Source organism: Mustela erminea, chromosome 8 (genome assembly GCF_009829155.1).
Source record: "Mustela erminea isolate mMusErm1 chromosome 8, mMusErm1.Pri, whole genome shotgun sequence".
Taxonomy (NCBI): domain Eukaryota; kingdom Metazoa; phylum Chordata; class Mammalia; order Carnivora; family Mustelidae; genus Mustela; species Mustela erminea.
In genome coordinates this window covers 71249791-71366717 of record NC_045621.1, presented here as the reverse complement: position 1 = coordinate 71366717, position 116927 = coordinate 71249791, and the positions used below count along the sequence as shown (strand labels likewise).

General features: G+C 36.1%; 1 protein-coding gene across 4 annotated transcripts; it reads right to left on the bottom strand.

Moving 5' to 3' along the window:
- Positions 1-14014: 14014 nt before the first annotated feature.
- MTX2 (metaxin 2) lies at positions 14015-81661 on the bottom strand. 4 transcript variants are annotated; one of them, XM_032356026.1, is made up of 13 exons: positions 81399-81661; positions 80645-80686; positions 70325-70356; positions 55945-55992; positions 54683-54729; positions 31122-31194; positions 27526-27602; positions 26136-26228; positions 25589-25627; positions 25082-25207; positions 23780-23856; positions 14594-14634; positions 14369-14471 (listed from the first exon to the last, which is right to left on the bottom strand). In XM_032356026.1, the coding sequence occupies exons 2-12, from the start codon at positions 80674-80676 to the stop codon at positions 14610-14612; spliced, it is 669 nt and encodes a 222-aa protein (XP_032211917.1). In that variant the 5' UTR covers positions 80677-80686; positions 81399-81661; the 3' UTR covers positions 14369-14471; positions 14594-14609. The 4 variants fall into 4 exon arrangements, with proteins under 4 accessions (XP_032211914.1, XP_032211915.1, XP_032211916.1 ...); XM_032356023.1 differs by lacking the exon at positions 14594-14634 and having other exon boundaries at positions 14015-14471; positions 81399-81659; XM_032356024.1 differs by lacking the exons at positions 14594-14634; positions 70325-70356; positions 80645-80686 and having other exon boundaries at positions 14288-14471; positions 81399-81658.
- Between the last annotated feature and the right edge of the window lie 35266 nt (positions 81662-116927).

Sequence of the window (116927 nt, the reverse complement as noted above, 5' to 3'; positions counted from 1 at the left end):
AGCCTGATTACTCAATTGTGCATATAGCAATGTAACAAATCAAGGATATGAAAAAAACAGGACACCATCAAAGCAAAGTAATAAAGCTCCAATAACTAACCCTAAAGAAACAGAGGTATATGAATTGTCAAATAATTCAGACTAATCTTCTTAAGGAAGTTTAGTAAATTACAAGAAAACAGACAACTTAATGGAATTAGGAAAAAATACATGAACAAAATAGAAGTTAAACAAGGAAATAGCAACCATTAAAACCAAACCAACCCAAAAACAGATATTCTAGAGCTGAAAAATACAGTAACTGAAGAATTAAACAGAGTTACAAAAGTAGTCAACTATTCAGAAGAAAGAATCAGCGACCTGAAGGATAGGACATTGGAAAGTACCCAGTCAGAGAAGCACAAATTAGAAAGAACGATAAAAGAATGATTATGGGACTCAAGGAAAAGAAAAAATATTTGCATTATGAAAATTCAAAAAAAGAGAAGAAAAAGGGATAGAAAGTTTATTTAAAGAGAAAAAGGCTGAAAACTGGGGAGATGAACATCTAGATCCATGAGGCTCAAAGGATACCAAATAAATTGAACCTCAATTGAGTTACACAGAGACACATTATAATTAAATTGTCGAGTCACATAGAAAGGATTTTAAGAGCAGCAAGAAAGAGAAGTTATATATAAGGGAGCTCCCATAAGACTCCTGGTGGATTTCTCAACAGAAACTTTTCAAGCCAGGAGATATATTGGTCAGCCATAAAAACTGAGGAAATCCTACCATATGTGACCACATGATTGGACCTTGAGGGCTTTATGCTAAGCGAAATAAGTCAGAGAAAGACAAATCTGTGTGATTTCACTTACATATGGAAACTAAAACAAAACAAAAACAAAAAAACAAAAAACAAAACTCATAGGCAAAGAGGTAAGACTTGTGGTTACCTGAGGCAGAAGTTAAGGGGAGAGGGAATATGAAAAAGGTTGCCAAAAGGTACAAACGTCCAGTTATAAAATAAGTGAGTATTGGGGATATAATGTACAACATGATAACTATAGTTAATATGGCTGTATGATATATAGGAAAGCTATTAAGAGAGTAGATCCAAATAGTTCTCATCACAGGAAGAAATCTTTTATTTCTTTTTTTCTTTCTTTTCCCTTTTTTAATATATATGAAAAGATGGATATTAGCTGAACTTACTGTGGTAATCATTTCACAATATATGTAAATCAAGCCATCAAGCTATATGCCTTAAGCTGACACAAAGATGTATGTCAATTATTTCTCAATGAAACTGGAAGTAAATAAATAGTAATGATGTGGGTATATCAAAGTTTTGGAATTTTATAAAAATTAATCATTATAGTATAAATGTATATCTAGCATCCTGGCAATTACATATATTAATTAGCACTAAAATTCTTCATTCTAATTATAACCGCTTTTAATAAAAATAACCCTAAAGCACTATAATATCTTAGAATACTTTGATTCATTCCAAGGAATTCAAATTATGACAGATGCAATGTCACTATTAAGCATATTCTATTGCATTTTAATTATTTGAAAACTGGTAGTCCCATGTAACAGGAAAAGCTATAGCTTACTATAATAACTAAGGTTACTGTAACATTTCTGGATAAAATTTCACATTGCAATTTAGTATGATAAAAATGGCATTTCTTGGTTTGTTTGTTTGTTTGTTTTTTAATAATTTTTTATTTTTTATAAACATATATTTTATCCCCAGGGGTACAGGTCTGTGAATCACCAGGTTTACACACTGCACAGCACTCACCAAAGCACATACCCTCCCCAATGTCCATAACCCCACCCTCCTTCTACCAACCCCCCTCCCCCCAAGCAACCCCCAGTTTGTTTTGTGAGATTAAGAGTCACCTATGGTGTGTCTCCCTCCCAATCCCATCTTGTTTCATTTATTCTTCTCCTACCCACTTAAAAATGGCATTTCTAATCAGTGAATTCATAAAATAGTATTGGGACAACAGCCTAGCCATTTGCATAGACAAGTAAATAAATAAATATATAAGCAAACAATAAAGCCAAGTCCTCAACTCTCTCATCTCTTGCCTCACAATTTCTGGATAGACCACAAGAAGCACATGGATCAGAAAGCCCTAATGAAAAAGAATGATATAACTCAACACATTTAACATTTTTAAATTTACTTCTGGAAAAAATAAAGTAAAAAACTAATGGCTAATTGATAAGGACAAATATCCACAATACCTATGAAAACAATGGGTTAATTTATCTATGATACAAAGATCACATGTCATGTAAATTGATAAGAAAAAATCCAATTGGTAACAGACAAAACCAGAGATTATAAATAACCAATAAAGATATGACAATGTTAAGCCTCACTTATATAATCAGAGATACAAAATCAAAGAGTAATAAGATATTATTTTCACTTAGATTGGCAGATATAAATGTTTCACAGTAAAAGTTTTATGGGAATATAAATTGATATAACTTAGTTATGTGACCTTGAATTTCTTAATCTCTCTGTACCTCCTTAGTTTTCTCATCTTGAAGAAAGGTGATAATATTAAATCATAGAGTTGTAAAGAATAAATTAGTATCTGTAAAGAACTTAGAACAGGGCCTCATACACTGTAAGCACTATATGTCTTCATTAACTAAATACATTTTAAAAATTCGGACTTTATTTTTTAGAGCAGTTTTAGGTTCACAGCAAAGTTGAGGATAAAGTACAAAGATTTTCCACATACTCCCTGCCCTCACATAGCATAGTCATTGTCAACATCCCTCCCCCACCAGAGTGGTACATTGTTACAACTGACAAACCCACATTATCATTGTGGCACATCATAATCACTCAAAGTCCATAGGTCACCGAGGATTACAGTTCCCTCTTGTTATTTGTACATTTTATGGGTCTGGACAAATGTAAATACAGTTTTTAGGAGGATAATTTGACAATATATACTTCTAAGATTTATCGAAAGCAAGAAGCACATACTCTTTGATAGAAAATTTCCACTATTAGGAATTTACCCTTCAGAAATATTACCTAAACATGTAAAGATATATGTTCAAGAATGTTCATTACAATGTAACTTATACACACTGTAAACCACCAAAAACTCTTAATGGCACATATTTATATAATGAAATACTATGGAACCACTGAACATGTGTACACATCTCCTTCTACCCCATAGTCCATAAACTGTCAACAAAGATATATATGTTTAAAAAATATATCCATAACAAAACAGTGGAAAGCAAGAAAAAATGTTCCCAGAGGGCCAGAAATTCTGAAGAACTCCTGATTTAAAAAATAATGTAGGTGGCATTAGATCTACATAGAAATGTTTGGAAAAAACCAAAGGCCCAAATGATAGCAGAAAGTTATCACAAAACATGAGTCTAAGAAAATTCCATAGGTCAGTGGCACCTTATATAAAGTGCAGGAAGGGTTTTATTCAAGTGATAAATTAGAAAAATGAATTCTGAGAAGCCAGGCTGATGAAGCTCTTCTCCATCTCCAGCTTTTGCTAAGAATAAGAAGCAAATGTTCAATAGTTGTATTTGCTCCCAGGATGACGTAGTGAGTACAGATCTGGGACCAGAGAGACAGCGAAGTGCACAAGGAACAACTAATCCCAAGAATGAGAAACAACACACTCACAAGACAAACTACCACCAAACTCAAGTTAGAAGTATATCATGAAAAATGAGAAGAACCAGATAAGGTTGTATTACTAGCATCCAAAGAAATGTGTAACAATTCTCAAATGCAAAGAAAGATAAGCAGAGGACCAAGAATTCAAACACATGAAGAAAACTAACCCCATGAGAAAGACTCCAATTCAAAACAGAAACTATAATCCAAAAAGAGTGACTTATGCAACCAAAGATAAATTTAAAATAAGATCTTCAGAGACTCAAGAGACTAGTTATATGTGAAACAAAAATAAACAGAAATCCTAGAAATTAAAAATACCCTTATTTGGATAGCAGCTTCTGCTAAGATAAGAGTAATAAAAACCAGATTTATCGTCCAATCTGAAATACCTAAAATCCAGACAAAAACATGAAGCAATGGTTTCAAGACAACTGGATATCACGCAACAAAGGACAGTGATCCCTGAGAGGTAAAAAGTCAAAGTGATTCCTGTGCTTGCCCCTGATTGTCTTGGGTTTCCAGGATATAGCACAGGAAAGAGGAACCCAAGCAGAGCCTGGAAGGTTCCCTAAATTGGGGAGGAAGACAGGTGAGTCCAGGGAGATAAAGGCAGAGTTTGCAGGGTAGAATAGTAGAGAAGAAAGAGAACTCCAGAGATCTGCAGAGGATCCCCTCTGAATATTCAGCAGAGTACTGATCAGTGCACATGCATGGGACAATTATCTGGGGTTGAGGAAAACACAAGGAAAGGATAGAGGGAGCAGTACTCAGAGATCATACAAGGCTAAGAATAGTGCCTATTCCCACCATTGAGATTTTAAATGTCATAATTCACAAAATGTTAGTGCATTTAAGAAGGGTCTTGTCTCAGAAGAGAAAATAATTAGCCCTAGACTAAATACTGTTCCTCTCACATCTGACAAATATTAAAAAGAAGATCTAAGAGGATCAAACCATTTCCAAGTACTTTAACTGCTTCCTAGAACAAAGCTGGAGAATAGTCAAAGAAATACAAATATTTCCAGGTCCCCAAAAGATAAAATTCACAATATCTTGCATCAAATGAAAAGTTAGTGGGCATGCAAAGGAGCAGAAAGATAAAACCTATATTAAGGAAAAAAAAGTCTCTATATAGCAAAACATAAGTCACAAAAGTACGCATGAGGTACACAAAAGAAAATCTAAATAAATGAAGAGATTTACCATGTTTTAAGAGAGGAAACTCAGTATTTTTAAAATGTCAATTCCCATCTAATTAATCTACAAGTGAAAAGGTCTTTTTTTTTATTCATCATTAACTTAGAGATACCAGTTACCATAATATGACAAGAAAAAGAAACAAAAATTTAGAAGAAACAAAACTGCCATTTCCTGGGAATTGTATTCTTTTATCCATAGAAAATAAAAATGGATCCTTAGATTGTGAGAATAAGGTTTAGGGGCGCCTGAGTGGCTCAGTGTCTATTAAACGTCTACCTTCTGTGGTCCCTGGGTGGCTCCCTTGTTAGGCAGCTGCCTTCAGCTCACATTGACTCAGGTCATGATCCCAGATTCCTGGGATGGAGGCCATGTTGGTCTCCCTGCTGGGCGGGAAGCCTGCTTCTCCCTCTCCCACTCCCCCTGTGTTCCCTCTGTCTGTCTGTCAGATAAATAAATAAAATCTTTAAAAATGTCTACTTCAGGGTGCCTGGGTGGGTTAAGCCGCTGCCTTCAGCTCAGGTCATAATTTCAGGGTCCAGGGATCGAGCCCCGCATCAGGCTCTCTGCTCAGCAGGGAGCCTGCTTCCTTCCCTCTTTCTGCCTGCCTTTCTGCCTACTTGTGATCTCTGTCTGTCAAATAAATAAATAAATCTTTAAAAAAAAACAGTCTACCTTCAGCTCAGGTCATAATCTTCAGGTCCTGGTATGGAACCCTGTGCTAAGCCCTGTGCTAAGCAGGGAGCCTGCTTCTCCCTTGCCCCTTCACTCTACCCCTCCTTCCTGCCACACACTCTCTGAAATAAATAAATAAAATCTTTAAAAAAAAAAAAAAGAAGAAGTAGGTTCAACAGGATTACTGGATAGATTTCACACAAAAGTCAGAAACATTTCTTTATACTAACAACTTAAAATTTTATTTATAATAGCTAAAAATAGAAAAAGCGAGCAAATGGCAACACCACCAACAAACAAGATGGACTTCTATGCAGAAAAACTTTATTGAAGGACATTAAAGAAACATATGGAAGCATGACACATTTATGAATATTAAGACATAATTTTGAAAAGGTACTATTTCTTCCCAAAATAGCCCATTCAATGTAAATCCAATCAAAATCCTATTTTTTGCTTTTGGTGGAATTTTAAAAGTTGATTCTAATATTTTCATGGAAGTGCAAAGATCCAACTTCGATTCTTAAATACAAAGAAAAAGAGAGGATATTTGCCTTATCACATGTCAAAACTTGCTATACACTACAGTAATTATGAGCACTCAATTTTGATGCAAAATAGGACAGTTAATTTAATAGACCAATGTAACAGGATAGCCAAGAAACAATCCTATGTGCAACGGAATAGGAAATAGAATTGGGACTATGTATCAGCCAAAAAAACTCAAGACCAGTCAAGAAGGTCAATAAAGAGTGCTGAGAAAATTAGTTATCCATTTTGAGAAAAGAATGGAATTAAATAGCTACCTTATACCATTAAAAAAAAAAATTCCAGGTACATTAAGAACTTTAATATCAGAGGCAAAACTTGTATAAGAAAAAGTTGAGGAGTGGCTTTATAACCTTAAAGTTGATGAATATGGTGGATTGATGTTCAACATCCATTACACCATCCTTTTAGGATGCCTTTCTCTCTAGCAGAAGCCAAAAAGTTAAAACTTAACATTTTCTAGACTCCTTTACAAACAGGGTTCTGGATGTTATTCAGGTTCTGTCATCCAGATAGATGCATTTGTGAAAGATTTAAAAGTTAAAGTAAGGTGCAAGGTACAATTCTGTTTCTCTAGCAAGTGTTTTCATAAAGGTTCTGTTTTTTCCGTAGCAGCATCAGCAGAGGTCCCGATAATCTAGTCACTAACTCTGTCAAGTTAAGAAGCAGGGTGTGGGCGTCCATCTGGCCCATGCATAGTCCAGCAGGCATTGTCTGACTCTTGCAGCATGGCAATGGCATCCCAATTGTGGCAGCTTCTTGATCATGGCAGGGAGGGAATGGTTGGAGAGCCCATGGTTTCCTGATTATACGAGGCAGGAGCATCACTGGTGGACTGAGTTCTGTGGAATCATTGCTGAAAAGTATAACCTAGAGCATTTCTTCAGTATGCTAAAAAATTCTGTAAGCCATTAATATCTTGTAATAAATTTTTTCTTGCTTAAACTACCCAGAGTAAATTCTAGTGGCATTTTGTTTAGTTTTGCTTCTTACTATTTTGGAAGAATTGTTCATTAATGTAGTCATCATAAATTGCCATCAAAATGCCTTGCAAGGAACACAGGAATCAAGTAAGCAGAGTTTAGTCCTTCGTAGGACAATTCTTCATGCCAACCAGTACCTGAAGAACTTGACTTTTTCCCTGAACTTTTATAGAGGTGGGCTATGAAGGTGAAAATTTTATCTTTCTCAACATATCTGATTTCCCATTGTTTTCCTCTACAAATTTCAATGAAAAGTAAAGTGAATGTGCTTAGTTAGGCATTACACACAATGTTCTTTGCCTGTGTTACTTTAACATACGGGTTTTTTTTTACATCTTCCCTAAGTGAATAAAGTAGGCAAAACTTACAAGGGAAACACTAAATACACAGAAATATCTTACTCAATATCACACAATGCATTTAGTTTCCAGTTATGGGCTCTATGACATTCAGATCCACCACAACCATATTGTTCCTCAAGACTGTGTCCACCTGATAAGTTAAAATACAGAAAACAAATCAGCCTCAAGGACTTAAGGCGCACTTCCCATGGAAAATAATAAGGTGTTATTTTCACAAACGATGGGACACTAAAACCCTGAATTATACATAAGGATTGGGAAGAGTTTCCTTTTTTATAAACAAGGGACAAAAAAACTCAAATCATAAAGAAAAAGACTGACCAACACTTCAAGTATATAAAACTTAAGAACTTCTGTAAATTAGAACACACCACAAATGGGCTGAAAAGACAAACTACAAACTAGGAGTAAATATTTGTAGCACTTACAACCAAGTAGGCATTAATATCTGTAATACAAATAAGACTCCCATGAACTACTAAGAACAGGCAAACGACCCAACAGAAAAACAGGCAAAGCCAACTTAAGTAGTCATATCACACACACAGAAAAGGCAGTGGCCAATAAACATATAAATTTATACTAAGCCCATTGGTAATCCTGAAAATACAAATTGTAGGGGCACCTGGGTGGCTCTGTTGGTTAAGCGTCTGTCTTACACTCAGGTCATGATCCCAGGCTCCTGGGTTCAAGCTCCAGATTGGGCTCCCAGCCCCACACTGGGCTCCCTGCTCACTGGGGAGCCTGCTTCTCCCTCTCCATCTGCCTGCAGCTCCCCCTGCTTGTGCTCTCTGTCAAATAAATAAATAAAATCTTAAAAAAAAATTAAAAGTACAAATGATAACCATGTTAAAAAAAAGTAATAGTTCCAAATGTTGGCAAAAAGAGAAGTATAAGCTGCAAACTGGCACAATATTTATGAAAACAATTTGGAATTACCTTGTAAAATTAAATATATACATTACTTGACAACCCAGAAACTGGACTCCTATGTATATGCTCTGGAAAAACTGTCACACATTCATACCAGGACATATGTACAGGATTGTTCACAAGCAACATTTTTTATAGCAGCAAAACTTTGGACACAACCAAATGTCAACTGACAGGAGAACACAGAAATCAAATGTTACACTCGTGAATAAAATAATTGTATAATTAACCACTGCTAAATAGAAGAAATAGAAAATATTGTGTAAAAGAAGCAAAACAGAATAACGCATATAGTATGGTTTCATTTATAGAAAGACCAAAAGCAACAAAATTAAATCAAGGGAGTGATTAACACAAAACTCAGGAGAGTGGCAACCTCCAATTAGGGTAGGGTAAAGAGGTGTGATTAGGGTAAAGAGGGTAAAGAGCTGGGATCAGGTGAAAATAGTGTCATATAGAGGTCATCCAGATACTAATAAATGTTCTATTTTTAAATCGAGGTGTGGAGATGATCTACATAGCAACGGTAGTCACAAAAAGGAACACATATGTATATTATATTTTAAAAAGCAAACATTTATGAACTTATGTACAACATATATTAAGTAAATAAAGCAAATAAAAAAGAATGGGATTATAGACGGCCCTCAGTTGGTAGCAACTGAGGCAAGGGAGTGGCTCATAAGTACACAGGAGTTTTTATTTTTTTCTCTTCTTTTTGCATGTTTAAAACTTTACACAATAAAATCTCTGTAAGAATTTAGCACTTTTAATTCTAAATGAGCATTTATCTCAAGATTAAAAAGCAGCCTAGATTTCCAGATTTCCATTTTTAGAATGTAGAAAGATGAAAAGAGCATTGCTCCCATCCTTAGAATAATGATGAACCACCTAACAAATTCATCCCAGTTCTTGACCAGTAGAGAGCTGAGACTGCAGGGCCAACTAACCCAGTCTAAGAAGAGAAGATACAAAAGTATTTGTTCACTTTAAAAATACTGGTCAACGGCAAGAATTGAGCTAAAATTTCTAATTAATTGCTAAAAGCTGAGTGTGGCCTCACAAAAGACCATTAAAACCCTTGGGGCCAAAAACAAAAGAAGAATTCACATTCACTCATAGGCTCTTGTCCAAGGACCTCACAGGAAGTTTACCAAAAAAAACTGGAGACATGGTGGGAATCAAGAAGTGTCCCTTGTGGTCCCTTGCAGTAAAGGCAAAAAAGCCCCACCTGGATCCTTCTTCCCTGTTTCTCACATGGAACAAAAGGTGCCAAACAAAAGCAATTGTATCTCCATATGCAAAAAACCCCAATTTAGACTCTTACTTCATTCCACTAAAATTAACTCAATACAGAACACAGAATTTAATGATATGTAAGAGCTAAAACAATAAAACTTCTAAAAGAAAACAGAAGAAAATCTTTAGGACTTTGCATTAGGTAAAGATTTCTTAGATATGACAACAAAAGCATAATCCATAAAAGAAAAATTTGAGAAACTGGACTTCATCAAAATTAAAAATTTCTGCTTTTCTAAAACCATCACTGAGAATATGAAAAGACAAGTTTCAGACTGGGAGTAAAGCTAGTATATATCACTTGAACATAGGCTCTGATTAAAAAAATATATTGTAAATTCTGGGTAACCAGTATAAAAAAACTTTAATGTATAAAGTAATATACCAACAGTAGAGATAAAATGGCCTCATTAAAAAAAAAAAAGTCCAAAAGAAGAGTTAAAAGAAACATAGAGCAAGTATAACAAATAAAAAGTCCCTGGCAAGACAACATATTTGAATCCACCTACACTAATAATTACTTTAAATGTTAACACATTAAACACATCGGTTAAAAGACAGAAACTGTCAGTAATCCAAGATCCAATTTTAAGTTGTGTATAAGAAAAACATTTTGAATAAAAGGATATAAAAAGGCTAAAAATCAATGAAACCAAAAGCTGGATTCCTGGAAAAACAATCATTAGACTGATAAATCTCTAACCAGACTAAGAAAAAGAGAAGAAAAAAATTACAAATATGAAGAAGGAAAGAAGGGACATTACTACAGATGCTATAGACATTAAAAAGATAATGGAAAACCAAGAACTCTATGGCCATAAATTCAACAAAGTGGAGAAAAAAGTAAGTTCCTTGGAAAGGCACACAACACACCAAAGCACACTCAAGAGGAAACATATAACCTAAATAGTCCTAAATCTACTAAATAAGTTAAAATTTTAAGTTTAAAATCTTCCAACAAAGAAATCTCTAAGGCTAGACACCTGCATTGGTAAATTCTACCAAACACTTAAGGAAGAAATAATACAAACATAAACTCTTCTAAGAAGAAGGAATACATCCTGACTCATTTAATGAGGCCAGCATTAACAGGATAGAAAAACCAAGGCATTACAAGATAACTGGAGACCAACATTTCTCCTGAATATAGACACAAAAATCCTTAAAAACATCTAGGAAATCACATCCTACGGGATTTACCCCAGGAAAATAAAGCTGAAGCAACATTTGAAAATCAGTTAAGGTAACTCTTCATTTCCACGCACTAAAGAAAAAAAAAAAAGATCATCTCAATGGGTACAGAAAAAGCCTTTGATAAAATATACCATTCATTCATGATTTAAATACACATACACAAACTCTCTACAAACTAGAAACAGAAAAGAACCTTCTCAACCTAATAAAGGGCATCTAAAAAAGCCTACAATCACACATAATAGTGGACTGAATACTTTCCCCCTAAGATCATGAATACGGCAAAGATGTCCATTCTCACTACTCCTGTCAGAACTATACTAGAAGTCCTAGTCAGGGCTGTAGCAAAACCAACAAATAAAATAAAACAATACAAGCAAAAGTCATATGGATTAGAAAGAATTAAATAAAACTATCCCTAGTCACAGAACACAGGATTGTCAAGATAGAAAATCCCAAAGAAGCTACTACAGTTTTATCACAAATTCAATTACTGTAATTCGACAAAAACATAAGAAAAAAACAAAATGAAAACAAAACCTACAGCTAGAAATCCAATCCCAATTCTTAGGAACTTAAAAACAGATTAGGAAAATATTTATATCAGTCTAGATATCATCAACCTTTTTAACATTTCCAGACTCAATAAAATATATAAATTAGCTCATAACAACTAGTTATGTAATACTTTAAAACAGTAAGTTAAAATAAGTTTTAAAAAGTTATTAAGTTTTATTTTAGAATACAGTATCTTGAAATATCTCAAGGTACAGCTACATTCTACCCATCCCCATTAAATGACAATCATACACAATAGTAAGTATCAAGATGGGGGCAACTGGGCGGATCAGTCTATTAAGTGGCTGCCTTCCTGAACTCAGGTCATGATCCCAGGACCCTGGGATGGGATCCCATGTCAAGCACCCTGCTCAGTGGAGAGTCTGCTTCCCCCTCTCCCTCTGCCCCTACTTTGCTCTCTCTCAAGTAAATAAATAAAATCTTAAAAAAAGAAAAAAGTGTCAGGATGTATTAAGCAAATTTCTCAGATTGACATTTTATACTACTTTTCCTGGATTTGGGCTCCTAATGAATTAATACAATGTCTACCTATCCAATAGTCAACTGAAAAGTAACAAGTTGTTCTAAAGGGTTTCATAGAAGATATGCTAAACCCAATAATGCACATCATTCAGAAGTCATCAAATGACACTGTGGACTGTCTCTACCTTGATTTAAAACTTTCTCACTACTCATGATTTAAATTTTAGTTTAAATAGGGGCGCCTCGGTGGCTCAGTCGTTAAGCATCTCTTAGGTGGTGATTCTGAGGTCCTGGGACCAGCCCAGCATCTGGCTTCCTGCTCGAGAGGAAGTCTGCTTCTCCCTCTCCCACTCCTCTTGCTTCTGTTCCCTCTCTTGCTGTCTCTATCTCTGTCAAATAAATAAATAAATAAATAGATAGAGAGATAAAGAAATAAATAAATTTTGATTCAAATAAAGGATGCTAGTTATTCTAAAATTCAGTACACACGTTAAGTATTTTGGCAATAAAACAACATTTAACTTTTTAGACAGCAAACTAGCTTTTCAGTGATCATTTTTAGCTACTATGAATTGGCTTTGTGGACCCAAATTTAAAAGATAAAAGGAACTGAATCAACATAATGGGATAATCAAGGTTTCTTTCTAATGCATTGTTTTGGTGATTCACTCCACCCTAGAGAAAAACAAGACCTCCCAGAATGACCCATAGATACAGTAAGTCTTAAGGAAGAGGAAATAACTCAACTTGGAATAATAACCATTATCTCCCAATGTTCCTCATTTTAAAATAAGAATACAGCCAAATAGTAAAGATAAAAATACCACAACTTATTTTGATGGAATATCTTTATATCCAAAAAACTCAAAGAAAAAAGTCTAGATTTTATTATACTGAGGTACAAATGGTTTGGGTTCAATTAAATGAATGTTATTGTAAAAAGAAAAAAGGCATCATTAAGTACAAATACACAAAAATACATACCCTCCCACAAAAAATCATCGTAAGAGTTCTGCAAAAACACGGGTCACTTGGCATTTTTTAATAATACACATTATAAAACTAATTAGTTTAGGAAAGCTATATAAATAGCACTATAGTCCAAAGAGATTACCCAAAGTTTATATGGGATTTAGACTAAGGTGAACCTAATATATCCCTTATATGGTATAAATCTATAATCTTAACAAAAAATATAGTATTCACTAAAAGCCAAACAGTTGCCAAACTGCCAGATAGTATTCACTAAAAGCCAAACAGATGCCGACTCTACTACTTACAAGCTCTACGACCTTGGGCAAGACACTATGCTTTCTGTCTACCATTCCTTCCTCTGTAAACTGGGAATATTATCCATCATAGTGTCTTAATAAAGATTAAATGAGGTAAAAATGCCTGATGTTACATAAAAAGAAAATATAAAAGTACTATTATTCTAGATCTATATATTTTTTAAATGACATGATTTTCACATCTCTTAAAAGCATTCTTGGTTTTTTACAGAATATTAGAAAAATTGAAAGGGACAAAACATATGATCCTTAGTGCTTACACAGATATTCTTGTTGATACCTCTGTGAAAACTATACTCCGACCTTCCCCATAAGAGAAATAAAATATTATTAAAATGTTCTTGACTCAAAAAAATAAGGTCTCTGAAACTATCCCTTTACCAAATATAAAAATACAGCTGCTCTGATGAAATGTTTACAAATTCAATTAGGTTTAAATATGAAGAATGCTCTTAAGTGATAATGTGTTCCAGGATTTAACTGCTTTTCAATTATTTACATTTTCTTTTCTTTTTTTTTTTTTTTAAAGATTTTATTTGTTTATTTGACAGAAAGAGAGAGATCACAAGTAGGCAGAGAGGCAGGCAGAGAGAGAGAGAGAGGAGGAACAGGCTCCCCGCAGAGCAGAGAGCCCGATGCTAAGTGCATACTTGTAAAGAACAATTTTCCCATGCCCAGGTTCACCATGTATCTATTAAAGTCATCTTAAAAGTATGGAACACAAATTATCTGCCTTAGAAAAGACAGTTTATTCCATGTATAAAAGCTCAGAGTGGCTTCAGAAAGATCAAACAGAAGTAAATACACAAGCCATATAGTTCTTTGAGCTTTATTTTTATATGCATACATGTTTCAAGAAAACAAAAATTTCAAGATACCGAGTACAACATATCAAATGAAATCATTCAGAATTATTTTAACAGTATAAAGTACATGTATAGGATGCATTATATAATTTATTCTGAGGTTTCAAAAAGCAGTGTTTTTGGTTTTAAAATTCTGATACCATTACTTACTGTAACTTTCAAGTAACATAGTTCAAGTTAAGTTTTTTTAAAAAATAATGACTAAATTAAGACATTATCTCTAAGATGATCTGATAGATGAGCTGCCTTTACCACGATCTTCAAAATAGTGCTGTTCAATTCTTCTACAGAAAGCAAGGAGGTTGCTATAGTTTTTCACCTTCTCAGAAAGTTCATCATTGGTCAACTGTGTGGTAAGAATGGTATACAAATGGCCAAATACCAGTGCATCTAGTTCAGTAGGCCTAAAACAAAGTAGAAAGGAAAGAACATGAATAGCATTTAACTTGTATGGCAGAATATACACTACTTTTTAAAACATTTTATTCCTCTATTTAAAAGAAAAAGTCACATAAATAAATCCTACCTCAACTTGATAGAATTTATTTTGTTTTTAACTTGGAGTTTCTGTTGTAAGATATGGGGGAAAAAAAAACCATTTTAAATGATAATTTGCTACTTGTGTGACTTGCTTTTTAAAGTGGTAATGCATTAAAATAATGCATAATAATTTTAATAATAATGTAACTGATCATATTCATTTTATTCATTAATTTATTCACTACATAAATACAGTAGGTCTTCAATGTGCCAGGAACTGTGCTTAGATGATAGAGATGTAAGAACATGAAAGATATCCTAAGACATGGACACAAAACATAAATTACAACACAATTTATTAAGTGTTTTAATAGAAGCAAAACCAAAATGGTATCAAAGCAGAGGATTTCACTGTGGTGCTGGGACAAATGACACTTGACTACCCAAATAATGCATTAATAACATGATTTAATTTTAACTTTACCACTTTTAAAATAATTTAGCTTTTTAAAATTTATTTATTTATTTATTTTGAGATGGGGAAAGGGGTGGGAAATGGAGAGGAGAGAATCTCAAGCAGACTCCCCTCTGAGCTCAGAGCCCAATGAGGAGTTCAGTCTCAGGACCCATGAGATCATGACTGAGCCAAAAGCAGTCACTTAACCAAGAGCCACCCAGGCGCCCTAATAATCTAGATTTCTGAAGGAGAAATAAAGATGTCTTCAACAAAAAAATTTCTAGGGTTTTTTTCCCTTTAATTAGTGTTAGTAACAAAAAATTGAAATTTATCTACCTCACTACTAATGGTCTATAGATGAGGTATCACCAAACTACATTATATTAAAATAATTGCCAATAATATTAAAATACTACTGGAGATAAAATATCACTGTAATTATGAACTACTACTGCTATCAGTCTCATAGTGATAAAATTTTTAAGAAAATATGTGTTAGGGGCGCCTGGGTGGCTCAGTGGGTTAAGCCGCTGCCTTCGGCTCGGGTCATGATCTCAGGGTCCTGGGATCGAGTCCCGCATTGGGCTCTCTGCTCGGCAGGGAGCCTGCTTCCCTCTCTCTCTGTCTCTGCCTGCCTCTCCATCTACTTGTGATTTCTCTCTGTCAAATAAATAAATGAAATATTAAAAATATATATATATATGTGTTAGCCTACCTAAATGTGAAACTATGTTTCAGTAATCTGGTTTGGAAGGACAGACTTGGGGGCCCCTCAAATCCAAGTTTGAATCCTAACTGCCACTTACTACCTATGTGGTCTTAATCACTAATAATGAATGACCTCATCCTGTTGCATGGCTTTAAATATGTCTTTACGCCACTAATTGCCCAATAATTTATCTCCAATCCCAGTCCCTCTCCTAAAGTCCAGAATCATACATTTGAATGTCTACATAACATCTCTACTTGAGGGGCGCTTGGGTGGCTCAGTCAGTTGAGTGGCTGCCTCCGGCTCAGGTCATGATCCCAGGGTTGTGGGATCAAGCCCAGCTTCCCCTTCTACCCACCTCTCTGCCTTTCTGTGATCTCTGTCAAATAAATAAATAAAAATCTTAAAAAAAAAAAAAAAAGTGAATTTATTTCCTGATGCAACTTCCAGTAATATAGATGGGCATCCTTTATCATTAAATGAAGGATCTAAAGGAGTTCAAGTATAAGTGTATATTCAAACTACAGTGGTCTAGAAGTAACCCTGAAGCGGTCAGAATGTTACTTGCTGCAAATGTACATCCATGTAACTCCAAAGGTGCTGAATTATGTGGGTAATGAGAACTCAGCAATGGCTCTCATGTTACATAAAGACAACAAGTGGGTGGCAAGTTTTAGAACACCTAAAAGGAAGTATAACACAATATACTAAATCAAATGAAACACACATATATAACTTCTAATGCATATTTTTTGTAATCCTTACAAATTTCAGCAATTACTTATATTAATTTATATATATATGAAATATATAAATAACCCATTCCTATAATTCTTTCTTTTTAAAAAGTATACTTCTTCTTCTTTTTTTTTTTTCTTTTCAAAAGTACACTTCTGGTAGTGGTTCCACAACTGCATACCACTACTAAAACTCAGAGCTATAAACATAAAATGGTGTCAATATTAGCATGTGTAAATATAATAAACCTGATTTTTTTTTAAAAAAGCAATAAACTCCAAAAAATACTTGCAATTCATGTGAGACAAGAACAAAAAAAAACCACACTTTGCCCAATATTTGTACTGAATTGTTTAATCAGGCCAAGATCTTGATTAACATCCAGTTTTTAATTACCTTTCCTATACCACATAGAGAGAGAACTAACCTTTCCATTCTTATGTTTACTAAGTAGGGGGTTGAAATTTTAATACTGATAGCAACTCTTCTCCTAAGACTTTTAAGATTTTTCATATATATATTACATCTATCTTTATAGACCTTTTATTAGAAAAATACTCCAGGATCATAAATACATTTTTAAGAACCTAAGAAATGTGTTGTCTTATCTTGCATTATCATTCTTTCCACATTTTCAATGGCTATCACTACTCTTTTTTCCCCTAGTTTTATTGAGAAATAATTGACAAGTATCACTGTGTAAGTTTAAGGTATACAGCACGGTTGGGTGTGATTTATATGTATTATGAAATGATTATACCAAAAGGTCCAGCTAATATCCATCAGTTATCTACTGTTCTTTCATTTGAATATCAAAATAAAAATACTATAAAATGTAAATGTTTTCCTAATCTTTCCCATTTAAAATTTTTCTATACTCAACTTTTTTGCTTTCTTTATCATGACTGCCTATTTCTTTCTGATACCTTTTATAGTCAGTCTAATTTCAAAAACATTAGTATTGTCTCTGTTCAGTAATTTTTCCTTCCATTACACTATTAACTTGCCATGTTTTCATACTACTGGGAGTAATTTACATATTCCCTCTTTATATACCAATCATTGATCTTAGAACTGTCATTCAAGTTTGTAAATCAAGTCCTTTGCCATCAGTCTTTTTTATATTTTTGCCTTTGAAATTTTGAGTGATTTCAATTTGAGCAACAAATTACTCAATTTACTCAAGTGGTGATTTAAAAAAAAAAAAGATTTATTTATTCATTTATTTGACAGACAGAGATCACAAGTAGGCAGAGAGGCAGGCAGAGAGAAAGGGAAGCAGGCTCCCTACTGAGCCGAGAGCCTGATGCAATGGGATTACGGGGCTCCATCCCAGGACTCTGGGATCTCCTGGGATCATGACCTGAGCCGAAAGCAGAGGCTTTAACCACTGAGCCACCCAGGTGCCCCTCAAGTGGTGATTTTTAAATTTATTAAAGTATTTTAAAATTATTAAAGTATAATTGAGGAGAACCTGGGTGGCTCTATGGGTTAAGCCTCCGCCTTCAGCTCAGGTTGTGATCTCAGGGTCCTGGGACTGAAACCCACATCAGGCTCTCTGCTCAGTAGGGAGCCTGCTTCCCCCTCTCTCTCTGCCTGCCTCTCTGCCTATTTGTGATCTGTCAAATAAATAAATAAAATCTTTTAAAAAAAGTATAATTGATACACAATGCTAGATTAGCTTCAGATGTACAACATACTGATCCAACCACTCTATGCATTACTCAATGCTCACCACAATAACCAGAGTCACCACACAACATTACTGCAATATTATGGACTATATTCCCTATGCTCTACTTTTTTCCATGACATGTACCATAGTGTTTTGATTACTACAGATTAGTAGTGTATCTTAAAATCTGGGGTTATGATACTTTCAGCTGTGTTCTTCTTTCTCAAGGTCGCTTCGGCTATTCAAGGTTTTTTGTGGTTCCACACATACTTTGGATATATTTGTTCTAGTTCCATGAAAAGTATTACTGTTGTTTTGGTAGGGACTGCATTCAATCTGTAAATTACTTTGGGATGTATGGACATTTTTAACAATATTAATTCTTCAAATCCATGAGCATGCTTTATCTTTCCATTTGCATCATACTAAATTTCTTTCATCAATGTCTTTTAGTTTTCATAGTAACAGGTTTTTCACCTCTCTGGTTAAATTCATTCCTTGGTATTTTCATTCTTTTGTTGTAACTATAAATTCTTAATTTCTGTTAGTCTGTTAGTATACAGAAATGCAACAGATTTCTATATGTTAATTTTGTATCCTACAACTTTACTGAACTCATTTATGAGTTTTAATAGTTTTCTGATGAGGTCTTTACAATTTTCTATATATATTATCATGTCATCTGCAAATAGTGACAGTTTTACTTCTTCCTTAACAATCTGATGCTTTTTAATTCCTTTTCTTATCTGACTGCCATAGCTAGGACTTCCAGTACTATGTTGAATATAAGTGGTGGGAATAGATATTTTTGCCTTGTTCCTGATCTTAAAAGAAAAACTCTGTTTTTCACCACTGAATATGTTAGCTAGATTTTTCATATATGGCATTTATTATGTCAAGGTATGTTTCCTCTGTGCCCACTCTGCTGAGTTTTTATCATAAAGAGATGCTGTATTTTTTGTTAAATGCCTTTTCTGATTCTATTGAGATAATCATACAGTTTTTATCTTCCTCTTATTACCATGATATATTATTATACTGACTGATTTGAGAACAGTAAACTACCCTCGCATCCATGGAATAAATCCCAATTAATCTTAGGGCGCCTGCGTGGTGGTTCAGTCAGTCAAGTGTCCACTCTTGATTTCAGCTCAGGTCATGATCTTGGGGTCGAGAGATCAAGGCCCGAGTTGAGTCGGGCTCCACACCCAGCAGAGAGTCTGCTTCAGAATTTCTCTCTCCCTCTCCTTTGCCCCTCACCCTGCTCACATGTACACACACACACACACACACACACACACTCTCTCTCTCTCTCTCTCTCTCTCTAAAAAAACAAATCTTTATTTTTTTTTTTTTTATTTTTTATTTTTTCAAATCTTTAAAAAATAAAATAAAATAGGGGTGCCTGGGTGGCTCAGTTGTTAAGCATCTGCCTTTGGCTCAGGTCGTGATCTCAAGCTCCGCACACTGGGCTCCCTACTCAGTGAGAAACCTGCTTCTCCCTCTCCCACTCCCCCTGATTATGTTCCCTCTCTTGCCGTCTCTCTCTGTCAAAGAAATAAAATCTTTTAAAAAAATAAATAAAGTAATCCCACTTAATCATGGTGAATGATCCTTTTAATATACTACTGAACTCAGTTTGCTAATATTTTGTTGAGGATTTCTGCATCAATGCTCATCACAGATACTACCTAGTTTTCTTATTTATTTATTTATTTATTTATTTATTTATTGGTAGTATCTTTGCCTGGTTTTGGTATCAGAATAACATTCTCCTTATAGAATGAATTTGGAAGTTTTCCTTCCTCTTCTATATTTTGGAATAGGTTAAAAAGAACAGGTACTGGGGCACCTGGGTGGCTCAGTGGGTTAAAGCCTCTGCCTTCGGCTTGGGTCATGATCCCAGGGTCCTAGGATCGAGCCCCACATCAGGCTCTCTGTTCAGCGGGGAGAGCCTGCTTCCCCCTCTTTCCCTGCCTGCCTCTCTGCCTGCTTGTGATCTCTCTCTCTCTGTCAGATAAATAAATAAAACCTTAAAAAAAAAAAAAAAAAAAAAGAACAGGTATTAACTCTTCTTTAAATGTCTGGTAGAATTCACCTGTAAAACCGTCTGGTCTTGGGACTTTTGTTGGTTGATTACTGAATCAAATTTCTCAACTGGTAATTTCAAAAAATTGAACAAACCTCAGTAAAATCCAATTCCTCCCTGAAATTTTTCATCTTAAGATTCCCATGTTTAATTTTTGCAGCATTTCCTCAATACCCTTTCTCATCAGTATATGAAGGTGTATTTTCAAGTTTTACCATTTAATAGTTTATGAAGAACTTTCTTTTTCAAAAATAAGCCCTCTTCCCATTTCTCAATTTGAGTGACTTTTAACCAACACTCACGATCCTCTGCTGTCAAGGTTTTGTTTATACAGACCTGCAAGGAGTTCATAAATGCTTTACAATGGTATAATTCATTCTATCCTGATTAAACATAGGGGAAAAAAGGTAACATAAAAATAACACTGTAAGAAAAGTTTTACTTTTTCATTCCAAGTTCATGCTCACCACATGAAAAAGAACAAAGGATCTAGTAGCTTTTGGATAGGTATCTCAATAGATACCACATCAGTAAGATACCTTGTGTACAACAGAAAATAGAGATTTTGTTTTAGTTTCATTTCAGAAATATGATTTAAATATTTAAAAGCTACCAACCACATTATATATTATAAAAGATTAAAGAAAAAAAAGGCCACCAGTGTTAGTATCTATCTTATTCTGATTTCTTTCACTTTTCTAATTTTTTCTTTCCACCATTTATCTTCTTTGTCCTCTTTTCCCAATTCCTATTCTTGCTGCAGGATCTCCCTCATCTACCCATTCCCTTTGAATCATCAAGTAAAACTACTGGGTTTCTTCTATGACTCCTCTCAACATCCCCATGAGGTTAGCTAGGAGAAAAATTTATTCTACTTTTAGAGGGTAAGGGAAAGATACACAGGGAAATAAGGTAACTTGCAAAAGTCTGGCATATATCAGAGCCAAGAACACAATTCAGGGCCACTGACCTGGAATCCAATACTACATTATCTAGACTTAAGCCAGCGCTCTAGTCACTAAAGTACAGTATCTCACAAAGCAATGATTCCTGACAGATAAAAAAATGAGAAAAATTCTGTCACATTAAAATAAAAATACAAATGACTTTTTCCTAATTACAGTTTACTACTAATTAGACAATGGGATAAAACTAAAATTAAAAAATGAAATCTATTTTTCAATCATTAGAGGAAAATATTTATGTAAGTCTCATACAAGGTAAAATTATTTCAAAAACCTACATCTTAATATGGTTCTTCCATAGCAAATCTTTGGTTTTATGCTTGTTCTAAATGTTCAGTTTCTCGTTATGAGCTTAAACATAACTGTAATCTTATAAAAAAAAATCTGTTTTGATATTTCCACTAAATCACATGCTGAATGATACCTGATTTTGAATGAAGTCTTTGACACTGAGTTGAAATGAGAAAAGTAAGTCAGATATATTCTCTTGGCCTCCCATAAAGACAGCATGCATAACAAAACTAACTCCTAACACACAATGATGCACTTCATAGGATAAAACACACCTCTTCTGGGCTTTTCAAGCCCTAAGAATTCCTGTACCACCAAGAAAAAGGAGCAACTTGGCACTAATGTGTAGATACATTTCTGTTGTGTTAGAGACTAAACAAACAGACTCTGCATAGCAGACATCACTAGAACTAGGAACATAGCTGGAGAAGCTTTACCTACCAGGATTTCATGGTTTGAATCCTATGACCTTTGTGCTTCAGTGATCAAGACCCCAAATTTCAGTTATATATATTATACATTAATATAACAAATGTTTCCAAGCTATCATCATTGTCATTTTTGCTACTAATATTAATATCTCTATCAAAAGATGTATGGTATGATCTTACAGAAGATGGATGCCTCTAAAGATAAAATAATAGCAAATAAACCTTCTTAAAAATTATTGCAAGCTGGTGCAACCACTCTGGAAAACAGTGTGGAGGTTCCTCAAAAACCTGAAAATAGGGCTACCCTACGACCCAACGATTGCACTACTGGGTATATATCCTAAAGACAGAAACGTGGTGCTCCGAAGGGGCATGTGCACCCGAATGTTTATAGCAGCAATGTCCACAGTAGCCAAACTATGGAAAGAACCTAGATGTCCATCAACAGATGAATGGATAAAGAAGATTTGGTATATACACATAATGGAATACTATGCAGCCATCAAAGGAAATGAAATCTTGCCATTTGTGACGACGTGGATGGAACTGGAGGGTATTATGCTTAGCGAAATAAGTCAATCAGAGAAAGCCAACTATCATATGATCTCCCTGATACGAGGAAGTGGAGATGCAACATGGGGGGTTTGGTGGGGTAGGAAAAAAAAATGAAAGAAGATGGGATCGGGAGGGAGACAAACCATAAAAGACCCAATCTCAAAAAACAGACTGAGGGTTGCTGGGGGGGGTGAGGTAGGGAGAAGGGGTGGGGATATGGACATTGGGGAGGGTATGTGCTATGGTGAGTGCTGTGAAATGCGTAAACCTGGCGATTCACAGACTTGTACCCCTGGGGATAAAAATACATTATATGTTTATTAAAAAATTAATCTAAAAAGGAAAATTTTACTACATAGCCAAGAAAAGGCTAGAATTTCTCTGTAAAACATTAAGATTAAAATGTTAATTTAGGGTGCCTGGGTGGCTCAGTGGGTTAAAAAGCCTCTGCCTTCAGCTCAGGTCATGATCCCAGGGTCCTGGTATCAAGTCCTGGATCAAGTTCTCTACTCAGCGGGAAGCCTGTTTCCCCCCTCTCTCTCTCTGCCTGCCTCTCTGCCTACTTGTGATCTCTGTCTGCCAAATAAATAAATAAAAATCTTTAAAAAAAAAATGTTAATTTAAACCCATCTTAAACTGAATCACAGGATGATTCTAATATATTAAAACTGTAACTTTTTTTTTTAAAAGGGGAAATTCATTCTTTGCCTATATTAGATATTCTTTTCCAGATTACAAAATGATTGTCTTAATGAATTATTCAACTTAGATATATCTACATATACATTTAATCCATATCCTTTATACTAATTTCTGTGCTTTATAAAAGTTTTCATTAACTTTTAAAAGGTAAGTTCATAACAGTGCTTGTCCATCCAACAAAACTGGTAACTGTTTAGTTTTATTCACTTTTCTGGTCCCCAGAGTATCACCCTGTAAAAACAAGTATGGTTAGACTTCATGTTTTAACAGCATTTTCCAAGTGTGGAATTTTGTTAAGATGATGTAGTTCCATACACAGCACCATACACATAGATAGCAGTACCTCTATCATATCATAAAATAATGACTCGTTTACAGGTTTGCCCTTAAGAATTTTTAATGGCAAGGACTGCATTTCAGAAATTTTAGTATCGCAGAGCCTAGAGCTGTGCCTGATAACCAAGAAGTGCTAAGTAAATGTTTAATGAGGGCAAAAATGAAAAATAAAACAAAATCTTATCAAAAATATTTCTTGATAAAACAATTCCTCTATGGCAAAATAAGTTTGTAATCTAACAATATAGAAAAGAAACTAAATAAAAAAAGATAAAGTTTCTTACTGCTTATTGAAGAAATATGGTTGTGTTCCCAGTCTTTGAGAAAGCGCCTGACAGCACTGGTCTACATCTTCTAAGACCTAACATAGGCAACAGACCCAAAGGAAAATACTTAAATTAGCAAAACAATGTCTAAAATCTAATTTGTATCACAGCTTATAACAAAAATGTAAATTTAGGTAACCTTTTATCATATATTTAGAATCAGACTATAGAACACATAACACATAGAACATAAGTAGTACTTTCCATATAAGAAATAAGAAGAAAATTTGAGAGAAAACTTCCTTTAAACACAAGTACATTTAAGTCACTTATAAAGATTACTATTAAGAAAGTTTCTACCTCAAAACTCTAACCCCTACAAAAAAATAAACATTTTTAGCTTCAAATGACTTTACATATTTTTAAAAAGCTGCTTCATAATGATAACACTACTGCTGACCCACCATGAGTAAAAGCATTTGAGTGGTTTTCCCACTAGTGGAGATGGATTTTATTTACTTGATCCCTATTCATTTCCCCAGTTCCCAGTGTGGTCAATGGCACACAGCAGTAAACTGGCTGGCTAGGACTCCAACTAGCCTTAGAAAAGAAACATTATTAATGATTGAATTAGTTCAATCTCATGACCTTGAAAAGCTATATATTTTTCTAATTTTGCTATTTCAATAAATTTAAAACAAACAAAAAGATATATTAAGAGCTGTATATAACAGGGTTTTTTAAAGCCCTGATGCTGCAGATCTATATTTATTGACATAGATGCCCACAATATATTGGTGAATAGAAAAAAATTAGATTACAGAGTGGCAGGTATAAGATCCCATTTAAGGAAAATGTTATTCAGAGACATCTAGAAGAATATTCTCCAAAAAGTTAGCAGTGGCAATTTCTAGATGATAGGATCTTAAGCAATTTCTATTTCCTTTTTGAAATTTTCTGTATTAGATAGTTTGTTTTATAATAACCATGTATGATTTTTTATAAAACAAAACCCACTTCATGTAAGAAAAAAATAAGAGTAAATGTTTTCCTAATTTTTTTATTGTGCTGAGATTTTTAAAGACAAAATATAACATGAATTTAATAGAAATATAATATAAATTATAAATATATATAATATATGTAATATATATTTTTATAGAATATAAAATATATTGTATTACATATTAAATATAATTATACATAAAATTAATTTTTATTATATATAAAAATATATAAATTATAAATATAAAACATGAATTTCTTAATGCATTAAAGTTGAGGCAACCCTCTACTTCAATCTGAATTATCTGGATTCACCTGGTCCAGAGTCTTGTTACCCCATCCAATAGCTTTCATCTTACGTTTGACTTCCCACTGTTTCTGATAAGCCAAAATATGATTCAGAGGCCAAGGGTAAGGAGAGCCGTATCTGGCATGAGTGATCTAGAGCAAAAAGATTTTGTGACAAACATGACTCTAAAAACAAAGCCTGTTTTTACAAACAGAATTCTTAGGAAAATGTATGTTCAGAACACAAATACAGCAATCTGAAAAAAATACATAGCTTGCAATCTAAAAAATTAAAATTTCAAACCATTCCCTTTAAAAATATATAAACTTTTATGTACTTTGCAACCAGTTACATCAAACAATGACACATAGCTTCCCTAAAATGTATGTGCAAGCAAAATTAAAGTAAGTGAAAAACTATATCACTAATGGTATAAACCACAATGTTTCATTTATGAGCAGGGACTTACGATTCTGAGCAAAAGTGTTTTCTCATTAAATTTTAATTAAGATAAATGCTGCAGAACCACTCACCTCCCCTACTGTAGCTTCATCACACCACTGAAGATACAACTAGGAACAAAAGAACAGTCACTAAAACTTTAGAATACCAAAAAGAAAATGGATAAAGAAAATTATTTCTTGCCATAGTGATCTTTTATAAACCAACTTTATAAAAGTCACATATATGAGAGTTTTCCCTCCTCTGGCTAATATTGCTATACAGAATTATTAAATTTAATTAATGATAATACTTAATAAAAGCATTTCCTATTCATAAAGTAGTACATCTCTAAATACCATTAAACTATTTTAGAGATATTATTTAAGTAAACCTCCCAAGGCCAAAGTCAAATAATGAGTGGACAAGAATCATTCCTTTTTACCAAAAGAAAAACTAGACCTGTAAATGTCAGACAACTTGTTCGAACAATATAACCAAGTAATTTCAGTAACCATCCTAGCCCTAGAATTGCTTGACTATATTCCTATTTCTCAGTAACTCTGAAATAACCCATAAGAAAGATGATCGTTTGTAAGAGGAAAGTTTCTTTTCAAGGCCTATTATCTTCTAGTATACCTCTGCAGTCAACAGCATATTGTTGACTAATTCCATGTAGGCTTTCATTTCTGCTTTTTGGACTTCATCCAGCCCATCACTAAGAGAATGGCCCTAAAGGGAATTTAAAAAAATTTAAAAGAGCATCATATTAAATAGACAAAAACTTTCAGTTATCTTACTACTGAGTGAATATAAATGTTTTTACTATATCAATGTTTTTACTATAAATGTCTAATAAACTTCTGAAATATTTCTAAAATTATACATGAAAAAAATTAATAATCTATCACGATAAAATATTAATAAGCAGTATTTATATGCCACTCTAAAAATGTATCTTTCAATGGACAAATTATATTATCATTTCACAAAAGAAGAAAACAGAACGGTCAGTAAATCTTATTTTTTTTTAAGAGACTAACCTTATTAGTAATAAAACAAATGCCAAAAGATTGGCATGTGTTGCTTATAAAGTGGTCAAAGGTGGAAAGAAAATGTTAGTAAATGTATAGGGAAATAGACACTAATTTTAAAATTCTAATATACTATAATAATGAGTAGATCCATAAAATGGTATAACCCTTTAGTTCAATCCAGCCACCTGTGGTAAGATGTTTAAAAATGAGTATCTTTTTTAATATTTCAGCATCACTCTTAGGAATTTATCCAAAGGAGATAATCTGACAAGTGTACAAAGGTGTCTGTAGAAGAATATTTATCTTAACACATAATAAGAGCCAAACACTGACAACAATTTATGTGTCCATCAATAAAGGTTTAAGTAAATAAATTACAATACATCCATACAATAAAATACTATACAACAACTTAAAAGGATAATATATTTCTATGGTCATTAACATGGAAGAATTTCCAAACATATTTATGATTTTAAAAGGCAGGTTACAAAATAGCACACAATAGCATGATCTACATTTTTCTGTATATGCAAAGAGAAAAGTCTGGAAGGATGTTCCCCAAAATGTTAATGGGGGCTGTCCTTTTTACTGAACTCATATGTATATATTAATATGTTCAACTTCTAATATATTCTGTATCTCTCTCTCAAAGGTTAACCTGACATTTTATAACAACCTAAATTTTCATTTATGACCAAAACTCTCATTAACAGCAAGTTAGAAAATTATCTACCATTTTGTAAAGACCAAATCACATCTTTTGCCATTGATTTACATTATGGAGGAAAAGCTTATACTTTAGAACTATTTCTCTACTAGTTTATATTGGCATTTTTTAAAAACTAGGTTAAAATCAATACAAATATTAAGACACATTAAAGAATGATGAATGACTTATTTAAGACTGTGATCTAAAAATTAAATAAATAAATAAAATTTTTTTAAAAAGACTAACTGTGATCAAATATATTTAATATCTTTTTTATTACCTTGGCTTTAACGAATTGGACTATTGGACCAAGTTCTGATACTACTTGATTTCCTACATGAATAAAAGGTACTTTACCTGTTGAGGAGGAAAAAAAATGTATGAAGACACTTCCAGTAAATTAATACAAAAACAGATTGTGTTTTATTAATATACTGATTTTGTAACCCTATAACTTTTGAAAATTATAATTAAATGTGTACATTAAATTCTATAAACTTTTAATTGATTACTAATTTTAAAAGAAAAAGGAGACTCATTTCTAGAGTTCTCATTTGTATATAACAACTGATCACAATATTAGCTTTTCAGAACTAACACTAACAAACTGCTATATAATATAATATAGCAGTAAATACTAATTATGGAAATTAGATGAACCAAGGCAGAACACTGGTTCACGACCATTGACAGATTTGAAAGAAATGTAATTGGACTTTCTCTTCAGAGTACAATGAATCAATCTATATTTTAAACTACATTTAAGAAGATGACTTCTTTTTACATCCACTTTTAAATCTCAGATACCATTAAGTTCAATATTTTAAGCACATAATGGTACAATAATAAATGTCTTTTACTCAAAAAAAAATTAGGAATTTAAAAGAATTAGCAACCTTTGAAGATAAGCTAGTTTATGAATTATAACACAAAGTATGTTCCCAGACACATTTGGGGGGAAAAAATAAGCATGCTTATTAAAAACTGGCTTCTCTAAATAAATATCACATTTAAAAAGTGGGATTTCATTTTAGAAATACCAATAGTTGATGAAATTATCAGAGATGATAACAAAATAAGTCTGCAAATAGCAATAAAGTTCACCCCTAAAGCTAGCGGATGAAGTTTGCTATCACACCTACGTCAAATAGAGTTCACGCTAACAGTAGGCTGATTCGTGGTCCTTTTCAACAGATTCACTCCTCTCTGCCCCACTCAGACCAAGGGTAATGGATGAGGCCTAGAGTACCAACAAGGCTTCATCTAAATCCCTAGGATTAAGACGCATTATGAAAGGCAAGCAGGCCTTCAGGGAAACAACAACTCAACAATACATTTAGAAGACATTTCTAAGTTACCAATATAAAAACACTGAATTCCAAATTCCTTTCTTCTACTACTTTATAAATCTTGCAAAAAATAAAAGAATTTATCTGGGTATTAGGCCATAATGTTTTTTAACTTGAGATAAAATCTTTGTAAGTACTCTAATGCTAGAAATAGTACAGGTCCTCTGAGATAAAATGATCTGAGAATGAAAACTATGCGTGGATAAATGCCTAGACTGAAGGCTATTTTTAGGTTACAATATTTTGAAAGAAAAGTGTATTTCTCATTTTCAATATCCAGTCTGGCATTCTTGGAAGAAAGAGTTTGTATTTTCTCTTTTTAAAAATACTTTCAGTACTGTAGATTCTGAAGCAGGAAAGCAGTGTGGGTAGTCAAATGAGTACTCATGTATCCCTAAATATAAAGAAATATATACATCAAGGCAACAAATTACATGCCTTCATATATACATCATTACAGTGCCTTGATATATACATCAAGACAACAAATACATGAGTACTCATGTATCCCTAAATATAAAGAAATATATACATCAAGGCAACAAATTAGAAGTGAGTAACGTTTTTGTCACTAGCCTGACTTAAAGTGGAGCCAATGTTATATCCTTATTATTGCAGGTATCAAGAAAAGCACTGTGAGATATTTATTCTCTGGCACCAATTGAAGATAATTTAAAAAAACAAACAGAGGGCCCTATTTCTTATTTTAGGCAGAATAATCATTTTTTAGGACTTAAACAAAGGAAGCAAGAAGAAAGCAAGGAAGTCTGTGATTCAGAAAATATTGAAATAAAAAGAGCCCAAATACCATCTAATCCAACCATCACATATTACAGATGAAGTCACTGAAGCTCAAAAAAGAAAAGTGAAATTTCCCAAGGAAACTGTCAATATGTGACAAGGTCACAAAAGGATTAGAGTAAAAATTTCCTAACTCTTAGCTAAGAGTGACTTGATTTCTGATTATTCCACAATGTTCTCTGCTTTAAAACTCTACTACAATAAGATCAAGCAAACAAATAAAACATTCCCCTGATCCCCCGCCCAATCATATGATGAAAGAGAATAATACTAGAGTTATGATGAAATTTAAATAAACGCCTTAACAGAAAGTGCCACTTTCATCTACCTACAGGAGACTCCTATGAATGTATGTCTGTATGTGTGTGTTTATGTTCTGTAGCCTCTATAATAGTTATCTGTCTTTCATAGAGTCTATAAAAAGATATCTACCTGTGTGGTACTTAGTATAATCATTTTAGGAAACAGGTGGATGAACTCTAGGGCTTCTCCTCATTTGCCAAAGATATCAACTTTAGTATTAGATTATCAACTTTTTTACATGTAGGTACACTCTTTTTGTATGACTACATAAAGGATAAAGATAGATAGAACCCAATATGATTCATCTCACCAGAATTCAGAAAGTTTATAAAACCTACATTCAAAATTAACAGAAAATGAGTCAATTAATGGCCTGCAATAATCTAAAATATGTCTATGTTTACAAGTCTAGAAATTTTTTTATGGAGATGTTTTAGAAAGTATATTCATAAATCTATAAGTGTAGATGTATGGATGTAGGCTTTTCAGTGTGTATGGAGGCTGTCCTCACAGCTTTTGACAATTATTACCATCTTTAAGAAACTAAGATTGAAAAAAAAAAAAAGACTAAGATGAAAAGAAAAAAAATGTTTTATACAAATCATTTCTAAGTCATTTTCAGAGTGAGGAGATAAATGTCTCCCTAAAAAGCAATGTAACGTATTTATCCCAAACATTTATACTCAATGGATTTACCAAAGGTGTGATTCTATGTTATTATTGGACCAGCAGAACCATAATTATAATCCATACCAATTCTAGTTAACATTTATTTATCAGCTTTGTGGCACTATATTTTGATGTTAAAAATTAACTGAACCATATTTATTTAAAACTTTACCTTAAACTACAATATATGACACACAGAAAAGGCAATACTGATTATAAAAAAAATAGGAAAAAGGCTAAAAGCTTAATAAATATCTTAAAACCTGTTGAAATAAAAATTAAACAAAAAGAAGTCATTACAAACCAAAAGCATTCAGAGATGAACTTAAGGTCTTTGACAAGTAAATTTAATTATTCCACAATCTCTCTTCTTCCTTCTGTATAATAGGAGAACATAGTTTAGAGAAGTGTGGATAATAAAGAATGGATTCATTATTATCAAAATTGGTTTTCTGAAGTGGAAAAGGTCCTATGTAAATAAGACTGGGGATATCTGAGATTATGTATTTTCTTACTATTTACTACTTAAAACAATTTCTGTAACTTTCCAGTAACTGACTAACACCACAGAGTTGAAACGAATAGCTATGTCCACCCAAAGACTATCAAGTTTACAACTGTTACTTTATAAAACCATGGGAAAATTATTCCAAGGGTAAACAACAAAAATGGGACTCTAAAATAGTAGGTACAAACTGGACCAGCACTACAATTTTATCAATGCAGAATATTAACAGAATTTTTAAAAACTTACCAGATGGAGACATATATTCTGCATTTGCCCTACAAACCACTTTGATAGGCAGATTACACATTTGCAAAAAGGCCTGCAAATCAATAGAAGTATGGTTAGCCTAGTGAAAGTATGTATAAATTGAACACAACTTTTTATTTATTTAGTTCCTAAATTTAAATAACAGCTCACATAATAACACTTTATTAGAAAAGAATGAAACAATTTAAAGCAAAAGATCTGTATCCCAAACAAAACAAAACGTCATTTCAGTACTAAAAAAAATCAATATAATTTAGACACCAGTAAATGCTTGACACTTAAAGCATTTATACACTCTTAAGAAAAAAAAAATGTAAACTATCTACACTTATTTTACCACATTAGTTTGTGGAAGCCAGCAATACTAAATATTGATTTAATTTTCTTTAAGGATGACTAAAGTCCAAATTTTATAAAGTATTCCTTAATTCCACTATTCTTCACGGGATCTTTACTTTCTCAGCTTAGAGAAAAACTCTTAAATTTCTTATTTCTGCTACTTCCAAGTTCTCTCCTATAATACTCAGTATTCTAACGTGTAGTTTTTATGCCCACTGATTCATTTTTTTTAAGACATTAAGATGTTGGTTTGTACTATGTTATGGTAAAAAAATCTCATAAGCAACTTAAATGTCTAACAATAAGAAAGTAAGACATTTGTGGTGAATCCAAATCATGGATTGTTATGCCATCCCTTTTAAAAACCATGAATTATATCTTCACACATGGCTATCTGAAATAAGCTTACAACTGATGTGGCCAGTGTCTAAATTCCGGCCAAAGGGACTTAAAGTTCTGGGCCACTGCTAGAAGTTTCTTTAAAAGGAAGAGATATGGCCTCTCCTCTTTCTTCCCTTCCTGCTCAGCAGAATATGAAAAAGGATGACTATAGCCACAGCAGTCAGACTGAACTATGAAATAGAAGCTGAGAGTTGAAGATGCAACAAGAGTGAAGAAGCCTAGTTCCTCGAGAATCATGGGAGTCATTGAACCTGATTACCTGTGCATATAAGAATAAATAAACTTTTATCTTTTCAAGTCTCTGGTATTTGGGGTTTTCTAGAACTCATAGCCAAACTGAATTCTAACATTCACCAAAAACTACTGCTTCTAGCTTTAAAAACCACCTCAACCAAAAGTTGATTCTTCTCTATGTAATAAGTGTATGCTGTCTTCTAAATACTATAACGTGTCCTCCCAAATTATAACAATGACAGTGAACTACTTGACTAATCCACAAGTATAGACTAGGATCAAAATCAGATGGAAGGCTTATGAAAACACAGACTGCTAGGAATGGAAGAATTAGAGACAAGAAGTATCAGCAGCTCTTTCAAAAAAAGGAAGAAGGGATCAGAAGGGTCTTGCTTCTACAATGTATATAAAGGCTGAACTTGTTAAAAGATAAATAGAAAAGAAAAAAACACACTGGAAACACTGAAATGACAAAAAAGAGGGAGGGTAACAGGCATACAAGATCCATGAGAAGGTAAAAAGGGATTTTAAGAGCACAGGTATAGGTATCTGGTCTTCTGTCAGGAAATAGGACACCTTTCCCACTCTAACACAAGGGGTGGTTGGATCAGTAATGACTGCAAGTTGATAAGCAAGGACAAGAAAATGAGAGAATATTCACATTCTATAAAATCGGAGAAGAAATCACCTTCTGAGAATGAAGGAATAAAAGTGGACTGAGGCCTTCAGAGAAAAACAAAAAGAATCTGAAAGAACTATTTAATATTATCTTCTAAAGTGTCTGAATAATATTCCCTTGTTAGTCAACAATTATACTACTATAAGAATAGTAAATATTGTATATTTTGCTAAACGAAATGTACAGTGGTAACTGTACTAACCACTATTCCAAAAAGCTATATTTCACTAAAAAAGATTAAGCAAAATGGTAATGTTCTGCAATCTATATTTCACTAAAAAAGATTAAGCAAAATGGTAATGTTCTGCAATCAAAGCCATGTTTCCAGTCCTGTGAATTTTTCACTTTAATAAAATACAATTGATTGCATTTGACCAATTTAGCAACACTAAACTCAGCACAGACCTCAACTAATGGCATAATTCTAGTTAGTAAAGATTAATTTTACATTTACTACAATCCCAGATTTAAAAGTAATCTATGTATTAACCTGCAGTTAGTTCACAAAGAAGTCTGATATCACAAACACAGTATTTTCATTCAAACATTAAAAATGCAGAACAGGACACTACTATGACTGTCTTTGAGGATATAAAAAATCTTAAATCCAAACTAGGCTTTGAGTCAAACAGTACTTCTCCTTTCTTTTGTAGGATGGAAGAAAATTCCTGAGAGGTACCAAAATAATAATTTCAACTTTCACTTTCCGTCTCTTATCAGCCCCCAAATAAAACAGCATGATACACCAACCTAAAACACATTTTATTTTCAGTTCTGAAACTGCAGTCTTCATATTTTTATTCTTATGTAAATCCAAAGAAAAAATGTAGTTCTAATTATAATAAGCAAATTTAGGATAACTCTGCTAACTCCTTTTCTTCAGCTGGATACTTTATTCCAAACTAATTCAAGTGATTAAAAATATAAAATAATTTGCACCAAAAAGTTAGCACATACTATCAGAATCTAGAACTGTGCTGTCCAATATGGTAGCTACCAGTCACCTGTGGTTATTTAACTTAAATTTAAATAAATTAAAATTGAATAAAATTTTTAATTCACTTTCCCAGTCACACTAGCCATATTTCAAGTGCTCTATAGCCACATGTGGCTAATGGATACTGTGCTTATTGGACAATACAAGTAACAACATTTACATCACTGCAGGAAGTTCTATTAGACAACATGGATCTACAGCCATGATAATCAGTGCATAAAAGACATCTTAGCAAGACAGGCTGACATAAATAAATAAATAAATAAAAGGGCAAGTCCCACTGGCAAAAAAAGAAAAAAGACAGGCAGACATCATCTGAAAGTGACCAGGCTAAATATTTATAAAAAATAATCTGCACAATATTAGAGTACCCACCAACTCTGCAAGAGATCCATCAACTTTTGATGACAGTGACACATTAAGCACCACAATATTTTCAATTTTACAAAGAACGAATATAGAGTTTACTTGGCTGAGCAACTCCAACTGTTAAAATGGTCAGATAAGTTTATTAACCTGTGAAAACTAAGAACTTAAGAATGAATAAATTAAAACTAGAGTCAATAAATACATTCATTCTTTGAAAGGTAAGGAATTTTTTTTTTTTTTAGATTTTTATTTATTTATTTGAGAGAGAGAGACAGTGAGAGAGAACATGAGCGAGGAGAAGGTCAGAGGGAGAAGCAGACTTCCCATGCAGCTGGGAGCCTGATATGGGACTTGATCCTGGGACTCCAAGATCATGACCCGAGCAGAAGGCAGTCGTCCAACCAACTGAGCCACCCAGGAGCCCCAAAGGTAAGGAATTTTTTAAACATAGATACACACACATAGAACACAGTACCCAGTACCCTTAAATTTAATAAGCGTGTAAACACGAAGAACTGAAGTTACACATTTACCTCTACAATCTTTCAAAAATTCTACTAAAATAAGGGCACCTGTGTGGCTCAGTCAGTTGAGCATCTGACTCTTAATTTCGGCCTAAGTCATGGTCTTGGGGTCATGAGCTAAAGCCCCACATCAGGCTCTGCTCTCCTTGGGGAGTCTGTTTGAGATTCTCCCTCTCTCTCTGTCCCTTTCCCCCACCACACACACACTTCTCTCATGTGCTCCTTCTCTCTCAAATACACAAATAAATCTTTAAAAAAAAAAAAAACTCTACTAAAATAACAGTGAAGAAATAGAAAACTAGTAAATCCAGAATGACACAAAGAAGGTGGAGAGGTGATCAAAGCAGACCAGAGATGTCTGCCCATTTCTGTTGGATGGAGAACAGACTTAGCAGGGCAGAGGAAGCTGCAACCTATGAGTATGCAGAGAAAAAAAATCAATGTGTCCACATCACAGAAACTAGGAGATTCCAAAACTGGAGGGACCAAGTACCACAGAAGGTGGAGACGAGGTAAAGGACTAAAAATAAGAGGAGTGGCTGAAAGTCTGTATAAGCATCACACAACTAGCCTGTCCCCAACCTGGCAGGAGACAGAGGTTCATTTTCTGAAGAAACCGAACCAGAGAGACTCCCGACCAAGTCTCAAGCATTGCAGAGGGCACTGGGTGACTGCGATGGGACTGTCACACTGAAAAGAGAAAGGTTAAGGGAATGTGCACACATCGACTGAAGAGACCCACAGCACCCTTCTCCCCCTTAGCTCCTACACACTGGCAACCAAATTAAGTCCCTCCAAGATAGGAGAGGTAACTGTGGAAAAGCCCTACAAATGCTGACAGTATAGGTCAGGGTGGGGGAGGGGAGGGTAGAAGCCAACAAAAAGAGCAACTCACTGTGCAATCAGTCACAGTGAAGCCTGCATGTCAAAAAGTACCCTCATCTCCCCCATCAGCTTTTTAGCACTTCACTCGTAAATATAAATTGTTAGTACAGACCAAGAGATAGTTGAGGACAGCCTCGAACATAAAACTTAGAGCCAAAATAAGGCAAAAAAAGGAACTGACAGGAAAGAAATATTGCAGAGAAAAGACAACTTCAAAGAAAAATTATAATGGTTAATATTTACTGAGCACTTATGACCCTGTGCCAGGTACTTGCATAAGAGCTTTGCCCAAGAGTTAGGTACAACAGATATGCCTATTTTAATACGGGAACACATTAACATACAAAGAGTTTAAGAAATCTGATCACAGCATACAGGAAGGCAGAAACGAAAGGAGGTAGGAAAGAAGGGAGAGAAAGGAAAGAAAAGAAACAGGAAAAAGAAAACTAAAAAGTGAAGCATACATAGGACTGAGCAAATACATGACATTCATGTCTCAAAAGCAACTCTGAAACCTCAATGGTAATATAAGGCCTTCAAAATGCTAAGAAAAAAAATCTTGCCAACCTAAAATTCTACATGAGGCCAAGGTTATTAATCAAATATGAAGAAAGAATAAAAACAGTATCATATAGGCAAGGTCTTTAAATTTTTATTTCCCATGTACCCTTTCTCAGAAAGCTAATGAAGAATGTGCTGCACAAAATAAAAATAACAAACCAAGGGAGGGAAGGGGGTGGGAAAGAATAGGGATCCAGAGAATAAGGGATCCAACGTAAAAAAAAAAAAAAAGCAAAGAGAATTCCCTGGATGATGGTGAATAGCAGTCATAAGAAAACAGCTCTGAAGCCAGCAGAGAAAGGAACTGCTCCAGTTAGAGTAGAAGGAACAGAAGTTTCAAAGGTAGTATTTCTGAGAGAAAAGGAAAAAAAAGTATCTGACGCATTTGACCATTGTGAGGGAGAGCATTATAGTTCAATCAAAGTTTATGAAAGAAACTATCCAAATGAATCAAACAAAACAATTACTAACCTCAGGGGGGGGAAAGCACATAGAAAGATTATGTGCATATACACTGAGCTACTCAACTGAGATCAATATTTACATTCTAATTATAATGGAAATATTAAGTATCAGTATTAATCTGACCAAAAAAAGTGAGAAGACAATTGGGAAGATGGGGAAGGAGAGAAAGGTGAGTTGTATGAGGAGAATTTCATAGTGGAATTCAATAGATACTTTGAAATTTTTAAAAGTAATAGTAACACAAGCATCTTAAAAATACAGAGGTAAATACCTGGAAAAATAATACAGCTAAAAGAATTGAAAATTGGTTGTCTCTGGGTATCCAGATTTGGGAATGGGGTAAGGGTGGGTCAGTAGACTGTGTGTGTGTGTGTGTGTGTGTGTGCGCGCGCATATATATGAGGAGCCTCTCATACATTACAGGTGGGAGTATAAATTAATCCAACCATCTTGACACTGTTCGGTAATTACTACTGAGCATATGCCCACCCTATCAGCCAACAATTCCATGCCCAGAACTATACCCCCCAAAAAGGCATATAGTCATTAACATACATGTACAACAATGCTCATAGAGTTTGATCCATAATAATCAAATACTGGGAACAACTCAAATATCTATTAATAAGGTAGCAAATTTGATTCTAAAATTCCTAACCCCAAGCTAAAAAGGATATATAGGGGCACCAGGGTGGCTCAGTGGGTTAAAACCTCTGCCTTCCTCAGGTCATGATCCTGGTGTCCTGGGATTGAGTCCTGCATCGGGCTCTCTCCTCGGCGAGGAGCCTGCTTCCCTCTCTCTCTGCCTGCCTCTCTGCCTACTTGTGATCTCTGTCTGTCAAATAAATGGATAAAATCTTTAAAAAAATAAAATAAAATAAAAATAAAAAGAATATATAATGTCACCAACTGTTATTATGAGAAAGGAAAAAAGTAACTACAAAAGGATTATAAATTTTTCTTGACTCTGAATGCTTTAGAAAGAGCATTCATTGAGAACTTTTAAATCAGAGAAATTCTAGAAACAATCCCAGAAGATGACACCTATGATACTCCATGAAGATTCTAAATTCTATTTGTTCAGTAATTACTTCTGAATCATATCTTCTGGGAACCATGGCTCAGAATTTTTTTGTAAAAAATGATTTTGAAAAATAAAATATATTTTATTTGTACATAAGTAAAACCAAAGCCAAAAGTAAAGAACAAGAACGATCTGTTACCAGTCTATTCAACCCTTAAAAATACCTTAAATCCTAGATTCAAAAGTTGTTATTATAAATAATGCCACTGCTTTGATGAGATTATAAAACTAGCAGTTTAAATGTTGGAAAAACCCTTTTAAGTGTTGTAGATAATAGAATATCAGGAATACAGACAGGGATCCTATTATAACAATCTGTCAGTAACATGGTGGCAAGCTTCTGATGCTTCTTGCTTCTCTTTTCAAATACCTCTGTCTTCTAAAACTAGCATTTACTATTTTAATACACAGTTATGTACCAGATAATGATGATCAGCTCAATAAATGAATGAACAAACATGAAAATCTGAAAATATATCAAATCTCAAAATGAAGACTAAAGATGTCTAAAACTCAATAAATTTTCTAGTTCTAATCCTATGTGAATTTTCTTAATGAAGCAACAAAACTTCTGATAATAAAAACATTTTTTTAAAAACTGCTTAGTCAAATTTCAAAACACAACTGATACTCAACCAGTGCCTGGAGTATAAATCAATGCAGTCTAATCCAATGTTAGTTTGGCAACAGCTACAAAAATCCTAAATGTACATATCCTTTGACCCTATAATTGTACTGCTAGAAACAGATGAACATCTTCACGTATTTTATAAGATATATGTAACAATATTCATGCCTAAGCCCTATTATAGTTATAATATTTATACTTCTAATAATAATAACAGTAGCCTAATACCCATGAATAAGAGACTGATTGTATAAACTGTGGTGACTCCATCAATAGAATATTTGTAGTCTTCAAAAAAGAATGGGGTCACTCCTGAACTGAACTTCTCATACTGAACTCCAAAAGACATTTCTCATCTGGAATCTTCTGTAAGGGCTACTGAATAACATTAGACAACATATGCCAAATGCAGAACTGCTTTTTGTATTATTTTTCTTCCAAAGCCCTGGAGCAAAACATTGAAACAAACTCAGTAAGTCCTGCAAGAGGCTAATTTATTTGGCCCAATGCATAGCTTCTTGTGAACTAAATGGACAGGAAGACACAATTCTAATTGTGTAGAAGAATGGATGGAAAGCATTTATGCATTCATCCGCATACTTGATAGAGTAAGCAGCTACTATGTATCACAACTATTCTAGGCACTGAGAACAGAGCAGTGAACATAAAGTCTAGGCCTTCATGGATTTTACATTCCAATGGAGAAAGAAGACAAGCAAATAAACTAGAAAATATGTATAGTGATCCCTGCTACGATCCCTTCGTACAAAGCAGTACGAAGGTCTTGCTGTTATATGCAGAGTGGTCAGATAAGGGCTCACCAGGAAACATTTGCGCATAAACCTGAAGAAAGTTAGGGAGCAAGCCACGTAGCTTATCTAAGAGAAGAGCAGTCCAAGTTCAACAGAGCTGATGCAGTCTTATGTGTCAACTGGTGTGTCTGAGGAATAAGACCAGTCTGACAATGCAGATTAAGGAAGTGAGTGGTTAAGTGATGACATCAGAAGAGATCATGTAGGACTTACAGATAATTTTAAGGATTCCAACCTTTACTTCGAGTGAGAGGAACAATCTTAGGAAGATGCTGAGCTGAGGACTGCAAGAATCTGACTAACATTTTAAAGGATTACAAGCAGCTATACAGAGATTAGACAGTAGAGAGTGGAAGAATAGAAGCAGGAGCACTAGTTAGAAGGATTCTACAACAATCCAGGCAAGAAATGATGGTGGCCTGGATCAAGACAAGAGTGCTAAAGGGAACAAAAAGTCAGATTCTGGCTGTATTTTTAAGCTAGGGCCAAAAGGTTTTGCTGACAACTGGATGTGAATACAGGAAAAAGAGAGGACTCCAAAGATGGCTCAAAGTTTCTGACATAAACAACTAGAATAATGGAACTGCCATTTACCAAAATAGGAAAAACTGTGGGATGAGCAGGTTTTGGTGGTCTCTTCCCAAAAGACTTGGGAGTCTTTAATAGGGACTTCTCTAATAACACTTAGCAGACAACTCTGCTCTCTTTTCAAAGACCTGGTCACTAAGGCACCCTTGTATGTTTTGAAACCATATAAGCAACTCTACTCAAATGCTGAGAAGCCCAACCTTACAGGCCATCTCCATTTCTTTTGTGGAAGAGGTGACAAAAGTACCTACAAATTAGCATAATCTTTGTCAATATTTTCCGGCAAGTATGGCAATATTGAGGTATTAAGAAAAGGAGAGAGGTAGGGGAGCCTGAGTGGCTCAGTCATTATGCATCTGCCTTAGCTCAGGTCATGATCCTGAAGTCCTGGGATACAGCCCTTTATCAGGCTCCCTGCTCGGTGAGGAACCTGCTTCTCCCTCTCCCACTTCCCCTGCCTGTGTTCCTGGTCTCACTGTATCTCTGTCAAATAAATAAATAAAATCTTTAAAAAAAAAAAAAAGGTGGAGCTATAATTATTATGCAGAATAAAAACACAACCAAGAAGAGTTGTTATCTTTGATCTCTTCTGTCCCCACCAAGTTTAAAAACTGAAAAGTCCATATCCCAAACATTAAAGAACTGACATAAGTTAACACCAAAAAAAAAAAAACACCCAAATAATCTGGTTAAAAAGTGAGCAGAAGGGGAACTTGGGTGGCTCACTCAGTGAAGTGTCTGGCTCAATTTTGGCTCAGGTCATGATCTCAAGGTTGTGAGATGGAGACCCATGTTGGGCTCTGCACTCTGCAGGAGTCTGCTTGGGATTCCCTCCATCTCCCTGTCCCTCTGCCTCTCCTCCCACTCGTGCACACACCTGCTCTCTCTAAAATAAATAAATTAATAAACCTTAAAAAAAAAAGTGAGCACAAGACTTGAATAGATATTTTTCCAAAGACATCATAAAAATGGCCAACAGACACATGAAGTCATCAGGGAAATGTATATCAAAACCACAGTGAGATTTATTACCTTACACCTGTCAGAATGGCTAGTATCAAAAAGACAAGAAATTAAAAAGTGTTGGTGAGGATATGGAGAAAAGGGAACCCTCATGTACTGCTGGTAGGAATGAAAATTGGTGCAACCATTACGGACAACAGCATGGAGGTTCCTCAAAAAACTAAAAATAGAAATACCATATGATCCTGTAATTCCATTACTGGACCTTTATCTGAAGAAAACAAAAACAGTGATTCAGAAAGATATCTTACACCTATTTCACTGCTACATTATTTATAATATGCGAAGATATGAAGGCAACCCAAGTATCCATCGATATATGAATGGATAAAGAAGATGTAGTGTGGGGCGCCTGGGTGGCTCAGTGGGTTAAAGCCTCTGCCTTCGGCTCAGGTCATGATCCCAGGGTCCTGGGATCGAGTCCCGCATCGGGCTCTCTGCTCCATGGGGAGCCTGCTTCCTCCTCTCTCTGCCTGCCTCTCTGCTTACTTGTGATTTCTCTCTGTCAAATAAATAAATAAAATCTTAAAAAAAAAAAAAAGAAGAAGATGTAGTGTGTAGACACAAAGACACATACCATGAACTATTACTCAGCCATAAAAAAGAATGAGATCACTTATATGCAGACTCTAAAAAACAAAACAAATGAACAAACAAAAAGACCCATATATACAGAAAACACACTGATGGTTGCCAGAGGGGAGGAGAGTGGGGGTGGAGGGAGTTGGGTGAAGAAAAGCAAGAGATAACAGGTTTCCAGTTATGGAATGCACAAGTCACAGGGATAAAAGGTACAGCATAGGGAATATATAGTCAATGGTATAGTAATAGAGTGGCATGGTGAGAAATGATACCTATACTTACAGTGAGCATAACATAATGTATAGAGTTGTGGAATAACTATGTTGCATACCTGAAATTAATGTAGCATTATCTGTCAGCGATACTTCAATTAAAAACAAAAACAAGGAGGTGCCTGGGTAACTCAATCCATTAAACATCTGCCTTCGGCTCAGGTCATGATCCTGGAGTGCCAGGATTGAGTCCATAGGGCTCTCTGCTCAGCAGTGAGTCTGCCTCTCCCTCTGACCCTACCCCCTTCTCTCATGCACCTTCTCTCTCCCCCTCAAATAATAATTAAACAACACAATAAAATGGGCATCTAGGTTACTCAATCAGTTAAATATCCGACTCTTGGTATCAGGTCAGGTCATGATCATAGAGTTCTGAGATCAAGTCTCATATCAGGCTCTGCACTGGGTGTGAAGCCTGCTTGAGATTCTCCCTCTCCCTTTCCCTCTGCCCCTCCTCTCTCTTTCTCATTTAAAAAAAAAAATACACCTTTTAAAATAAAAACATAAACAAAAGAACTAAACTAAAACGTCAATTTAACACACAGTTAAAGAAGAAGCAATGAGAAGCCATCCAATAACAGTAGTATTATCTTCTGAAAATATACTGAGAAGTAACACAAATAGAAGCCATTGTCACCAAGAGTCCTTTAAAATCTGAGCATATGGTCCAATATGCTGGATATTTAAAATTAGTATGGAGATCTTATAATTAAGGTAAACAATAATATTAATAAGAAATCCAATAAAAAAATCTCAAAAATTATGCATATCTAGTTTCTTCAAGTCTTTATTTCCAAAGAAATATACTAAAAATATTACAGAAAGAATCTGGAGCAGCAAACTTAATTGAAATTCAATTTATTTTTTTAAAGATTTTGTTTACCTATTTTGACAGAGAGAGAAGGAACACAAGCAGAGGGAGTGGGAGAGGGAGACTCCCTGCTGAGCAGGGAGCCCAACACAAGGTTCAATCCCAGGACCCTGGGATCATGGACTTGAGCCAAAGGTAGACGCCTAATGAATAAGCACCCAGGCGGCCCTGAAATTAAACTTAAAGCCAAAAACTCGGGGCGCCTGGGTGGCTCATTCATTAGGCATCTGTCTTTGGTTCAGGTTGTGCTCCCAGGGTCCTGGGATGGAGTCCCGCATTGGGCTCCTTGCAGCTGGGAGCCTGCTTCTCCCTCTCCCTCTGCCTGCCACTCCCCTTGCTTGCTGTGCTCTCTCTTCATGTCAAATAAATAAATAAAATATTTAAAGCCAAAAATCATCAATTTCTTTTATAAAAAACAATAAATATCATGTTAACATGAGAAAGAAAATAGAATCTATAACATTAAAAACCTTGAAATATCACGCATCGTTTGAATTGCATTATGTTAACCAAAAATGAACAAATGAAGTAGTAAATAAAAATATTCAGTTCATAAAATAATGAGAAGGGCTCAAACCTGGCTGGAGAGAAACATAGCCAGCCAACAACAGGCCTGGCCTGGTCACTACATTTGCACAGGGAGAATGCTACACATCTCACTGAGACTCTGTCTTTACCATCATTTAGAGTAGGGCAAGTTTCTGTTGCTGACTCATACACACCATACATTACTCTTAAGACTGGGTGACCCAGCACATTCCCACTCTTTAATTGTCACTGGTTAAGTCCCTAGCATAATCTAATAGATCCTAACAGAATACAGACTTAAGAAACATGCTGTTGGGGCACCTGGATGGCTCAATGGGTTAAAGCCTCTGCCTTCGCTCAGGGCATGATCCCAGGGTCCTGGATCGAGCCCCATATCGGGCTCTCTGCTCAGCAGGGAGCCTGCTTACCACCCTCTCTCTCTGCCTGTCTCTCTGCCTACTTGTGATCTCTGTCAAATAAATAATTAAACAAACAAACAAATAAATAAAAGACGACAACGACAACAAGAAGAAGACGACGATGATGACTACAACTTCGGAGGAGAAGGAGGAGGAGGAGAAGGAAGGAGGAGAAGAAAGAGAAGGAGGAGAAGTAGAAGGAGAAGGAGGAGGAGAAGGGAAGGAAGAGAAGGAGAAAAAGAAGAATAGAAATCCTCTTTATCAATTTTTTTTATTTTTTTACAGATTGATTTGTTTGATAGAGAGAAAGAGAGACAGAGTGAGCACATGGATGGAGATGGAGAAGGAGAAGGAGACACCCTGCTGAGCAGCGAGCCCCATGTGGGGCTCCATCGCAGGGCCCTGGGTTCAAGATCTGAGCCTAAGGCAGATGCTTAACTGACCAAGCCACCCAGGCACGCCCCTCTTTATCAATATTAAGAGTCAGAATAGAACAGTAAAGCTTAAGTCTCCCAGTGAGACATCTCTGGGTAGAATCTTGTTGACTGACTGTTAGCTTGAGAAAGCTCCTTTACCTCATAAGCTTTCTCACTTTTAAAGTGAAGACAATTAATTAGGCAGATTAACTGAAGTACTAATGTGTAAAACATCTTATATACTATCTGGCACACAACAGTTCAATAAATATATTATTAAGATTAACAGTAATAATATTAATAACAAATACTCATGTACCCATCTGCAAAAGAAGAAAGACTAACCTTGGTGATTTCAAAAGAAAGCTGACTTCGCTTACTACCCTTTAACACCTCCTTAAGAGAAAAAGGTAAATAATTTTCCTTTATAACCAAAACAGTAAAATTGGGCATAAGATTTTAAAAAATCCCTAAATAGACATTAAAAGGATAAATAAGGGAACATAACCAAAAGTACTTTTTTAAAGAATAATAAGGTAAAGAATAAATAATATGATTTCTATGATCACAGTATGTACCTTATATAAAGTATTTTAAACAAGGCAAAAACAAGTGAATAAAGATGTTTTGATATTAACAAATATTTACTTTCTGAATAATGTTTCAAAGTCACACATACTGATGAAACTGATCAATGAACTCATAAAAGGCCTCCAGACTGTAGGCTCTGTTAGCACACACTAACCACCTTCATCTTATTCACTACTTTATCCTCGGCATACTACAGGTTCTCATGTAACATTTGCTCAATGACTAAGCCACAGATATTCACTATAATATGAAAACATACCTAAATTTGTTGAAAACTAGTAAGCTACAAGAAAGATTAGTATTTTGTTATTTTATAGAACCAAAGCTCACTGCATTAAAAAGTTAGATGTAATTCCTGTTAAATTCAGATTTTTAAAAATCAATAAAATGACAAATACATCAATAAACAGATATTGTTTTAGAAAAATCGTAACAGGAATTTAACTTAAAAATTATCAGAAACACAATTCAATGAGCATAAATAGCTTCAAATAGAGCAAATTTGGTATCAAAAACATGAAATGCTAGTAAAAGCACAAATGAGACAGATAACATCAGAGAACAGATCTCCCTTAACACAACTCTCACCTGATAACTACTTTTGGAATATCTGACTCAACTTTAGATACAGCAACATCTGACAGCTGTAGGAAAAAAATCAAGTTCAGAAGGAAAGCAACAAAAAAAGATAACCAGAATAGGAAAAGGTACATGCTCTCCCTGTTAGAATTAAATGTAAATAAAAGTAAGCTGTAAGGTCGATACTAAGTATCAGGAACTATGAAATAGTCACAGAGACCAATTCATATAACCCAAGAACCTAAAGCAATACCAGTCAGATATTTGGAACTCAATAATGAACAGTTTGGGAGTAAAGAAAGGAAACTACTTTTTTTGAGCTCTTATAAATGACTGTTTCATTATTTACAGATAAATATTCCCAACTGAGAAAAATAACAACAACAAAAAACTCCAACAAATTTTAAATTCTTAAGATAAGCTAAATAGCGGATGGCAGGGATATAAAACATATTCATTTTGATAAACCAATAGTAACTCAATACTGGATCATTGACCAATAAACAGCACCAACTATCTTCTTTCCTCTTCTTTATTCCAAAAATAAAATGAACATTTACTTGTCTTACAAGTTAAATACATAAGAAATCTTATGCATTTAAGCAATAAAATCAACATTGCTTGCCAATGAAAATATAAAAATACTACAAAATTTTAAAGAATTGTTCTTGAATGTTTAAAAGATTAGGTGCCTCACACGGAGTAATACTATGGAATTTAAGGGGTTATAAACATAGCTTCTAAAGTATGTAGATCCCATTAACAAAGTTATCCAAATTCTAATAGGGAACAAGCAATTTTCACCCTAACCATGTAAAGCTATCCTTAGACAGCAGACCTTGGGTTTTCTTCTTTAGGACAAAGCTTCTATTCATCTCATAATTAAATTTGAAATATTTCACATAAGAATTCACTATGGACTATTCTAAAGCATGCAATACCATTTTCAGGGCACAAAATGAAAATGGTTCTGAATTTTAATTCATATCTCATTTTATGGACACAAAAGAAAATCTGTGACGACAACCAAAGAATTATTTTTCACCTTACGGAAGAAGCATGTTTTAAAATTAAAAACCATGAACAAATCTACCTATAAAATGATTCATTTTTTTATATCAAACAGCTGCAGACCCTGTAATTGAAATAATGTATCTAAGGTTACAAATGAAAAGTGTTAGGTATCATTCCTGAAGTGACAGATTAAGTTCCTAATCCAGTTAAAGTAATAGCTATATTTGTAGTTTAACATAAATTAAGACCTTAATTATATTTGCGACTATTTTAAACAAAATAACAAATTCCTTTGTACCTGAGAATGTAATTTATAGCAAAGCCAGGTTCATTTTCCAAACCAATCTATTTCACACTGCAGAAGTACTCTCGTATAATGGTGTAATGTAATTCTTGTTGTGGAATGTTGAAAGAGTAGATACACTAAGAGTACAGAAGCGGTTTGAAGATAAATGAAGATGCTATTCATTCAAGGGTAATTTCATCTTAGAACTATATGAAAGATGTTTTGTTCACACAGGCTAGTGTATGGCCTCAAATTTAAGTGTATTTTCAGCTCAAATATAATGCTGCTAGATCGATTATGCTGATACTGTATCTAATAATGAAGAATTCTAGCCCTTTTCTGTATAAAAAATAGACTGTCATTTTTTCATCCTAATGCTATGTCTTCATTGTTCTGTTTAACAGCAACAAATTTTAAAATCCTGCTCACTATTTACTTTTTAAGCAGAAAAGTGTATGGTTGATATTCTAATTTGAAATCTCTCCTGACTGCAGCAAAGTGTATTTTTGCTATGTTAACTAGATACTTATGTTAGCAACCCACTACCCTCTAAAACCATTTTATTTCACTAATCACTAAAAATGACAACTCTAATAGCCACCGAATTCTATTTTGAATATGTTTCATTTTCACAAATCCTGTAACAAAAATTTAAATGTTTTGTATATACACCATTTATGTTGAGGAATTAATATTGATACTGAAAATGTTTTTAATCTGTTAAATTGTTTGCAATTTAAGTTCAATTTTAATTATCTCGATTTAAATTATCTTTTCTAAAGATCATCTTCTAAGTATTTAAATCCTTCCAAGTTTTATAAGCATAAATCACCAAAATACTTTAATACTACTGGCATATAAAAGGTGATAGAAGACAGTCAATCTGAAGACTTTAAATTCAGTAATAAAAGAAAATATCCTACAGCTTCCGTTTTTCTCATTTTACTAAAATACTGAAAAGATTTTATAAGTCTCCTATGTAATAAATATTCCCTAAATTTCTCTACCTCTAAACGCTCCTTTCCTTCTTCTATTCCTGAAACTAAATACAGAAGCCTCATTTTACAAAGGATGATCAAAGTGAAGGGATGAAAAAAACCTCAAAAAACTTTTACAGTCTATGAAACTTAAAGCTACGTCAATTTTAAGAATTTTTTTCATAAAAGAGTATTCTTGTAATTCTCTGTTAAGACATACACACTGGTGGTATCCTACTTGGATTTTTAACAGGTTTGAACAGACACTAAAAAACAAAAAAAACTGCAGACAACCATGAATAACTTGTTTAAAGAAAAAAAGGTATCCAACCAAACTGAAAATTCAAAATCATTTCCTCCACAATTCTCAAGGTAAGCTGTCCACAGCAGCCACCTCAATGACAAGACATGTTTATAGCGGATGTATTTTTATAAGCACTGTTATTTCTCCAGTGGCACAAGTGACTCACAATCTGAAGGAGAGAGAGTTCCTCCTCTCTCCTGCTCTTCCCAATCACTACAGGAGGATATTATCATTTAACTGCTAATTAATACGTCTACCTAAAAAGCATCATTTGCTAAAAGGGAAAAAGCAAGGGTCAGCTAACAATTTATCAGCAGATGTTACATGTAAGTGTTCATGGCCCAGAATTAATAGGGCCTATAAAAATGCTGACTTTTTAAAATGATACAACATATTCAACAAAAAAAAAATAGTTTTTTTGTTGTCTGCCCTTTCATTTTTAAAGACAGAGTATTCATTCACAAGAAGGGGGAAATGAGAATATTAAGTAGAATAATGATATTTCCCTTAATCTGAGCTTAAATGTTATACTTACTGGAAGTGAGTATAAAAACTGAGTAAGTGAAAGGTAGCATTCTCTTGTATGCAGTATTCTAGTAATTGTCATCAGTTCAAGACACTTTCTAAAAGTAAAGCCAAACTTTTGCAAAAGACTAAGCCATACAAAAAAGGAAAACAGGTTTCTTTGTAAGTTGGTTTCCTATAATAAACAACATCCTTTCTAAAACTTACTAGAAAGTAACAATTTTATTATATGCATTCATAAAATATAGGCACTAAATTCAGCATTCAACATCATCTTGTATTTCTAATGCTATTTCTATTGCTTTTACTTTTTTCAAAAGAATTTCTCATTTATTATCTAACTTGAGCTTCACAATAACTGAAAACTCAGGTAAGACTGCCTTTATCACATTTCAGAGATCCAAAAGCTGAGACACATTTATCTTTCACATCTTAAAGTAATCTATAAATTTGAAGATACAACTTGCTAGGAAATGTCAGAAATTATTTTTGAATTTAAATGTCCACTTATTTTTGAATAAAAATTCAAAGATCTGTGTCCCTGGACTGAACTGATATGCAACAAAGTGTTATAAGCATGGATTCTTGACTCTAGACTCCCTGGTTTTGCATTCCAGCTCTGCCAAGTACACCCATGTAAGTTTGAGAACCTCTCCACTTTAACTTGCTACTTTGTAAAATGGGACTCCTACTACTACCCACCTCCTAGAGTTGCTGTGTGTGAAAATTATCTATGACATGTAAGGTACATTTAACAAGACCTGGCACATGGAGTAAGCACTGTGTACATTTTAGTTTCGGTTACTATTGCTGTTCTTACTAACACTACCTGCAGAATGTGAATTATAATAGCACCTAAACTTCAAGTTGTTTTAAGGATTAAATGAGTTAATAAGAATAAAGTGCTTAGCATAGTAATGAGCACATGATAGGTACTCAATCATTATTGTCTGTTTACCTCCACAGTCTGTGGGCTCTATGACCTTGGGCAAAGCTCAGTTCCAGTTCCCACATCTTTAAAATAAGGTTCATAATAGTCCCTTACACCAGGATTATGGTAAGGATTAAATGAGAGACTTCATATAAAAGCTCTCAGTAGAATGCCTTAAATAAAAGTCTTCAATAGAAACTCACTTTTAAAACAAATCCTATTCAGAATTAAAAAAAAAAAATACTTTGAATTAAAGCATTCAATATTGACATTTTTCAGGTATGGCATGAGTGATTACAAAAATTAATAATGTTCACACAAATTCAAATATGTCCCTCCCCCCAAATTTTTTTTTAAGATTTTATTTATTTATTTGAGAGAGGACATGAGTTGGGGAAGGAACAGAGGAGCAAAGGTGGAGGGAGAGAGACAAGCAGACTGAGTGCAGAGCCCGACACAGGGCTAACGCCAGGACCCCAAAAGCATGACCTGAGCCAAAACCGAGAGTTGGATGCTTAACTGACTGAGCCACCCAGGCACCCCTCCAAAAAAATTCTTAAACCTAACATTTATTTTAATCACTCCCAGGTGTTTAGGCATTATAAAGCCTGCAAGCTTCCATTCCTCCTGCTGATACTGATTATACACACTTCCATCAATGAATAAGAGAAGGAAATAATAACCAGCATTCAGTGCATATTTACATTGTGCCAAGTACTTTTCTAAGTACTTTATATATATTAACACATCCAATCCTCATGACATCCAATAAAATAGCTTCTTTATATCTCCATTTTACAGAGGAACAACAAAGAGTAATGTTTACGGCATTCTATATTTAGAAGAGACCAACTCCCATTTCATTTGTGGAAGCTGCTATAAAAGACAGCATATACCAAATCAATAAAGTCATAAACTTCTTAAGGAAAATAAGACATTTTACTCAGAAAAACTGCAGGGGAGTTCATATGTATTGGCTCATACTATATTTCTAGACATGTGCTGTTCAATACAAGTAGCTACATGTGGCTACTGAGCACCTAAAATGTGGCTAGTACAAATTAAGATGTGCTCTAAGTGTAAAATACACATATTTTGAACTTAATATAAAATACGTAAAACATCCCATTAATCAATTTTGTACTGATCACATGGTAAAATAACATTTGGATACAATGGATTAAATAAAACATGATTAAAATTCATTTCATCGGTTTCTTCTTACATTTTTTAATAGGACTACTACAATTTTTTTTTTAATTTTATGTATTTATTTGACAGAGAGACAGATCACAAGTAAACAGAGCAGCAGGCAGAGAGGGGGAAGCAGGCTGAGCAAAGAGCCTGATGCAGGGCTCGATCCCAGGACCCTGAGATCATGACCTGAGCTGAAGGCAGAAGCTTAACCCACTGAGCCACCCAGCTGCCCCCCAAATTTTTAACTACATATGTGGCCAACATATATCTGTTGGACAACAGTTCAGGTTTAGGAGATGAGAGTAGTAACAGAGAATTATTATTTTTTTAATTAAAAAGAGTAACTGAGGGGCGCCTGGGTGGCTCAGTGGGTTAAGCCTCTGCCTTCGGCTCAGGTCATGATCTCAGGGTCCTAAGATCGAACCCTGCATTGGGCTCTCTGCTCAGCAGGGAACCTGCTTCCTTCTCTCTCATTGCCTGCCTCTTTGCCTGCTTGTGATCTCTCTGTCAAATAAATAAATAAAATCTTAAAAAAAAAATTAACTGATTTATAGACATATAATTTATACACCATACAATTCATCCTTTAAGTGTCCAATTCAATTTTTAGTATATTTATAAAAGTGTGCAACTATCACCATTGTCTAATTTTACAACACATTCATCACTTCAAAAAGAAACCCTGTACCCATTACATCATTCCCAATACCTCTCACTTCCTATTTCTACCTCTCCTCAGCTCCTGGCAACCACTAACACACTTTCTCTCTCTGTGGATTTGCCTGTTCAGTAACAGAGATTATCAAAGTTCTTTTCCCAATTACACATACACAAAGACTGCTTATACATATATGTACATACCACTACACACATGCACACATACACTGCTCATGAGAACCAGAGGAATATGCTACACTAATACTTCACTCTATTCAACATATAGGACTGTTATATGACCAGACAAACACTGCTGGTTAATACCAGTACTTTGTGGGTGAGGAGGAAAAAGCAAACCTAAGAGGAAATAACAACCATGGGAAAAAAATTTATTTTCTTTTAAACTGAAATCATAAGGGTTCCTTTAAACAAAAAGATCTAACCACTTAGTTCCAGGACTATAATAAATGCCAAGTCTATGCTCTAGGTAAAATTTAAATTTCCTGATTGCTTAACTGGCAGACTATTAAAATATCTGATGCCTGATATCTGGTATCTTCTAGAAAATATTGTTTATGGATACCTGTCACATTGTTTTGATCAATTTTACACATTTAACTGATACTTCTAAACGGATACTGGTCCACTATATAGAAGAAAATTACTCCATAAAGTTTACATCAGATATCTGGAAAAGTCACATTTATAGTCATGGCTACTATCAGCTGTCAAGTCAAAGAATATTGAAGAAAACTAAGAATTTTTAATATATGCTGGTTAATTTATCATCTAAGTGACATATGTAGGATAACAAAAAATTGAAATGGTTAAGCAAATTCTGCATTTTAAAAGGTTCTCTTTTTTTCTGGTTTTACTATTAATTACAACTATATTTTGAGGAGCCATGGAGAGAAAGTAAATTAATAGGAACCATAAAAACAGAGTTGCTAAATAAAGTGTATACTAAGGTTTCTTTTTGTTTCCCTTCCCCAGATTACTTAAAACATTATTATTATTATTATTATTATTATTTTAATGGTAACATACTGATATTTCGATTTATACTAAAAACTAGTTCATTCCAGGGCTTCTCAACATTGACACTATTTATCTTTGGGGCTGGGTAATTCTTTGTTGTGGAGGAACCGTCCTGTGCGCTGAAAGCTGTTTAACAGCATCCCTGGCCTTTACCCCGTAGATGCCAACAGCACCTTCCCCAACAGTTATGACAACCAGAAATGTCTAAACACTGTCAAATGTCTTCTGTCAGGTAGAAAACTCCCTCAGTTAAGAACCACTGCTCTATTCCTTCTCAAAATATCTTTTAATTGGTGGAAATGACTTCAATAATTTTTCACAGGGGATCCCCAAACAGCTTCAGCAAGGAGATCCATAAACCCCCTGAAACCATATGCAGAAAAGCTGAGGTATGTGTCTATTTCATGTGTGCACGCTGGAATGTTTTCTGGAGAAATGGTTTATAGTTTTCATGAGGTCCTGAAAGAGTTATCCCAAAAATGGCAATTTCAAAAGGGTTAAGAATTAGTGCTTCAGTGAACATACTCACTGTGCTATGAAGTTATTTTTTTCAAAGATAAACATTGAAAAATACTATTTTATACACAGCAAATAATTTGCTTGTGCATTCAGTTATCAGGCAAAATTGCTTTTACCACACTTATGAATCTTTCACTCAACAAACATTTACCTAGTACACCTGATATGCTATGCAGTTTGTTATTAGTATCTGAAAGCTAAACTTAAATTCACCCTCACCAAAAAAAGAAAAAAGATTAATAGTAGTATGAAGTCCACATTTATTGCATAAAATCAAGTGAGAATTTCTGCTTCTCAAAAATTAATGTTAAGAAAAAAAATACACAAATTGTAATAGTAGTATCTAAAGATAAAATAAGGGGGGGAGGGTACCTGGGTGGCTCAACTGGTTAAGCATCTGCCTTCAGCTCAGGTCATGATCTTAGGGTCCTAGGATTGATCAAATCCCCTGTTAGGCTCTCTGCTCAGGGAGAGTCTGCTTCTCCTTCTCCCTCTCACTCTCACTCCCTTATAAATCTTATAAATAAATAAATAAAATCTTTTTTAAAATGAAGATAAAACAAGGGTAAATAAATAAAATATACGTTATTTACATTTTTGGTAAAAAGATTTAAAATAAATCCTAAAGATGGGATGCCTGGGTGGCTCAGTAGGTTAAGCCACTATCTTCAGCTTTCAGGTCATGATCCCAGGGTCCTGGGATCAAGTCCCACATCCAGCTCTTTGCTCACTGGGGAGCCTGCTTCTCTCTCTGCCTCTGCCTGCTTGTGCTCTCTCTATCTCTGACAAATAAATAAGTAAATAAAATCTTTAAAATAAATCCAAAAGAAAGAAAGATACTCATATGAATAAATTATTATCCAAACACGTTTCTTCTTTCCATCTTTTCCTTCTTTCCCTGCCTTAATGAAAGCAAAGATATACTAAATGACATGGTATCAGACATAGTAACCAAATGCAGAGAATATCAAGTTAAATAAAAAATGTGAGATGACCAAGTGCTTACCATCATGCCTAGAACATAGCAAAAGCTCACAGGCTTTTCTCTTGCCTTTCTTTCTGTCTTCCAGAAGCTCATCATCCCATCTCCAAAAATGCCACATGTCTTAGTTTCTCTTTTAAGCTATCTTTTAGTGTTGCACAATAAAATCCTCTTTGTGATTCAAACTATGTAAGCTAACTAAGTAAGTAACAGCTACACATGCAAATGTTTGAATAACTTTAATTCTATAATCTCCATAGGCATTTCTCTCCCTTTTTTTTAGTAAATTGTGGTGTATTCATACAGTGGGATAACACTCATCAATAAAAATGAGTAAATCAGAGGTACATCTATCAATATGGACAAATATAAAAAACAGTCAAGTACCAAAAAAACAAACAACATATCAATTTGTTAAATTTACACGAATTAAAAAAGCAATCTATAATACTAGTTATTTTTGTTCTCTTTTTTTTGTATAAGTTATCTGTAGTCCCATCATATGATAAGCATATTCAGGATAATGAAAGAGAAGAGAGAGGGAAATAGAATCAGTGAAGGTTATACAGAGCCCTGTAAGCAGTATCTGTAAGGGCTTGTTTTATTTTATTTTTTTTTAAGCTTTTAATTCAATTCCAGTTAGTTAATATACAGTGTTTTTTAGTTTTTAAAGCAAATAATCCCCAAGTAGTCTATTCTTCCTGTGGTGCAGTTTAAAGTTTACAGGACCACTAACCGCTTTTTGGATTACACAACTGTGATATACAATGTGAAGAGCTACTGCATTCAATAAGTGGTTTGGGAATAAGAGACACTAATGTAATCAATAAATATATAAGAAACAGCTAGAGAAGAGAATGTCTGCTTTAAGATTAACAAATGGATTAGACTAGAATGAGCACAGTGAAAGAATGATGCTTAAAACTATGTGGTAAATAAATCTTTTCAAATAAGTTAATAACTGTGTCCATAAATGAACGTATCACCACAAATAATCAATACCATCATATCTAGCCAAAAGCTAAACTATTAAGAGAATAATCTAGCATATTAAGTGATTTTTAAAAAAAGAATGAAGACTTTTATTTTATATACTGACAATAGCTGAAAATATTACATAATAAAATCACACTTCACAGAAAAGATGTTATATTGATAATGGCAAATCACACAGAAAGATCATAAATATATAACATTGCAGACTACCCAGAGAGAAAAAAAATAGTTATAAGTGAAAATTATTACATTATTTGCATATTTACCTGCACAGCAAGAGAAGCTGCATTGTCAGAAAGCAAAATTTGCTCCCCTGTGGAAATACAATGAAAAGTCTGAGTCAAAAGTGAGACTGCTAAATAAGCAAAATATACTTGTAAATATTTTTATTTTAAAACACTATTCCTATTTTTAAAAATAAAAGGTACAGATTTTCACCACAGGAACTATGAAGTTCTATATCCATACAATTGGGTAATCACAATTTTTGATTAAATCATCACAATATGTACATAACACAGACTATTTCTTCTAAAACTATTTGATCATTTTTTGTATTTTATCAACAATATTTAATTAAAATCACTCATTTAAAAACAAATTCATTTTTCAACTTTTCAAGAAATACTATTCCTCTTCTTTTCATTAAAATTAAGTAAAATAGTATGTGCTCAAACCCCTCTAGTTAATAAGCATTCAAAATCATATAAAACCAGCTTGCAGTTAATATTGCACAGTGTGTCTAGGTCTGTCACACAAAAGAAAGATGACAAGTTTGCTGCAATAAAAATTCCATGCTTAGAAGACTAGGGCTGCTGCCTATTAGTCTTCATTACTTTGCAGTCTTCTGACAACTGCAGCAGGCTGCTGAGCCCCAAATGGGGTCCATAATGTGATCTGATGATATATGAAGAGCTGCTAGAGGGAGCCTGAACCATCCTAGCCTATACATTTTAACAGTTCCTTTTCACTGAGAGCCCACTTTACCAGAAGACTTCAAAAATCTGCTGTGTCAGCTACTGGTGCAGTAAATCTGCCAACTGCTCCTGCAGCCACATCATTTTACACTGCCTACAGCAGCCAATATAATGAGTCAATAATAAACTAAGGACCTTATAGGCCATGAATAGTTGGTTTACACTGGCAGATTCAAGTTTAGGCAAAATCTCCTAGACAAATTGCACAAGAGAATCACTTCTTTATGTTCTCTCAGAAGTAAATGATGTTGAGGGGATGTGGATTTTTTGGTAACAATATTTTTTGTTTTTTAAAAAGATTTTATTTATATATTTGCAACAGAGAGCACAAGGCAGGGGTGGGGGCGCAGAGGGAGAGGGAGAAGGAAGCAAACTTGCTACTAAGCAAGGGAGCCTAATGCAGGGCTCCATCCCAGGACCCCGAGATCCATGACCTGAGCTGAAAGGCAGATACTTAATGAACTGAGCCACCCAAGCACCCCTAGATATATTTTTATATGAGTCATTTTTGTTTTTATATGAGCCGTTTTTAATTGTGGACAAGTACCTACCTTTCAGTTGCTGATACAAGGTAGCATTTTCAGGCCAAGGCTCTGCAGCTATGGAAACAAGGCAGTGATAATTAGATACATAAAGCAAAAATGTATCAATAACCCAATTAATAAGCACAAAGATTTGCCTAGAGAATTTAATTAAAGTCAATTGCCAAGATTACTTTAAATATGGCAACCAATCACACTACCTTAGGTTGTATGGTATATGGTATAAGTAGGTTAGATAACTTCTTTTAAATGCATGTGAGGTTTATTATTTGGTAGGGAGTTGTGCTGCTGTTGTAATTTCAACAGAGAAGAGGTGGAAGACATCCTGTCCAATCAAAAGCGAAAATTTAAAAACTAAAACAGGCTATATGCTACTATTCCTTATCCTCCAAACACAGATACTCCAAAATGTTACTTATAAGATACTTAATTTGGGGGTGCCTGGCTGGTTCAGTCAGGAGAGCATGTGACTCCTGATCTCAGGGTTGTGAGTCCAAGCCCCACTATGGTGCAGAGATTACTTAAATAAATCAGTCTTTAAAAAAATGAGATACTGAATTTGATTCACTATCAAAAAAAGTGAAATAGTATTTTACTATAAACTTTAACAAAGTAAACTTTCAAACAAGTAACACTATATGAAAGAATCAAATATATCTCTTTCAGGCTATGCATCTTTCTTTATAAGCTGGTAGTATTTAAACATACAGGAAAACCATGTTGTATTATAGAACATTCCGTTACCTTGAACCCACCACCACCACTCCCACAAAAACAAAGTCAAAGAGCACGATGAAGCAGTAAGTACCTACAGTGTGAAAAAGCAAGTAAAACTAATTTTAGGCCTGAAGCCAGGCTTGACCATAACCCTTAACCTCTAGTTGAGATGCTCTGAATAGTCCAGGGAGTGCGGGGGAGGACCCCTTTAATTTGCTTTAACTCATACTTCAGAATGAAAAGGAACAAAATCATATTATTATAAATTATAAATGCTACTTTTCATTTGGTTTGGGCTACACAAAATTAGACTCGTATTTAGAGATACCATGAAAACCTCGAGCAAATAATGCACCATACATAGTTTTGTACGCTATTGCTCATAATATTATACATATAAACAAAAACTACCAAGTTTCAACTCATATACCAAAAAGGCAATAAAACTAAATATTTATTATATGATACTGTAAACTTTTAACAAAGCAGAATTTTACTAAGAACCCAGTTAACCTGTGTAACATAGTTTTTAAAAATAAAAGTCAAGGAAACAAAAACAAGGTGACATCAGCAAATTACTAAAAAATAACCTTTTAGGTTAAACTGTATGGTCAGCACACCTATAACGTTTACATCTATATGAGAAACAATACAATGAGTTTCATTTGTTGTAAAATCCTACATCATTGAAGATTCAATTAATTTTAAAAAGATTCAATTATATGCTTCTAAATCTAATTAAAGCAATAAAGCATAAGAATAAAATTAACAAAAATTTCAAAGATACTGAAACTAAGTTTCTTGAGGGCACAGATGTGTCCCATCTATGTATGCTACCCTGTAGCATGTTTTGCATATGTTGATTGTGTGCAGAAAGAAAGACGGGGGTAATTGATTAAACCTACCATTCCGTTCCCTAAATATTCTGGCTAATCTAAGTTTTACTGAACCTAGTATTATTAACTTTGTTAAAGCAATGGGATGTTCTAATTAAATATTGTAGTAATTTTAACTTCAGTTAAAATATAGGTTTTATATGTGATAGACATGGATTACAAGTTTTCAAAAACAATGAATAACATACACTTAGCATTAAGCATCTGCTCAATATAATTTAAGTATTCTCTGATTAATCAGAAGCCACTTTACTACTCAGCAATATCGCAGAGTTTCATATGAGCAGCAATTTATGTGTTCCATGGAAAAGTTAATTTATTATCACCACCATGGATTCTCCAGACCCATTACAACAGACATATGTGAAAATAAAGAAACCTTGAGACCTACTACCTGATCACAAAAAGAGAAGTTGCCTACAAACACTAAAATTTCTGTTATTAATAGAATCTAAAGATGGAAACTAGGTGGGAGGGGGCTGTTTTCCTTGATCCAGAATACAAAATATATTCAACTCAGAAATTACTGTCAAAAATAAATTCTCGCGCCTGGGTGGCTCAGTGGGTTGAGCCGCTGCCTTCGGCTCGGGTCGTGATCTCAGGGTCCTGGGATCGAGTCCCATATTGGGCTCTCTGCTCAGCAGGGAGCCTGCTTCCCTTCCTCTCTCTCTGCCTGCCTCTCTACCTACTTGTGATCTCTGTCAAATAAATAAATAAAATCTTTGAAAATAAATAAATAAAAATAAAAAATAAATTCTCAAAAAGTAACTCTGCCAAAACATCTGAGGCTATCTTTACAAATAGAACCTATCATTTAAAAAGAGAAGGAACTGGGCTGATACATATACATACATGTATATATACATATATATATTGATACAACTATGGTTGTATGTATATGTGTGTGTGTGTGTATATATATATTTTTTTTTTATATATTTATTTATCAGTTTAGCAATATGGCATGCCAGTGTATCCATGGACCAGGAGGCAAGAAATGGTAGAGTATGCAAAGAATGATCAACTACCTATCTCACCCATGAGCAGCTCAAAATATACAAACATCACTGATCTAAGTGCATCCCCTACATGAACCAGCTCAAATAATTACATTTTAAATATGACATGGGAGAAGAAATAGCTAGAGTGTTATTCAATAGAGTGCCAAAAGTGAAAATCCTAAGTTGTGTGGCATGGCAATGGATCTACAAACCAACCATGCAAGTATCTTTCTAGGAAATGAACTCTATTAACTGCCTTCACAAGTAAATCCATGAATCATGAACACTATTATCCACACATGACAACGAACATTTCTATTTCTATTTCTTGGTTTGGATAATATTAACTGAAGTTTTCTTTACTGAGAACACTATTATGGAAAAGACAAAGTCCAAAAATGCAACTGCTTCTCTATTCCTCTTTCCCAAGGTTAGGCAAGTCAATACCCACCCCTTGCTCCTGTCATGTGAAAAAGAGAGGGAGACTAAGAACTTACAGTGTTAACAGACCTTTAAAATCTGTAGCATTTCAAAAGAAACATCTTAAACAATAATAAAACATTTGTTATCCCTTGCTAGTTTTACTTCCATTGACCTAAAATGTTTTAGACCATAAACTAATTCAATAGTGAATAAAATTTCAGGACTCACCTATGCTATTTTCAATTTCTACCACCAAAAACATTCCCAGTATGAAGTGCCTTTTAAAATTGCCTTTGGGAAAGACTGGCCTTGGAATACATATAGAAGTTGAAACTCAAATTTCCTGTAAAGAAAGTTTGGTAGTATTGGGGACCGAGAGAGACCACTGTGCAATGTCGTCAAGGTGCAAGATACTGGTATTATTAGCACATCAAAAGTAAATTTTAGGGGCACCTGGGTGGCTCAGTGGGTTAAAGCCTCTGCCTTCGGCTCAGGTCATGATCCCAGGGTCCTGGGATGGAGCCCCACATCGGGCTCTCTGCTCAGTGAGAAGCCTGCTTCCTCCTCTCTCTCTGCCTGCCTCTCTGCCTACTTGTGATCTGTCTGTCAAATAAATAAATAAAAATCTTTTTTTAAAAAAAAGGAAATTTTATGCTTCCCACACATCAACATTTGGCGTGGCTCTTGTAATAAAGATCAGATTCCTCAACTTGGCCTTACACCTCTCCCTCTCTACCTCTCTGGCCTTCTGGCCTCATTGTAACTCCACTCCGCCTACTTCTACACTCCAGTCACACTAGCCTTCAGTCAGTTTCTGGATGCACCATGTTCCTTCCTGCCCCAGAGATTCATTTGTGCTGTATCCTCTGACCTAGAGCTATCTCCCACCCCTGCAGTGTATCAGCTCAAACATGCTGAGATGTTGGGCCGGCTCCCTGGACATGCTACCTGAGCAAGTGCACAGAGCCAATGCTTAAAAGGGCTCCACACTCAGTTTCACGTTCTGCCATTAGTCTTGGAATTCTTTAGAACAAGGGGCCTCATGTCATCATTCTGCACTGGACCCTACACATTCTGTAGCTGGTCCTGTCCTCAGGGAAGCCTTATTGACCCTCCCTGAACAGTTCAAACACTTTCTTCACAAGCTTGACAGCATGCACTGTCCTTTGTACCACTTATCACAGACAACAGTTTTATACCAATTTGAGGACTAGCTGATTGTTTATCTCCCCTAAACAACATAAACACCATGAATCCAGTGTTCAGCTCTGATCTTTGCTTACCATTTCTTCCCCAGAATTAGTACCTAATCAGTAAATGTTGACTGAATAAATGTTTTTATTATTACCACTATTATCACCGTTATTACTCTGTACTGTTTAGACTTAGAATGCAGTAGAGAAGATAAGGAAATTATACAACATGGCCAAAAAGGGGAAACTTGACCAGGAAAACTTAAACACTACAACCAATAACACAAATATAAAAATATCAAACAGCTGCCTAAATAGTTGGCAGAATCTAATTCCATAAATTTACCCCTTCACTGACCCTAAACCTAGAAATGTGTTTCTTTGCTTCCTACCAAATGTACAGCTCCCACTTGATATTACTGTTGCAGCCCTCCTAAGACTAACCCCAGGCCTTGACTTATCTGACATGTCATCTCAGTACTCCCCTTTCCACAGCCTACAATTCTAACCCAGGCACCATCACTTTTTAAAATCTAACATCCCCATCAGTAAAACATTTGGGCATTCAGGCCCAGATAGATTTAGATATCATATGGTCAGTACTTCTAAGCTAACAAATCATGCACATTATAAAGCATACATTAAAAAAGAAAATACGCAGGGGTGGCTGGGTGGCTCAGTGGGCTGAGTCTCTGCCTTCAGCTCAGGTCATGATCTCAGGGTCCTGGGATTGAGCCCTGCACTGGGCTCTCTGCTTGGCGGGGAGCCTGCTTCCCCCTCTCTCTCTGCCTGCCTCTCTGCCTACCTGTGATATCTCTCTCTGTCAAATAATAAATAAAGTCTTAAAAAAAAAAAAGTTTAAAAATAAATTGAAGTCCAAGGTCTAGGACTTTCTTCTTGTACTTCAAAGGATTGTCTTATATAACACAGGGGATACACAGCCCATTCCACTTTGAAAAACACTGCTCTAATTAAATAACTACTTATCTGACATTTTAGCAGGGAACCCAGCCATTCACACACCCTTAAACAAAGATGAGTCCTCCTCTATTCTAGTGAAATCATCTTTTTTGACGATGAGAAAAGGCTGGAAAGAACACACACAAATTAATGGGGGTGGGGGAGATACAGTAAGACCCTCTTATCCTACCTAAAATTTCCCCTACATACTTCATACTTTCTCACCTTTGTGACTTTGCTGAACTTCTTCCCGTCTGTCCAGAATACTCCAGGCACCACCACATACCCAAATCCTATACCTTTTTCAACACCAAGGTTAAATGCCACCTACATCAAGAAGGCTTTTGAACTGAACAAATCTAATTTCTTTTTTATCTATACTGTCCATAGCAGTTTGTACTTGTCTTATATCATATATTACTTTCTACTCTATTCTATTATTATGTCAATATCTTATCTCTCGTTCTAAATAAGTCCTTAGAATGTAAAAAATCCCATGGTCCTGAGATTATTTATTAAAGACTTGGCTTCCCAACTGCTCCAAACTGAATGTGGCATTTACAGTAATATATGCTAAAATATGAAATACAAATTAAGTTAGATCTAATTTTTTAAGTATCATTTAAAGCTAATATCTTTATTTCAAGAGTTTCAAAGTAAAACAACCCACCTTTCAGAAACTCTTTCATAAGAAACTACTACATCATTTTCATAACACAACCATAACTTACTCTAAGGTACTTAGTGACGCACATTAATCCATTATCTCAAATTAGAATGGCTTCTCATTCCTTAGCGAAAGACCCATGAAACTTTTATTATTTTTATTTTTTAAAAAATTCCTATTTTATAGATATAAATAAAAGAACATCTAGAAATAAAGCTCAGAGCACCTCATAGCTAAGTTTCTATCTGACAAACTCTGTTGTCCTACCTACTTAGCCTTTTACCTATTTTCCAATTCTGCAAAGGCAAAATTGCCATGGTTATTTTACATTTAGTGTCTTTTTACCAGAAGCAAAGGAGATGCCTCCTAAATTTTCAGTCTTCAGTGGAACAGGAGTTTTTTCATCCAAATGAGTATTTTTAAATTTTCAAAGACATTTTTCTCCACTCCTGTTTAAGTTGGAGAAGAACAAGGTAAAAAAGAGGGGGGGGTGCCTGGGTGGCTCATTCAGTTAAGTGTCTGACTCTTGGTTTGGGCTCAGATCACGATCTCATGGATCATGAGATGGAGCCCCATGTGGGGCTCTGCATTCAACAGGGAGTCTGCTTGAAGGTTCTCTCCCCCTGTCCTTCCCCCTACTGATGCGGGTACACACACCCTCTCTCTCGCTCTCTCTCTCAAATAAATGGGTAAATCTTTTTTTTTAAATAAAATAAATAAAATTTTTAAAAATTAAAATTAAAAATTTTTAATTAAAAATTTGACTTTTGAAAGCTGTAAGATAAAATAAATGAAAGCATAAATAAATAAATTAGTGTTAGAAATGCACACAGGATAAAATATTATCTACAGCCCCCCAAAATGCATATTTGCTTCTCATTTAATTATCTTTAAGGTACCCACTAATTTTAAGTTTTACTAACCAATACAATATAACAACAACAAAGAAAAAATCTACTAGTCCATTATAACTTATAGAGAAATAACTACTGGCCCATAAATTCACATATATATAGGCCTACATCTCGAAACATGCTCAACATGCTACATTTTACCTGCAATATTCTTTCAAGTATCAAATTCGGTCATTCGAGGAGCAGATAATCTATCTATGCCATTCAATACAGAGTATTCTATAGTATGAAAGTGCTATGACCTAATAAGCAAGTCTAATTCCAAAGTCTATTTCTTGATGATCTAATCTAAGAGGACAAGAGAAGGGCCATGGAAAGAAGTGCCCTCTGTTGTTGTTTTTTAAGTTCTGCATTCTTAATGCACAACATGACTCTTCTGGCATATGAATGTAGGTGAAGACATAATTTGTAGAATAATAGGCACTAATATTACATGCTGCTTCAGTACTGTCATATTTCCAATCCATCAAATTGATTAATGCTATAATAACTCTACACAACCCTATCATTTGTGCACTAATGAAGTCAAAGCCAGTGTATCCTTAGGCAACTACATTCCAAAAGCTCATAGATGTCATCTCTTCAGCTTCCTAAGACTATTTAGACAGTGTTATACAAATGGAGTAAGAAACATGTATAACCTAACCCCAAATTTGGATGGCTTTCTGCCAAAGGTATAAATGCAATACTACTGAGATAACAAAATATTCCAAAAGCATTTGGCAGCTCACAAACACGAGCAAGTTACTGCAAGACACAAAGAGAAAAGAAGGAAATAAGTGTACTAGTTTGACATAATTACTATGCTGATGATCTCCATGATATCAACACAGACACCTATCAAGTTTTAGGCAGTTATGATATAAAGCGTTCATTTAAAATGGATTTCTAAGATGTCTAGACTTTCAATATGATGGTATGGGACTTTATCAAAACTAGAATTTTAAGAACTATGTGTTAGATTTAAAGCTATTCAACCTGCAGACTATAGTACAATTCAAAGATAACACTGTATCCAAGAAAATACAGACCAAGAAAGTATTAAATAGCAATGTCCCCTGAGCTACTGTTTCATAGGGGATGTTTAAAGATATTACACAGAATGTGTAAGCAGGAAGTGACTCTTCCCACAAACAGAGTTTAAAACCATTCTCCCAGCACCTCAATAGTCTGATATCAATGTTCATGTCAGAAAATGGCTCACGTCGGAGAACTGAAGTGTAATGTCACAGTGACACTTCCATACTTAAAAACACTGGCAGGTAAGCTTTCTGTAAGTTGTGGTAAGACTACTGTCTTAGTTCATTTGGGCTGCAATAATAAAATACCACAGACTGGGTGGCTTACAAACAACAGAAATTTCTTTCTCACAGTTCTGCAGGCTGGAAGTCTGACGAGATCGGGCGCGTTCAGGGTGGTATGGCCGTAGACTGGAAGTCTGAGATCAGGATGCCAGCATGGTCAGGCTCTGGTGAAGGCCCTCTTGTGAGTCTCTGATTTCTGACTTCATTTCTCACATGGTATAAGGGGCTAAGGAACACTCTGGGATCCCTTTTATAGGGGCAATTAAAATGACCCCAAGTGAAGGTACATGAATGCTTGATAGAGTAGAATTACTATGCAAGGCAAATGAGATCTAATAACCTGCCACTCAGAAAACAGAAGATAGAAAGCAAACAAATTGAAAATTCAAGAAAACTAGCAGAGGGCAGAACGTTCCCCCTCACAACGTTAGGCCCTGAATGAAACTGGAAAACAATGAGAATCTGTCTCCTTCTGGTCAAACACTACCTAAACTTCTATCCAGGTAGACAATGATAATGGTGATGACAGTGACAACAGCTGAGATTCCCCAAGACTCATAAATCTTATACCCAGAATACAGAAAAAACTATTACAACTCAATAATTAAAGACAAATAACACAATTGTTAATAAGCATAGGATTTGAAAAGACTTTTCTCCAAAGGAGATCTATGAATAACCAACAAGCACATGAAAACATATTCAATATCATTAGTCATTAGTCAATGTAAGTCTAATATCATTAGTCAAATGTAAGTCAAAATTACAATAATGAGATACTACTTCATACCCACAGAATGGCTATCATCAACAAGACAGAAAATAAAAAGTGTTTAAAAGATGTAAAGAATTTGGAACTCACACACTGCTGGGAGGAATATAAAAAGTCTGGCAGTTTCTCAAAATGTTAAACACAGAATTACCATATGACTCAGTAATTCTACTAGGTATTCACCCAGGAGTACAGTATGAAAAAAACATATATCCATGGGAAGACATGTACATGAATGTTCATACCAGCATTTTTAACAATAGTCAAGAAGTGGAAACAACCCAAATGACCAACTATTGATGAATGAACAAACAAAATGTGGTATATCCATACAACAGAAAAAGAAGAACCAACTACTGATACATGCTATAACAGGGATGAACTTCAAAAGCCTAAGGCTCAGTGAAAGAAGCCAGTCACTAAGGAAAGCAAACCGTATTATTCCATTTATATGGCATGTTCAGAATACGCAAATCTACAAAGATAGAAAGTAGAGTAACAGTTGTTTCAGTCTGGGAATAGAAGTGACTGTAAAAGGGCAAGGGACTTCTTTTTGGAGTGATGGAAATGTTCTACAATTTGTGGAAATAATCACAACTCTGTAAATATCCTAAAAAATCGCTGAATTATATACTTTAAAAGCATATGTTAACTATACCTCAATAAAGTTGGGGTAAATAGAAAATTTAAGCTCTCTTACTGTGTTTATTGTGCACTTAAGTTCTTTACATGTTAACTATTTCACAACTTTATGAGGTAGACACTATTATTATGCCTATTTTACAGTAAGAAAACGGAGGCACAAGCATAAGGAATGTTAGTAAGTATTAGTAAGTAACAAGAGCCAGGGTCTAACCCAAGGTAGGCTGGCTCCAGTCAGTGAACACACAGCTGTCACCAGCTAACCTCTTACACATTTAAACCTCTTACACAGGGGTGCCTGGGTGGCTCAGTGGGTTGAGCCTCTGCCTTCGGCTCAGGTCATGATCCCAGGGTCCTGGGATGGAGCCCTGCATGGGGCTCTCTGCTCAGCGGGGAGCCTGCTTCCCTCCTCTCTCTCTGCCTGCCCCCCAACTTGTGATCTCTGTCAAATAAAGAAATAATTTTTTAAAAAAATTTAAAAAATAAACCTCTTACACAAATAAACAAATCAATAATAATTATTAGAATTAAAGTAATTATAATCATCCTACGACAGTAGTTCTCAACCCTTAATAAGAATCATCTATGGAATTTCATAAAGTTATGTATTTCCACCAAATTCTAAACTTTGAGATTCTGATACTGTAGAGATGAGGACCAAAAATCCAAACACACCACAAGCACTCCCATAAATCTGAAGCAGATGGTAACTACCACAAAAAAAGACTATTGTTGGGACAAAGAATATATCTCATAGAAGATTTAAGTTCTTTTCACTGCTTTCATTCATTTGCCTCAGAGAATGTGGTAGTGAGGGCCTGTGTAGTTTAATGTATTCAAGAAGATTTTTGTCCATCTTTTTGTACTTAAATATTTGCACATATGGCTTAAAGCCATGTTTTAAAGCATGTCTTAGTGGCATGCTGCAATTTTATACTGTTCCAGAGTAAGCCTTTAAGATTAATGAATGAAGGCCTCACGTTTTTTGGAATCAAAGTGGTTAAATGATAGTTTTCCCATTAGAGGTAATCAATAAGGAAAGTAAAATTAAGTTAGTCATTATGAGGCTTGACATGAGCCATCCTAAACCTATCTATGTAAAACTGGAAATCAATTTCAAAATGGTATTCAAGGATCAATTTCATAAAACTAAGAAACTTCTAGAGGTTAACTAGGGTCAAGAAAACTAATTCATAGCAACAACAACCCAATAACTGAAGCTAAAGTGAATACAAGTTTAATTTAAAACCTTACATCCTTTCTTAGTAAGTACACATCATCTTCTCAAATGGTCAGGTTTAGACTTTGTCACATTATAAAAATAATCAGCCATTTTTCATTAATTTCCATTAGAAAACAGGCCAACTACGTGTGATTATAAATAGATATGAACTTGGTAGCCAGGACTCAAAATTTGAATTCTCTCCTAAAAAATGGTAATCTGAAATTCATAAAGAAGAAACACTGACACATGTCTGAACTTTTCTCAGAAATGGAGATGAGTATGAGACCAAGAGCAGAACTATACAAAAACAGCTGGTTATGATGAAAAGTGCAATTTCTGCCCCCCCCCCAAAAATCAGAGAAGACAAACAACCCCACACAGGTATCAGACCTCAACAGTGTTAACAATGTTAATATTCAAGGTATAATAGTTCTCTAAATCTAATCCTAGAAAATGGAAAATAAGATGTCCCTCAAACTAAAGAACAATTCTCCCACTACTTTAAATCAATGACACAATCACTGTAGTAATAGCACCTATGTTTTTAAATATCTACTATGTGCTTACTACTCTCAGTACTCTCCATATACTCAGTCTCTCACATCAAGCTAGGTAACCATTCCTTTCCAACCCCTTTCCATTCCTCCTCCCTCACTTCTTTCAGCTAGCTATGAAACAAATGATCTAACGGAGGATTTAATGTGTCATTATACCTTCTAAAATCTTGGCAAAACCGCAAGATTTCCCCCAAAACAAAAACAAGCAAACAAACAAACAAAACCCAAGAAAAAAGATAACATAGCCCAACCATCACAGAATCTCTTCCAGAATAAGAGTGCAGAGATAGAAAATCCCCACACAGGGAAAATACATATTAAATGCATTTAACTAAACAAACATAGGTTTTTATAAACTACCAAACTACCAAAATATGATGAAAAGACAAATATGAACATAAAACTATCACTGCTGTCTAGGATCTAACTTTGTTGAGTGGGTAAGGGGGAACAGAGCATGGAGAAGGGGCTGGGGAGAGAAGAACAAGTGACTGAGATACATATAACCACTTAGAATAGATAAGTGAGGGCACCTGATTGGCTCTGTCCGTTAAGCATTCAACCCTTGGTTTAAGCTCAGGTCATGATCTCAGGGTTCTGAGATCAAGTCCCGTGACAGGCCCAATGCTCAGAGTCGCTCAGCTCAGAGTCAGCTAGTCTCCCACTCTCTCACCCTTCGCCCCTCCACTCCCCTTCCCCATGTGCACAGATACATGCTTTCTCTCTCTCTCTCCACTGCTAAAATAAATAAATAAAATCTTTTTTAAAAATTGTTTTAATGCAGTAACGAATATAGTTAGTGTAGGGAAAAACATAGGTCTTAAAGTCAGACATATCTGTGTTCTCCTCCCAAATCTACAGCTTATTATTGGAGTGATCTTAAGCAAGTGGCTTAACCTACTCTTGCCTCAATTACTTCACCTGTGAAAAGGGGCAATATTACCTACCTTGTAAGGCTGTTGGCAGAATAAAATTTGATAAATCATGTAAGTGCCTTATACAGTCTCTAGCTTACAGAATATATCAATAATTACTATTAACATTAGTGTCAAACCAAAAGTATATATCCTGCCTGAGGAAGACAAGAAAGAATGCACAAGAAGAGATAAAATCTGAACTGGTCCAAAATATAATCAGAAGTGGGCCAGAGAGAAGGTGAGGGGCAGGGAGAAGAGCTGAGATGTTTGCTAAAAATCTAACATCCCAATTCAGTTTGAGAAGGGACAAAACATGCTCAGTAAAGACTTCCTAAATTACCATTTCTATTAAATACACCATTTTATATTGAAATTATCCATTTCAATGGATGTGCCCTACAAAAAAATGTAAGTTCATCAAAGGCAAGAATTGTTTTACTCTTCTACAGCACCTAGCAGAGGAACTAGCACATATTAAGTAATCAACAAATAAATATATTCTGTAGGAAATCAAGTAGGTCTTTTGCTATCTGATAAAGCCTGAAAGATATCTGACCACAAAAAATTGCTGTAACTCTGGAAATAAAACCACCAAAGCAAATTAAGGAATGATAACATCTCAATAATATGTACTAAATTCAACACTGGAAACTCATAAACTCACTTTCTCTCCAAATTGTTTAATGGTTCCTAACAAGAGGTGCACAGCCCAATCATCTATGGATGATTGTCCTAGGGCACCTGGGTGGCTTAGTGGGTTAAGCCTCTGCCTTCAGCTCAGGTCATGATCTCAGGGTCCTGGGATCAAGCCCCGCATCAGGCTCTCTGTTCAGCAGGGAGCCTGTTTCCCCCTCTCTATCTGCCTGCCTCCTCTCTGCCTACTTGTGATTCCTCTAATAAATTTTTTTTTAAAAATCTAAAAATATATGTATGTATATAATATATATAGACAAGCATGTGTGTATATATATATATACACACACATGTCCTAGAGCTGCCCTCAACCTTTACATGTAACAGGCTTTTGGTGAGAAAAAAAGGTGTGCAAGTGTGTGCATGAGGTTTGAGAAATGGCTTACAATACAGGCATGGCTTATTTTAGAGAGCTCCACAGATAATATATTGTAATGTGCAGTAACACGCTACCACCTTTACACACCATTCTACCTACACCCACCTCTCATCCACCCCATCTTATTTAGAACCTATGTAAACGGGACTACTCCATTCCCAGAATTAATTTAATTAATTAATTAATTAAAACAGGTGACCCCTCTGCACCAGTGTATTACCACCTTGTCCACTGTGGCATATTACATTCTTAAAAATGGCCACAACAATATAACCTGTCCTACAAGTTCTTCTAGAATCTCACCAACACCTACCCCATCCACCCATTAAGAGGTGAAGTTAAATCCCCTCCCCTTGAATCTGGGCAGACTTGTAACTCTGTTGTGACCAAGAGAATATTGCAGAAGTGATGCTTCAAGACTTCCAAGGCAAGGTCAGAAAAGGTGATGTATCTTCTCCTTTGGTAGCTTGAACACATGCCTTTGGAGCACTAAGTAAAATGTCTGACTATGCTGAGGCTTCTAGGCTCCAAGAAGCCCAGGCCACATGGAAAGGCCATATATAAATATTCCAGAAGACAATCACAGCTGAGTTCTTTGTCAGCAATTCTTAGACGTGTGAGTGAAGATGCTTCCAGATGTTTCCAGCCCTCAATTGTTGGATCCCTAGCCTTAGAGTCTTTCCAGGTGAGGATCCAGACATTGTGAAGTAGAAGCAAGCCATCTCTCCTGTAATCTGTCTGAACTAACCCACAAGATCCGTGAACATAATAAAATGGCTGTTATACATCCCTAAGTCATGGCGTGATCTGTATACTACAACAGTAACTGAACAGTTAGAGTTTGGACAGTTACTGTTAGTCACAGATCTATCATTAAAGATAGAATTAAATATTAAACCATTTGACTAAAGCCTCAGAATTCCATCTAAATCAGCTACCAAACTGACTCCTGACCATGTTATATTTATAAATTCCATTTACTGCTTCAGGCATAGATTTTGACATTTCCACTCTCCCTCTAGAAGGAAATATACCTTCCTGAAATCTCACTCTCCAACTTCCTGACCACATCACGGCTCCCTGACCTCCAGTCTCCAGAATTTGGAACCCAGTGACTATAATGGCTTACCTCCATCAGAAACTCTGTTCTGTTGGTAGTTGCTACATCATTTAGGAAATGAGGGGGAAAAGAATCCAAGGAGAAAAAAATGATATAATTATACTGGCTAAACTCAAAGTTTATTATAATCTTTTTATAAAAAGCAGACCATTAAAGCCATTTACCTATGATACAAAGATAATCCAAAACAGTAAATAATGAAATAATTTACACATGCCCTTAAATTGCACTCTATCATTTCTAGAACATTGTCTCCCTTTTGAAATATTTAATATCAAAATTATTTTACCTTCTCCAAATAGCCACAAAATGACAGTATGAAAAATCAGTACAAGTATATATGACAAGAAGAAGAAATCTGTCTGAGAAGAAAATACATCAAGACTAATTCACAAGTGGCTCAGTCAGTTAAGCATCTGCTTTCAGCTCAGGTCATGATCTTGGGGTCCTGGCATTCAGCGGGCTCCCTGCTCAGTGGGGAGTCTACTTCTCCCTTTCCCTCTATCCCCCACCTGCTTGTGCTTGCTTTCTCTCTCTCTCTCAAGCAAGAAAAAAGAATAATTCACAATCTCAAAAAAAAAAAAAAAAAGAATTTACAGTTTCAACTAAGAAATAAATATAAATTACCACATAAATAGTTAACATTATATAACCAGTTCTCATCCACTAGCCAAACTAGGGTGTTAAACTGATGGACAGTAAAAATTACAATTATGGGGTGCCTCGGTGGCTCAGAGGGTTAAGCCTCTGCCTTCAGTTCAGGTCATGGTCTCAGGGTCCCGGGTCCAAGCCCCATTTTGGGCTCTATGCTCAGCAGGTAGCCTGCTTCCCCCTTTCTCTCTCTGCCTGCCTCTCTGCCTACTTGTGATCTCTGTCAAATAAATAAATAAAATCTTTTTAAAAAAATTACAATTATAACAATGTCTAATGAAAAAAAGTAAGTAGCTTTTATTTTTACATTCTCATTAACTCATATCTTTTTCAAATTTATCAAATAAAAAAATCAGAAGCTTATCATTCATGATGCCAAAACATTCCCCTATAATGTAAAGACTAATGATCAAAAGAAAAGGAGGTCAACAAAAGGCCAAATCATTAAAGCATCAGCTGCCAATATTAGCTTACAGAAATAAATGCTGGAATAATTAAGCCCCTCTTCCTGTCTAACAAATGATACAACTTATTTGTATGAAGTTCTAGTCAGTGCTCTAGTTTGTCCAGGTAATAGAATATGACATGGGGCCAAGTCCAAGACAATATCTAAGGATACTTATCCCCTGGAATACATATACCCAACAAACTTTTTTGAAAATCCAAATGCGGATTAAGTCATGAAGAAACTTCTTTGGCTTTTAAGTCTTAAAGACAAAAATATATAATCAGCACAAAAACAGAGCTAAGTGTATAAGTACAATGAAATGCTTTTTACGGTTTCTATTTTGCTAACGCAGTTACAGTTAATGGGAATTGCCATGACAAAATGATTGTTTTTATGAAAAGAAAGCTCTTTATCACTAACCAATCAAATTTCATTTTTATTACTGATGTAGAAAAGTTCAAAACCATGATTCATTTATAGAGCGTACAAAAATAAGAAGAGTGTTCAAGAATAGAGGGATCATTTACAAAGCAATAAAAAATTAAAACATGCATTTCTCTTACTGGCAAGGCAAATACTTCTACACATAAATGTCTGTAACTGCATTTGCTGAATATTATAATTTCTGTCTTTGAACAAAAAATGAGAAGCCTGAATTTAATAGCTCATCTCCATTTGGTATCTTCAGTCCATCTGATAACTGCTTATCAAGAAATTTCAAAAACGTTTGAAAAATGTTAAATAAGTTTGATGATATTTTCTTTCAATAATCACTCAAATATGGAAGGCTTGAGCTAACGTTAATAACTCAAAAGTCTTCATAGAAATAAGACTAGCAAATCTTTATAGGATACCTATCACCAAATCTTTTACATTAAAAGCTAAAAATCATGTCATTTCAGAGTATGGAGTGTTAATAAAGCATACGAGAAAAATTAAAACTCACATTATGATTAACTATGGACTACTTCAAGATCAGAAACTTTCAAATTTTTCTGATTTGAAAGTTTTTTAAAAGGCATCATATCAAAGTTTTTTAAAAGGCAACAAAACACTGCCTCTGAGAATTCAGTTTCCAACCTATTCACGAATTTCAGTATGATAAAATAAAATAAGCCACATTGCTCTCAATAAATTGTACTTTGCCTTTACTCTGAAGTAGAACCTATTTTATCTTTGGCTTTGCTTTTCCATCTGCCCCTTTGAGATCCCCTTTACATGTGCCAAGTGATAAGCACAACAGTATGAGACCATCCACATGAAAATATAAATAAAAGAAGATTCTCTGAATGTGATGGCTAGTTCAGTAACTTCTCAATAATTCCTCAGTGCCTTCCTCAATCCTGGAGAATCCTCAGAATACTAAGTAAAACTAACAATATGTCTTTATTTTCACGAACAAGAATTGAATGCGTTGTATTTTTTCTTTTTTCTTTTTTTTTAAGATTTTATTTATTTATTTGACAGAGACAGCTCGCAAGTTGGCAGAGAGGCAGGCAAGAGAGAAAGAGGGAAGAAGGCTCCCCCGCTGAGAAGAGAGGCAGATGCGGGACTCGATCCCAGCAACCTGAGATCATGACCTGAGCCAAAGGTAGAGATTTAACCCACTGAGCCACCCAGGAGCTCCCTGAATTGTATTTTTTCAATTATCTGCTACAATCATCATCATTAGATAGTCAGACATGCGGATATAAGAGCTCTATCACATATAATAATTCTATCACTCTCTGCGTTCTCAATAAACCTTGAGCAATAGCATCACTCCTATTTTACAAAGGACTTTTAAACTATGTTTTCCACTTCTTTGAGCTTCTGGTACCCTTCCGAACTGCCTTTAAAGTCCACATTTCCGGGGTGCCCGGCTGGCTCCATCAGTTAAATGTCTGACTCTTGATTTTGGCTCAGGTCGTGATCTCAGGACTGTGAGACTGAGCCCTCACCTGGGCTCTGTGCTAAATGCAAGGATGATTAAGATTCTCTCTCCCTCTCCCTTTCTCTCTGCCCCACCCTTGCCCACCCCATGCTCTCTCTCTTTCTTAAATAAGTAAATCTCTCTCTTTTTTTTAAAGATTTTATTTATTCATTTGACAGACAGAGATCACAGGTAGAGAGGCAGGCAGAGAGGGGAAGGGAAGCAGGCTCCCTGCCGAGCAGAGAGCCCTACTTGGGGCTCGATCCCAGGACCCTGAGATCATGACCTGAGCCGAAGGCAGAGGCTTTAACCCACTGAGGTACCCAGGTGCCCCAAACATGCCTGTTTTGATAATACTTTCAAGATGCTTACAAACGGGTTCCATGGAACCCATAAAACTACTTTTCCAGATCATAATATAAATTAATGCTACTCCTAGAATGATGTTATTAATAAATTTAAATAATTAAGCACCCACATGCCCACAATGAGATAAATGAAATATTGCAAGTCTTTTTTTTTATGCTTTATACAGTTTACTGAGCTTCTAAATAAAGAACAGAACAGATATTGTACTGATTTCAAAAGATTAATAATTACAGTATGATGAAATTAACTGATATGCTTCAAGTATAGCAAGATACTGGGGAAGTAATAAGGTCATTCAGAAAAATGGTATAGAGTTACTAGAAATAAAGACACTTTTGGACTTTTGCTGTCCAAAATAGCAAAAGAATAACATTACAAATATAACATCCTCAAAGGTTCTCAGGCAATGAAAATGGTAACAGAAACTACCACGTACCAGTAAACTAGATGCATGAAACATGTTATAAAATATCTTACCCCTTTTACAAATAAGGAAACTGTGGCCCAGACGGTCTGACCAAAATCACAAAACAAGAGGCAGAGCTGAACTTGGAACTCAGTTTTGTCTTACTGCTATGGCCCGGTTCCTAACCTTTATGTTCTATTACCTAAGCTTCAATTTCCTCACCTATAAAATAAGAATAATATCTATCAACGAGGATCAAATTATTAACATTAGCAATTATATATCTAAATCATCTAGAATAATGTCTCGAAAAGGGGAGCTTACTCTTATTTACAGTAATTATCTAGTTAAGCTAAGCTTTTAAGGCTAAAACGTTTTGGCAATGTCTAAGAGACCACCACTCACTCCATCAGAGAGTGGTAAAAGAGAAAAACTAGGGGCACCTGGGTGGCTCAGTGGGTTAAGCCGCTGCCTTCGGCTCAGGTCATGATCTCGGGATCCTGGGATCGAGTCCCGCATTGGGCTCTCTGCTCATCGGGGGGCCTGCTTCCCTCTCTCTCTCTCTCTGCCTGCCTCTCCATCTACTTGTGATTTCTCTCTGTCAAATAAATAAATAATCTTTAAAAAAAAAAGAGAGAAAAACTAACAAGGTGAACAGCTAAAAATGACATTAATGAACATTTATGGAATGCTTACAGTGTGTCAGACACAAGGCTAAGCACTAGTATTTTTTCTCATCATCTTTAAAATATATAAAATTATCCTCACCATTTTACAAATAAAATAAAGATCACATATGTAGTAAGTAGCCAGGTCTGACTTACTCCACAGTCCACAGAAGTGTAAAAGCTAGGTGAAAGAAATGACTGATGGGCACCTGGCTGGCTCAGTCAGAGGACCAGGTGACTCTTGATCTTAGGGATTGGATGTTTGGGCCCCATGATGGGTACAGAGAATACTTAAAAATAAAAGCAAAACAAACAAACAAAAAAAAGTGATTGACACCGTGGGAGATTTCTGCTATTTGGTGCTCAACACCTCTCCTTTTGTGTGTGTCTGGGGGCTCTGTGGAGCCCTAGAGCCTGGAGCCACTCATAGCACAGGGATAAGCAAGGGGATCAGGCTTGTCCACCACAGTACCCCATCCTTTTTGGCTACAGTGACTGCTCCACATGTGCTCACACAACCCAAATGGGGATATTCCACCCTTCCCTAGGATACATACCCCAGTGACAGTAAAAAATTAAAAAGATAAATAAAAATCTCATGTAATGTACTGGAAAAACTTGCCATTAAAAAAAAAAATAAAATAAAAACCACAAGCAAATGAAAATTTAAAATATACAGGCTGTTATAAAAAATTTTGAGGGCACCTGGGTGGCTCAGTCAGTTAAGCTGCTGCCTTTGGCTTAGGTCATGATCTCAGCATCTTGGTCGGGCTCCTTGCTCAACAGGGAGTCTGCTTCTCTCTCTGCCTCTGCCACTCCCCCTGCTTGTGCTCTCTCTCCCTGACAATAAATAATGGGTTATTATTAAAATATTAAAAATGGGTTACTATTAAAATAAATAAAATGGGTTGTGGGGGAGCACCTGGGTGGCTCAGTTGTTAAGCGTCTGCCTTCGGCTTGGGTTGTGATCCCAGGGTTCTGGGATGGAGGCTGCATTGGGCTCCCTGCTCAGCAGGAACCCTGTTTCTCCCTCTCCCACTCCCCCTACTTGTGATCCCTCTCTCTCTCTGTCCCTCTCTATCAAATAAATAAATAAAATCATAAAAAAAAATTTTTTAATGATCCAATACCCAGGATTATTTTTATCCCTCTTCAAAGTTCTAAATCAAGCATATGATCATCTAAAGATCCAAGCTATTAATTCAAAAATTAAAAAGAAAATTCAAAATCACAATTTACCCTTCCTTTCCATATTATTAAATAACAAAAACAACTCAAAATCCTCTTCCACTTTAAGAAATTTATCAAAGAACCTATGCAGTAGATCCACAAATATGTCTATGAAAGCACTGCTCACATCAGAGAAAAATAATATATACCAGGGATGGCTTCAGGATCCATCAACTTGGCTAGACTGAACTACTGCTGCCAGAATTGCCTTTCTCCTGTTTCTGGGTATAGTGAGCTACAGGGACATTTCTCTAGCAGGCTCTGGGAGGACAAAAGAAGCAACAGCCATTTTGTAGCTCATAAATACCTTCTCCCAGTTATCCAAACACTAATTTAGATGCTGCTGTGAAGGGATTTTGCTGATATAAATAAAGTCCCTAATGAATTGACTTTACATTCATCTAAAGGGAGATTATCCTGGGTGTGCCAGATTTAATCTGATGGAAGTTTTTTTTAACAGAGAGCCTATGAGTTCATACACTGCAAGCAGCACCTGCTACATGTGCCTCTTCCTCTTCCTTTTCCTCCTCTATCTCCCCTTCCTGGCTGCCTATTCTATGGACGTGGTCCTTGGTTGGCCAATCCCCACAACAGCACAAGCCAATTCCGTGTGTGTGTGTGTGTGTGTGTGTGTGTGTGTGTATAGAGACATAGATACAAAGCTAGAGTTAGAGCTCAAGATCCTCCAGTTTCTGCTTCACTGGTTGAACTAATGTAACACACTAAATACCCAACAAAATAAGATTAGATAAATAAATTATGCTTTCTTCATTACAATGAAATACTATGTAACCACTGCAAATGATGATGTGTACCTCCACTAGACAAGGAAACACATCTCAATGTTATACACAAAACAGGTTACAAAAAAGTATGTACATTTTGTATTATTTACGTGTTTTTTTTTAATTTAGGGGCAGAGAACAAGTTGGCTCTGCTCACCAAAGTTTTAATGATGATGGTGAAACTTTAAAGTCTTAATCTGGGTATTAGATTTTAGGTGATTCCTATTTTATTCTTCAGATTCTTTTGTATTACTTCATTGTCTACAATGGCCATGTATCATAATTACTACCAGGAAAAAAAGAAAAAAAGAACCAGTTCTCATTTGACAGGAAAAAATGTGAGACTTACAGGTTAAAATGTGCAAACTCGTTTGTCCCTTACGAGAACACTATGTGCCAAAGATGAACTCTACAGTTTAGGAGAGTGAGAACTTAACAATGACAAGAGATGAGGCTGAAGAGATGGACTAACTTATGACAGATCTTATATGCCATGTGACAGTTCTGAACTAATGAAGACGTTGAAACAAGAGGAGTCACATTTGCATTTTAGAAAAATAATAATAAAATAACATAAACAAAAGCCCACTGAGGCTTGCAATGTGGAGACTGTATTAGAAAGAGGCCAGACTAGACACATGGAAACCAATTCAGACACTACTACAGTAATCCAAGCAAGAAATGATGAAGTCCTGAACTAAGAAATAGCAGTGGAGATAAAGAGAGTAAGCCACTAAGGTCCAGTAAGGAGTAAGAACTGCGGGATTTTGGAGGTGAATACACTGGTAGTAACGAGACAAAAATAGTTCCCTTAAGCTGGGGAGTTCAGAGAGGACTTCCTAAAAGATGGGCTCTCAAGAATACCACAGAGAGATGCAAGACGCCTTTAAATGTTTCTAAAGAAATATGAGTGTGTTGGCTCACAACCACTCAAAGGAAAAATAATAAGCAATACACTAAAAATGAGAGCACTCAACTACAAAAACCAATTCACAATTATTTGTTGTATTTATAACAGGACTATACAAATACGAATCTCTAATCTCTTGAGGTTGATCTCTTCCAAGAAAATCAAATTACTGTCAGAAATAAAACACTCTGCATAGTTGCTTGATCTGAGTCACTTATAAGTCAAACATGATTCATATAAATTGTTACTTTAGTCACCCCTTATATCACTGCTTGCCCAAATACAATCTTTTAAATTTTTTTAATTATAATCGTTTAAACTACACAAGTAAAATATTCTCACTGTAACAATTTGAATTCAGAAATGTAGTTATTCTACCCTCCACGAACTCCCTACCCTTATTACTCTGAAATTACTAGTTAAAATGAGTTGAATATTCTATTTTTCTTTGCTTATATAGCAAGTTTATATAGGGTTTATTTAATAACAGTGGGTTCATACAGTATATATATTATCCTATAACTTGTTTTTACTTAAGGTAATCATAAACTTCAAGCCAAAATATTTAACATTTCTATTATTTGTAATAATGTGGGCATTCTATAATTTGAATTATAGAACATCTGTGGTTTTTTTATACTAAAATTAATGATATAATGAATACTGCTATATATTGCTTTAAATCATGGTTCTTTTTGTTTGTTTGTTTTGTTTTGTTTTTATAAAAAGTCTATTTTAATTCATTAAAACTTCAGTTTTAACATATTCTAAAACTATACACTTTTATCCTTCTCTCAAACTTTTATGTTTTTGATATCACAATATACATCTTATTTATCTTTGTATTCCTTAACAAATTATATTTTTTTACTATTTTTGTCTTTTAGACTTCATACTAGCTTACAAATGATTAACTCACTACCTTTACACTACATTACTCTGAACTTTCTTATAAGTTTATTTTTACCTTTAAAGTTATACTTCCAAATGTTTTATTGTTACTAATTAGTACCCTTCTATTTCATTTAAAGAACCCCCTTTAACATTTTTTTTCCCCATTTGGGATTTTTAAAAAATTTTTATTTTTTTTTTTAAATTTCTTTTCAGTGTTCCAGAATTCATTGTTTATGCACCACACCCATTGCTCCATGCAATACATGCCCTCCATAATATCCACCACCAGGCTCACCCAACCTCCCACCCCCTACCCCTCCAAAACCCTCAGATTGTTTTTCAGGGTCCACAGTCTCTCATGGTTCATCTCCCCCACCAATTCCTCCCAACTCCCTTCTCCTCTCCATCTCCCCATGTCCTCTGTATTATTTCTTATGCTCCACAGTCACCAAACTATGGGAAGAACCAAGATGCCCTTCAACGGATGAATGGATAAGGAAGATGTGGTCCATACATACTACAGAGTATTACGCCTCCATCAGAAAGGATGAATACCCAACTTTTGTATCAACATGGACGGGACTAGAAGAGATTCTGCTGAGTGAAATAAGTCAAGCAGAGTCAATTATCATATGGTTTCACTTATTTGTGGAACATAACAAATAAAGGTACTTCTAATGGTATTTCTATCAGATAAATTCCCTGAAAAGCTTCTTGGTTAAAGGATAGTATCTTAATTAATATTACTATATTAAGTTCTCAAACAGCAGTAATACTTTAGACTCACCAGCAGTTTGAGGATAGATGTTTTCCCCCATACCTTTGTCAGTTCTAGAAAACTTCGTATTCACTTTTGCCCATTTGACTAAATGGAAAACTCTGTCTACTTTTAGTGACAGCAACTTTTCATGTGTTCATTGTCCATCTGCATTTCCCTATTTGTGAATTGCTTGTTCCTATCCTTTACTCTTGATCCTGTTGTTTTTTTCATTAATTTTTGTGGAAATTTATGTTTTATCATGTAAACCTTTAAAATTTTTCTGCAATCAAATCTGCTAATTTTTTCTCCCAGGACTTTAGATTCTGTGTCTTGCTTAGGCCTCCTCTGCTACACAAGATTAAACTATCACCTATATTTCCTCATAATTATTTTTTTACAATTTGGTTTTTCCTTATTTTACATCTAGATCTTCAACTCATTTGGAATTTATTCTTATGGTGTTATAACTTAGGAGATGTCCCAACACCACCTATTAATTATTCATCTTTAAATGTTTCCTTCTAGAGTAATAAATTACAAATAGCCAAGATGGCACACAAATAAAATTCCTAGGCATTCTTAAATTTCACTAACTGAACTAAAATTCCAAACTTATCAAAAGTTTTTTAAAAGACTTTTATCATTTTTGCTTTAAAAGAAATCACACACTGGGACATATGTATACAGTATTCCAAAATCAGCATACAATGGTGAAATAGTTGATTTTTTCTAACATAGCAGAAATGGAAATTAAATCAATGATCTAACTTTTTTTTTAAGATTTTATTTATTTATCTGACAGAGAGAGAGATCACAAGTAGGTGAAGAGGCAGGCAGAGAGAGGGGGGGTGAAGCAGGCTCTCTGCTGAGCAGGGAGCCCAAGGTGAGACTCGATCCCAGAACCCTGAGATCATGACCTGAGCCAAAGGCAGAGGCTCAACCCACTGTCACCCAGGCACCCCTAAGTCAACAATCTAACTTTTAACATAAACAGAAATAATCAGTTTGAAATCTAAAGATTATTCATTGATTCAGTCACAAATATTTATTGAGCACCAACTAACAGGTGTTCTGGATTTAATGCGGGCCAAAACAAGTAGATCCCTACTTTCAGGAAGCTTATAATCTAGTTTGAGCTTCTCTCTCTTTCAGAAACAATGTATTTAAGTGAAAAAGAAAAAAGAAAGAAAGAAATATATGTTCACACAAATACAGTGCTATGAAAAACATTTTGGCAAATTTTATTACACATTCAGTACTTTCCATTTCCAAAATACTACTTTATTTCAAATGTACCTATTTATCCTGGTAACTGTCTCTTTACTCATGTTGAAAATCCTGCAAGAAATTAAGATTAACTTCATTTAAAGATTAGCTATTACCCATCAACCTAAACCTACAATACCTATATCTACTCTCCTCCCTTCCTCAACAATATTTAATTTCTCTCACTATGGTAAATAACTCAAAAAGAGAAATCTAGTTACATCAGCCACGTTCAGTCCAACAAATCAAAGTTTTTTCCAAAAAGTATATCGAGACTGAGAGACTTTTGGGCGATTCCTACAGATCTAGCAAATAGCAATACTATATTGCTTGAAGAGGAAGCAAGAACTTCGGTGGTCCTTACATGGCGTCAGGTAACAAGGGCAACTCATTAATGACAATCACCTTAAACGTCCGATCCCACGACCGAGGCCACCGCCACTCTCAGCCTTGTAATACCCGGCCCTTGTGGCCACGCCCCCCATACGAACTCTGGGCCTCCTCCATGCACCCTAGCTCCTCCGGACCCAACAGCACAAAGTATGCCCACGAGAGGGAAGGCGGTATTACTGCCCCTACAGTGTGACCTTGGCTAAGTGTCTCCCCGTCAGTTTACTCATCCGTGAGATGAGGCTGGTACTCCGCGCCCGCCTCTATCCCCAGTCCTGGGTTCAGCACCTAATGCCACAAAAGGGAAAGCTGCAGCCCTAAGTCCCACGCTGTTCCCCGCGACTACCCCGCGCCGCCCCCGCCTCCACCCGCAGTCCGAGGCCACGCGCGCTACCTGCGATCTGCGAGACGAAGGCTTCAGCCACTAGAGACATGTCTGCTGGGCGGCTCTGCGCCCGCGGTTCCTACGCCCCTCGGCCCTCGACGTCCTCTTCTGAAACCCGTGCGTCTCCTGCGGCTACCAGGCGTGATCCCGGCTGAGGCTCGCACTCGCACAGCCCACCTAGGTGCGGGTGGAAGCGGTGAGGACCCCAAGGTTACCGCCAGGCCTGGCCAGGAACTTCCGGCGCAGCTGACAGTGGAGAGAGAGCACTTCCGCCCGCGTCACCGGCGCGCTCCTCCCCTGGCGCGGGGGGTTCCTAATCTCGCCGCAGGGGCTCGGCGGCCAGGGGGTGGGGTTCCTGGTTCCCGATGGCTCTAGGCTCCAACCTGGGGGTGGAAAGAGGGATCCTGGAGGTTTTCAGTATCCTTTCTGTAAGCGAGAATTTTCTAAGCAAGTTAATTTTTTTTCTTCTTTTTAAAGGATTCTTTATTTATTTGAGAACGAGAACCCGAGCTGGGGGAGGGGCAGACTCCCTACTGCAGAGCCAGGGAAGGGCTCCGAGCTGGGTCTCACAGTACTGAGATCATGACCTCAGTGGGGTGCTTAACCGCCTGAGCAACCCCGGCGCCCCAGCAAGTATTATTTTTAAGCGGCACCATACCAAGCCCTTTAAAAAGCGTATACAGTATTCTATTTAGTGTCTTCTCAACAACCAAGAAGTCGATATTGTTATGGCCATTTTATGGGTAAAGAAACAGGCTTAGAAAGTTTAAACTGCCTCCTCAGGGAGTATGATGAGGCCCAGATTCAAATCTGTGTTGAATTTCCTCTGTTTCTCTATACTGCTAGGTTGATTAGTCCATGGACAGACATTCGTGTTTATTCCTTTATTCAAAGGTGTTTGGCAGAGAGGAGGCATGAGAAGCTCCTAAGCTGAGAAATAATTTGCCCTTCAATTCTGGACACCCAAAAAGAAGCTCATCTTGCAGAATAAGTTTCACACACTTCTCCCTTTGGGGGGGGGGGGGTGAGAGGGGCAGGAAAAGGAGGAGACATTAAATCCATAAGTGACTTTTTATACAGTTTATACAAGCATACAATTGAGGAAACATAAGGATATGTTACAGATTTAGAAGCATAAAATATTACAAGTGAAACTGACTTCAGAGATCATCTGGTGAGTCAAGGCCCCCTTTCACTGCTGAGAAATTCGTAACAGATTACCACAAACTAAATGGCTTAAAAACAAAAAATTTATTCTCTCCCAGTTTTAGAGGCTGGAAGTCCTAAGGACTCTAGCTTTCCACTGACTCTTTGTAGCTTCTGGAGGTTGCCAGCAATCTTTGGCCTTCCTTTGCTTATAGACCCATCAACTCAAATCTCTGGCTTCATCATCATATGGCAGAGTTGTTCGTATCCAAATCTCCCTCTTCTTATAAGGACACCAGTCACTGGATTAAAGTCTACCCTTATCCAGTATGACCTTATCTTAACTTGATTTCATCTGCAAAGGCTATTTCCAAATAAGCTTACATTCACAGGTACCAGAGATTAGAAACTTGAACATACCTTTTTTTGGGGGGGTGGGGGATACAATTCTACCCACTACACTAAATGATAAATTTTTTAAGAATAAATCATCAATATTTGCATCACCCTTTGCAACTAGGAAATTCGTTAAACTAATTTAAATTTACCCAAAAAAGTACCTGAACATAAATATAGCAATGTATTAAGAAACAGTGTCTTCTCACTGGCTGAGATTCAGAGTTGACAATGGGTTGAAATAATAGGTTTTTCTTGTTTGTGCTAAGGGAGATAACACTGATAGTAAAGAATATGCCCAGTTTCCTCCTCCTTATCCCATGAATGATATTGACCAAGAGAAATGAACTGTTCCAGGGTATGGGGAGGCAATTAAAAGAAAAGCTTTCAACTCCTGTCTGTTTCTCTGCACAGTGAACTAGTATAACTTGTAAAAGTGAAGATCTGTCAACTATTGAAGTTCTGTTACCAAGTTTGCTTTGTCATTTTTTAAAAGCTGGAATAAAATTTTTGACTGCTTTTTGACACTTGCAGAATTTTTTTTAAGATTTCTCCATATCACAGAGATTATATGGGAACCTGAACCAAAGGCCTTAGAATTGGACTAGGGAACCCAAAATCCAACAAGTCCAAAGGGCAAAGGTGAGCCCCAAAGTGGAAGGAGAATGGCAAGATCCAGGGATTTGGCATACATGCAAGAAAAACAGAGCAGGATGAGAGGCAAAGGAGAGTGTGCCCTCAAAATTTCAGTTAGGTGTCTATGGCTTGATGCCTAGCACATCAATGATCTGGACTGGCTCAAAGGTCCTGGGCTGGTGATTGACACCAACCCTGTTCTAGAAAGCTTTTGAGAAAGAAACTGGGATCTGCTGGGGGCACTGTCTATACTCAACCCTTTCATCATTGTAGCTGGGGAAACAAGACTCATCAGCACCATATGGATTCACTTTTTCTCCCTGACTGATGGTTCCTTTGCTTCCCACACAGGCTAATTTAGACTGGAAAGAATCTATAATGTGGGAGGTCTTTATTACTAAAAATTAGATCCAATAAAATGCAGATGTCCTGACAGTATCCACAAACAAGCTGTCTTTGAATAAATAACCAACTGGAGTAAATGTATTTATGCATCTGTATTAGAGCAACTGGCAGATTTAAAACTGAAGATCTGTTTAAGATCACAATTAAGGAAAATACAAGAAAACAAGCCACTGAAAGTTTTAAGGATGAGATTATAAAACAGAAGTGTTAGGGAATCCATATGTTACTAAAAGGATAATCACACAATTATTTAAAATAAAATATTAATGCATGATATGAATATTGTTTGCCCTAATAAAATCACTTTTCTTGCAAAACTGTACTACCATGAAAACAGTTTCATGTCTCTAGTCTAAATTTTATATTACCATATTAAGTAGGAAACAGAGCTGTCATCATGAATATATACTTTATTAACATTAAAGTATCAAGGCATTTTATCTGCATTTCATTTTTCTCTGACAGAATGTTCATATTTTAAATGTAAATATTTTCTTTTTTGAAAAATGCCTGCAAGATAAAATTTAGGCTGAGATTCCTTCAAAATTGTACTATTTACTTGACAATGATAAAATAAATTCAGGCCTTATTATGAAATTAGTCCCCCCCCTTCCTATCTCATCAACAGAATTAATTATGGATAATTCAATCAATCCCAATAAAGTGTTAATACAATTAAAAACACTAAGGTAACCATATTAGGCCCCAGAGCTTTTTTGTTCATCTACTAACAGTTCTTACTTCTTTAAAAATAATGGAGCTGTAGGCAACTACAGGCGGCCTAATATATGGGCTTTGCAAAGATACTTTTTAAAGGGTACAGAAATGTGGCAGCCATTTGTCCTTACACCTCTCAACTCCTCTTTCATCCATTTTGTTTAATTCCTGAGAAATTATGATCGACCCAGAACTAAGTTCTTACCAGTTTCTCACTTTCTGATCCCGCCCTCTTGTATCTTAGGCTAGCACACCCTGGAAAGAACTACAGGCTTATGGACTACAACACTACACTTCAGGAAATATCTACACTATTGACTATAGTGGGCCTGGATTCTTGGGATATTAACTGATTTTCAACAGTAATTAAAAGGCTTAATTTCCAAAATACGCTGCCAGGTCAGGTGTTCTCATAGTTTTATGTTATTATTAGGAGCTGAATCTTTTAACTATATCTAGTGAGGGTGCTTTTCTCGGGTGGTTGAAAATTGTCTTATCTACTGTTCCAGGAACTGAGTTAGTTAGGACTTTGCTGGCTGCAAGTTATAAAGGAACAAACCCAGTTAAGCAAGTTTAAGTTTATCGCCTTGTAGTGGTAGAAAATATACCAGAGTAGTTCACAAAACTGAATGAAAACCTCTAGGAACCAGAGTGTCAGCTCTCTCATTCTCCTTCTACCTCTCATTTCTGCTCAGCTTTATTCTTTCTCCCTAAAGACACATCTTCTCCCAGCAGGCAGGAAAAATAGTTGCCTAGAGCACCAACTTGACATCTTCTTAGCTTGGAAGCCTCAATTTCCATAAATTAATCTCAGGGAAAAATTATAATTGTTTGGAAGTTGTCACCTTCAAATGAAACACTTTGTCCAAGTGAATGCGTTCACTGACCAAGCCGGCAAGGGAAGTACAGGATCTATTATGAGAGAAAATGAGAGAAAAGACACAAGGCAGCCAATATTATAGTACCCCGTCCACAAGAAGAATCGAGAGTGCTATAGTGGGGCTACTACTTGTATTAAAACTACAAAAGTCACTTAATCTCCTTATTATTTTTATTTCTGGGGCACCTGGGTGGCTCAGGGGTTAAACCTCTGCCTTCAGCTCAGGTCATGGTCTCAGGGTCCTGGGGTCGAACCCCGCATCGGGCTCTCTGCTCAGCGGGGTGCCTGCTTTCCCCTCTCTCTCCGCCTGCTTCTCTGCCTCCTTGTGATCTCTCTCTTTGTCAAATAAATAAATAAAACCTTTAAAAAATTTTTTTATTTCCACAAAGGGGCTAATAAAGTGTAATGATGCCTTAACTACAGCCCCTAGGGTTGGGGAGGAGGAGAGAAACTCAGATGATCGTGTTAACTAAGAGGAAAAGCTGAGGAGGCCTGCAACAGAATTATTATATTTATATATGTAGCTATTTATTATATTACTATATTTAAGCAAAAGTAAATACTTTCACATAAATTTAATGAGCTAACTCAATCTTAAATCACTATAGCAATGAACTTACAGTTTTTCAAAACAAAACAAAAAACCCACACACAATTGTCTCATCCCATGGTGTATATAACGCCCTTCCACAGCTGGATAACAAGGATATGTACTTTCTGAAGCTATAAATAATATGTGTGAATAAAACAACATGGAAACATGAATGATGTTATGTTAAGTTAAAAAAGCAGAATTAGAAATGTACTTTATTCTGAATACATCTACGTAAAAACGTGTATATGGAAAAAAAAATTCTCAGATGTAATAAAGCCTTGATCCAGTAGGGTGGGATCTTGATTTTTTTTTTTTCTTTTTGCTGTTTTTTAAATTCTCTGTACTATTTTTATGCTACTTTCACCATTGGGGGAAAAAATGTTTTCATCACTCTGGATAAAGGTGACTGACCTGTCTACATCTAGGCCTAGCATAATATAAATCTTATTAGACCTTAATTATACTGCTGAGAATTTATCTTGGACTAGGTCCATGTTCCATAGCAGAGATCCACTTCCATAGTAATACTGAGGGAAGAACACGTGCAGATAGAACCACATCCTAAATACCTTATTGTTTGTATGTCCTTATGAAAGATTTTGTACAGCTGGCAAGCACATCTTGTTGTGTGACTACTCTTGTTTAATACTGAATGATATGTGACAGAAACTGGCAAATTTTGTAGATTGGTTGTAGATACCCTTGTTTTTGCTGATAGTTTGGCATTGGTTTTAAACTTTATCAGAGTTGTCATTTTTATCTTATAACCGGTACACAAAGCTGAAGAGTCGGTGATGGTGACTAAGAAGCCTGAAGCAAGAGCGTCTACAAAATGAGTGTCGAAAACAAGGTAAAGAGATGGGCCTAAGACAACAGAAATTTGAAAGCATTCCTGAGCACTTGGAGTCACTTTGAGCAAAAGGTTCCCATGATGGAGAACTAGGTCACCGCTGATAGAACGTCAGCATCTTGAAGATTATGCCCAATGACATGATCACCAATATTTTCCTTTGCCTTCTTTTCAAATTAGAATCTATCTTAGAGAATGAGATTCATTTCACTCATTCATTCATTCCTCAGGTAGTTATTGGACCCCATTTTGCAATGCTGGGCCCTCACCCAAATCTTGGAGATACTATAGTGAACAAAATTCAGTGTCTGTTCTGAATTACAATCCAGTTGAAAAGATGGTTAGGCAAACAAGCCATTTAGACACGGAGTAACAAGTGCTATGAAAAAGGGTCTGTATAGGGGCGCCTGGGTGGCTCAGTCTGTTAATCGTCTGCCTTCAGCTCAGGTCATGATCTCAGGGTCCTGGGACTGAGCCCCGTGTTGGGTCAAGGATCAGTGAGGAGCCTGCTTCTCCCTCTCCCTTTGCCCCACCTCTGCTGCTTGTGTGCTCACTCTCTCTCAAATAAATAAAGTCTCAGAAAGGGATGAAGGAGGGAAGAAATGAAGAGAAGGAGGGAGGGAAGGAGGGGGAGGGTGTCTGTATCCATTTAAAGTCATAGGCAATGTTACCTAAGAAATGTTTCAAGTTGTGTTGCCATAGCTACCACAACTCTTCAGTATAAGCAAAATGCCCTTGCCAGTATACCAAATTTAAATACATGAAAAATAACTTCTTGGGCTGGTGTGTAGTACACCTCCAGTAATCCAAAAGCTTGCCAACTATCTTACACAAAACTTTATTTTGGCACATGTTTAAATCTTACAGTCTTTAAGGGGCACAACATCCTTTTTCATGGCAATTCTTAACTTTTTCCTTTCCAAATAAAATGAAAACATCTCACTCTATAATTCTTCAAAATTAAAAGCAATCTTTTATGGCTGTTTTTCAGTTCAAATTTCAGTGTGAAATATTTGGTAATTTACCAGCTTCTTTTTATTAAACAGTATCCCAGAACTCAAATGAAATAGAAACAATTAATATGGGTACCAGCAACTCTTAACAATCCCAGCAATGGTTTCTATTTTGTCTCTGGAAAATTTTTTATAAGTGACTGAATATTTCTCTCTTCGCTCTTGAACCCAGTCATCCACATGAACCCACATGAATTTTATCTAGATCTTCAATTATATTTTTTGAAATTTTTATTTAAATTCAATTAATTAACATATAAGGTATCATTAGTTTCAGAAGTAGAAGTCAGAGATTCATCAGTGTTATATAACACCCAGTTCTCATCACATAGCATGTCCTCCTTAATGCCCGTCCCCCAGTTACCCTATCCCCTTACCCCCTCCCCCTCCAGCAACCCTCACTTCCTATGATTAAGAGTCTCTTATGGTTTGTTTTCCTCTCTGATTTCGTCTTGCCTTATTTTTTCCTCTCTTCTCCTATGATGCTCTGTTTTGTTTCTTAAATTCCACATATTAGGGTGCCTGGGTGGCTCAGTGGGTTAAGCCGCTGCCTTCGGCTCAGGTCATGATCTCAGGGTCCTGGGATCGAGTCCCGCGTCGGGTTCTCTGCTCCGCGGGGAGCCTGCTTCCTCCTCTCTCTCTCTCTGCCTGCCTCTCTGCCTACTTGTGATCTCTCTGTGTCAAATGAATAAATAAAAATCTTTAAAAAAAAAAGATTCCACATATTAGTGAGATCATATGGTAATTGTCTTTCTCTGATTGAATGATTTTGCTTAGCATAATACCCTCTATTTCCATCCATGTCATTACAAAAGGCAAGATTTCTTTTTCTTCTTCTTCTTCTTTATCCATTCATCTCTCAGTAGACATCTGGGCTCCTTGCATAGTTTGGCTATTGTGGACATTGGGGAGCAGGTGGCCCTTTGGATCACTACATTTGTATCTTTGGCGTAAATAATGTGCAATTGCTAGGTCATGGGGTAGCTCTATTTTCAACTTTGCAAGGAACCTCCAAACTGTTTTCCAGAGTGGCTGCACCACCTTGCATTCCCACCCAGTGTAAAAGGGTTCCCCTTTCTCCACGTCCTCGCCAACACCTGTTGTTTCCTGACTTGTTAATATTAGCCATTCTGACTGTTGTGATGTGGTATCTCATCATGGTTTTGATATGTATTTCCCTGATGCCAAGTGATGTTGAGTATTTTTTCCTGTGTTTTGTTGGCTTTGTATGTCTTCTTTGGAGACGTGTCTGTTCATATCTTCTGCCCATTTCTTGATTGGATTATTTGTTCTTTAGGTATTGAGTTTGATAAGTTCTCTATAGATTTTGGATTCTAGCCCTTTATTTGATATGTCATTTGCAAATATCTTCTCCCATTCTGTAGGTTATCTTTTGTTTTTCTTGACTATTTCACTTGCTGTGCAAAAATGTTTTATCTTGAACTCCCAATAGTTTGTTTTTGCCTCTGTTTCCCTTGCCTTTGGAGATGTGTCTAGCAAAAAGTTGCTGTGGCCAAGGTCACAGAGGTTGCTGCCTGTGTTCTTCTCTAGGATTTTGATAGATTCCTGTCTCACATTTAGGTTTTTCATCTATTTTTAGTCTATTTTTGTGTGCGGTGTAAGGAAATGGTCCAGTTTCATTCTTCTGCATGTGGCTGTCCAATTTTCCCAACACCATTTGTTGAAGGGGCTGTCTTTTGTTCTACTGAATATTCTTTCCTGCTTTGTCGAAGATTAGTTGACCATAGAGTTGAGGGTCATTTCTCTATTCTGTTCCATTGATCTATATGTCTGTTTTTGTACCAGTACCATACTGTCTTGAGAATTACAGCTTTGTAATAGAGCTTGAAGTCCAGAACTGTGATGACACCAGCTTTGGTTTTCTTTTTCAACATTCCTTTGGCTATTCAGGGTCTTTTCTGGTCCCATAAAAATTTTAGGATTATTTGTTCCAGCTCTGTGAAAAAAGTTGATGATATTTTGATAGGGATTGCATTGAATGTGTAGATTGCTTTGGGTGGCATAGACACCTTAACAATATTTATTCTTCCAATCCATGAGCATGGAACGTTTTTCCATTTCTTTGTGTCTTCCTCAATTTCTTTCATTAGTGTTGTGTAGTTTTCTGAGTACAGATCCTTTGTCTCTTCGACTCGTTTTATTCCTAGGTATCTTATGATTTTTGAGGCAATTGTAAATGGGATCAACCCATTTCTCTTTCTCTTTCAGCTGTCCCATTGCTAGTGTATAGAAATGTAACTGCTTTCTGTGCATGGATTTTGTATCCTGCCATGTTGCTGAATTGCTGTATGAGTTCCAGCAATTTTGGGGTAGAATCATTTGGGTTTTCCACATAGAGTATCATGTCATCTATGAAGAGTGAAAGTTTGACTTCTTTGCTGATTCAGATGCCTTTTATTTCTTTTTGTTGTCTGATTGCTGAGGTTAGGATTTCTAATACTATGTCGAACAACAATGGTGATAGTGGACATCCCCTGCTGTGTTCCCGACCTTAGGGGGAAAGCTCTCCGTTTTTCCCCATTGAGAATGATATTCACATCGCTTCTTGGCCTTTTGGCTAAGATCAAGTGGAGAATGATATTCACTATAGTCTTTTAGTAGATGGCTTTTATGATGTTGAAGTATATTTCCTCTATCCCTACACTGTGAGGAGTTTTAATCAGGAAAGGATGTTGTACTTTGTTTAATACTTTTTCTCTATCTATTGAGAGAGTCATATGGTTCTTGTCCTTTCTTTTACTAATGTAGTGTATCACATTGATTGATTTGCAGATATTGAACCAACCTTGCAGCCCAGGAATAAATCCCACTTGGTCCCGGTGAATAATCCTTTCAATGTACTGCTGGATCCTATTGGCTAGTACCTTGGTGAGATCTTCTATTGAATTTTGTCTATATTTTACAGTCAGTAAAGAACCTAATTCCAAGAATAAAAATTACAAGGAACAGCTGCCTCTGCTTTGTTCAAAATTGTATTAATTTTTCTTTTTAATATTTTATTCATTTATTGAGAGTGAGTACAAAAGCAGAGGAGATGGGCAGAGGAATGACTCACTGCTGAGCTTGGAGCTGGTCCTGGGGCTCCACTTGGGTTTTTGTTTTTGTCTTTTTTTTTTTTTTAAGATTTTATTTATTTATTTTTTTGACAGATCACAAGTAGGCAGAGAGGTAGGCAGGGGGGTGGGGGGAGATGAAACAGGCTCCCTGCTGAGCAGAGAGCCCAATGTGGGGCTCAATCCCAGGACCCTGAGATCATGACCTGAACCGAAGGCAGAGGCTTAACTCACTGAGCCACCCAGGCGCCCCCACTTGAGGTTTGATCCCAGGACCCAAAGATCATGACCTGAGCTGAAGTCAGATGATTAACCAACCGAACCACTCAGATGGCCCCCAATAGTAGTAGTGTCATCAGGCTACTCTTCCAATTTCGGAAAAAAGATATGCATGTGGGCTATTCAAAGCACATTAGTTGTATGTTGACTGCAACTAAAGTATCAGAAACTCCAAAAAGAAGACCTTTCACTAGCTTAAGAAAAGTTAGGAGAATTCAATATCTCCACACTGGATGCCCTCATTTAGTGTTCTCCAGAGGACTTATAGCTAGATAGAGAGAAGGGAACACCCCTATCTGAGTGAATAGAACCTGCCTATATAAGATATCTATAGAAGTGTAGTTACACATATACTTATACACAAATAGGAAAAACAAAAAAATCAGTATGTTAAAATGAGATCAAAATACAGTGAGCAAAGATGATACCTAAAAGAATAAATTTTAGGGGTATGTGGGGGGCTCGGTTGGTTGATTGACTGACTCTTGATCTCAGCTTGATTCTTGATCTCAGGGTTGTGGGTTTAGGCCCCATGTTGGGCTCCACACTGGGCATAGAGCTTACTTTAAAAAAAAAAGAAAGAACAAATTTTAAAGAATTTTAAAGCTAATAATAAAAAATTTACTTTGATATCTATTAACAAAGGTCATATAAATAGCCTATATGTTTTTCTCGTGATAAACTATCAATGTATCTTCCCACTTTCCTTTAATGCTCATTATTTTGTTGAAATGTATGATTACAGCAAGACATAAGTCTTTTTTTTTTAGTATTTTTTAAAAATTTATTTGACAGAGAGATAGAGAGCACAAGTAGACAGAGCAGCAGGGAGAGGAAGAAGCAGACTCTCCGCTGAGCAGAGAGCCTGATGTGGGGCTCGATCCCAGGACCCTGAGATTATGACCTGAGCCAAGGGCAGCCTCTTAACTAACTGAGCCATCCAGGTGCCCCAAGACATAAGGCTATATTTGTATGTGTATTTGTAGAGGTGAACTATAACATAGTAAAGTTACTGAAGCCAAAAAATTAACACTGATGTGACACAATTAACTAGTCTACATACCATATACTAATTTATCCAGTTTTCCCTCTAACTGCCTTTTTCTAATCCAGACTCCCACATTGCATTTAGTTGTCTTATTTCTAGTCTCCTCCAAAACATGAGAGTTTCTCTGTTTTTATTTTTCCTCTGTCTTCCATGACTTTGACACTTTTGAAAAATTCTGTTCAGCTATTTTGTAGAATGTTTCTCAATCTGGGTTTCTCTGATATGTTCATGATAAATTGATGTTATTTGTTTTTGGTAAAAGTACCTCCAAAGCAATGTTGTGCCCTTTTCAGTCTACAAAGATACAAGTCAATATATCCTACTACTGGTCATGTTAAATTTGATCCCCTTAGTTAAGTTAGTGTCTGTGACTTTTCTTCAATGTACAGTTACATTTTTCTTGTAAGTAAGAAGTACATTGTAAGAGATTCTTTGAGACTCTACAATCTTGTTTCTGATATTTTGTCCACTAGTTGTACTGTGTGTTGATAGGTCTTGCCTGCAACTGTTATTGCTTTGGTATTTGACTAATGGTGATTTTCTATTTTTATCATTCCTTCTACATTTATGGATTAGAATATTACTGCAAGAAAGGGCTGTGCTTTCTCCCCTTGTATTTATTTATTTTTTCAAATATTTATTTATTTCAGTGTGGATCATGGGTATTTTATTTTATTCTATTGGTTATAATCCCAAAGTGTCATTGTTTATTTTCTTGCTCAAATTTCCCCAGACCCAGTTATTGGTAAATTGTACAAGTTGATTGCTGTGTCTTTTCAAAATACCTCTATCATTTTTTTAGCATTTCCTTATTTTCTGACACCAGAAGATGGTCCATGTGCATTTTGTATCTTCCCTGCCCAGGAATCAGCCATTTTCCAAAAAAACTCTGGTTTCTTTTAGTAGAGAATGATATTTAGAAACAAAGACCTGGTTGTTAGATAAGCCTAGTCCTATTGGGTATTCATTGTTCCCAGGCCCACTCAGTGAACAAAGATAGGAAATATATGTGCGTATAATAACACATGCACACACGCATCTATATTTATTTCCAAACTATTCATCCCTCTGTGTGTATGTATATGTTTTATGTTTTACACACACACACACACACATATACATAAAATCACGAGTTCATACTAATACCTTCAATTTTAATTCAATACCACTAAATTCATTCTAGGTTTCCCCCCTTTTATTATTTGTAACTTCTTTCTCTGACAGGGAGAAACGTGGTTCTCATTATCCACAATATATTTTCTTATTTGTTCAATTACAGTATACACATAAAGTAGTTTCAGAATTGTAAGCTCATATCCCCATAAGAAAAAAAAATTTAGTAAGAAGAGTACAGTATTTCTGTGCAGGATTTTGGGTTTTGCCTTATCGTTTATGGTCAAAAACTTTTTCCAAGATTGATTAGGTTAGTTCTTTCCTTCCCCAACTGCTTCAGTGCAATTATGTTATTCATTTAATGCACTTAAGTTTATTTGTTACTTCTCATGTTCCACTTAAGGTTCCTCCCAAGTCCTGGCTGACTTTACTTATTTATTTTGCTGGGGAGGGTGGTGGGAGTGTGTGAAATATTGCCATGTTCCTGAGTTAAAGCAATACAAAAAGACAGACACAGATAAGTGTCACTCTTCCTCATTCTTACTACACATTATTTCTATCCATTCCCACTCACTCCCTGGAGGTAACCAATCTCATTTCTGGTTTACCCTTTCTGCATTTTGTTTGCACAAATAAACAGATAAATGTTGATTTTCTTAAAATCTCCTTCCTTTTTACATGAGGTAGTTTACCTTCTTTGGCGTCTTTCTTTTCTCATAATTTTTTAATGTTTTTCTGGATATTCTTTTTTTTTTTTAAAGCTTTTATTTATTTATTTGATAGAGAGAGTCACAGCAAGAGAGGGAACACAAGCAGGGGAGTGGGAGAGGGCGAAGCCTGTTTCCCACCAAGCAGGGAGCCCAATGTGGGGCTGGATCCCAGGACCCTGGGATCATGACCTGAGCAGAAGGCAGATGCTAAACCAACTGAGCCACCCAGGTGCCCTGTTATTCTGAATATTCTTTCCTGCTTATTTTCCCATAAGAACTTTAGTATCAATTTATACAGCTCCATTAAAAAAAAAAAAAACCTTGTTGGTATTTTTTGGGGAATTGCATTCAACCTATAAATTGACTTAAAGACATTTTTATAATCTTGACTCATCCTATCCAAGAACAGATGATGCTTTTCCATCTGTTCAAGTCTACATTTTTGACTTTCAGGAGTGTTCTAAATTTTTCACATCCAGTTTTACACACTTATTATTACGTATACTTCTGAGTATTTAATCTTTTTATTGTTACTAATATGGGGCTTTCTCTACCTTTATGAACTGTAACAGGTTATTGTTTGTGTATGTGCACCAAAAGGGATACATATTGTGGGAAGACAAGCTTAGACATGTTGAATTTGAGGTAATAGCAGAATATACAAATGAAAATATTCTGGAGGCATTTTGAAATGTAGGACTAGAGCTAGGAGAGATACTAGGGTTTGATTTTTTTTTAAAATCTATATGGGTATTGATTGAAACCAGAAGGTAGAATGTGATCCCAAAGGAAGAGAGCTATTAAAAAAAAATTAAAATAGAATAAAGAACTGCAAACTGAGGCCTGAATGTTGGAGAGCACCCAGGTTTAGGACACAGAGAAAGGGTAGAAGGAACATCAGAATAAGGGGGGTCACAAAGGCCAACAAAGAAAGATCCAGGGAGTAAAAGTGGGCCTCTGTGGCAGAAGCTACAAAGAAAATGAAGCCTGAGCAAATGCCATCAGATACAGGTAACTAGTGTTTTCCAAAGCTTGGTCCCCGCCATCCTAGTTCCTTCAAGATAATAATATGTATTCTTCAAAAAATGTTATGGAGATCAAAAAGTTTGGAAAGCACTGATTGATCTAAATTAAAGAGGCTTCTCTACCAGAGGACTTCTAAGAACTATTAACATGCTCCTAGGAATTCTGAGTTTCCATAATGAGAGTGGCATGCAGATTTCTACACTTCTGTTTTCCAACTAACCTAGAGTTTCCTTAACCAATCTTTTTTCTTCCAAATGAATTTCTCAAAATGAAACGCATCTTGGAACGTACTCTGGACATTTTAGAGCACACTCTAAACCAATTTTCTTTAGCCTCCTCTCTGCCCTCAAAGTCAAACAACAGAATGTAGGAATTTTATTTCTGTTTTACAGGAAACAGAACTTTCTGACTCTGGAAGATTGCCACAAAGTACTGCCAGTGTTGTCATACCACAGGCACAGCCGAACAGCACACTGGAAGACACTCTAAGGCAGGCTCCCAGAACTGGATACAACAGGAGGGTGCGTTGGGGCCAGGGGTGGGGTTGGGAGAGGGGGCTCTCTTGAGGGCAGAGGGCAGCAAGGAGCCATTTGAGTCAAAAGGCCCAGGAGTTTCTGGAAACTCACAAGCAATCCGGCAGCACAGTTCCCAAGAGGTCTGACCCAGGAGGGTCATAAAGACTCTGGTTCTCAGAAGCAAATCCCCAACCCTGGGAATCCAGAAGCTGCAGGCTCTTTCCAGAAGTGAGCAGCTCCTGCCAGGGTCCTTCCCGACTAAATGGGCAACAACATGGCAGCAGAGTGGGGACAGGGCTGACTGGGATTCTATCTCTCAAATAAAAGCCATCCTAAATATTTCAACATTCTAAATGACATTTTAAATGAAAAACTTTAAAGGAAAAGTCACTCCTCGAGAAATACTTTGTCAGAATAGGAGAAAGTGCTTCTCTCAAAAAACACGTTAAAAGAAATTAATACAGACAGTGGAAGACAACAAAAAGTTGGATGGATTTATCATAAATCTGTTCACTGAGATGTAGCATTCACTTAAATAGAGGTCACATGAAAAAGACATCTTCTGCGTGATATTTTGTAGTAAATTAGAAGGCCTGACAATAGCTTGATTATCCCATACTAATGCAATGTTCTTAATTGTTTTAAGGCCTCAAGGCCTTGCACAGTCTAGAGATAAGGAGATATCTAAATACAGTCAGCTGGATGGGTGCCTGCCTCATGGAATTTCAGGACCAACGTCAGGTCCTCAATTTGCTCCAGCTGTGAATAAGTCTGAACTAAGCCTGGTAGCATATCAGAAACCCCATTTCCATCAGTATGTAGGGTCTGGAATGAGTCTTGTTGTTCTAACTCTGGGATCGAAGGCTCCCGTACCTACCTGCCTTCCATCTACCCTGCCCTTGTCTTCTTTATGCATACCTAATCTGCATTATGGGACTTCTTCTCCAGTTTATTTGGTAACCCATGTCCTAGATATATATCTGTCCTAAACTCAAGCCCTTTTGACTGGGGTCTTGACAGTCACCCTTGTCCTTGTCAGTAGCTAACCTTGACACCTCCCCAACACCATAACCAGCCCTACACTCTACTGGACTGCTGGGGTCTTATTTCCAACTGGAGAGAAATCTCACAACCACGGTTCTTTTACTTAATTTGACTAAAATCATCACCACCTCATTGGAGATCCCTGCCACAAGGCCTCACCCCTGATATCTGACATTTTTAGCATAGGCACTAATTGAATAGGATGAAGGTTCATAGCAGTTCCCTGGACACCATGATTGGAATGCTGACAACTCCCAACCATCAGTCTTAACCATGCTGATGCCCAAATAGCTCACTTTTCCTAACAATCTGCCCAGAATGACACCCCAAAATACTTTTTTAAAAATTTAAATAGTTTGTTCTTTTATTATGTTCTTAATGTCCTCTTTGGAGTCTACAGTTGTATAATCAGATATTTTATAATATCTAACCAATACTTCCATGAATTGAAGTTCTTGGGGCCTAATCATGCCATATGATGCATTTGCAAAACTTCACTCATAGTAAATTATTTCCTGTGTATTTTATAATTTTAGTCTGCCAGGCTTCCTCTGTGGAAACTATGTGCCAGTATGACTAAATGCATACCCTGCCAGAAAGGTTTTCATTTTCTTCTACCAAGCACTCCATGAATAATACCAGCCTTGCCTAAACCTCATTTTTTTGTGGGGGGGAGGTGATTTCTCAGTGTGGGAGAGTTCCTGGGCCCCTACAGATAGTATAAGTTCAAACAACAAATCCATGTGAGGACCTGTATTTACGGATTTAATGTGAATACAACTTCAGTTCACCTAGAATACAGGTGAAAAACTCCTTGTGTTGGTAGACAGATTTTTCCTTGCTTGCCCTTTCTCTGAGGACACAATACTTGGGAACTTTAGCATTGTGGGGATGTCCAACTTGATACTGGCCCAAAGCCTCTCATCTTCTTGCATGGGATAATAAACCCCAGGTTCTGAGTTAACAAGACCAGTAAACTCTCCATGGCAGTCATAACTTTGTCCTTCACCACACTGTTTTCATTCTCAACTCAGTCTTCACCTTTGGTGTATAGGGATGCTTTATTTTACCCTGATTTCCAAGTGTTTTATAATAAGAGACTTTTTCAGATTGTCTAGCCCACAATTTCGCTGGACATACAAGTACCAGTGTGCCTTTTTTAGATTGAAAAGTTCTACTGGTTACTGTATCAGTATAATTATATAACATTAATGTGATTTTTATATAAACAAAAACTACCTTCAAGAAAAATAATACAAGGTTTTGCAATGATGTTTTTAAGGGACTAGTCCCTGAAATTTATGTTTTTGTTATAAATCAGAAAGCCTAGAGAATAATTTCTGCTGTGTGAAATAACAAGATATCATTCATTTCCTGTTATCTTTTTCCATGTTCTTGGTATATCCACTACCACTCTGGGTTAGGCCATTATCTCATGCCAGGATTTATGAAATAGACTCTTAATTAATTTTCACATTTCCAGTCTCTTTCAGCTCCAAATCATGCCACAACCACCAATTAATCTTCCTAAAAATGCTACTCTTGCAGTAACATTCTTTCTACATATCTCTGATATTTCTCTTCACAAGTTAAGACAGTTACTCACTCTCCCTCCTGATCTCTTCTAATTCCTGCTTTTGTTCACGATTTTTCTCTCATCTAGAAGGTCCTTCTTCCTTTTCTCTGTCTTCCCAACTCCTGCCCACTCTTAAAGGTTCTGTTTAAAAGTTCCATCTTGAAAAGTTCTCTCACTTACCCCTCTGTAAGCAATCTTGCCCTCCTTCATTCACTGTAAGTGTCTAGCACCTGAGTCATTTAGCATTTATCACATAGAAGAGCGAATCCTTGATTTTCAAACAAGTGTGTTCCAAAGGTATTTTTGTAAATTGGCTGCTTAACACACTGAGTTCAATTTCCCTTAGAAGTCAGATTGTAAATACTGGTTAGGTTTTGAAGGTAGCTTTCAGAATTCTATTCAGGCCCTGAGGAAAATGAACCAAAATACCAATAGTAACAATTCAAAAATCTGTAGGGCAAACTTCATGCTATCTAGAAAAAGCAAAAGATGAATATTAATTTATTTCTTCCTTTTGATAAAGCAATAATGTCCACTCTTAGGCAAATCTCTACTTAATTTAACAAATATTTATTGGACAATTATTAAGTGCCAAGTACTGTAGAAATCTAGTGATCAAGACAGACACATCCCTTGGCCTCATGACAGTCTCATCTCTACCACCTTCACGTACACCATTTTCCTCTATCTCAACGTGGCCTTCTTCTACGGCCCCAAGTTTCTGACCTGGTGACTGGGTCAGAAGGTCAATCTGGAAGTAGTGCCATATACCAGTGTGGAAATTACTAGAGAAAGGACAGGCTTGGCTTTGCTTGCTTTGAAGTTTTTTTGGTGGCTGGCCTTCTGTGATAAAAGTGACAATGAAAATGGTTTCTACTATTGTTATGCTTTGTTTGAAGAGAAATGGTGTGTTAAGGAGAGAAGATGATGTGTTCTTGCAGAACTTAGAGTTTGGTATGCTATGGGACACCATGAAGAGATCTGTAGAGGGGAGCCTGGGTGGCTCAGTGGGTTAAGCCTCTGCCTTCCGCTCAGGTCATGATCTCAGGGTCCAAAGATCGAACCCTGCATCCCACATCGGGATCTCTGCTCAGCGGGGAGCCTGCTTCCTCCTCTCTTTCTGCCTGCTTCTCTGCCTACCTATGATCTCTCTCTGTCAAATAAATAAAAAATTAAAAAGAGAGAGATCTGTAGGTTAAAAAGAGAAAGGAAATACTTGAATTCTTTTTTTTAAAAGATTTTATTTACTTATTTGACAAATACAGATCACAAGTAGGCAGAGAAGCAGGCAGAGAGAGAGGAGGAAGCAGGCTCCCTGCTGAGCAGAGAGCCTGATATGGGGCTCGAACCCAGAACCCTGGAATCATGACCCGATCCGAAGGCAGAGGCTTTAACCCACTGAGCCATCCAGGCACCCCAAATACTTGTCTTCTTATGGGGATAAGAAGAGACTTGGACCCAAGCTAGAGGTTTAGATTCGTCAGTGATTTTTCTCATCCTAAGTATGAGTAAGATCATTTTTGTAAGTATAGGTTGCTTGAAGGTTTATTTTTTAAACTGTTAAATTGGCTGTATGATCTTGTATTTTATTTTGTTTTTTCCTTGGGGGGGGGTGGTTATAACAGCAACAACAGTCTGTTCCCTTAGGGTTAGAACCTTTCCAGTCTAGCTTTATGCCTCATGAAGACTCACATACTGTATGGATTCAATAAATATTTGCCGATTGTTCCACTGTGTCAGTGTGAGATTCTGAGACACATCAATAATTTCCCTAGGGTTAATAAAAGTAATTGTAAACAGTTGGATAGTCTGATGTACCACAGGCTGGCTAAATATAGCAATAATAGCTACCACATTTGCTAAAATAACAGCTAAGCTGCTATACACAATTTGGGATTAAAGACTCATTAAATAATAATATAATTCTTTCCAGCCAAACTGGCCTGCTCACTCTTCAAAGACAAGCATTGAATATTCCTGCTCCTATGTTTCTGATGACTCCAGTTATCCCACCTGGAAAAACCTTATCACTTTTTCCCGCAGGTCCACCCTCTTCAACCTTGTTAACCTTTCTCAAGTCCTGTCTGTAAAGACCTTCCTACGTTCTCTGGCCCTGGGTCTTCATCACCACCCGGTACACATCACCCTGTTTCCCTAATTTTATCCCAGCTATATTCCCAGCCAGACTGAAGAGGAGTCTTTTTAACTTTTTGGTGTCCTCTTGCCTAGTCCGATATGGCAAAATAATAGATACCCCATAACTCTTTTCTGTTGATGACGATTGAGGGAAGATAGGCACCCAATAAATCACAGGATCATAGAATATTAGAATCTGAAAGAAACTTTAGGAATTCTGTGATGCCCACCTAACACCTAATAGATGTTATGTACTTGTCCTTAAACTAACCCCATAAGCTAACTGGAGGTTTCCAACGAGGATTCCCCAGACAACTGCTATCAATGAAGTCCTCTGATGGTGAAAAACAAAACAAAAACAATAGTCTAACCGAACATTCCTATTTTGGAAATGAAAAAAACATAGTTCCAAAAAGCTGGAATTATTTTTCTGAGGTTGACAACTGGCTACTGATAGAATCTAGAAACCTAGTTTACTGATCCTTCAAGGTTTCTGCATAACACCAATGTATTTGGAGACTGGTACCTTAGCTATAGTACCTGTAGAAAGGGCATACATACCTAACAACTTATCCTTTCTGCTTTTGATAATGACATTTTGAGTTCAAAATCTATTGAATAATTCAATTAGACAGTGATTGGATAAAAATAGTCTTTTGAATTAACCAAAATAACTTTGGACTTAAAAATGTTCCCTATGGTTATTACCACTGAAGCTCAATTCCAAATGGAGTAAAGTAGGAGAAAGCTTCCAGAATGAAACTGCTTCCACTATTTTATCCTTGCTATTAACATAGGACAAAGACACCATGAATTACTAAATCCTCCAAAATACTTCTGTAATGTAAATATGGCTTCTTTGGTGTTGTGAAATTACATGTTTCATCTTTTTTTTTTTTAAGGTAGGTTCTATGCCCAGCATGAAGCCCAACTCAGAGCCTGAACTACTGACCCTAAGATGAAGGCCTGAGCTGAGTTCAAGTGTTGGATGCTCAACCAACGGAGCCACCCAGGCACCCCTAGTATGCTTCATTTTGTTTTGGACATCCTTGACAGAATTCAACCAATAGCCTTAAAATACAGGAAATTCTAAAAAGGGAGTATGCTGCAACATTGTCAATACTTCAAAAAGAGAGTTTTCTAAGTAAATAAGCACATTTAGCTTCCATTGCATCCACTCCAAATCTGTAATGGGAGTTATCAATGCTGAAATTAAAAAAAAAAAAAAAAACACCTATTCATTTCATATCTATGCTTGTAAAAAATTTGGGGTCTCCCCATTGAACATTTGCAAAAGCCCTCAACAAAATATTAGCAAACTGAATTCAATAGTACATCAAAAAGATCATGAAGAGTAAAAATCATGTGATCACCTCAACAGATGAAGAAAAAACATTTGACAAAACACAACATCCATCAACATCTATTTATGACAAAAGCACTCCACAAAGTGGGATTAGAGGGAATGTATTTCAACAAAATAGAAGCTGTATAGGACAAGCCCATGGCTAATATCATACTCAAAAGTGAAAAAACAGAAAGGTTTTCCTCTAAGATCAGGAACAAAGTAAGGATGTGCAATCTTGCCACTTTTATTCAACATAGTGTTGGAAGTCCCAGACAGAACAATTAGGCAGGAAAAAAGAAATAAAGCCATCCAAGTTGGAAAGGAAGAAGTAAAACTCACACTATTTGCAAACAACATGATTTTATATATCGAAGACCTTAAAGACTCTACAAAGAACTATTAGAACCAACAAATTCAGTAAAGATGCAGAGTACAAAATCAAGACAGAAAATCTGTTGTGTTTAGGGACACCTGGGTGGCTCAGTGAGGTAAGCCTCTGCCTTTGGCTCCGGGCATGATCTCAGGGTTCTGGGATTGAGCCTCACATCAGTTTCTCTGCTCAGCAGGGAAACTGCTTCCCTCTCTCTCTCTGCCTATCTCTCTGCCTACTTGTGAATCTCTGTCTGTCAAATAAATAAATACAATCTTTAAAAAAAAATCTGTTGTGTTTCTAGACAATAACAACTCACAATTAGAAAGAGAAATTAAGAAAACAATCCCATTTATAATTGCATCAGAAAGAACAAATAGCAAAAAAAGAAACAAAGAAAGAATAAAATACCTAGAAATAAATTTAACCAAAACGGTAAAAGATTTACACACTGAAAAATGTAAGACATTGATTAAAGAAATTGAAGAAGACACAAACAAATGGGAAGGTATTCCATGCTCATGGATTGGAAGAATTAATATTGTTACCCAAAGTAATCTACAGATTCAATGCAATCCTTATCAAAATTCTAATCATATTTCTCACAGAAATAGAGCCAAGAATCCTAAAATTTATATAAACCATAAAAGATACTGCTTAGTCAAAGAAATCTGGAGAACAAGAACAAAGCTGGCAGCATCACACTCCCTGATTTCAAACGATATACAAAGTTGAATATAGTAATCAAAACAGAGTGGTATTGGGATAGTATTGGCATAAAAACAGACACATGGATCAATGGAACAGAAAAGAGCCCAGAAATAAACCCACAAATATATGGTCAATTAATTTATGACAAAAGAGCCAAAAATATACAATGAGGTAAAGACTATATCTTCCATAAATGAATGTCCAGTTCGGAAAACTTGACAGTCACATGCAAAGGAATAAAACTGGACCACTATCTTATGTAATACACAAAAATTAATTCAAAATGAGTTAAACACTTGAATTTAAGACCTGAAACTATAAAACTCCTAGGAGAAAACATAAGCAGTAAGCTCCTTGACACAGGTCTTAGAGATTATTTTTTGAACTTGACTCCAAAGGCAAAGGCAACAAAAGCAAAAATAAAAATTGGAACTACATCAAACTAAAAGCCTTCTGTCCAGCAAAGGAAACAGTCAACAGAAATTAAAAAGGCAACCTACCAACTGGAAGAAGATAGTTGCAAAGCATAAATCTGATAAGTGGTTAAAATTTGAAACAAATATATAAAGACCTTACACAACTCTGTAGCAATTAGAAAAGTGATCTGATTAAAAAATGGGCAAAGGATCTGAATAGACATTTTTTCAAGGAAGACATACAGATGGCCAACAGACACATGAAAAGATGCTCAGCATCACCAATCAACAGGGAAATGCACATCAAAACCACAATGAGATATTACCTCACACCATTCAGAAAGGCTAAAGACAAGAAATAACAAGAGTTAACAGTTAAGATGTGGAGAAAAGGGAACCCTCATGCACTGCTAGTGGGAATGTAAATTGGTGCAGCCACCATGCAAAAGAGTATGGAGTTTCCTTGAAAAATTAAAAACAGAACTGCCGTATTATCCAGCAATTCCACTTTTGGGTATTCATCCAAAGAAAACAAAACACTAATTCAGAAAGATATATGCATCCATATGTTCACTGCAGCATTAGTTGCAATAACCAAGATATAGAAACAACCTAAGTGTCCATCAGTGCATGAATGGATAAAGAAGATGAGATATAGGGTGCCTGGATGGCTCAGTGGGTTAAGCCTCTACCTTCAGCTCAGGTCATGATCTCAGGGTCCTGGGCTCGAGTCCCAAGTCGGGGTCTCTGCTCAGCAGGGAACCTGCTTCCTCCTCTCTCTCTGCCTGCCTCTCTGCCTACTTGTGGTTTCTCTCCATCAAATAAATAAATAAAAATGTTGCTTTTTAAAAAAGGAAGATGTAATACATATATACACACATACACACACACACCATATGTATGGTATATATACATAATGTGTGTGTATATACACGTATACACACATACACACAATGGACTACTACTCAGCCACAAAAAAGAAATTTTGCCATTTACAACAATATGGATGGACCTTCAGGATATGGTACTAAGTGAAATAAGTCAGAGAAAGCCAAATACCATATGATTTCATTTATATGTGGAATGTGAAAACAGAACAAATGAACAAAGAAAACAAAACCGAGCTCATAGACCCAGAGAACAGACTGATGGTTGCCAGAGGGGAGCTGGGCTGGGGAGTGGGCCAAATGGACAAAAAGGGGTCAAGAGCTGCAGACTTCTAGTTATAAACTAAGTAATTTATGGGACGTCATGTACAGCATGGTGATTAGAGCCAATAACATAGTATTGTATATCTGAAGTTTACTGAGAGTTAATGTTGAAAGTTCTCATCACAAGGGAAAGAATTTGTAACTATGTTAGGGGATGAATGGTGACGAGACTTACGGTGATGATCATAGTAGCAACTACACAAATATCAAATCATTATCTTATACCCCCAAAACTAATATAATGTTATAAATGAATTACACTTCAGAAAAAAAGATTTTTCTACCTCCATATGACAAAGTACCATTTAATAGAAGAATCAGTTTTCTTGCTTTTTCCCTTCCCCCATCTTTTAAGCTGACAATAAAAAAAAGAGAAATACAAATTTTCCTTTTCAGACAATTTATTCAGTCTTGCTATTGTTATATCCCCAGGGATTAGATTTACATTTTGAAAAAATACCATGGTGTACAAATGTGCATATTCTATTCAGCCAACATATCATAAGATACTATATAATAACATCTGGGAATATTAAACTTTGCCTTTACTGGCAACCCAATTGGCATCTTTAATTTATAGTGCAGATGTTTTATACTGATGTGCTTTGGAAATATTTGAAGTATTCTCCAGACAGTATTCTGAGGTTTCTGCAGTGGTCCACTTCAGTCTTTTGAAGTTCTCTATACAATAGGAGACATACATAGATTTTCCAAAACATGCTTTGGTGGGAATAAAAAAAGAAGAAAAGTCCAAGATGGCATTATACAAAGCTTCCCTGAGTAGTCTGTACCTAATTCCTTTCTGGCACCGTTGTCTTGGCCGTCAGTGAGCTTTATGATACCCATCTGATAAAAACCTTCCTGTTCCCAGACCACTTTGTGGAATCTAAATCATTTTAATGCCTCATATTTACGAAACACTCGGATTTCTAAAGTACAGATATGAAATTTTCATTTTACCTCTTTGCCCATCATATTTCGGTCGTGCACTAACCAGTGGTAGCGATTACCGTCTGTGTGTGCGAGGAGACGGCGGATAAACCTGACCTGTGATCAGGAGTCCTTCCACAGCGTTGCCGCTGAACAGAGGTCTTTCATCCGAGGCCTCAGCCACTGCGCGTAGACCTTGCTCCTGCTCACCCCACCAGCTTCTCAACTTGAGCACAGTCTGGCCTTTGTTTAGGAAGAGCTGCCTTTCAGACCATAGGAGATGCTGGCCTCTAGGAAACAAACTGAGGGTTCCTGGAGGGGCGGTGGGTTGGGGGAAACGGTAACTGGGCGATGGGAATTAAGAGGGCACTGGGTCTTACATGCATCCAATGAATCGCTCAATTCTACCTCTGAGACTAATAAAAAATAAAATAAAAGGAGCTGCCTTGAACCATCTGTTGCTCATGTTTACCAGGAGTCCACCACTGTGCCACATGCTTATAACGTGGACTTTGGAACTTTTTACAGCAGAGTTCACATCTCCACTCTGTCGGTGTAATGTCGTCAGCTCATAGAAAGCGCATAGGCTCCGGAGACACATACACTGGGATAGAATTCCTAGCTCCATTATTTACTAGTCCTGTGGCTTTGGATAAGAATGCTTTGGAGCTCCCAGTTTTCCTTTCTCTGCGATGGAGACAATACTTTCATGATTAGGCTTTGGTGAGAAACAAATTAGAAAAAGTGAATAGAATACTTTCCTCAATGTCAGACCTCTTTGAGGGTCTCTGGATTGACATTCTCTGAACTGACTTGGATTAGCAAGTATTAAAATACACCCTACTTCAATTCCCTTTTTTTTTTATTGTCATGGTAAAAAAATACACCCCACATAATTTACCATGTTAACCATTTTTAAATACAGTTCAGTGGCATGAAGGACGTTCACATTGTTGTATAACCACCACCACCATCCGTCTCCAGAACTTTCCATCTTACCAAACTGAAACTTTCTACCCATTCAACGCTAACTCCTCTTTGTCACCCCTACTCCCCACAGGGCCCTGGCAAGCACCATTCTACTTTCTGTTTCTATGACTTCGACTATTTCAGGTAGCTCGTATAAGTGGACTTGCATGATATTTGTCCCTTTTTGTCAGTTCTTGTGAAACTAACTGCTACTTGCGACTTCATTATTGATTACCTTGTCTTGCTATTAAATTAAGTTAAGCCTGCCATATGTATGTTGCATTCGGGGTGTAACGGTCCAACCCAATGCACCTAGGTGTAAAGGTATCTTAACTACCCATCTAATGGGAGACTGGACTGTATGATGGTGATGATGATGATGATGTATCCTTCTACTATTACCTCCCCAGCTTTCTTCTTTCTGCCCCTTGAAGAGTAATTTCAATCCTAGCCACTTCCTCTTATTCTCAGTCTCTTCACAAAATCTCGCTCCTCTCTTGACTCTGGAGAACTTGGAAACTTTCTGTGCCCCAGCCACCCCCCTACAGCCCTGTAGAATGGAGGCTGCTCATTTTCCATCCCTTACATTCAATGAGCCTGGAAGCTGTCTTGGCATTCTCCCAACATTTCTGTTTTATAAAACATGACTCAGATCTTTATACAAAACTTCTTCCTCATTTGGGTCTCCTATGCACTGAGCTAGCTAACAAGATTTGATGAGGAGATAGAGGTGGGGTATGATAGAAAAAAAAGAGGTGTCAATGATGATGCCAAGGTTTTAGGGCTTTGGAAGGATGGAGTTGCTATTTGCTGAAGTAGAGGACTGGAAAAGCATTTGGAGGCAGAACAGACAATGTGGAGCTGTGCTTGGACTGAACATTGAGATGCTTGGGTGCTCATTAGATACCAATGGGAGGCGACAAATAGGAAACCTGAGTGAGAGTCAGGGGTGAGTTTCAGGGAACTTGATTTTCATCAGTGTATCGATGGTACTTAAAGTCACAAAACTGCACGTAATCATGTAGGGAATAAGTGTAGACAGAGTAGAGGAGAAGTCAAAGGATTGGATACACCAACATTTCCAGGCAGCAAGGCACCAAAGGAAACTGAAAAGGAAAAGCCAGAGAAGTCAGAGGAAAAACAAACTAGAATGGTACCTTGAAGAGAGAAGAAAATGTTTCAAGGAACAGAACCATTAACCGTTGAACGTTGCCAGTGGGTCAAGGAAACTAAGGGCTGGGAAATGAATACAGATTTGGAAATCTGAAAGCCGTTGGTGACCTTAGAAAAAGGGCAGTTTTAATACAGTAGTGAGGGTGAAAATTGGCCTAAAATGGGTTCAAGAGAGAATCGGGCAAAGACATTGAAGGTGGCTGATATAAACAACTAATTCCAGGAGTTTTGCAAGAAGGGACAGAAAGGTTAAGGGTGCAGCTGGACAGGGAGAGAGGGCCGAGAGGTTTCTACGATGGGAGAAATAACAACATGATTGTATGCTGATGTGAAGGACCGAACAGAGAGGGGGGAATCATGATGTAAAAGGGAGGGGGAGAGTAGCCAGAGCCCCATCCTTGAGTTGAGATGGCATGACCGCAGTGTACATTGAAAGGATTAGCCTTTTCCAGAAGCATGGCAGTTCATCCATAATAACATGAGAAAGGATAGTGTATATGGGCACAGATAGAGGTCGGTGAGTCAACATGATGGTGAGAGCTTGTGAAATTCTCTTCTGATTCATTCAAGTGTCTCAGTGAAGCAAAATCACCAGCTGACTGAGGAAGGGTAGGGAAATAGGAGAGGTTTGAGAAGGGAGGAGAAGGTACAAAATAGTCCCTTAGAGCAGTGCTACCCACAGCGTAGTCTGGGGACCAGAGCTTTTTCACAAAGTCTTTGTTACCAGTCCATGAAAAGACAGGTATAGGGATTAACAGTAACCATGTATAAGCTTTTAGAGCAATTGGATGGAATAATTTTATGACTGTTAAGTTTAATGATAAAAATTTTGGACTTGAAATTTGTCTGTCTTTGTTTTATTTCATTTTTATTGTAACTCATTTAAGTTGTATTTTATGAGAGTATTATTCCAGGCGCACCTGAGTGGCTCAGTCGTTAAGTGTCTGCCTTTGGCTCAGGTCATGATCCCAGAGTCCTGGGATTGAGCCCTGCATAGGGCTCCCTGCTCGGTGGGAAGCCTGCTTCTTCCTCTTCCACTCCCCCTGCTTGTGTTTACTCTCTAGCTGTCTCTCTCTGTGTGCCAAATAAATAAATAAAATGTTTTTTAAAAAAAAGTATTATTCCAAGATGTATTTAAAATTGTTAGAAGTTGACCCTTCACCCAGATAGTTATTTGAAGAAATACTTATTTAGAGAGTAGGAGAGTTTGGACAAAGCAAATACAGAAAATTGCTGGGAAGCCTTATGTCAGTAATCATGAATTTAAAACACCCAAGTCGATAGAGTCTCTTTTGTCTAGTCTTATTCAACGATACAGATAATTTTTTATTGGTTGGAGAGCTGGGTTTAAGCAGGGTTTTGGTTTCTCCAGGTGAGTAAAGAAGAAGGGACAAGAGCTTTGGGTATAGCAAGGAATCGATTACAAAGAGTGACAATTGGGTTTGCCAAAACACAACAAATGTGAAAATTTAGATTTACATATTCCTTTGTATGTAAATTTTACATCAAAAGAAAAAACTATACACAAATATTGAACTCAAGGATACGCATGCTAAAAAGAAAGTAGGGATGTCTATAACTTACTTTGAAATGCACTTTTTAAACTGCTTATGAATGGAGGAATGGCTAAAGGGATAAATATGTGATAAAATTGAATATTAGAATTTAAGTGATGGCTATATAGGTAGTCACTATAATTTCCTTCCATTTTGCTATTTGTTGGCAATTTTTCATAAATATTGGAAAAACTATTACCTTGAATATTTTTGTGATCATTTCATGTTCCCAGATTATTATCTCCTAAAGGACAGAAAAGTTATGTCCAGGTTATCTACCCCATACCTCTTTACTTCACAGATAAGGCAACTGAGTACCTAAGATGCTGAATGACTTTATCAAGATCAGATGCCAAGTTAGGGGTATATGTGACTCCTACTAATTCACAAGGAGCCAATAAAGGGGGCACCTGGGTGTTTCAGTCCATTGAGCATCTGTCTTTGGCTCAGGTCATGATCCCGGGGTCCTGGGATTGAGACCCATGTCGGGCTCCCTGTTCTGTGGGGAGTCTGCTTCTCCCTCTGCCTGTGCCCCCCCCCACCGGCTCCCACACATGCATGCTCTGTCTCAAATAAATAAAACCCTTAAAAAAAAAAAAAAGAAGCAAGTAAATTCCATAACTCACCCCTCCAAGATCCATGGAAGAGCTTCTGGAATGCCCATAAAACCTCAAAAGCTAAATGTTAAATCTTGAGTGTATGTTCAAATGTACATTTTCTAAAGGAGAAAATTCATAGCTTCCAAAATACCTTAAATAGTTTATGACTGAAGAGAGATTATTCTCTCTTTAAAAGGGCAAACTTTATGTTCATGTGCATTCCTTGTAAGTACAGAACACAGTGTTAAGACATTCAAGAAATATTTTTAAGCCAATCGTGTTTTACTACTGACAATCAGTGTTAAAGCGATAATATTTTAATCTGATTAGTGATAACGGTGTTTAAGAAGGTTTTTTGTAATTCCGAGATTATAAAGGTGTTTATAATTTAGGACACTCAAGCACTTTATAGTTTTTAATTATTGTTGAGCTTGCTACTTAGTGACCCTCATAAGCCTGGCTGAGTTCTGATAAGATTTTTCTTTCTTTCTTTTTTTTTTTCCTACTTCTTTGACATTCCCAGATTGCTGTATTGTTTAGCAAAATCCATCCAAGGCTTTCAGTTCCTACTTTCCAGTAAAACACTTTATTAGGGGTGCCTGGGTGTCTCAGTGGGTTAAAGCCCCTGCCTCTGGCTCAGGTCAAGATCCCAGGGTCCTTGGATCAAGCCCTGCATCGGGCTTTCTGCTCAGCAGTGAGCCTGGTTCCCTCTCTCTCTCTGCCTGCCTCTCTGCCTACTAGTGATCTCTGTCTGTCCAATAAATAAATAAAATCTTTAAAAAAAAAACACTTTATTATATAACGTCTTTCACGTCTGGGCTATAAGCTTTCTTGCATTTGTATATGGGATGAGTAAGCAGTTGCCTTCGGGTGTAGAATTAGGCTTGTTCATTCTCCCCTAGTCCTCTGCTTTACCATTCATTAGAGGAAAGCCATCTTCTTGACCTTTAGCTTTTTTACCTATAAATTCAATACCTCCTGAAGTATGTCACAAAGTGCTGTATTATTTTTTTAATAGTTTTAAATGGTTTTTTTAAAATAGTTTGAAGAGAATGAAACAGTAAAGTATAAGTGTTCAGTACAAGTGAAGTATAAAGCATATAGTATTATATTTGGTCAAAGGAAAAAATATGTTATCGATATGGTTTTTATATTTCAAGAGACCCAAGATTCTGTATTTATGGAAGAAATGAATCATTGGGTGGAGCTGCTTCTAACATTAGGGGGAAAATATTCCTCATTTCATATAAGCATCTTTCCAGAGTGATTCTCCCACCTACCTGTGCCCGCATTTGCCATCCTCTATTTTTCTTATTTGTCAATTCAGTCGATGCCTACCTAAATCTTCTAAAGGCCACATTTGTTAAGCAAATATCATAAAAGCTCATAAACACTGACTGCAATAGGGTTCTCTTGAATGTCCCAAGGATAAGCTGAACAGATAGGTTGGCATAGCTAAAACTGGACTGCTGTAAACCTGCTTGGGCTGTCAAAAGAAAGAGAAGAAGAATAGTTCAGGAAGTAAAACAGTCAATGAGACAAATTAAAGGAAATAAAGAATTCTGGTGTGGATTGAACTGACAAGCTCAAGAACAAAATGATCAAGACCTCTCATCACGTCAGAAAGTCTATAAAATTGTATAAGTACAAGGACTAGAAAACGTGAATAGTAAGCCTTATCCTATTACATAAAGAGACAAAATGAACTGCCAAAACTTCAGAAAGGTCAGCTGTATCATATATGTATCTGTATTGAATGCTCGTACTGAAGGCTAATTGGAAGTTTAAGAAAGAATTTGCATTGTTAAGAAAGAATGATCTTTTTAATGAGGCAGATCATCAAAATATGGAAGGCTCTTGGACCTTTGTAAAACCAGGAGAACATGCCTGGGCTAGCCTGCTATAGATTAAGACACAGGAAGAGATGAACCATGGCCCCGGAGGAAATTCTGGATCAAACAGTTAAGTTGCCCAACTAATGTGGAAACCCTAGATGGATCCAGAAAAAATAATTCAATCAAGCTCAGCCAAGATTAGCAGAATTGCCCATCCAACCCACAGCTCAGTCCTGCATGGATAATATGCCCTGGAGGTGGGAGAAAGGGCAACGTGGGGAGACCAGTGAAGAGTCTACTGCAATATGTTATGCTAACGGCCCCTAAGCTATGGATCAGTACTAACATCACAAAAAGAGGGGCAAGCAGACATTCTAGGTCTTTTGATATGATATGATGAAACTACCACTTAGGAGGTAGTCTTCCCAAACAATGGCAACTGCTCTAGGCATTCAGATCTAACTACTAATTTACAAAATATTAGGGGACAGAAAATATGTTAAACAATAACAGAGAGATGTAATCTGTAAAATCCAAGCTATGGAAAACTCTATGGGACAAAATGCTCCATTCCTTCAATAAATAAATGTAAGAAAAAAATAGGGAGGAGGTAATCAATGGGCTAAAAGACAGTCGATAATCTATACAGGAGTCAACTGGAAAAACACATTTATGACACAATCAGGTAAACTTTAGCAATAATTGGATATTTAATAATAATTAGGAGTCCTTGGGGATTTTTTAAGATGTGATAATGTTATTGTGATTATTTTTTTTGAGTTCTTATGGGAATGCATACTGAAATATTTATGGATGAAAAGATATGATATCTGGCTTTGTCCCAAAATAATTCAATGAGATGGGGAAGTGGGCAGGGTATTAACAAAACAAGATTGGACATGAATTGATCATTGCTGAAGCTGATTGCTGAATACATGGGGGTTCATTTTTTTCTACCTTTGTGTATGTTCAAATTTGTCATTTAAAAAAAGCCTTAAAATTATGAAGGAATATCATTTACATACACCATATGACAGAAAAACTTTACAGATACTGCTCTTTCTCATGATTGACAATTAAGCCATACTATTGCAAAAAGCCCTCCCTTTGCAGATGCCTATTCCTCAGTGATATGGTATTAATGCAAGAATCACCCTGGGTAAAGAGGGGCTCCAACCAACTGAAGAATGAAATGAAATAATAATAGAGACCCATACATACAATGTCTGCCTATAGATTGCAGTATGTGTTTTAGTGTGTATTCACTGAATGACTACCTTTTTTAACTAGCCAGTTTTTAAATTATTAAAATAAAATCATACTGATGGTAAAATATCCAAACAGTACAGAAGGTGAAGGAAAGGTGAAAAGTAAAATTCGTTCTCTCAATATCTAGTCTCATTAGATAGAACCACCTAAGTAACACATTGAGTATCCTTCTGGAAATGTTCAATACATAATCACATGTATAAGTTGTATGGGTGTGTGAGTGTGTATATGTGTGTTTGGAAAAGTTAGTGTTAAACACTATTTGAATAAACACAAGAATTATCTGGGTTTTGATTAATTTTATTAGGAAAAACTATTAGTGAACATGTAATACATCTTTAGTTTATGGTGACACTTTCATATTCGCTAAGTTGTATATCCATAGAACTTCATCTTAGCCCTCTTGTCACATGATTTCCTGTATCATTCTAACATAGTTATTTATATTCTATTGATCATTTGGAAACAAAGCTGAATTTTTCACCTTAATATAAAAGAAAAAGGAGTGCTGTGAAGTGTGTAAACCTGGAGACTCACAGACCTGTACCCCTGGGGATAAAAATATATGATATGTTTATAAAAAATAATTTTAAAATAAATTAAAAAAGAAAATACACTGGGGCACCTGGGTGGTTCAGTGGGTTAAGCATCTGCCTTCAGCTCAGGTCATGCTCTCAGGGTCCTGAGATCGAGCCCTGCATTGGGCTCCCTGCTTGGTGAGGGATGGAAGAACATTCTCCCTCTATCTATCTCTCCCTCTCTCTCCCACCCCCTCCTGCTCATGCTCACTCTTGCTTGCTCACTCTCTCTCTCTTTCTCTCAAATAAATAAATATCTTCTTCCCATTTTTTGATGTGATTATCTGTTTTGTGTATGTTGAGTTTGAGGAGTTCCTTACAGATCTTGGATATAAGGCCTTTGTCTATAGTGTCATTTATAAATATCTTCTCCCCTTCCGTGGGTTGCCTCTTTGTTTTGCTGACTGTTCCCTTTGCTGTGCAGAAACTTTTGATCTTGATGAAGTCCCAAGAGTTCATTTTTGCTTTTGTTTCCTTCGCCTTTGGGACATGTCTTGAAAGAAGTCACTGTGGCCAATGTCGAAGAGGTTACTGCCTATGTTCTCCTCTAGGACTAATGGATTCCTGCCTCTCATTGAGGTCCTTTATCCATTTTGAGTTTATGTGTATGGTGTAAGAGAATGATCGAACTCATTCTTCTCTAGATAGCTGTCCAATTTTCTCAGCACCATTTTTTGAAGAGACTGTCTTTTTTCCACTGTAATTTTTTACCTGCTTTGTTGAAGATTATTTGATCATAGAGTTGAGGGTCCATATCTGGGCTCTCTACTCTGTTCCACTGGTCTATGTGTCTGTTTTTGTGCCAGTGTCATGCTGTCTTGGTGATCACAGCTTTGTAGTAAAGCTTGAAATCAGGCAACATGATGCCCCCAGTTTTGTATTTCTTTTTCAACATTTCCTTAGCAATTCAGGATCTCTTCTGGTTCCATACCAATTTTAGGATTGTTTATTCCAGCTCTTTGAAAAATGCCAGTGGAATTTTGATCAGGATGGCATTAAAAGTATAGATTACTCTGGGGAGCATAGACTTTTTTTTTTTAAGATTTTATTTATTTATTTGACAGAGAGAGACACAGCGAGAGAGGGAACACAAGCAGGAGGAGTGGGAGAGGGAGAAGCAGTCTTCCCGCTGAGCAAGGAGCCCAGTGTGGGGGTCGATCCCAGGACCCCAGGATCATGACCCAAGCTGAAGGCAGATGCTTAACCATCTGAGCCACCCAGGCACCCCGGCAGTACAGACATTTTAACAGTGTTTATTCTTCTGATCCATGAGCATGGAATGTTCTTCCATCTTTTTGTGTCTTCTTCAATTTCTTTCATGAGTGTTCTGTCGTTCCTTGAGTACAGATCCTTTACCTCTTTGGTTAGGTTTATTCCCAGGTATCTTATGGTTCTTGGTGCTATAGTAGATGGAATCAATTCTCTAATTTCCCTTTATTTATTTTCATTGTTAGTGTATAATAAATAAATAAAATCTTTTAAAAATATATACATTGAGATGAAAACAAATTAATGGTTTATTTATTATTTCTTTAAGCCCTTCAAATTGAAAATATTTAGATGGATTTTCTATTGAGGCTATTACAGTGCTCTCATCAATGAAGCACAACAAAATTTTAGTGCATGAAAAGAACAAGGTCAGTATCATAATCTTATGTCATCTGTCTGAATCAGGAGTAAAAATAGTTATGTTATAAATGCATGCCACAAGTTTTACAAGATACATTAAATTTTGAGAGTAGCTTTTTATATTACTTCTCTGTAATGTTTAGCCTTTTTTTGTTGTTGTAAGGGTTGCAGCAATAAACAAAAACATTTCTATTCTTTAAAAAACTTTAATTCACTAATTTTCAATACAACTATGTAATTATTGCCCTTAAGATAATTCTCAATTGAACACTAACTACAAACTCTTTCTTTCCTGTTAATTCTTCCCTTTTTAAGTTTATTTATTTATTTATTTTCACGATTTCTACACCCAGCGTGGGGCTTGAACTCATGACCCTGAGGTCAAGAGTCTCATGCTCTTCTAACTGGGCCAGTCAGGCGTCCTTCCTGTTAATTCTTTTACAATATAACAAGATTCATCTTAGACTTCAGTTAGCCAATACAGTATTATTTTTCAATATGTCCCCTTTTGGTGTGAGCCCATTTTCTTTGTGCTCTTCAAATGACTACTGGTTTTTCAAATTACTGACAAAGAGAAGAGAAGATAACTATTACTTTGCTTACATGGGGTACTGTCTTCATGCGCACGTGACCCGTGCAGGCACACAGGGTCCCAGGCTCAAAAGAGCCCCACGTTTGATTTAATGCTGTACTATCACTGTGTTGAAATTCATTATAATTTAATCCTTGAACTTGGATGTTTTGTAAGCGAAGTCCAAAGGGACAACAAAGCATGGCATGAGCAGATAACGTATATTCCATGTGCCTCTGTCATTTCTTGCCACCCCATCTTCGTGTAGCATTTCTGAAGCTGCATGAACTCAGAATTCCAGTGGATCCAGCATGGAGCTAGACGGAACTCAAAGTAAGCACAGGGCAAGCATCTTATGGAAGCTATTGGCCTCCATAGACTGCTAGGAGAATGTGCACAAATCAAGAAGCAAAAGAAAAAAAAAACAGGTGAGGCAGTTTTTGCAGCATATTCAGTGTGGTGGTAAGAACAAAATAAAGGGGTGCTTGGGTGGCTCAGTCTGTTAACCATCTGCCTTGGGCTCGGGTCGTAATCCTGGGGTCCTGGGATTGAGCCTACATCAGGCTCCTGAGCAGGGAGCCTGCTTCTCCCTCTCCCTCTGCCTGCTGCTTCCCCTGCTTGTGCTATCTCTCGGTCAAATAAATAAATAAAATTTTTAAAAAGAAGAAAAAAATACATATATATGTACAAGCTACAAAACATAACTGTACAATTTGGGTGATCCTGCATGCAAGTAAATGTTCTCATATAATTTGAATAAATATATTTGAATAAATTTAAAATTGGAATGTCACGCTCAAAAGATGAATGGTTTAAAAAAAAAGCCATTAACTTAAAATGCTTTATTCTTATTTAATTAGGGCAGCATTAAATACATTAAAAAGCAGAGATACTGTGGGAAAAGGAGGAAAGCTTTATATTTTGGTCCCTTTAATAACACTTTTCCCCCTAACTTTTGAACAAGTCGTCCTCCATTTTCATTTTGCACTGGGCCTCACAAATTCTGAAACCAGCTCTGGTTACGTGTTCTCTGTCTGCCCAGGAATCCTCCCGCAGGAAGCATCTGTCTTCCATTCTGAAGTCATTAGTTCACTCTGGCAGCTCAGGTTTGGCTGGAGAAAGGACATCTTTATTTTGGCAAATGGGCAGCACTAGGAAACAGAAGTAACAGAAGGAATCATCATGTGTCCTAAGATCTAATATGGCAAATGCTT

Bases quoted from the DNA above. Each gene is read 5' to 3' on its own strand.
- MTX2 (XM_032356023.1), bottom strand. From the start codon at position 80,676: ATGAGTAAAGAGACAGTTACCAGGATAAATAG. The intron at 54,730-55,944 runs GTAGGTACTTGT...GTATTTCCACAG, and splicing joins CTTGTATCAGCAACTGAAAG to GGGAGCAAATTTTGCTTTCT. The intron at 27,603-31,121 runs GTAAGTTTTTAA...CCTCCTCAACAG, and splicing joins AGAATATATGTCTCCATCTG to GTAAAGTACCTTTTATTCAT.